This window comes from Hordeum vulgare, chromosome 6H (assembly GCF_904849725.1).
Source record: "Hordeum vulgare subsp. vulgare chromosome 6H, MorexV3_pseudomolecules_assembly, whole genome shotgun sequence".
Taxonomy (NCBI): Eukaryota; Viridiplantae; Streptophyta; class Magnoliopsida; order Poales; family Poaceae; genus Hordeum; species Hordeum vulgare.
Window position 1 is genome coordinate 206,841,063 of NC_058523.1, and position 144,179 is coordinate 206,985,241.

Genomic DNA, 144,179 nt, shown 5'->3' on the forward strand with positions numbered 1-144,179 from the left:
GATTGACTACATGGGCAACGATGTGGCGATGCTCTAGAAGCAGAGGCGGCAGTCAGCGGGTTTTAGCCGCTGACCTCCCTCCTAAGGCGTTGCATCACCCGTGCACGGCAAGTGTCACCGAAAAAGGAAACGAAGTGTCGCGCGACCATCAACAACCACGGGCGGCTCGGCCATAATTGTCGAAGGAGTACTTTGGCAACTCCATCTACAATGTCAACATGGAGGCAGTGCAACCACCAAAGCTGGTGGAGCATAGGCACGAGTGGGAAGCGGCGGTCGACGGTCGTGCGGTGGCGGCACACACACACAATCATCAGGGAGTGGGTGGCGACGTGGACAACAGAACCGCCCGTGAAGAACTTGCTGGTGTATATGATGATGTGGCACAATCCACGCGGGATACTAATGTTGAGCTCGTCACGGTTCGACATGTTACAACCGCAGCGGGTGTTTCACCTCGATTCCGATGACGACGACGGTGGATGTACGAGCAGAAGGGCGGTGAGGGCCAAGGAAGGTAACACGATAGCGACGCGGGCCGACGTGTGGTCACCATTGAAGAGGCAGTGGCGGGGGAGTAGGGGGGAGAGGCGTGGAATTATGCCTCGGGGCGATAGTGGCGCAGTAAAAATAAGGGTGGGATAGGCGCCCAAGGATGATTTATCCTTCGCTAATGGCTATTGGGGATCAGCTAAGTCAACAGAAGGGAGTGAAATCCAATTTATCCTCCATTAATGTCGAATAGGGGATGATTTAGAGTTGCCCTTACTTAGGGTTACCACTCACTAAGCATGAACTTAAATTGGAGGATTTGACGCCTATTTGTGAGACAATTGAAACAAGCGGAAATGGTGTTTTTTTCACACTTTTGGATTATGATGGAAGATGGCAACTAATCAAATGAGTTTTTTTGCACGTTCCATATTTTTCATGTGCGCCCTTGCAATACGAGTTAGCATTTTGGAACATATGAACGAATACACCGACATTTCCTTTGGAGGAAACAAGGTTAGGAAGACTGTGGACCGTCTCTAATTGTTGGGATAAAGGTTGCTTGCCTAAGACTCAAGGTGGACTTGGCATTTTGTATTTGGCAATTCACAATAAAGCTTTGCTCATGAAGAATCAACACAATTTTTTCAACGGAGAGGATCTATCATGAGTTCATTTGATTTGAAAGAGATACTACATTATTGAACTTCCTGGAGAAACATTAGTGGGTTCAAGATGGTAGAAAGCTCATCTCCAGATACTCACTGATTACAAGCAGATTGCAACTTGCAAGGTCGGTAGTGGAACTTCTATCAAACTAATGTACATGATCCTTGGGTTGAAAGGCCTTTGTGTGAGTGCTTCTCTGAACTTCCCTCTTATGTCAAAGATGACAAAGTCTCTCTATACAAAATGATATATTCGGAAGATATTTCATCACATTTTCATACTCCTCCCTCAGCCGAAGCTTTTGGCCAATTACATGACTTGGAAATTTTTACTACAACAAATGTCCAACACTCACGGTTCTAACATTTGGGTGTGGCCAAGTTCTAATAAAAAATATTTTGCCATTAAGGACTACAATTGATTAAAGGTAGGCCCATAAGCACACAATATTTTCAAATGGCTGTTGGAAAGTGTTTGCCGGGTTAGGCACAAGATTTTTTTCTGCTCTGTGCTGCATGATAGAATAAACACAAGGAATATGCCAAGAAGAAGATACATGACCTTAGAATGCTATGGTTGTGTCATGTGTAATGAAAAATAAGAAGAAACACTGATGCATCTGTTCTTGGATTGTCTTTTTTGCTCAAGATTGCTCGAATATCATATTGCCTCATAGAAGGAGAGGGATCTCACCATTCGACGAAATAGGATTGCAAGTTTTCAACTACCTAAAGCAACAACAATGGGTATTATTATTTTGAGTTGCTGGAATATTTGGAATAAGAGAAATGGCAACGTATTCAGGTGAGAAGTGACAAGTCATAACACATCAAAATATATGTTGAGTTAGCACTTGGTTCTATTAGGGCATCTCTCACACCGACCCGCAAATTAGCACCCGCATCTCTGCATGGACAGGGGGCTAGTACGCGGACAAAGATATGGGATCCGACTATCCAAAGCTAGCCGCATATGCCCGCTTACATTTCAAATGGATTTAAATGAAATTGAACAAATTTGATGCACTCAAACAAACCGCATGATATGTGTTTTTACATAAAACCGGATGCTTTTCATCTAAACAAGAGCAAATTCATTAGATTTGCAAATATTTGAACTAGACGAGACTATAAACCTAGACTAAAATGAGCGCCGACACCCGCTCCCCATTCCAGTCCGTCCATAATCGCCAAAGATGATGCCCCGCCTCCTTCGCAGCCCTCCACTCCGATGAAATGTCTTCCCCATGTCCGTCAACCCACTCCTCATACTGCCGGGAGCCCTCATGGTATATGCTTCACCAAGAGGGGGGATAGACTCTATATTCTATTTCTTCGCACTGCCTCTCATCGTAGTGGCACTGGAGGGATATGCTTCAGCTGGACTGGAAGGGTGGCCTCCGCTTTTGTGAAGGACGTGTTCGGGCTGATTTTTTGGGGCGGAGGGACAACGGTGGCCTACGAGCGGGCATGACACCGGTTGTAGGCACCAATGCTGCATCAACAGTGGCCTTCCTAGGACCAAACCAACGACAACTTCTCGTCTTCTACTTTTCCTTGATGTTGGGGACGACCACAGACTTGCTGGCCGCCCCCTTATGGATCTTTGTGAAGTCGTCTTCTTTCTCCACCATAAGGACGTACTTCCGCATACGTTGATGGAGGATGGAAGGTCATAGGTGCACGAGGAGCGGGCCTCATCCACGGAAGCAACTCGCAATTCCTCCATGAGCTGGCTTGGAGTGGTGAGTTGTTGTGGGGAGGCATTTTCAGCCTCGCCCATGGTAGTGATGGCCTCGAGCGGCGAGTGAGGTGGAGCAGGGAATTGCATGGATAGTATCCGGTGGGCTCGATGGGTCACTGAATTGGCTTTTATGCGAGAGAAATCCTCTCCTTTCTCGTCGGATGCCATGGCGAGTGTGGAGAAAATGATGTAAGCAGGAGAAGGGGACCGAGGTATGGTGCAATTTTTCCCGATGTTTAGTATTGTTTAAATAGCGGGAGGACGCCTGGAGCCAAGCAATGTTGTGTTTATTGTCGACCGGCTTGCAAATATACTTATGGTCAGAGTAGATTTCTTGGCACACGCACCAGTTTAATGGAGGAAGGAAGTTAGTCTACAACCGTTTGAATGCGGTGAGGAGGCATGTTCGGCCGGGTTGCAGCGGGCAACTCTCTCTTAGTAGACACTCCGCTTCAATGTGAGTAGTGAGAGGTCATGTCCGCTTTGGGCTGGTGTTAATATAGAGTGGCCGCTCTACAGCGGCAAGAAAGCGGGCAGCTGGCGACAGGAGGAACAAACGAATGGTAGGTAGGAGGGTTTTGGATGAGCCATGGTTGACACACACGGACATGGCAGAGGTCCAGACAGTCGCAACCCACTCCCCCAACACCACTTTGTCTCCTCTTTGCGCAAAATAACACGTCCAAACCGGAACGCAGACCGATGCAAGACCGTGTTACGGTGTTAAATAACAAACATGATCGGACGCCACGATCCAAATGGTTGTGGGTGGTTTGAGGGGCGACGTTGGAGATGCCCTTGGAGCAGAGAGTTAAGGCCACTAATATTTCAGTTCTCAAGGATTGGTTGGATTCACATTTGTGATGTGGGCCATAGAGTCATAGACTTCTGTTGATCCTTTCATGTTGCCCCGAACTAGTATTGGATATAATTAACATTAGTTTTTTTTGCTTTTGCAGATTGTGCTTATTTTAGTTACTTACTATTGAAAATTACCGTCGAACAATTATTCTATGGTTTGGGTTCAAAAAAAGTATGAAACAGAAGAAACAATGATAAATGATGTAAGCCGTCTTGTATCAAAACTAGTATCGTGAACCACCAAGCCCAAAGATAAAAGATGTAACACTATAGTTGAAGAAGAAATAGAAGATGATATGATACCCTATCATAGCTCACAAATCAAAATAATATCATGGTGATATATATCATACAAAACTTTACTTGGAGTTGTACAAATCAATAAAAAATGTTGTACTATGATAGTAAACAATGGAAAATTTATAACGAAAGTTGCATCACACATTTCAATAATAGAATATAATGCCACCCAGTAGTATATGCAATGTAGTTCTTTTATACCTAATTTGATTGTACTATCCGTCTCATCAAACCTTGAATCCCCAAACCATGTGTGAATCTCAATGCGAAGACGTCGGATAATAGACTATGATACTAGCTTACAACTAGGTTATGATACTAAGCAACGAGAACTTAGTAACTAAAGCAATATCATACATTTTGATAATATACTATGATATTATGTACTACGAGAAACTTTAGAGTTCTTCTATATCAGAATAAAGGTGAGTTTTTATTTAGCAAAACCAATAATAATTCCTTGACCTAGACTAAATATAAGTTGAGGATATTTTTCTAATTTTTCAGAAACAATGAGATTGCCGAACTAATCAGCACAATTTTTTTAAATAAATCTAGAAAATATTACAACATCGTGTTGAGTCAAGTACTAAGTGGACTGGTTCCACCATAAGGAATCAACCAATCTAAGCCAAACTAACACACTACTGAGCCCCACACCGTAACACCACGTCACCGACATCCACTCCGGCACCGATGTCCACCCAACCTCGTAGCCATAATAACTTCGGCCCCACTCCTCTCCTCTACCCCATGGCCTCCCCATCCACTACTGGTTGTGGGTGCTCATGCAATATCTCCTTGCCCGCCCCTAGCCACACCTCCAACTCGGGAACACCCAACGCTCCTTCCAACCTCCAGGGTCTCTTGGTGACTCACTTACATCACCCGAGTTGGAGTTCTCAGTGCCTCACCCTACGACCCACCATCACATATGATCCAAGATCCATCGAGTGTCATAGGCAATAGCAGTTGAAGATGACGTGCAAGGAATTGGGAGATAGCACACAGTCGTCGAAATTGCCACCCACACCCCTCCTGTCGCGAGCATTGATGTGCGACCATAGGATCTGTGCCCTTCAATTACAATGGGTTTGTTCTATTTGTTTGAGCGTCAGCCGATCCTAGGATGAGTGCATATGTGACGCTTCTTGCAGGCGATGCCATTTATATGGCCATAACGCTTGATACGTATCCAATGTATCTATAATTTTCTATTTTTCCATGTTGTTATTGTTGGGGAACGTCGCATGGGAAACAAAAATTTTCCTACGCGCACGAAGACCTATCATGGTGATGTCCATCTACGAGAGGGGATGAGTGATCTACGTACCCTTGTAGATCGTACAGCAGAAGCGTTAGTGAACGCGGTTGATGTAGTGGAACGTCCTCACGTCCCTCGATCCGCCCCGCGAACAATCCCGCGATCAGTCCCACGATCTAGTACCGAACGGACGGCACCTCCGCGTTCAGCACACGTACAGCTCGAAGATGATCTCGGCCTTCTTGATCCAGCAAGAGAGACGGAGAGGTAGAAGAGTTCTCCGGCAGCGTGACGGCGCTCCGGAGGTTGGTGATGACCTTGTCTCAGCAGGCCTCCGCCCGAGCTCCGCAGAAACGTAATCTAGAGGAAAAACCGTGGAGGTATGTGGTCGGGCTGCCGTGGAAAAGTCGTCTCAAATCAGCCCTAAAACCTCCGTATATATAGGTGGGAGGGAGGGGACCTTGCCTTGGGGCTCAAGGAGCCCCAAGGGGGTCGGCCGAGTCCAAGGGGGGAGGACTCCCCCCCCCAAACCGAGTTGGACTTGGTTTGGTGGGAGGGAGTCCCCCTTCCTTCCCACTTCCTCCTTATTTTTCTTTTCCTCTTGATTTTTCTCCTCTTGGCACATAGAGCCCTTTTTGGCTGTCCCACCAGCCCACTAAGGGCTGGTGTGCCACCCTCAAGGCCTATGGGCTTCCCCGGGGTGGGTTGCTCCCCCCCGGTGAACTCCCGGAACCCATTCGTCATTCCCGGTACATTCCCGATAACTCCGAAAACCTTCTGGTAATCAAATGAGGTCATCCTATATATCAATCTTCGTTTCTGGACTATTCCGGAAACCCTCGTGACGTCCGTGATCTCATCCGGGACTCCGAACAACATTCGGTAACCAACCATATAACTCAAATACGCATAAAACAACGTCGAACCTTAAGTGTGCAGACCCTGCGGGTTCGAGAACTATGTAGACATGACCCGAGAGACTCCTCGGTCAATATCCAATAGCGGGACCTGGATGCCCATATTGGATCCTACATATTCTACGAAGATCTTATCGCTTGAACCTCAGTGCCAAGGATTCATATAATCCCGTATGTCATTCCCTTTGTCCTTCGGTATGTTACTTGCCCGAGATTCGATCGTCAGTATCCGCATACCTATTTCAATCTCGTTTACCGGCAAGTCTCTTTACTCGTTCCGTAATACAAGATCCCGCAACTTACACTAAGTCACATTGCTTGCAAGGCTTGTGTGTGATGTTGTATTACTGAGTGGGCCCCGAGATACCTCTCCGTCACACGGAGTGACAAATCCCAGTCTCGATCCATACTAACTCAACTAACACCTTCGGGGATACCTGTAGAGCATCTTTATAGTCACCCAGTTACGTTGCGATGTTTGATACACACAAAGCATTCCTCCGGTGTCCGTGAGTTATATGATCTCATGGTCATAGGAACAAATACTTGACACGCAGAAAACAGTAGCAACAAAATGACACGATCAACATGCTACGACTATTAGTTTGGGTCTAGTCCATCACATGATTCTCCTAATGATGTGATCCCGTTATCAAGTGACAACACTTGCCTATGGTCAGGAAACCTTGGCCATCTTTGATCAACGAGCCAGTCAACTAGAGGCTTACTAGGGACAGTGTTTTGTCTATGTATCCACACAAGTATTGTGTTTCCAATCAATACAATTATAGCATGGATAATAAACGATTATCATGAACTAAGAAATATAATAATAACTAATTTATTATTGCCTCTAGGGCATATTTCCAACAGTCTCCCACTTGCACTAGAGTCAATAATCTAGTTCACATCACCATGTGATTTCAACGAATCCAACACCCATATAGTTCTGGGGTCTGATCACGTCTTGCTCGTGAGAGAGGTTTTAGTCAACGGTTCTGAAACTTTCAGATCCGTGCACTCTTTACAAATCTTTATGTCATCTTATAGATGCTGCTACTACGTGCTATTCGGAAATGCTCCAAATATCTACTCTACTATATGAATCCGTTTCACTACTCATAGTTATTCGGATTAGTGTCAAAGCTTGCATCGACGTAACCCTTTACGACAAACTCTTCAACCACCTCCATAATCGAGAAAAATTCCTTAGTCCATTTGTTACTAAGGATAAATTTTGACCGCTGCTAGTGATTCAATCATGGATCACTCTCTGTACCTCTCAACAGACCTTGAGTCAAGGCACACATCAGGTGCGGTACACAGCATGGCATACTTTAGATTCTACGGCTAAGGCATAGAAGACGACCTTCGTCTATTCTCTTTATTCTGCCGGGGTCGGGTTTTGAGTCTTACTCAAACTCACACCTCACAACGCAACCAAGAACTCTTTCTTTGCTGATCTATTTTGAACTCTTTCAAAAACTTGTCAAGGCATGCATCTTGCTGAAACTTCTATTAAGAGCTTTCGATCTATCTCCATAGATCTTTAATGCTCAACGTTCAAGTAGCGAATCCAGGTACTCCTTTGAAAACGTCTTTCAAACAACCTTGTATGCTTTACAGAAATTCTACATTACTTCTGATCCACAATATGTCAACCACATATACCTATCAGAAATTCTATAGTGCTCCCACTCACTTCTTTGGAAATACAAGTTTCTCATAAACCTTGTACAAACCCAAAATCTTTGATCATCTCATCAAAGTGTATATTCCAACTCCGAGATGCTTGCACTAGTCCATTGAAGGATCACTGGAGCTTGCATACTTGCTAGTATCTTTAGGATTGACAAAACATTCTGGTTGTATCACATACAATGTTTGCTCAAGGAAACCGTCGAGAAAACAATGTTTTGACATCCTACGTGCAATATTTCATAAATAATGCATCAACAACTAACATAATTCTAACAGACCTTCAGCATCGCTACGAGTGATAAAGTCTCATCATAGTCAACTATTTGATCTTGTCGAAAACATCTTTGCGACAAGTCGAGCTTTTCTTAATAGTGACTTATCACCACCATTGTCTGTCTTCTTTTAAAGATCCATCTTTACTCAATAGTCTTATGACCATCAAGTAGTTCTTTCAAAGTCTACACTTTGTTTTCATACATGGATCCTCTCTCGGATTTCATGGCTTCCAGCCATTTGTCGGAATCTGGGCCCACCATCGCTTTCTCCATAACTCGTAGGTTCACTGTCGCTCAACAACATGACCTCCAAGACAGGGTTACCGTACTACTCTGCAGCAGTACGCGACCTTGTCGACCTACGAGGTTTGTAGTAACTTGATTCGAAGCTCAATGATCACCATCATCAGCTTCCACTTCAATTGGTGTAGGCGCCACAGGAACAACTTCCTGCGCCCTGTTACACACTGGTTGAAGTGATGGTTCAATAACCTCATCAAGTTCTACTACCCTCCCACTCAATTCTTTCGAGAGAAACCTTTCCTCGAGAAAGGATCCATTTCTAGAAACAAACACTTTGCTCTCGGATCTGAGATAGGAGATGTACCCAACTGTTTTGGATATCCTATGAAGATGCATTTATCCGCTTTGGGTTCGAGCTTATCAGACTGAAACTTTTTCACATAAGTGTCGAAGCCCCAAACTTTCAAGAAACGACAGTTTAGATTTCTCTAAACCTCAGTCTATACTGTGTCATCTCAACGGAAATACGCGGTGCCCTATTTAAAGTGAGTGCGGTTGTCTCTAATGCATAACCCATAAACGATAGTGGTAATTCGATAAGAGACATCATCGTATGCACCATGCAAAAATAGTGCGTGGCTATGACGTTCAGACACATCATCACACTATGATGTTCTAGGTGGCATGAACTGCGAAACAATTTCCACATTGTCTTAACTGCGTACCAAAACTCGTAACTCAGATATTCATTTCCATGATCATATCGTAGACAGTTTATCCTCTTGTTACGACGAACTTCACTCTGAAACGGAATTGAACTTTTCAACATTTCAGACTTGTGATTCATTAAGTAAATACTCCTGTATCTACTCAAATCGTCAGTGAAGTAAGAACATAATGATATCCACTGCGTGCCTCAGCACCCATTGGACTGCATACATCAAAATGTATTACTTCCAACAAGTTACTATCTTATCTCATCTCAATGAAAACAAGGCCTTGCTCATGTGGTATGATTTGCATGTCACTAGTGATTCGAAATCAGGTGAGTACAAAGATCGATCAGCATGGAGCCTCTTCATGCAATTTATACTAACATGACTCAAGCGGCAGTGCCACAAGTAAGTGGTACTATCATCATTAACTTGTATCTTTTGGCACCAATATTACGAACATGTGTAACACTACAATCGAGATTCAATAAACCATTGAAGGTGATTATTCAAGCAAATAGAGTAACCATTATTCTCTTTGAATGAATAATCGTATTGCAATAAACACGATCCAATCATGTTCATGCTTAACGCAAGCACCAAATAACAATTATTTAGGTTTAACACCAATCCCCATGGTAGAGGGAGCGTGCGAAGTTTGATCACATCAACCTTGGAAACACTTCCAACACGTATCGTCACCTCGCCTTTAGCTAGTCTCCGTTTATGCCGTAGCTTTCATTTCGCGTTACTAATCACTTAGCAACCGAACCGGTATCCAATACCCTCGTGCTACTAGGAGTACTAGTAAAGTACACATCAACATCATGTATATCAAATACACTTCTTTCGACTTTTGCCAGTGTTCTTATCTACCAAGTATCTAGAGTTGCTCTGCCTCAGTGACTGTTCCCCTTATTACAGAAGCACTTAGTCTTGGCTTTGGGTTTAATCTTGGGTCTCTTCATTAGTGCAGCAACTGTTTTGCCGTCTCACGAAGTATCCCTTCTAGCCCTTGCCTTTCTTGAAACTTAGTGGTTTTACAAACCATCAACTATTGACGCTCCTTCTTGATTTCTACTTTCACAGTGTCAAACATCGCGAATCGCTCAAGGATCATTGTATCTATCCTTGATATGTTATAGTTCATCACGAAGCTCTCACAGCTTGGTGGCAGTGACTTTGGAGAACCATCACTATCTCATCTGGAAGATTAACTCCCACTTGTTTCAAGTGATTGTCGTACTCAGACAATCTGAGCACACGCTCAACGATTGAGCTTTTCTCCTTTACTTTGTGGACAAAGAATCTTGTTTGGAGGTCTCGTACCTCTTAACAAGGGCACAAGCATGAAATCAGAATTTCATCTATTTAGAATCATCACTTATGTTCCGTGACGTTTTACAACGTTTTCGGCGCCTTGCTTCTGAGCCATTAAGTATTTTTGTAATGAACTATCGTGTAGTCATCAGAAACGTGTATGTCGGATGTTCACAGCATCCACAGACGACGCTCGAGGTGCAGCACACCGAGTGGTGCATTAAGCACATAAGCCTTCTGTGCAGCAACGAGGACAATCCTCGGTTTTACAGACTCAGTCTGCAAAGTTTGCTACTATCAACTTTCAACTAAATTTTCTCTAGGAACATATAAAAAACAGTAGAGCTATAGCGCAAGCTACATCGTAATTCGCAAAGACCATTAGACTATGTTCATGACAATTAGTTCAATTAATCACATTACTTATGAACTCCCACTCAAAAAGTACATCTCTCTAGTCATTTGAGTGGTACATGATCCAAATCCACTATCTCATGTCCGATCATCACGTGAGTCGAGAATAGTTTCAGTGGTAAGCATCTCTATGCTAATCATATCAACTATACGATTCATGCTCGACCTTTCGGTCTCATGTGTTCCGAGGCCATGTCTGCACATGCTAGGCTCGTCAAGCTTAACCCGAGTGTTCCGCGTGCGCAACTGTTTTGCACCCGTTGTATGTGAACGTTGAGTCTATCACACCCGATCATCACGTGGTGTCTCGAAACGACGAACTGTAGCAACGGTGCACAGTCGGGGAGAACACAATTTCGTCTTGAAATTTTAGTGAGAGATCACCTCATAATGCTACCGTCGTTCTAAGCAAAATAAGGTGCATAAAAGGATTAACATCACATGCAATTCATAAGTGACATGATATGGCCATCATCACGTGCTTCTTGATCTCCATCACCAAAGCATCGGCACGATCTTCTTGTCACCGGCGTCACACCATGATCTCCATCATCATGATCTCCATCAACGTGTCGCCATCGGGGTTGTCATGCTACTCATGCTATTACTACTAAAGCTACATCCTAGCAAAAATAGTAAACGCATCTGCAAGCACAAACGTTAGTATAAAGACAACCCTATGGCTCCTGCTGGTTGCCGTACCATCGACGTGCAAGTCGATATTATCTATTACAACATGATCATCTCATACATCCAATATATCACATCACATCGTTGGCCATATCACATCACAAGCATACCCTGCAAAAACAAGTTAGACGTCCTCTAATTTTGTTGTTGCATGTTTTACGTGGTGACCAAGGGCATCTAGTAGGATCGCATCTTACTTACGCAAACACCACAACGGAGATATATGAGTTGCTATTTAACCTCATCCAAGGACCTCCTCGGTCAAATCCGATTCAACTAAAGTTGGAGAAACCGTCACTTGCCAGTCATCTTTGAGCAAAGGGGGTTACTCGTAACGATGAAACTAGTCTCTCGTAAGCGTATGAGTAATGTCGGTCCAAGCCGCTTCAATCCAACAATATCACGGAATCAAGAAAAGACTAAGGAGGGCAGAAAAACGCACATCACCGCCCACAAAAACTTTTGTGTTCTACTCGAGAAGACATCTACGCATGAACCTAGCTCATGATGCCACTGTTGGGGAACGTCGCATGGGAAACAAAAAATTTCCTATGCGCACGAAGACCTATCATGGTGATGTCCATCTACGAGAGGGGATGAGTGATCTACGTACCCTTGTAGATCGTACAGCAGAAGCGTTAGTGAACGCGGTTGATGTAGTGGAACGTCCTCACGTCCCTCGATCCGCCCCGCGAACAATCCCGCGATCAGTCCCATGATCTAGTACCGAACGGACGGCACCTCCGCGTTCAGCACACGTACAACTCGACGATGATCTCGCCTTCTTGATCCAGCAAGAGAGACGGAGAGGTAGAAGAGTTCTCCGGCAGCGTGACGGCGCTCCGGAGGTTGGTGATGACCTTGTCTCAGCAGGGCTCCGCCCGAGCTCCGCAGAAACGTGATCTAGAGGAAAAACCGTGGAGGTATGTGGTCGGGCTGCCGTGGAAAAGTCGTCTCAAATCAGCCCTAAAACCTACGTATATATAGGTGGGAGGGAGGGGACCTTGACTTGGGGCTCAAGGAGCCCCAAGGGGGTCGGCCGAGTCCAAGGGGGGAGGACTCCCCCCCCAAACCGAGTTGGACTTGGTTTGGTGGGAGGGAGTCCCCCTTCCTTCCCACTTCCTCCTTTTTTTTTCCTCTTGATTTTTCTCCTCTTGGCGCATAGAGCCCTTTTGGGCTGTCCCACCAGCCCACTAAGGGCTGGTGTGCCACCCTCAAGGCCTATGGCCTTCCCCGGGGTGGGTTGCTCCCCCCCGGTGAACTCCCGGAACCCATTCGTCATTCCCGGTACATTCCCGATAACTCCGAAAACCTTCCGGTAATCAAATGAGGTCATCCTATATATCAATCTTCGTTTCCGGACTATTCCGGAAACCCTCGTGACGTCCGTGATCTCATCCGGGACTCCGAACAACATTCGGTAACCAACCATATAACTCAAATACGCATAAAACAACGTCGAACCTTAAGTGTGCAGACCCTGCGGGTTCGAGCACTATGTAGACATGACCCGAGAGACTCCTCGGTCAATATCCAATAGCGGGACCTGGATGCCCATATTGGATCCTACATATTCTACGAAGATCTTATCGTTTGAACCTCAGTGCCAAGGATTCATATAATCCCGTATGTCATTCCCTTTGTCCTTCGGTATGTTACTTGCCCGAGATTCGATCGTCAGTAGCCGCATACCTATTTCAATCTCGTTTACCGGCAAGTCTCTTTACTCATTCCGTAATACAAGATCCCGCAACTTACACTAAGTCACATTGCTTGCAAGGCTTGTGTGTGATGTTGTATTACCGAATGGGCCCCGAGATACCTCTCCGTCACACGGAGTGACAAATCCCAGTCTCGATCCATACTAACTCAACTAACACCTTCGGAGATACCTGTAGAGCATCTTTATAGTCACCCAGTTACGTTGCGACGTTTGATACACACAAAGCATTCCTCCGGTGTCCGTGAGTTATATGATCTCATGGTCATAGGAACAAATACTTGACACGCAGAAAACAGTAGCAACAAAATGACACGATCAACATGCTACGTATATTAGTTTGGGTCTAGTCCATCACATGATTCTCCTAATGATGTGATCCCGTTATCAAGTGACAACACTTGCCTATGGTCAGGAAACCTTGGCCATCTTTGATCAACGAGCCAGTCAACTAGAGGCTTACTAGGGACAGTGTTTTGTCTATGTATCCACACAAGTATTGTGTTTCCAATCAATACAATTATAGCATGGATAATAAACGATTATCATGAACTAAGAAATATAATAATAACTAATTTATTATTGCCTCTAGGGCATATTTCCAACAGTTATATTATCATTCTTGGATGTTTTATAATCATCTTGTAGCAACTTTATATCATTTTTGGGACTAACGTATTGACATAGTGCCAGAGCCAGCTGCTGTTTTTTTCTTGTTTTTTTCTTCGCAGAAAATCAATATCAAAAGGAGTCCAAATATCAATAAACTTTTTGGAGATTTTTTTTCTACCGAGAAGACATCCTAAGAGTTAAGGAAGCACACGAAGGGACGCCCATGGGGTCCACTAGGCACAAGGGCACGACTAACCCCCTAGCGCCCTAGTGGGTAGTGGGCACCTCATGGCCCATCTTGGCGTGATTCTGACGCCAAAAATTCCTATAAATACAGAAAGCCCCAGAAATAACCCTAGATGGGAAATTTCACTACCACAAGCCATTGTAGCCACGAAAAACCAATCGGGAACCCGTTTCGGCACCTTGCCGGAGGGGGAGATCATCACCGGAGGCCATCTTCATCATCCCTATGGCCACCATGATGAGGAGGAAGTACACCTTCGGGGCTGAGGGTTTGTAGCAGTAGCTATGTGCTTAACCACTCTCTCTCTCTCTTTCTCTCTCTCTCGTGTTTTTGAGATGGCACAATCTTGATGTATCGCAGGCTTTGTTAATATAGTTGGATCATATAGTGTTTCTCCGTCTCTATCTTGTTGTGATGAATTGAGTTTTCCTTTTGAGATTTTGTTTTATCGGATTCAATACTTTTATGGATTTGAGAGCACTTGATTTATGTCTTGCTATGAACACCCGTGGTGACAATGGGGTATCATATTAATTCACTTAATATAAGTTGTGGCACTCAACTCGCGGATTATCGAGGTGACATTAGGGTAATCTATGCATAGGGGTTGATGCACGTTCTCGTCTTTGTTTCTCCGGTAGAAATCTTGGGGCACTATTTGAGGTTCTTTTTGTTGGATTGAATATTATGAATCTGAATTTTTATTGGTGTTGTTTTAGTACGAACTGTTAGATAGATCGATCAGCAAGTATAACTTGTGTTATTTTAGTATGAACTCTTGGATTGATCGATCGGAAAGAATAACTTTGAGGTGTTTTCGTACCCTACAAACAATTTATTCTTATGTTCTCTGCTAGATAGGAACTTTGGAGTGGTTCTTCATTGCACATTGAGGTATTGTTATGTGATCCAATTATAGTAGCATTGTTGAGATATTGCACTAGCGAAAGTACGGACCCTAGGCCTCATTTTCAAGCATTGAATACCATTTGTGCTCACTTTTGTTACTCATTACCTTGTTGTTTATTATTGTTACTATTACAAAAATCAATATCTACTATGATTACTACACTTGTATCACCATATCTTCACCGAACTGTGCACCTATACAAATTACCATTGTATTTGGTGTGTTGGGGACACAAGAGACTTCTTATTATTTGGTTGCAAGGTTCTTTGAGAGATATCATCTTAGTCCTATGCCTCCGACGGATTGATAAACTTTAGGTCATCCACTTGAGGGAAAATTGTTACTGTCCTACAAAACTATGCGCTTGGAGCTCCAACACGAGTCCACATGAATAAAATTGCATAGTATACATGAAGCTCTTTTCTGGCGTCGTTGCCGGGGAGGTGAGTGCTTGAAGGTATATCTTTAGATCTCGCAATTAAATCTTTTGGTTTCTTGTTTTATCACTAGTTTGGTTTATGAAACGAAAATTATAAAAAATGGAATTGAGGTTGTCTCATATTGTTCATCTTTATAATGTATTTCTTGAAAATGATGGAAATAAAATTGTGTTCAATTGATAGAAGAATTCAATAAAATGTTTGGCATAAAATCTTTGAATGATGAGCATGATAGCAATATTATTGGTATGAATTCTATGAATATCCAATGATGCTAATGATATACAAAGCCATAAGCTTGGGGATGCTATGTTTGCTGAATATGTTATTTTAGTCCCCCATGTTTTGATGATCAAATTTATTATGATGAAACCATCCCTCCTATTTATAATGATTATATTGATGAAAGTGTGTTTGGAAGAGTGTCAACTCTAGGTAGTAATGATCCCACTATTTTGGAGGGTGTTGAACCTTTTTCATAATGATATAAGTGGATTTGGAGAGGTCATGACTTTATTTAGTGACGAATCTACTATTTTGGAAGAGGTTTCAATTGACTATGACAACAAAGTTGCTATCTATGATGATTATGGTGATGACATGTATGTTATAAATAGTAACAGAAACCATGAAACTTTTCATCATGATTTTAATTTTCAATTAGATTATGTCACTAAGGTATCACATGATAGGTATTTTGTTGAGTTTGCTCCCACTACTATGAATGATAAGAATTGTGCTTGTGTGCGTAGTAATAAAAACTATATGGTTGAGCGTCATGAAAAGAATGCTTTATGTGATAGTTATATTGTTTAATTACTTGATGATGGTACTGAAAATTATTATGAGGGAGGAACATATGCTTGTAGGAATTGCCATAATATCAAGTTTCCTCCCTATATGTTCAAAGTTTTGAAGTCATACTTATTTTGCCTTCCTATGCACATTGATTATTGCTACAATAAATAGTTTGCTCACAAAATCCCTATGCATAGGAAGTGGGTTAGGCTTAAATGTGCTTGAAATGTGATACATGATGCTCTCTTGCATGTTTCAATTACTACTTTTTATGTGAGCATCACTAAAATCAGCATGCCTAGCTAATAGGCATTAAAGCAAAGCGCTTGTTGGGAGACAACACAATATTCATACTTTCTGTTTTTTTGTGTTCACATGATTAAGCTACTATAGTAATCATGTTTTATAGCTTTTATTTCAATAAACTGTCAAGTAAAGCCTTTGGGATAGTGTGGATACTTGCTTGTTTGATTATGTGCAAAAACAGAAACTTTTACGTGTAGTGCAGAATTTCTCTGATTATACTGGAGAGTCGAAGAAATTCAAATTTTTCACAAGGTTTCTGTATGCAAATTCTCTGTGTTGTACTAATGTTTCAGAATTTTTAGAGTGAGGGAAGTATGGTTTTCATTAAGATCTTCACAGACTGTAATGTTTTTGATAGATTATGCTTTGCATGCATATTTTGCTTTTTTAGTGTTTCCATAGATTATATTGAGTGATATAAATTATGGGAATGATATAATATAGTGGTAATCATGTGAGAACAATTATGAATCTTGTCTTGGCATTACCTAAGTGAATGATCTATATTTATCATACTAACCCATCTCAAGAAGTTCCATTAATTTTTGTGTGATTGAAGTTTTCAAGTTTTGGGTGAGATAAAATACAAGGAGAATAAGGAGCAGCAAGAACCTAAGCTTGGTGATTCCCAAGGCACCCCAAGGTAATATCCAAGGAAGACTCAAGCGTCTAAGCTTGGGGATGCCTGGGAAGGCATCCCCTCTTTCATCTCCAACATTATCGGTATATCTTACTTGGAGCTATATTTTTATTCATCACATGATATGTGTTTTGATTGGAGCATCATTTTATTTTATTGTTCTCTGTTAGATGTTATTTATAATCTTGTTTTTCAATAAAAATTTGCAAGAATTGCCTTTAGAATGCTTAAATTGCATGTGCGATGTGTGCTTTACAAAAACAGAAACTTATGTTGTGGTATTTGAATTATTAAATTTTACTAGAACGTGCAAAGTTTCTAAAATGTTTGCATAGTACTTTAATACAAATTATTTACCTTGTCCTAAATTTTCAGAATATTTTCAGATACAGATGTACATGTTTTAAGCAGATTGCTAGAGCCTGTCCTCTTTAGACATGTTGATTTCACAGTTTTGTTATCTACTTATCCTATAGTTTCCATAGCTTATATTGGTACATATAAATTGTGTAAATGATAGTATGCAGTTTCTAATGCTTGAAAATAATTATGCAACTTGTCTTGGCAATACGTAAAGAGTTGATTTACGCTTATGTGCACTAAACTATCTCACGAGTTCTTTTCAAGTATTGCGTGGATGAAGTTTTTGAGAGTTAGGTGAAACCGGGATATGAGAGGATTGAATGAGATACAAAAGCTCAAGATTGGGGATTCCCAAGGCACCCCAAGTAAATATTTCAAGAAGTCTCAAGGATCTAAGCTTGGGGATGCTTCACATCCCACCTTTCTTCACCAACAACTATTGGTAAGCCTTTGTTGAGCCTAAATTTTCATTTGTCCACATGATATGTGCTATTCTTGGAGTGTATTTTGTTTTATTTTCTGTTTGAAATAAAATATCAGATCTGAAAATCATTATTGTGAGAGAGTCATCACATAGCTACTTAATGGTTTGACTACTCATTGATCTTCAATTATATCTTTTGAGAGTAGTTTGGTTGAATTGCTCTATTACTTCACTTATATCTTCTTGAACGTGGTGGTGCTGTTATTTTGAAGAAATATGCTCTCATGATTCACTTATATTATTTTGAGATTTACTATAAAACTTTGAAGAAATCCTCTCTTGCTTCACTTATATTATTTTCAAACTTGAAAATTTTAAAGAAACTTGTGCTCTCGTTTTTCACTTATATTTGTTTGAGAGCTTGTTATTAGCAATGGCAATTTGCTTAAAATGAAATTAGTCCCAAAGTGATATATATCTAGGGGAGATATAATAAAAACTTTCATGAATATCACGGGATGTTAAACTTGATTCTTTGCAATAGTTTTGCGATATGAAGATAGTTATATGTGAGTTATGTTGATGAGTAATTATGCTTTAGTAAGAATATTGGTGTTAAGGTTTGTGAATCCCTAAGAATGCACATGAAGTCAATAATTATGCTATGAAATTACATCCTACTTGTGTTGCATTATTCGGTGTTAGTTATGTTTAATGTTCGCTTATGATGATTTTTGTTCCTTGGTTGGGCGCTTCTCAATGTATTTCCTAGCCCTCACCTGTACTAAGCGGGAATACTGCTTGTGCATCCAAATCCTGAACACAAAGTTGTGCCAATGAGTCCACCATACCTACCTATATGCGGGTTTTCAGTGTCGTTCAAAGTAAATTTGCAAGTGCCAACTCTAATGTTCAAAATGAACTTTTTTGTGTGCCCGTACCGCTCATGAAGCGATGAGGGGTGGCCGATATCTTCCATGTTAAATAGGTTATTATCAAGATGAGTCTTTATTCACTTGTCATTGCACGAGAGTATGGTGGTAATATGGATGCCCGGTCCCGAAATGCAAAGAAATTTTATTTTATGTTGTCAAATAATAAATTCCTTGGAAAGTGTTGGTATGGACGGTACCCTTGGATGCAGCTAGCCGTGGAGTGTGAAAGAATGGTGGAAAAGGGAATAAACTTTATTTCCATTTTGGGAAACGCCAATTTTTTTAGCATGGAAGATATTGGGAATTCTTAGTCGTTTTTGTTGACACGAAAAGCATGCCATCCAAAATATTTTATCTCTCAATTTTTTCGCTTTGAGCTCTAGCACCGCTACGAGAATCTGCTTCTCTCTCCGAAGGGCCTATCTATTTACTTTTATGCAATTTTTATTTTTTATTTGAGTCCCCATGTTCTCTTATAAAGCACAAACTACAAAACACTCTTCTCATACTTGAACATTGGATATAGCTAATATTGGGTTTGTTGCATGAATGGATCGATGATTGAGCATGATGGTCTAGGGATAGCGTTCTTTAGCGTTGATATTTTGAAAGAATTGGTTGCTTGTTGATTTGCTTGAGTATTAAAGTTTTCATGTCAAATTATAGACTATTTCTTTGAATAATCTACAAGTCCATATGTACATGCTATAAAGAAACGAATATGTTGAACATGTTAGGCAACTGTCCACATCAAAAATTCTGTTTTTATCATTTACCTACTTGAGGACGAGCAGGAATTAAGCTTGGGGATGTTGATACGTATCCAATGTATCTATAATTTTTGATTGTTCCATGCTGTTATATTATCATTCTTGGATGTTTTATAATCATTTTCTAGCAACTTTATATCATTTTTTGGGACTATCCTATAAAAATAGTGCCCAATATCAGTTGCTGTTTTTTGCTTGATTTTTTGCTTCACTGAAAATCAATATCAAACGGAGTCCAAATGTCACGAAACTTTTTGGATATTTTTTCTGGCCATATGACATCTATAGAGTCAAGGAATCACACGAGGGGAGACCCGTGGGGCCCACTAGGCACCAGGGCACGCCTACCCCTCTAGCATGACCTGGTGGGGTAGTGGGCACCTCGTGGGCCATCTTGGCATGATTTTGACGCCAAAAATTTCTATACATACAAAACCCCCAGAAATAACCCTAGATGGGAAGTTTCACCGCCGCAAGCCTTTGTAGCCACTAAAAAACAATCGGGAGCCAGTTCTGGCACCCTTCCGGAGGGGAAGATCATCATTGTAGGCCATCCTCATCATCCTTATGGCCACCATGATGAGGAGGGAATAGTCAACCCTCGGGGTTGAGGGTTTGTACCAGTAGCTATGTGTTTAATCTCACCCTCTCTCCCTCCCTCTCGTGTTCTTGAGATGGCACGATCTTGATGTATCATGAGCTTTGTTAATATAGTTGGATCATATGGTGTTTCTCCCTCTATATCTTGTTGTGATGAATTGAGGTTTCCCTTTGAGATTTCATTTTGCCGGATTGAATACTTCTATGGATTTGAGAGGATTGATTTATGTCTTGCTATGAATACCCATGGTGACAATGGGATATTTTATTGATTCACTTGATATATGTTTTGGAACACAACTCGCGGATTCCCGAGGTGATATTGGGGTAATCTATGCGTATGGGTTGGTGCACGTTATTGTCTTTGTTTCTCGAGTAGAAATCTTGGGGCACTCTTTGTGGTTCTTTGTCTTAGACTGAGTATTATGAATTTGAATTTGTTTTGGTGTTATATTAGTATGAACTCTTAGATAGATCGACTGGAAAGGATAACTTGTGTTATTTTAGTATGAACTCTTGGATAGATCGACCGGAAAGAATAACTTTGAGGTGGTTTCCTACCCTACAAACAATTTCTTCTTATGTTCCCCGCTAGATAGGAACCTTGGAGTTATTCTTCATCGCATGTTGAGGGATTGTTATGTGATCCTATTACATTAGCATTGTTGAGATATTGCACTAGCGAAAGTACGGACCCTAGGCCTCATTTTCAAGCATTGCAATAACGTTTGTGCTCACTTTTGTTACTCGTTACCTTGCTGTTTTTTAATGTTACTATTACAAAAATCAATATCTACTATCATTACTACACTTGTATCACCATCTCTTTGCTGAACTAGTGTACCTATACAAATTACCATTGTATTTGGTGTGTTGGGGACATAAGAGACTTTTTATTATTTGGTTGCAGGGTTGTTTGAGAGAGAGACCATCTTCATCCTACGTCTCCCATGGATTGGTAAACCTTAGGTCATCCACTTGAGGGAAAATTGCTACTATCCTACAAAACTCTACGCTTGGAGGCCCAACAGGAATCTACAAGAATAAATTTGCATAGTAGACATCAACGCTCATGACTGTATGCTTCCCTCTTATAGCATCGTCCAAGCACCCCGGGCGGCCAACTCTTGCTCTTCTGTGTCGAGTGTGAGCCGGCCAATCCATCATGCGTCCTCCAGGCATGGATTGACCAACCCCTCTTTGACACCTATAGACACCATTATCTCATGCAACACCTTGAGATGTCAAGCCACTTCGCATTCTGCCTTGCAGGAGTCGTGTGCTACGTTTCACATACTATTGGGATTGAGTAGATTAAGATATCGCTCTAGCATGTCCTCCTCTCAATTGTGGTAGGTTATTTCTCAGGAATTGGATGCTCTAATGTTATTGAAGCCCTTCACACTCTCTCTATCCTCTGCCCAAAAGAGTTCTCGATCCACCACTTTGATAAATTCAACATTCAGTTTAGCTCAGAGGTGACTCATGCCTATGATACTGCTGAGAACATTCGCATACCCATGATCAGAATGATCTTTGTTCTTCACTCAAATCCAAAAGTCTCTCAATGTATTTTATCATTAGGTGCCCTAAAGTGTTACGACCCAAAAATTCTCAATGACAGCTTTTATTTATCTTCAAACGACCTCCTACAATTGCGATGCCAATTTTTGATGATTTTTTCTGGCGTATAAGAGACCCTAGACTCTTCGGGTTGCAATGAGAGGACCCACTAGCTAGCCACAAGGGAAGGTGGTGCGTACATGGGGTGTCCGCGCCACCTTGGCTTGCGCCCCCTGCTGTTATGTTTGACCTAAGTCCTTTGTTTGTAAATTCCATAAATCCTGAAATCCTTAGAGAGACAGATGTGAGAATTGTATCGCCACCGCATGCCTCTGTTCCGAAGCAATCCTACTTGGAGACCTGTCCTCTAGCTCACGAAGGGGGAAGCCATCATGGGAGGCATCTTCATCAACCTTGATGTCTTTAGGATGATGTGTGAGTAGTTCTTTCAAGACCTACGGGTCTATAATAGTATCTAGATGGCTTATTATGTCTCTATTTTGGATCTTCAATAAAATTCTATTTTGGATCTTCAATAAAATAATCTTCTCTGAGATCAGTCCGATGTAATTATTATGGTGTGTTTGTTGAGATCCGATGGGTTGTGAATTTGTGATAGCATTATTAATTGAATACAATTGAATATTTTGAAATTTCTTTGTTGTATTGTTGAATACCTATGTATGCTTTCCCAGTTATTTGTCTTCTATGGCCAAAATAGATGGCTTATTCTTCAGAAGGAGTGGTGCATATTAGTGGGTTCAACATCATGGTGATCTATAACCAAGTGACAGTATGGGGATAAGGCACGTGATGTGTTGTTGCTACAAAGAATAAAACAATGATGATTGATATTATTGCTAGGTTCTTTTATCTACTTCATCTTATCTTGCTTATTGTGTTACTTTGTTTCTTGTAAACTTAATACTTTGAGATGCATACTGGATAGTGGTCTTCGGCTTGAGTAATAGTAATAGGTGTTAGTAAATTTAGCGTTCTACTTGTCACACACGTGACTCCTATACATAATTGTGCCATAAATGATAATAGTTATGAATACTATTTTTTCTCAATTGCCTAGCAGTAATCATAACGTGCTATTGAGAGTTTCCTAATAGTAGATAAAGAGAATTCAATTAATCTGAACTAACCCCTTCATTTTATCCTTAGTAGCAACAATACAAAGACGTAGCTTGCCACTTTCTATCACTCAGATATAGAAATCTGTCAGATTTAACTCACTACAACACATCCCTCTCATTGGAGAAATATCAATCTACTTGGCAAAAGAAAATGAATAGATCAGAGAGATTTACAAAGCTATGATGATCATGCACATGAGAACCATAATATTTTTCATGAACAAAATCCACAATTCATCGAATCCCAAGAAATGCATTGCACAAAAAAATTACATCAGATAGATCAAAGGGAAGATGCATTGATCATTGTATTGAAGATCAAGAGAGACAAAGAGAGAGAGAGAGAGAGAGACAGATAGCCATCTAGGTACTAACTACGGACCCGTAGGTCTATGGTGAACTTCTCACACATCACCATGGGAGCAGGACGGATGATGTAAAGCCCTTCATGATCGACCCCCCTCGGCAAGGCACCAGAATAGGGCTCTAGATGGGTAAACGGCGGAACACAGACTTGTCGTGGCGGAAAAAGTGTTTCGGGTTTCTCTCTAGTGTTTTTGGAATATATGTAAATTTATAGGCGAGAGAGGGGCACTAGGAGGCCACCGAGGGGAGCACGAGGCAATAGGGCGCGGCCTACCCCCTTGGCCGCGCCCTGTTGAATCGTGCCTCACTCGTGAGGCCTCTGGTCTCCTCCAGAAGATTCCAAGTCTTCTTTTGGTCCAGAAAAAATCATATTAAAAGTTTTGTGGTAATTAGACTATGTTTGGTATTGTAAACCTGAAAAAACCAAAAACCTGAAAAGAAACAACAACTGGTACTGGGCACTGGGTTAATAGGTTAGTGCTCAAAAATAATATCAATTGGTAAATAAACTCCCAAAAAGTATCCTAGAATGATAATATAATAGCATGGAACAATCAGAAATTATAGATACGTTGGAGACATATCACTAGCTTGTGGACTAATACTATTTCGATAAACCTTAGTTCTTAATTGAGGGAAATACTTGCTGTTTCTATGCAACATCACCTTTTGATATGTCTCAAACGTTTCTATAATTTTTGATTTTCAGATGCTATTATGTCATGAGTGTTGTATGCTTTTTGTGTCATTTCTATTATTTTACTAGACCAATCTATTAATTTAGTGCTCAGTGTCACTTCTTGTTAGTTTAGCATGTTTTTGGTTTCGCAAAAAATCCATACCTAGTAAGGTCCGAAAACAATCAAAATTTATGACGAACTTTTCTAGAATATATGCAATACAAAAAGCTTCGGGGAGGGACAAGAACAACCACGAGGATCCGACAAGCCTAGGGGGTGTCGCGATCAACTTGTGGGGTCCACAAGCACCCATTTGCCCTAATTCTTGGCCTATAAATTTCGTGATTTCCACAAACCCTCATAATCGAATCGGAAAGAATTTTATCGCTGATGCAAGCCTCTATTACATCGCGGTCCCATATGGGGTCCATTTTGGTTTTTATAGAAAAGTTGTACCAAGCGGAGTCCAAATGTGCTGAAACTTCTTAACTTTTTTCTAGACCAGAAGACACCTTGGAAGCTTCTAGAGGAGACAAAAATCCTCACGAGGAGACGACAAGGTAGGGGGCACTCGAGGGGGTAGGCTCGCCCAACCCCCTTTTGCCCCCCTGTGGCTCTGATACGCCCATATTGCATCATGAATTACTATTGGTATTTGTGTTATTTGTCCATTATCCCCTATTATCATACAATTTTTATGCCCTTTCTCTCTGAATATGCCAGGTACATCAATAAGAGGGGAATATCCGGAAAATGGAACTCTGGACCAGGAAACCGAGAAAAAGGCAAAAAAAAAAACTTTCTCCAAATGACGTGAATTTCAAGGAGATTATTTCAGGAATATTTAAGAACTATTGGGCCATAAATATACTAGAGGGGGCCACCTATTGTCCGCAAGGCAACATCGCGTGGCCACCCCCATGGTCATGCCCTAATGCCTTGTGGGCCCCCAGTTGGCCTTCTAATGATCATCTTATCCTATATGGCGTGTTTTGACCTAGAAAAATCATAAGCAACTTTTCGGGCTTAAGCGCCACCGTCTCGAGGCGGAAACCTGGGTAGAGGCTCTTTTGCTCTCCGGCAGAGAGATCGTGTCATGGAAACTTCCCTCCGGGAGGGGGAAATCAAAGCCATCGTCATCACCAACGCTTCCTCCTTCATGGGAGGACCAATCTTCATTAACATATTCACTAGCACCATCTCATATCCAACCCTAGTTCATCTCTTGTATTCAATCTTTGTCCCAAAACCTCAGATTCGTACCTGTGGGTTACTAGTTGTGTTGATTACATCTCGTAGTTGATGCTTGTTAGATTACTTGGTGGAAGATATTATGTTCAGATCTTGAACTATTATTAGTACACCTTTGATTTGAACATGTTGATGAGATGTGATTACTAACTATTGTTTCTAAGGACATAGAGAAGTCTAGTTACAAGTAATCGTATAAGTTGGTATTTGTTCGATGTTTTTATGATATGTATGTTGTTACTTCTCTTCGTGGTGTCATGTGATTGTCGACTACATGAGACTTCACCATGTTATTGTGGAGTAACAAGTATATGATGGGTTGCTAGAGTGATAGAAGCTTAAACCCAAGTTTATGTGTTGTTTCATGGGGGCTGATACTTGTTATCCACGTTGGTTTTTCATTTCCCCGTGAACAGGAATGGGTTATAAAGGCACAATGTGGGTAAGTATTTCCCTCAGTTATTAAACCAAGGTTTGTCGAATCAAAAGGAATATCAACAACTACCGTTTTCAACGGCTGTACACAAAGGAACAAAAAACTAGCACCCAACGCGGGCAAGAGGGTTATCAATCCCCTTGGTCTGTTTATTTTCAAGCAAGTCTAATGTTTTGATAATTGTAGGTAATTATAAATTTCAAAATAAAATGAAAACAAGTAAATGGCAGAAGGGTATTGAAGATTTTGTAAATATAGTTTAGTAGACCTGGGGCCATAGTTTTCCCTAGTGTCATCTCTCATGAAAACAACATACGGTGCGTAAACAAATTACAATTCGGCAATTGATAGAAAAGTGAATAGTTATGCGATATTCACGACAATGATCATGTGTATATAGGCATCACATCCATAAACAAATAGGCTGACTCCTGCCTACACCTATTAGTATTACTGTAACGCCCAAGATGCGATCCTATCCTTATTTTGGCACGAGGGCCTCGACAGGGATAGAAGCTCATCTTGTCATTTTGCAAGAATGGATGTTGTTACAAGTACATGTATAGAATGGATGAGTATACGGAATTGGCTTAAACTCGCCACAAGCTACATCATGAAAAACACAATAAAACAACATATCCAGTCATCATGTAGAAGAGCAGGGTCCGACTATGGACGAAATCAAACGATAAAAGAACGACGTCTATCCTTGCTATCCCAGGCTGTCGGCCTCGAACCCATCTTAGATTGACCATGAATAAGAAGAAACTCCAAATAGCACAATCATCGCGCTCACGTCAAAGTATCACCTTACATGTACCTGCAATTGTTGTTGTAGTAATCTGTGAGCCACAGGTACTCAACAATTTCATCTACAAAGGTATCAAGACTAGCAAAGCTTAATGGGTGAGGTATGGTTAAGTGGCGAGGCTGCAGCAAAAAACTAAGCATTTATTTGAGGTGGCTAACTTACGAGTACAAGAATAAGAGGGGGATGATCTACGCATAATGATCGTGAACTAATAATGATGAAATGAATGATCCTGAACACCTACTTACGCCAGACATAACCCCACCGTGTGCTCTTCTTGATGCAAAACTCATGAGAAGAGACAGTCACAGTTACACACGCAGTTGGCATTTTTTAATTAAGTTTACTTCAAGTACATATAACCGTATGTTAAACAAAGTTTCCAAGTTGCCACATAACCGCGGGCATGACATTCTGAAAGATATAACACTGTAGGGGTGCTCCAACTAGTCCATCACAAACTACCACATGCTGCGTCAGAAACCTCGATCGTGGAAAAACCGTGATCTCCTTGGATTCCTGGTGGAAAACCTCCACCTCGAGATAGCCCAAAGTATATATCCTCATAATCCCTCGCACAAGATGTTCGATAAGGGCAAAACAAATCCAGCAAGTCTGCCTGACGTGCCGACAATTTCGATAGGAGTCGTGTATCTCGTTCTCAGGCACACCGGATGAGCACTACGTACGATGGACAGATAGAAATTCCCCGAGTTTCCCTGGGTGGCTTCACAAGTGGCTCTGTTTGGGAACAACACCATCAGCACTGGCCCCCTTGTATTATGTTGAATTAATCCACATGTAGAACTAACTCCCTATGCGTTACTAAAGGTGTTCAGTATTATTATGTTGGGCAACTATAGTACCAATGTTGGGCCATGCCAGAAGAGTTTTATCCCCAAAAAAAAATCAAGGGGGTCCCCATAACTTCCCCACGCATGTTACGAGTGCTCAATATGGACCTTAACATAGGTAGCCGAAATTAAGGCAGCAAAAGCGGATCAAAACACGCAGCCAGAAGGCCAAGCCTTTCGCCTTTTACCAGGTATATAGGTGCATTAAGTTAAATGGTAATAATATGGTGATATAACAAGGAACCCATGTTTTCACATGGAAGCAACTACACCTGCAACTAGCAACACTATAATAAACCGAGCAAGCGGTAACTTAGCCAAACTGTGGTTTGCTGGGTTGTGGAAAGGTAATATGTTCTTCATGACAAAGTTGGGGGGCTGACAGTTAAGTGGTAGGCAACAAGACATAGCGAAAGAAACAAGACAACTAGCATGGCAATGATAGTAATGGTATCTAGGGAAATTATCATCTTGCATGTGATCCCACTTGGAAGAAGAAAGTATCCATGAAGAAGTCGAACCAACGTAATCGAATGAATCCTCACACTCCGACACGCTTGCGGAACTCTATCGAGAAGAAGCAATCCGACAACAACAATCAACACACGATAAACACCACAACATATGCATGCCAAGATGCACAATGAAATATGATGCATGTCCATATATTTATGCACGACATGACAAAGCACAACAATTTATTACCACACATTAAATGAAGCTCAATATGCAATGAGTTGCATATTGACGAAACTCCACATTTTAATTACTTAGTTAACTCTCGTTTATTTACCCGACAAGTTTAAATATTGTTAAGCATGGGAAGAGGTGAAGCATAATTAAACTACTCTATCTAGACATTTTAAATGAGGCCGGAAACAACATATAGCATTTCTGAAATGACCCCATATGTTAATTTCGAAATTGGTCCATATCTGAACTAAAAATGTTTTTATATTTATTAATCAGCGAAATAAAGTGTACCATGTGATTCTACACGTTATTCTAGTCGATTTACATATGTAGATCATTTAAAACGAAGCTACGATTTAAAAGATATGACCAACACAAGATGATGTGGTATGAATGCAAAATGTATGAAAATGACAGTCAGAAGCATGCTAAAACATGGGGGGAACAATACATTATGAAACTACATGGAATTCTAGCAAGTTTAAATGAAGCCGGAACAACGAACCACAATTCTGGAAAGGACCCATATGTAATTTTGAGTTACAGATCTGCCTCAAACAAAATTTTAAGTTGTGAGAAAGCAAAATAAATGTCACCATGTTATTCTACACATTTTTCTATCCAATTTACATATGTGGAACATTTAATCGGGGCTATGGTTAATTAGTTATGGCATGGATCATTTTAACATGGCAATATGCAAATTATATGAAGACATGAAGTTAAACATTTCTAACATGGATGAGAGTTCGTTATTGTGAAACTACACACAATTCTGAGCATTTTACATGTATGAAGTTTTTAAATCTGATGCACCGATAATTTTCTATCTGTTAAATCCTTTTAATATGGCATCACGTAAATCAATGCAAAAAGCAGGTTAAACATATTTAAACATACGTGAAAATGGTTATTATCAATCTACATAAAATCTACACATTTTACATGTCTAAATCATTTTTAATACGATGCATGGTTATTTAGTTGTGGGCATTTCAAAAACATGCACTTTTCTGTAATTAGGAAATATAAGAGATAATGGATAAATTCGCTGATCATAAAAAAAATACAACACGGGCCGAAACAGCTTAGCCCGATAGTTCATAGAGGCACAACATATTATATGTAGGATCGAAAGTATGTCTAGAGGGGTTGGGGTGATTAGACTACTTGACAAGATAAAAACCTTAGCCTTTTTCTCATTTTTTAGTATGTGTCGGTTTTAGCGACTATGACTAGTCAAGTACACCCTATGCATGCATATCTAAGAGTATTGCAGCGAAAAGTGAAACATGCAAGTGCAAATAGATGGTAAGGTAGGGAGATCAAACGCAAAGGTTGACACGATGATTTTTGGCACGATTCTAATAGGTGGCGCTATGATACGCCCATGTTAGTGGAGACTTCAACCCACAGAGGGTAACGACTGTGAGAGTACACATAGGGCTCCACACACAAGGGGTCCACGAAGAAGCGGCCTTGTCTATTCCACCACGACTTCCGTCCACACAGGACTAGCCTCACTCACGGTAGATCTTCAGGAAGTTGGCGATCTCCTTGCCCTTACAAACATCTTGGTTCAACTCCACAACACGAATTACGAGGCTCCCAAGCGACACCTAACCAATCTAGGAGGCACCACCCTCCAAAAGGTAATAGATATGGTAGAATGATGAACTCCTTGATCTTTTGCTTCTAAAGATAGCCTCCTCAACATTATTGGCCAACTCGGTGACACCGAAATGTTAATCTCGATGGTACCGAGTGCACTAAATGTGGCAACTTTGAATTCTTGATGATACCGATATATGAATCTCGGTGCCACCGATATGATGACCTAGATTGAATTTCCAAACTCGGAGAGACCGACTTCAAACTCGGAATTTTCGAAACTTGAAATTAGCTTAACCGAAATTTGGTCACCCAATCTCGGTGGCACCGATAGGAATGTTGGTTATACTGAGATGGTGGGTTTTGCATTGGATTTGTCTAAGTGTAAAATAGGTATAGCCGACTGGGAAAAGTTGGGGGCACCGATTTTGCATATTTGGCTTGGGACACATATATTTTGCGGGAAAGTGGCTGAGTATTTTTGGTGGCTATCTCTAAGCACTTGAGAAACCAATTCATCATAATACCTCATCCCCTTTTAATAGTATTGGCTTTCCTATGGACTCAAAACTGATTTCTCATAAAGTGTAAAATGAAGAGTCTTCTTGCTTGAAGCTTTAGCCAATCCTATGCCTTCTTGCATCAAAGGGGCATCTCCACACAATCCTATAGCCAAAGCATCTTTGAACTTTTATGAAATGTACTTGGATATATTCATTAGTCCAATGATGCATATGTTGTGATTAATTATCAAAACCACCTTAGGGAGAAATTGTGCTTGGAATCTCCCCCTTTTTGGTAATTGATGACAACATATTGATCAAAGCGTTGACAAAAGATATAATCAATGATTAGCATTGATGCTTTGAGAAGTATGTGAAAAGCAAGAGCCCCCCTAAGTTTGTGCAGTATTTTAAATTTGCGTTTGAATGCAAATGCGCAATCGTTTAGCATCATGGGTTACTCTTCCATGTCACATACAACTTGGTGGTGCACATAAATGATAAGAATGAATAGCAATGCACATAGCACCGACAAACAAGTGAATCATCATGATGTAGATAGCTCAAAGGTAATAACATGGTAGCATTAAACAATCAAAGCATATGATCAAACACACATCTAAACAGATGATGTCATCCAAAAGACCAAATAAAGTTTTGAAAACCAAACCAGAGAAAATAAAGTCAAAAACTCTCCCTCTCTCGAAGCCCTATGATCTATACACTTCTCCCCCTTTGGAAACAAGTACCAAAAAGTTTAAAGGTCTAATTTAAGCATCTGTATGGGCATGATCTCCTCTGGTAGCAGAAGTTGGAGTAGACAAGACAACATTGACGAAGGCTTTGGCTGATGTCGCTGGAGCAGGAGCTCAAGGTGTAGACACTCTAGGTGGTGTAGCAGGAGGTGGAGCTTGAGTTGATGAACACGGTCTATCTTCTAGTACTAGCAGAACTGCTGACCTGGTTCTGGGTCGTGAACCGTGTGGTAGTATGAAGAGGTGAGTCATCATGATCATCATCATCATCATCATCATCTTCCTCATCTGAGCGTGGAATCTTGACTGAGTCAACTTCATGGTGAAGCTGCTCAACTGAGGTGGTCAATTATGTAACCTTCACATCCAGGTCATGGAACGTTGTTTCCATCATCCTATCTAGGATCTTCTGGTTTAGCAGAATCGCTAAAATATTCTTCTCCATCCATCTGGTGGTGCTGACCAAGAAAGACATTTGTTCGTATCTGGTCTTGAGCTGGGGTGGGGAACTCGAGCATTCCTAGCAGCCTCTACAACTCATGCATGTGCAGCCTCTCTATCTTAGCTGATCTTGGATGAGTGTCATCCATCACAACTTCATTATCCTTAAACTCTGGCTGAAGTGGCAAATGAGGACGATTAAGCTCATATGCATGCCTACCAATCTTGGCATTGATGAGCATCTGAATGTATGGTGCATATCTGCAGGATGTCTTCTTGTCCGCAGAAGTTCTCCTCATAGTCTCACCAATCAAATCCATGACTTTGAAGAGAGTGTGGGTGTGTGAGTGATGCAGCATATTGATGTAATAGCCTGTAATCATTTTTTCATCACCCGATTTGGGCATCAAGGTATACCTCAAGATAGTGTTGGTAGTGGTTGTAACAGCTTGCAAGAAATAAACAGTCCCAAGCTTGTGTGATGGCAAATTGTAACTGGGCACTGGCTTGTACATATTGATCATGGAGTTGTCATTCTTCTTAGGTTCAGATTACACATCCAAGTCCCCTACTCGTGACTTTGGAGCACCAGTGATAGCAGCCCATTCTTAAATTGTGGCTTCATATCTATGACCATGAGTCATCCAGACAATTCTGCCATCTGAATAGAAATGAACTATTGAATAGAATTGCATAATCATTTCATCATTCCATGTAGTCATCTCTCTGCCAACAAACTCTTCAATGTCAACAAGATTGAAGTTCTCTCTCACATGGAGAAATAAATCTTCATTGGCTTTGATGTAATTCTAGCCAACATATCTCATGTCACTCACTGCTGGACATTTGTCAAAGAGAACTGTCTCATAGAAGTCTTGTTGTTCCCTTGTGTGAAACCTGGGATCAACAACCGTTCTTCTCCTCACAGCATAGGGATCAATAGCTCTCCACTTCCTCAGCCCTACATCTCTTCTCTTCTTCATGTCTTCAGCAATTGGATGAGCCTCATTGTGAAGGGGGAAATGAGGTCTTAGCTTCATGAGAATAGGTGCATTCTCATCATCTTCCTCTGCAGAAAAGGCTCTCGAAGCAGTGCCTTTCTCTTTAGCAGCTGCAGGTATGTCCTTTGTAGTCTTCTTGTGAACTACATGCTTCTTAGGAGCTAAAGGCTTTGGAGCATAAGGCTTCATAGCATCTTCCATAAGCTTCTTCTTCTTTGGAGGAGGGGCCTTAGCTGGTATTTCTTCTTCTCCTTCCTCAACAGCAGCAACAGTTTCTGTTGGGTCTTCGTACATGGAGGTTTCTCTACCAATGACATGAATAGTTCTCTTCCCGGCTCTCTTCACTCCTGGCTTCTTAGGAGGTCTCTCAAGGGTATCTTACATCGCTTTCCTTGCACACTCTCGAGATCTCATGTCAGAAGGTTTAGAGTACTCCTTCCACACAGTTTTCTTGATGACAGGCTTCACTTTCTGCTTCTGTGGGGCAGACTCTACACGAACAAAAGCAGAATCTTCCTCGTAAGAATTTAGCTTCCTCCTGGTCCTTGTGGAAGCCCTAGGCAAACAATTGGAGTTGGGAGTGCCTGGATTAGAAGGGGTCCTCTCAGGACTAGTTCCTTAATCAGACATAGCATGAGGCTCACTAGAGTTGTTCATACTGTCATCGGAACCTGACATCTTGCAAACCAAGAAGACAACCTCACACACAGACTGGATGACCCTCTGAAAAGATATGGAAGATCTTGAAAAGATAAGCATCACAAAAATTGCATAATTTTTTTAAAATTGGAACTTAGAAACTGTGGGTATGATCTACTGCAAAATGTATTTCTCTAGCATGGGTTGTAGTTTTGGGAGTCACCGAGACTAACCACTTGCATCAATAGAAACTTGGGCAGCCTTTTCGGTATAACTGGAAAGAACTACTTTCTCTCACCAGAGTGGTTCTCAGAAACCCTAAAAACTAAATTGGTGGAACCGATTTAATCAACTCGGTATCACCGAGATGCATGTTGCAGGAGATCAGATCCAGAATTTCTTCATTCTCTATTCTATGTAGTTTTCTAGTGGCATAGAAGAATTTCACATTGTGGATTGTAGATGGGAGTAACCTAATGCACATGAATCAGATAGAAGATCGCATAAGGGGTCGGATTCATACCCTAGCTTGGTGATGAATCCGCTAGGCGACGACGACGGTGAAGATTCTGACGGCGGCGGCAATTCCCAATGGTGAAGGTGGTCGGGGATGCAAGGGAGACAGCCAAGGGGTCCTGGTGTGGCAGTTTGGGGTCGGGACTTGACATTTGAAGATAGAAATTCAAAGCGTCGGGTCCATAGATATAAGTACCCCTCACTGTTAGTGTCATTGATACTAAAATTTTGGTGCCACCGAGTTCCACTATTGTGTGTTTGCAGGAAAACTCGGTGAGGCCGAGATTATGGTATCGGTGGTACCGAGATGAAAACCTAGATCAACTTTGAGAATCGGTGGAACCGAGAGTTTGTGGTTGGTCACACCGAGATTCACGAAGAGGTTTTAGAAGGCATCCCTTGACGATACGGAACTCCGAGTGCTTCTCACACACAGGGATCGAGGAGTGCTTGTTCAAGTTTCGTGATGTAGCAGGAATAGAACTTGAGACGAGAGACCATGATAGCTAGAGAAGGGTACTAGGCATTCTTGTCCATCCAATTGGCAAAAGATAAATCAAAATCCAAATAGCAACAATTGGATATCCTCGAATGAGCAAAGATATGCAGACCAACATGCTCATACAATAAGAAGTCAAATGAAATCATGGTGAACATGCACAAACATCCTAGCATCTATCAAGCACTTTGGCGATGACGAAGTCATATATATATGAGTATATTGACTCAGGAGTCAAGTAAGAATACTTGATCGTAGGTAATACTCATCGATTAAGCACAAGTGGGGTTTCCACTTTTACATAATGCATTAATGTGTTCACATCATTTATGAGATGCTTGTACTCAAGACTTAGAATAAAGCTCCCCCTAGATATGACATCCCCCCTAAGAGGGATCAACTAACCTTAGGTTTTGTCATAGAAGACTTCAAGTAGGTGAAGTAGTGGTGGATGCTCATTGTTGATGAAGTTCATCTTGAGTTGGGAGAAATCCATGTTGTTTAGTACTCTTATCACCTACATGGATTAGTCCCAAAGAAAAAGGAACAAACACAAAGATATCTATAGACATGGAGGAAATACATGGGAGGTGATGTCCAAAGATGCATTAATTACCTTGTCCCTTTCTCACCTTTGAGGAATGTGTGACCCCTTGAGCTAATACATATGGTTGAGGTTGATTGCATGTACTTCTTGCCAAAATGGATAAGAGTGAACTTCATTGGTGGAGTCACCCCTCAAGAAATTCTAGTTCTTCCTCTTGGGGACCCACATCACCTTGATGGGGATCCTTGGAGCTGTGGTAGCACTCGATGCGGTAGTGCTAGAAGTGTCCTTGGGAACCCACTCCACTAATGAGGACATGAATACCTTGGATATTATCACAATTATTTCATAGGTGTATTTATTTGAGGACATTTCCGATAAAAGTCATGAAATAATTTATTTATGTTATCCGAAACAAAAATAGATCACCAATTTTTATTTTATGCCTAAATGCATAATGGTCGAACACTTGTATGAACCACGTCCGATGACAAGGGAAGAGGTAATGTTGGGTGATATTCAAGAGGTCCTATCATGTCAAAGGAAATAATTAGTTGTTATTCAAGAAGTTCTCTCATGTCAGTTTTAGCCCAGGAGAAGATAGAGTCCAAGTCTTTCATGTTCTGGACTCAGGTTCAGACTGCACAGACATACTTGTACCAAAACTCCATCAACGTTTACATCCGGACTCCGAACTGGGTGATTCTTTTTGGGTTGCAAAGTAGATTTTATGGGATTTCCAGCCCAACTGGAACCACCTTCAAATTCGTCCGGAGAGTGGATATATCGACAAAACAATATGACGTTGCACTAGAATTCGAGTCAAACAACAAGTCCAAAGGTGTTGCATCACCTCTACTTGGGCCCATAGGCCTTGTATGACCTAGGGTTAGTTTTAGGCTGCCTTGAGAATCTGAGTCAAACAACAAGTCCAAAGTAGATCAACCTAGTAGATTTTTGGTTGGGTTTCCTTTAGATTACAAGTTCGCCATAGCTGCCACTTCGCGTTCTTCGTTTGTGTTCTACGACCAGACAAAGGCGTCACAGAACCCCACCTTCATCAATAAAGCTTTCCTCTCATATTCGTAATATCCCGATTGCAATCTTAGCTTATTGCTTGTTCTTCGTTTGCGTGGAGGAAATAGACCCTCGTGGTCAGGTTGATTGTGCTTCGGTGTGGTCAATAACCTCTTGGAGATTGGTTTAGTGATTGCTAAGGCGCAACGTCATGCACATTTGTAGTCAGATCGTCAAAGTCTACTCCACCAAAACGAAACCACCATCTCATCAAAAGACAGGGACAACTTATCAGTTTTCAGGTTGCTCACTGAGAATTTCCTGTTATCCCTAGATTAGATTTATTTTTCTTAGTTATTACCCAAAAAAAGCCACAAAAAATAGTTAGATCTAGTCATCCTTTGTCCAAGCCAGTCTAAGCCTTTGCAATTTTCTTTTTAGTGTTTGCATAGTTGACCTATCGGTTGCATCGTCGTGTCAAGTTGCTGGTCTTAGCGCCTAGTCTTTTAGAGTTTCGAATCCTGTTCACAAGTTGTCACGCTGCCGCCGCACCATCTTCATCGCTGCTGCCATATACCACCTCATTGCCGTCGTCATCCCTTCCGTTGTCGCCCACCACTATCCATAAATTTCCACCGTTCGCATCTACGCTTGATCCAATCTGCACCGTACCTGATTTGTTGGAGAGAAGAGAAAAAAGTGAGAGCAAAAAAAAGAAGAAAAAAAGAACAAATTTCGGATCTACCAAGATTCAATCTCATAGCTGAACTCGGATTGGATTCTGTTTTGCGCAGTGTTTAGTAAAACATGTGTATCTTTCTCATACGAAGTTCGTTTTGGCTCCGCAAGTACTCAAATTCGAGCTATCGATGAGGTGCATCTGAATAGTTCACCTAGCTTGTTCACTATTTTCACCTCAAAATCTTGTGTAGATAGGACTTTTTGCCCTCCGAACGTCAAGAACACAGTTTGTCAATATTTTTCAGGTCTGATCCCGAATTGTTCGAGTCGTCATACGATCTCGGAATTGAGTGATTATTTTTTGCATTAGAAAGCTTTAGTCAATACATTCTTGAGAAAAAATATCAGAAATTTGACATCATATTTGCAACACGGAAGCTGTAGAGATAGTTTTCGTTTATCCTGCTTGGGGGTCATTTATCATCACTATTTTACTCCCATTGTGATCTTCACTTATATCTTCCTATCTAGAGCTACTTCATATCATCCGTTGCTGCTATTCGTTCTTTGACGTGACTATGTTAGTGTTCTAGGATCGTGTCGCTAGTACGGTCTAGCCTAGGACCATCATAGTACCATGGTTGAGCGTTTATTTAACACTGCATCTCTAAATTGATTATTGCTAATCTTTTGCTACCATATATAATAAGCCTTCCCAGCTCCACATACATCTACGTCGTGTGTTTGGAGCCACCTGGAAATCACTCTATCCACGCTTTGAGAGTTTTGACTACACCGGTTGCCGGTCACCACCTGCTGCTGGGTAAGAACGGGTAAGAATTTGAGATTGGCTTGACGGATTTGTGACCCACCACCACCATCACTTCACAGTAGTTCATAGGAACAATTTTTTTGGATTTTGTTTTTTCCTACTAGTCATGACAGGATCCAGAGTTGTGAATCCATGGGGTTCTTCGATCGTGGGAGATGTGCCACCAAAACAACCGTTACTAGGGGTGTAGACAGATACAAATGCACATCATCAGGATAATCTTTCTATACCATCATTTAATGTCTGTCTTAGACATGCTTTATATATCGAATGGGAGTTCAAAATAAATGATATATTTGTTTCACATAATTTTGCTGCACATAAGAAAGTTAAGGTCATAGTTAGTTCTTTCACTAGTTATGCTTCAGTTTGGTGGAGCGAATATTGTCGGTTACACCCTGATTATATACCTACTACTTGTGATGATTTGTAACTTACCATGAGACACGCATTCATTCCTGCTTATTATACTCGTGGCATGATTAAAAAGCTACAACATTTAAAACAAGGTAGTGACACTGTAATGACATATTATGATGATTTACAAGCGACCTTGTTGCATTCCTCATTAGAAGAAAGTGAAGAAGATTTTATGGATAGATTTTGGGGAGGATTAAACTGTGATATTTAGGAGCTACTAATTCATTAAAAGTGTTATCCTATGGATCGTTTGTTTCATCTTGCTTGCAAAGCTGAATAGGAAATAAAACAATGTGTTACCCACAAGGAGAACGAGCTCAAGGTGCACATTCCAAGAGTTGATGCGATTGTTCCTATCACTACTAGGCTTACTATGACATCCACATCAATTGTTGTGACGACTACATCAGCTTCACCATGTGGTGCATCACCACCGAAAGTGCCTACATCAACTGAGTTGATCATAACAGGTAATGACAAAGGTACTGATCTTCCACCACCACATGAGCATCATGAATGTCTTCTCAATTTAAATGCACCCTTTGATGAGCCACCTATTACTTTGATCACACCACCTATTTTGGAGAACTACATTGATGATTTGAATTTGCCGTGTGATCAAACAACTATAATGTCAAGAATTTTGAGTGCACCCATTGAATTAACTATTGCTGAGAAAGAACCATGTGAACAAGGGAATAAACCAAATGTGGATCAAATTTGTTTGGAAATAATTGTGCCAATGTTTAATCATTTTCATATGACCTCCAATATTGGTGATGATTCTGTGTCAAGTGACATGTTGCATGTTTGCTTATTTAAGCCTGTTGTAGCATGTAAATTTGAAACAATTCAAGTTTCTTCACCAATGTTGGGATGGTTTAGTGATGAGCAGTGTCAACCTTTTGATATAAGCCTGTTGTAGCATGTAAATATGAAACCTCTCAAAGTTACTCATGTATACATGTGTCATATGTGAAAAAACCAAGGGAAGTAAAAATGGATGACATATACATATACAACATGTACACCTTGTCTCTTTTGTTAGCCACACTTCAGATTAAGCTGCGTCGAGGACGACTTTATTTTCAAAAAGGGGAGGATGATGAGGATATGACTACCTTGGATATTATCACAATCATTGCATATGCGTATTTATTTGAGGTAATCTCTGATAAAAGTCATGCAATAATTTATTTATGTTATCCAGAACAAAAATACTTCACCTGTTTTCATTTTACACCTAAATACAGAATAGTCGAACACTTGTATGAACCACGTGTGATGACAAAGGAAGAGGAAATGTTGGGTGCTATTCAAGAGCTCCTCTCATGTCAAAGGAAATAATTAGTTGTTGTTCAAGAAGTTCTCTCACGTTACTTTTAGCCCAAGAGAAGACAGAGTCCAAGTCTTTCATGTTCTGGACTCAGATTCGGACTGCACAGACATATATGTACCAAAACTACATCAACCTTTACATCTAGACTATGAATTGGGTGATTCTTTTTGGGCTATGAAGTAGATTTTATGTTCTTTCCACCCCAATTTAAATCACCTTCAAATTCGTCTGGAGCGTGGATATATCGACCAAACAATATGATGTTGCACGAGAATCCGAGTAAAAAAGAAGTCCAAAGGTGTTCCATCACCTCTACTTGGGACCATAGGCCTTGTACGACCTAGGGTTAGTTTTAGGCTGCCTTGGGACATCCTCCCACCTCCTTGTACGCCACCCCTTTCTCCTATATAAGTAGATCAACCTAGTAGCTTTTTGGTTGGGGTTTGTTTAGATTACAAGTTAGCCATTGCAACTTCGTGTACTACGTTTGTGTCCAACGACCAGACTAAGACGGCTTTCCGATCTCCACCCTTATCAATACTTCATCTATATTCGCAATATTCAGATTGCAATATCATATTCTTGCTTGTTCTTCGATTGCTTGCAGGAATATACCTTCGTGGTCAGGTTGATCGTGCTCCAGTGTGGTCAATAACCTCTGGGAGATTGGTTTAGCGATTGCTAAGGCGCAACACCGTGCACGTTTGTAGTCGGATCGTCAAATTCTTCTCCACCAAATCGATAGTTATCATCTCATCGAAAGATCGGGACCCTCTCGCCTCTATCATCAACCTTGGCTTGTGGTTCTTCTTCAAATGAGTCAATGTCCTCTTGAAGCTTTCCCTTGCCCTTGTGGTCTTGTGGTAGAAGGCCATCTTGTGAGCTTTTTCCCTTGGGAGGAGTAGCAACATACTTCTCTTCTTGAGTAACAAATTTGGTAATGGGATATGGACATTCTTCCCAAACATCTGCGTTTACGTTGAAGTAGCCAACAGCTTGCTTCTTCCGATTTCCTCCTTGCTTGCGCACAATTTACTCAAATTGCCTACTCCCGCCAAGACTATTAAAGAGACCTCTCTCTATAACTCTTACAATAAATCGTTTTCTTGCTCAAGTGTAACTTGGCCAAGAGAATCATTAGTGGAATCAACGTAAAAGGGTTCCCCCCGCTTTATATTATAAAGCCTCGACCAGAGCATACAAAACACCATAAGGTACATCACACACACGCACACAAGGTTCAGCACGCACACAAGCTAGCTGGGAACCGCCAGGGGAAAAGTACAACTGAAAATAAGAAGTCATGCTGGGGGTGTTGGAAATATGCCCTAGAGACAATAATAAATTGGTTATTATTATATTTCCTTGTTCATGATAATTGCTTATTATCCATGCTCGAATTTTATTGATTGGAAACTCAAATACATGTGCGGATACATAGACAACACACTGTCCCTAGTGAGCGTCTAGTTGACTAGCTCGTTGATCAAAGATGGCCAAGGTTTCCTAGCCATGGACAAGTGTTGTCACTTGATAACGGGATCACATCATTAAGAGAATGATGTGATGGACAAGACCTAAACTATAAACGTAGCATACGATCGTGTCGGTTTATTGCTAGTGTTTTATGCATGTCAATGTATCTGTTCCTATGACCATGACATCATGCAACTCCCGGACACTGGAGGAATACCTTGTGTGTATCAAATGTAGCAATGTTACTGGGTGACTATAAAAGTGCTCTACAGGTATCTCCGAAGGTGTCTGTTGGGCTGGCATGGATCAAGACTGGGATTTGTCATTCCGTGTGACGGAGAGGTATCTCGGGGCCCACTCGGTAATACAACATCACAACAAGACTTGCAAGCAATGTGACTAAGGAGTTAGTCACGGGATCTTTTATTATGGAACGAGTAAAGAGACTTGTCGGTAACGAGATTGAACTAGGTATAGAGATACCGACGATCGAATCTCGGGCAAGTAACATACCGAAGGCCAAAGGGAACATTATACGGGATTAACTGAATCCTTGACACAGAGGTTCAATTGATAGAAATCTTTGTATAATACGTAGAAGCCAATATGGGCATCCACGCCCCGCTATTGGTTATTGACCGGGGAGTGTCTCAGGTCATGTGTGCATAGTTCTCGAACCCGCAGGGTCTGCACATTTAAGGTTCGGTGACGTTTCGGTATCGTTGAGTTATAGGTGTTGGTGACCGAAGTTTGTTCGGAGTCCCGGATAAGATCTTGGACATCACGAGGAGCTCCAGAATTGTATGGATGTAAAGATTGATATATAGGAAGTCCTGTTTTTTTCACCGATAAAGTTTCGGGCTCATCGGTAGTGTACCGGGATTGCCGGGAGGGTACCAGGGGACCACCGGGAGGGGTGTGACGACCCAAGAGCCTTGTGGGTTGTGAGAAGAGGTGGACCAGCCCCTGGTGGGCTGGCTGAAGCCTATCTCAAAGGCCCATATGGCTATGAGAAGACATAAAAGGTAAAAAACCTTTAAAACGAAGGGAAGGAGGAGTCCTCCCAAAGTAGTCCACCTTCCCACAAGGGAAGGTGGACTCTTCCTTGGTTCGGCCGAATTCTCTCCTTCGAGTAGGGTCCAAGGCTGCCTCCTCTCCTCTCCTCCTATATATACTCGAGGTTTTTTAGTGTTTTGGACACAGAAATCAACCACGGCTACCTCTCTCCCCCTCTTGATTTGTTTCTCCTATAGTCTAATTCGGCGGTGCTTAGGCGAAACCCTACTGGATTAGTTCACCACCACCACCACCACGCTGCCGTGCTAGAGAACTCATCTACCTCTCCGCCCCTCTTGCTGCATCAAGAAGGCGGGGATCGTCATCAAGTTGTACGTGTGTTGAACGTGAAGGTGTTGTCCGTTCGGCACCAGATCAGGATGGATTGTTATGGGATGCGGGACGGATCGTGATGAGATCGCGGGACGGACTGTGATTTGGATTGCGAAGTTGTTCCACTACATCAACCGCATTATATACACTTCCTCTTACCGATCTACGAGGGTATGTAGATTCATTCTCCCCTCTCATAGATGATCATCACCACGGATAGGTATTGCGTGTGCGTAGGAAATTTTTTGTTTCCCATGCAACATTCTCGAACAGGGGGAGCAACATAGGAATCCCCAAATAAGAGAACTTGGCAGCTAAGTTAATCCGGCTCAGGAGGTGGAGGTGGAAGCGGCGTCGGAGGGGATGTCATGTGTGCGGCGATGGCTCTGAATGTTGTGGTCGATGGAGTCCCGGTCATTGCGCCGGCTAAGCGACCGCCATATCTAGAGAAAACCACATAATTTGAAGATTGCATCAGTCGCACGCAGAGAAATAACATGCTCAATCACAATCTTATTCCAGATATTCCAGAGGGTACATAGCAGGGCACCGATGGCAACCCACAAGGTCGGTCTCACAGCAGCAATGTGAGCCCCTAGGACCTCGGCAAACAACTCGGGAAGGTTGTCGTGGCACCAATTGCCCTGAACCGCCTCCCGTAAATAGAACCACATGAACCGCCTCCCAGGCACACGAAAAATATGTGGTTGCAGTCCTCTGGGACCCTACACAGAGGACACAATCCATTGGAGGGATTGTGCCATTTCAGCACCTTCGTCCCGGATGAGAGACAACCGTGCACTAGTTGCCACAGGAAAATATTGATCTTCAGTGGCAACTTGAATTCCCATGGGATATTCTGGTGAGTAGGTCCTCGGGTAGGTAATATCACTTGGTAGAGAGATTTGGTTGAAAACCGTCCACTAGGCTCAAGCTGCGAGTGGATTACACCCTCCTCTATGGTCGGAGAATGTCGAGCCACACACTAAATTAGCTCATCCCATAGGTCCCGCTCAGTGGGGCCGAAGGACCTCCTGAAGGCGATACCCGCTAGATCGGGTAGAGCACCCTCAATAGAGATAAATTGTTGGGCGCAAATGCACAAAAGACCCCAGCTGGAGAACTAGCATCAACTGAACGATGGACTGCTAGAACTGGGATCCCCGAGATCTGGCTGCGAAAGCAAAGGGGTGTCTCCGAAGGTATTTTTCCTGAATAATATCTAACCACAGACCTCCATCGCCAGCGGCTATCCTCCATAGCCATTTGGATAGGAGTGCAATATTCACCTACTTGGATGAGATAATCCCAAGACCGCCCTGGTCCTTGGGTTTACATATCTCCGGCCATTTGACCATGTGATATTTTTGTTTACCGCCTTTCCCAGCCTAGAAAAAGTGAGACTAGTACTTGGCAATCTCATGGTGAAGGGATTCATTTAAGCTATAGAATCCCATCATATACATCAATAAACTCGTCGTCGACGTGTTGATAAGCACCACCCAAGCCGCTTTGGATAGCCACCGTCCTTGCCACGGCTCCACCCGATGTTGCACCTTGGACACCCTGGGTCTCAGATCCTTCTCAAGGATGCGAGAGTCAGTGATGGGTAAGACAAGGTAGTTGGTTGGGAAAGTCCCCAGACGACAGTTAAGGTTGTTTGCAATCCGGAGCTTATCCTCATCCGACTAGCCCAAGGCCATGACTTCGCTTTTGGTAAAGTTAATGGTTAGACCGGACATCTCCTGGAAGCATAGGAGGAGGAACTTCAGGTGGGCAATGTCCTGAGACGATCCTTCTACCATCAGGATCATGTCATCATCATATTGGAGATGTGTGATGCCACCAGCCCCAAGTAGGTGGTGGCACAACCACGTGAGGTGTACTGCCCCCTTGGCCTTGTGTAGGATGGCGGCCAGGGCATCCACCTCGAGGTTAAAGAGGAAAGGGGAGAAGGGGCCTCCTTTTCGAACGCCCCGGCCCATGGGGAATTAGGGGCCGACCTCACCATTGATGTTAACGGCCGCCTGCCAGTATCACCATTTGCATAACCCGGGTTATCCAATGTTGGTCGAAACCCTTCTTTATCATCACTTCCCGCAAGAAGGACCAATGAACCGTATTGTAGGCTTTGTGGAAGTCAATCTTGAAGAAGACCGCACAGAGTCGCTTGGTCTTGATATCATGAATCACTTCGTGAAGGACCAGAATCCCATCAAGGATTAGGCGGCCTTTGACAAAAGCCGTCTGGTTGGGATGGGTAATCTGTGGAGCTAAGAGGGTTGCCCTACAAAAATCCCGAAGATCACATTGATGACAGTGATTGGTCGGAAGTGCCCAATATCCAATGCCTTGGGTACCTTAGGTATAAGGGTAATATCCCGAAATTCATCCGCGAGAGATCGAAAACACCCTGGTCAAACTCACTAAAGAGTGCCATTATCTCTCCCTTGATGGAGTAGCGGAATGTCTAGAAGAACCTGACCGACAAGCCATATGGCCCCGAATCAGAGGATGGATTCATCCCTTTGATGATTGAAGCCACCTCGCCCTCATCAAAGGGAGCGAGGAGGGCCCTATTCTGAGCGGCTGTGACATGTTGCCCCCTCTCCCAAATGGAGTCGGCATGGGCAATGCCCGACCACTGACGAGCAGCAAAGAGATCGTTGTAGAAGCCGTCCACATGCACCCGGATTTCTCCAGGCTCCTGCACCAGCAGATCACCATCACAAAGGAGTGGGATGGTGCATCTCCGTCTGCGCACATTGGCGATTGGCTGGAAGTATGCCGTGTTGGCATCACCAAAGTGGACCCAGTTGTAGGCTCCCCACTCCCGCCAGTAAGCCTCTTCCTTGCGATATATCTCTAAGAGCTCGTCCTCCAAGCTGTAGCGAAGGGCCCATTCGTGGGAAGCTAGACCATACGAATCCGCACGCATGTCCATGCATTGAATCTCGAGGATAAGCGTTCCCTTTCGAAGCTTAAGGTCCCGCCCCACATTGGGCCCCACCCCTTCATAAATTGTCTGGATCGCTTGGCCAAAAAGTGCCAGTCGTCCTCCACGGACATGATTCGATGGGGTTCCCCGTGAGAAGCCATCTAATGGCCCCTCACTAGCTCACCAAAACCTAGCTGATGAAGCCAGAAGGTCTCAAAGCAGAACCTAGGGGGAGGCCACGGCCTCTAATCCACGGATGAGAGCAAGAGGGGTACATGATCGGACCCAATTCTAGTGATGGCCCATAGGGACGCGTGGGGGAACCGTGTTTCCCAATCTGGGGACATGAACACTCCGTTAAGGACAATCTGCATGGGGTTTAGCTCTCGAATACCGAGATCAGCGATCCAATCGTTGAAATGCTGCATGCTCGGAATATCGACCCATGCATTATTCTTATCCAATGGAAACCATAAGAGGTTAAAGTCTGCCGCTATAATTATGGGAAGGGTTTCCGCCTCAATCTTTTGGTGCAGCTCATCTAAGAAGGCCTGAGATCGGGTGTGGTCGGCCATACCATACACCACTATCACTTCCCACTTGAAATTGACATCTCGTTCCCACACTTCCATACTTCGAAAGAACTCTCCCTGGTCCTTGTATCCAACCTCAAAGGTGGTATCCTTCACCCCTAGGAGGATACCACCCGAGTGGACACCTACCCCAGAGGAGGGCAACCAGTGCCACGCAAATAGGTGCCGGCTAAGGCGCTCTAGTTCGGGTAGGGAAAAGTCGGTTCGCATGGTTTCGGAGATGGCAATGATGTCAATGGCTTTGTCCCACATGTACTCAACGAGCTCCCTACGGCGACCATCGTTCCCAAACCCCTGTAGGTTCCAAAATAAAGACCACATCTATACGTCTACGGGGTCCACCCTGGACCTCGGTGCAGAAGAAGCACTGGCGCTGCGGTGGAGCAGCAACGTGTGAGCAAGTGCGGCCCCGGATCTCCAGTGGGGCTAGGGGCCAACCTCCGCACGCGCTAGAGGACGTGACATATTTGGGCCCTCAGCTACCGCTATAGCCCGAGCTCTTGTCGTGAAAAGACATCCGACAAGGATTTCCTTGGCCTGAATGGCAGCAAGCTCCTCAATCGCGGGTCCCTTCTCTCCATGGAATACTATGGTGGCATCGTCCGCTATTTTGGGCAACTGGCCAAGAGGCACATTCGCAAGCGCGGAAAAAGATGACGAAACATCCTCAATAGAAGTTGCGAAAGCGGGGTAGAGGGACTGACTAGGGTCCAGGTTGCGCAGCATCGCCCGACGCTCGACCTTCTCGACGGCGTTGGGTGACACCCCCACCAGCATCGAAGAAACGAGATGCGCACTCTTCTGCGCCATCGTAGCAGGGGAGGAGGCCAAGCTGAGCCAGCCCCGGGGGCGAGGCGGGTGAGAAGTCGGGTCTAGAAACCCAACCAACACCCGGGTGGGGGAACACACCGCCTCCACACGGGACGGGGGTGTTCCATCGAGCCCAACGAGCATCGACAGAGGTGCCAGAGTGGGACTAGGCGGATCCGAGAGCCCCACATGCGAACCCACCTGGGGGAAGAGGGTGGGCACACCACTAGCCCCACGGTGCTGGCATCGCTCGTCCCCGGGGAGCCAGGAAACGCCATCCGCAGAGACCCGCGGGAATTCGACGGATCCTCCCCGAGCCGAGAGAGATTTGCCTCCCTAGCCTCAAACATGATCGAAGTAGCTCGCACAGCCGCCGGGGACTTTCCCAAACCAGGAGCTTGAGAGGGCTGCGGGGCTGGACCCGAAGCATCATCCGCGTTGTCATCGTCCCTGTTAGCTGAGGGAGTCGTGAACGGACGGTACGCGGGAGGGTCCTAACCAATGCCCGTGCCCCCCTCATCCTTAGGCCCAGGATGACCCGCGCCGGGCGGCATGCTCCCGCCACCCAGCATCCCCTCATCCTCGATGGAGATGCGAATGTTGTAGCCCGCATGGTTGAAGAAGATTCGCACTATGGTATGTAGCTTGGATGAGTCATGGGTCTATACCTTGGTGCGCACCGCTGTATTGAAAAGAGAGGCCTCGTCCACCTCCAGAATCTTACCGAGGAGCCGCGACATCTTACGAATCACCTTTGTCTTTTTGGCAATCGAGGGAAGGCCCCTAATTTGAACCCACACAGGCACGAGCACGGCCGCAGCAAGGGGATCAACTTCCGAAACCGAGATATTCATGGTGAGCTTATTTAGGGCCATGGTCAGTTCATCACTATGTGTGCCGAAGCGGAGGGTTGCACGATTAGGGAAGACTGTTGTAAACTCATGATCCAAGATCGAGGTAACCCCCAAATCCTAGTCCGGTCGGAAGAGATCCTGCAGCTTTACCGTTATGATGGAAGGAGATGCAGTCCTCCCACCCAAGACCGAGATGAGGGCACAAAGAGACAAAGTAGGAGGTGTTGTAGAGATCTCCATCTGATAGTAGCCGAAGTCAACAAGCATGTGGCCGTACAACAACATATCGTCATGCAGACCACCCTCAGGGAACATCAAGGCCGGGTGCGCATCACTCTTGGATTTGTGGCAAGCCGGGGGTTGCTTGCAGTCAACTTGGTACCGTCCCTCCACCCCGCAGTTGAAGCAAACCACAGCCACGGTGTGCGTAGCAGCCGTGGCCGGAGCGTCCACCGAAGGTGGTGCACGAGGGTGGGACAGAGAGGAGGCTTGCTTGGTGCCGCCATTGAAGGGTTGATCGCCCTTCTTATTCTTCTTGTTGGCGAAGGCACCTTTTCCAGGCCTGCCACTAGTGATAGCCGGAGGGAACTCGGCTTGACCGTGGGTAGGGTTGTAGTGATGTGGAGGGGACCGCTCCGAGTGACCCGAGCGCACCAGAGCATGGTCCTGCATGTAGTCGGGGGAGCGGGCTCGTGTATGGGATTCCCGCCAGGACGAGGGCTCCTCATCAGCCACCGCCTTGCCCGAGAGCAGCAATCTGCGAAGCTTGGATTCCCGTCGGCTGGCCGAGCGGGAGGGGCGCCGCGGCGCAGCCTCCCATTCATACTCCCGCATTGGGGTGTGGCGTTTCGGGCGAGGGGCACCATCGTCGATGTCGTGCGCCATGGGAGGGGTCAGCAGCGAAGCCGACCGTGCAGGGGGTAGCGGTGCGGTAGGGGAAGAGGAGTGCATCACCAGATGGACTGAACCACTCGGAGCGAGCAACCCTGCTAGGCTTAGGGTTAGACCCGCATACGGGACGGGCATCACCACATGCCCAAGAATGATGTGCGGAGAGGCAAGGCCCACCAACGGGTACAGATCCATCGCCAGCCTGGGCCCAACAGCCCCTACACCCCTGTGACATTTGTGACCCAGGGCCCAAACATCGGCCCGGCCCATCACGCACCATCGCGGACTGGATGGGAAGGTTTTCCGCCTGGCCACTGCACCGTGGCGACGCGTCAGCGTGACCACCGCCAGAGACAATGGCCGAAAAGCGAGGAAGGAGGCCATGCGGGTTCCCGTGGAGGAGCCAACGACCGGGGGGGGGGGCATTGTCGGAAACCTGCAGGGCAAAACATCGAGCGGCGCAAAAACCATCTGGACAACGAGCCCCGCTAGCCGACGACATGACTGGGCCGCCGCCCCAAGCTCAGCCCGACCAGACACACCCCAGGACGAAGGCCGGCGGCCCCTACCGTCACGGATAGAAACGACATGGCCCCGATGAGGAAATGGGGGCAGGAGGAGGGAGAGGGTGAGGGCGTACCAGGGCAGATGGAGGAGCTGACAAAGGAGATGTCGACGCCTCGGCCAGATCTACGACAACAACCTCTTCTAGCGGGTCCCCGACGCAAGGACGGTGACCGACCGCCACCTCGTCCGCCGTCGCGCGGTCTTCATCCACCACCCAGTTGGCCCACAATGCACGGAGTGGGGCACCGCCCCTGGCGCCAACAGTGTCGTTTGTCGCCACTCCCATCGGTTCAGCTTATCTTAGTGGAATCAAGAGAGCTACTAAGAAAAATATCATGTGATTTAGCTTTAGCATTGTTTCTACTAGATGAAGAAACTTTCGTCCCTTTTTTACTAGTGTTCTTAGGTTTAAATTGTGGAATAGAAGTAGACAAGAGTAATCGTTTGGCTAGATAAGAGGAACTCTTCTTTCGAATACCATCATTGGTTGCTTTTAGGAACTCATGCTCTTTCTCTAAATTTAGCTTCTCAAAGCGTACCTTCTCATGAGTTCTTGCAATCTCTCTATGATCTTCTAGAGTAGTTTCTATTGGGTAACATAGTAAATTCAAAATTTTCCTACGCCATACAAGGATCTATCTATGGAGAGACCAGCAATGAGAAAGAGGGAAGAGCATCTTCATACGTTTGAACATCGCTAAGTGGAAGCGTTACTATGAACGTGGTTGATGGAGTCGTACTCGTAGCGATTCAGATCGCTGTGGATTCCGATCTATGTGCCGAACCACGGCACCTCCGCGTTCAACACATGTGAAGCTCGATGACAACTCCAACACCTTGAACCAGCAAGGAGGAAGGAGAGGTTGAGGGAGAGAGCTCCGGCAGCACGACGGGATGGTGGCGGTGGAGCTACGTGGAACTCTGACAGAGCTTCACCAAGCACCGCGGAGGACGAGGAAGGAGACAGGTAGGGCTGCGCCGAGAGGGAGAGAGAGTTTGTATCACAAATCAGCCCAATACCCCGGGTATTTATAGGAGGGAGGGAGGAGGGTGCGCCACCTGAAGGGTTTACACCCTAGGGGTGGCGCCAGCCCAACTGCGGCCAAGGGGGCGGCGGCCAATGTGGAGAGGCGAGGGAGGCGCCCTAGGTGGGCCTTGGGCCCCTTCCCACGCCTAGGGTTTTCCCCCTCCACCTTCTTTGTGCCGTGGGCTGGGTGGGAGGCACACCAGCCCACCAAGAGGTTGGTTCCGTCCCACACTTGGCCCATGTAGCCTCTCGGGGCCGGTGGCCCCTCCTGGTGGTCCCCCGGAACCCTTCCGGTGGTCCCGGCTCATTGCCGGTAACGCCCGAAACGCTTTCAGTGTCCAAAACCCTTCATCCTATATACCATTCTTTACCTCCGGATCATTCTGGATCTCCTCGTGACTTCCGGGATCTCATCCAGGACTCCAAACAATCTTCGGTTACCACGCACACTATTTCCCTATAACCCTAGTGTCATCGAACCTTAAGTGTGTAGACCCTACGGGTTCGGGAAGCATGCACACAGGACCGAGACACCTCTCCGGCCAATGACCAACAACGGGGTCTGGATATCGATGTTGGCTCCCACACGTTCCACGATGATCTCATCGGATGAACCACGATGTCAAGGATTCTATCAATCCCGTATGCAATTCCCTTTGTCTATTGGTATGATACTTGCCCGAGATTCGATCGTCGGTATCCCTATACCTTGTTCAATCTCGTTACCGGCAAGTCTCTTTACTCATTCTGTAGCACATGATCCCGTGACTAAATCCTTACTCACATAGAGCTCATTATGATGATGTTCTACTGAGTGGGCCCAGAGATACCTCTCTATCACATGGAGTGACAAATCCCGGTCTCAATTCATACAACTCAACAGACACTTTTGGAGATACCCGTAGTGCATCTTTATAGTCACCCAGTTACGTTGTGACGTTTGATACACCCAAAGCACTTCTACGGTATCCAGGAGTTGCACAATCTCACGGTCTAAGGAAATGATACTTGACATTAGAAAAGCTTTAGCACACGAACAACACGATCTAGTGCTATGCTTAGAATTGGGTCTTGTCCATCACACCATTCTCCTAATGATGTGATCCCATTATCAACGACATCCAATGTCCATGATCAGGGAACTATGATCATTTGTTGATCAACGAGCTAGCCAACTAGAGGCTTACTAGAGACATATTGTGATCTATATATTCACACATGTATTACTGTTTCCGGTTAATACAATTATAGCATGAACAATAGAGAATTATCATGAACAAGGAAATATTATAATAACCACTTTATTATTGCCTCTAGGGCATATTTCCAACAGTCTCCCACTTGCACTAGAGTCAATAATCTAGTTACATTGTGATGAATCAAACACCCATAGCATTCTGGTGTTGATCATGTTTTGCTCGTGGAAGAGGTTTACTCAACGGGTCTGCAATATTCAGATCCGTATGTACTTTACAAATATCTATGTCTCCTTTCAGGACGTAGTCCTGGATGGAGTTGTAGCGGTGTTTGATGTGCTTGGTCTTCCTGTGAAATATGGGCTCCTTGGCTATGGCAATAGCTCAAGTGTTGTCACACAAGAGTGTCAACGGGCCTGATGCACTTGGAATCACTCCAAGGTCGGTGATGAACTCCTTCATCCAGATCCCTTCTTGAGCTGCTTCCGAAGCAGCTATGTACTCCGCTTCACATGTAGATGCTGCCGCGATGTCTTGCTTACAGCTGCACCAACTAACTGCCCCAGCATTCAGAACATCCATGTATCTGGTTTGTGACTTGGAGTCATCCGGATCTGTGTCGAAGCTAGCATCGGCGTAACCCTTTATGACGAGCTCTTCATCACCTCCATAAATGAGGAACATATCTTTAGTCCTCTTCAGGTACTTAAGGACATTCCATACCGGGATCACTTTGGTACCTCCCTACCAAACTTATGGCAAGGTTCACATCAGGTCTGGTACACAGCATGGCATACATAAGAGAACCTACGGCTGAAGCATAGGGGATGGTACTCATATTCTCTCTATCTTCTGCCGTGGTCGGGCATTGAGTCTTACTCAATCTCATACCTTGCAATACAGGCAAGAACCCCTTCTTTGACTTATCCATATTGAACTTCTTCAATATCTTGTCAAGGTATGTGCTTTGTGAAAGACCTATGAGGCGTCTCGATCTATCTCTATAAATCTTGATGCCTAATATGTATGCAGCTTCTCCAAGGTCCTTCATTGAAAATCTTTGTTCAAGTAGGCCTTTATGCTCACCAATAACTCTATATCATTTCCCATCAACAATATGTCATCCACGTATAGTACGAGAAACGCTATAGAGCTCCCATTCACTTTCTTGAAAATACAGGCTTCTCCATAAATCTGTATAAACCCAAATGCTTTAATCACCTCATTAAAGTGAATGTTCCAACTCCTAGATGCTTGCACTAGCCCATAGATGGAGCGCTGGAGCTTGCATACTTTGTCAGCGTTCTTAGGATCGACAAAACCTTCTGGTTGCATCATATACAACTCTTCCTTAAGATAGCCATTAAGGAACTCTGTTTTGACGTTCATTTTCCAAATTTCATAATCGTGAAATGCGGCAATTGCTAACATGATTCGGACTGACTACAGTTTCGCTACGGGAGAGAAAGTCTCATCGTAGTCAGTTCCTTGAATTTGTCGGAAGCCCTTTGCGACAAGTCGAGCTTTATAGACGGTCACATTTCCGTCCGCGTCAGTCTTCTTCTTAAAGATCCCTTTATTTTCTATGTCTCGGCTATCATCGGGAAATTCCACCAAAGTCCATACTTTGTTCTCATACATGGACCATATCTCGGATTTCATGGCCCTAAGCCATTTGTTGGAATCCGGGCCCGCCATCGCTTCTTCATAGTTCGAAGGTTCACCGTTGTCTAACAACATGATCTCCATTACAGGGTTGATGTACCACTCTAGTGTAGAACGTACCCTCGTGGACCTTCGAGGTTCAATAGTAACTGGATTCAAAGTTTCATGATCACCATCATCAATTTCCTCTCCAATTGGTGTAGGCACCACGGGAACATTTTCCCGCGCTGTGCTACTCTCCGGTTCAAGAGGAGGTACAATTACCTCATCAAGTTCTACTTTCCTCCCATTTACTTCTTTCTAGAGAAACTCTTTCTCTAGAAAGGATCCGTTCTTTGCAACAAATACTTTGCCTTCGGATCAAAGGTAGAAGGTATACCCAATAAATTCCTTAGGGTATCCTATGAAGATGCATTTCTCCGCTTTGGGTTCGAGCTTTTCTGTTTGAAGTTTCTTCACATAAGCATCGCAGCCCCGAATTTTCAGAAACGACGGCTTAGGTTTCTTGCCAAACAATAATTCATACGGTGTCATCTCAACGGATTTAGACGGTGCCGTATTTAAAGTGAATGCTACGGTTTCCAATGCATATCGCCAAAATGATAGCGGTAAGTCGGTAAGAGACATCATAGATCGCACCATATCTAATAAAGTGTGATTACAATGTTCAGACACTCCGTTATGTTGTGGTGTGCCACGCGGTGTATGTTGTGAAACAATTCCACATTTCCTTAGGTCTGTGCCAAACTCATGACTCAAATATTCTCCTCCACGATATGATCATAGACACTTTATTTTCTTGTCACGTTGATTCTCAACCTCACTCTAAAATTCTTTGAAGTTTTCAAATGTTTCAGACTTGTGCTTCATCAAGTAGACATATCCATATCTACTTAAATCATCGGTGAGAGTGAGAACATAACGATAGACACCGCGAGCTTCAACGATCATTGGACCACATACATCAGTGTGTATTATTTCTAATAAGTTGGTCGCTCGCTCCATTATTCCAGGGAACGGAGTCTTGGTCATCTTGACCATGAGGCACGGTTCAGATGTGTCAAATAATTGAAAATCAAGAGACTCCAAAAGTCCCTCAGTATGGAGTTTCTTCATGTGCTTGACACCGATATGACCAAGGCGACAGTGCCACAAGTATGTGGGACTATCATTATCAACTTTACATCTTTTGGTACTCACACTATGAATATGTGTAACGACACGATTGAAATTCATCAAGAATAAACCATTGACCAGCGGGGCATGACCATAGAACATATCACTCATATAAATAGAACAACCATTATTCTCTGATTTAAATGAGTAGCCATCTCGCATTAAGCAAGATCCCGATACAATGTTCATGCTCAAAGCTGGTACTAAATAACAATTATTAAGGTTTAAAACTAATCCCGAAGGTAGATGTAGAGGTAGCATGCCGACGGCGATCACATCGACCTTGGAACCATTCCCGACGCACATCGTCACCTCGTCCTTAGCCAACCTTCATTTATTCCGTAGTTCCTGCTTCGAGTTGCAAATGTGAGCAAAACCACCGGTATCAAATACCCAGGAGCTACTACGAGTGCTAGTAAGGTATACATCAATAACATGTATATCATATATACCTTTGACGTTGTCGGCCTTCTTGTCCGCTAAGTATTTGGGGCAGTTCCGCTTCCACTGACCGGTTCCCTTGCAATAGTAGCACTCGGTCTCAGGCTTGGGTCCATTCTTTTTCTTCGTCCCGGCAACTGGCTTACCGGGCACGGCAACATCTTTGCCTTCCTTCTTGAAGTTCTTCTTACCCTTGCCTTTCTTGAAACTGGTGGCCTTATTGACCATCAACACTTGATGCTCTTTCTTGATTTCCACCTCTACAGATTTCAGCATCGAGTACAACTCGGGAATGGTCTTTTCCATCCCTTGCATGTTGTAGTTCAGCACAAAACCCTTGTAGCTTGGTGGAAGATACTGGAGGATTCTATCAATGACAACATCATCCGGAAGTTCGACTCCAAGCTGAGTCAGATGATCGTGCAACCCAGACATTCTGAGTATATGCTCACTAACAGAACTGTTCTCCTCCAGCATACAGGTAAAGAACTTGTCGGAGACTTCATATCTCTCGACACGGGCATGGCGCTGAAAAACCAGTTTCAGCTCTTGGAACATCTCATATGCTCCGTGTTCCTCAAAACGCCTTTGGAGCCCCGGTTCTAAATTGCATAGCATGCCACACTTAACGAGAGAGTAGTCATCACTCCGCGCTTGCCGCACGTTCAGAACGTCCTGAGCTGCTGTAGGAACGGGAGGGAACCTAGCAGTTCATCAAGGACATAATACTTCTTGGATACAATTAGGATGAGCTTAAGGTTACGGACCCAGTCCGCATAGTTGCTGCCATCATCTTTCAGCTTAGTTTTCTCTAGTAATGCGTTGAAATTGATGTTGACAGGTGCGTTGGCCATTGGATCTACAATATTTATAAAGATAACTTTTAGACTAAGTTCATTATAATCAAGTTCATCTTATCAAATTATGTTATGAACTCCCACTTAAACTGACATCCCTCTAGTCATCTGAGTGTTACATGATCCATGTCGACTAGCCCGTGTCCGATCATCACGTGAGACGAACTAGTCCTCAATGGTGAGCATCATGTATTCGAGGCCTTGCCTGTACATGTTAGGCTCGTCGAGTCAACCTAAGTGTTCTGCGTGTGTAAATCTGGCTTACACACGTTGTATGCGAACGTTAGAACCTATCACACCCGATCATCACGTGGTTCTTCGAGACAATCATCCTTCGCAACGGTGCAGACTTAGGGGAATACCTTTCTCGAAATTTTATGAGGGGTCATCTTATTAAGCTACCGTCGTTCTAAGCAATCAGATGAAAAACATGATAAACATCACATGCAATCATATAGTGACATGATATGTCCATTATCGTCTTTGCTCCTTTGATCTCCATCTTAGGGGCATCGCTTGATCATCATCGTCACCGGTGTGACACCATGATGTCCATCATCATGATCTCCATCATTGTGTCTCCGCGAAGTTGTCACGCCAACTATTACTTCTACTACTATAGCTAACCATTAGCAATGAAGTAAAGTAATAAACACATGGCGTTGCATCTCATACAATAAATTAAGACAACTCCTATGGCTCATGTCGGTTGTCATACTCATCGACATGAAAGTCATGAATCCTATTACAAGAACATGATCATATTATACATCACACATGTAGCATCACATCCTTTGGCCATATCACATCACATAGCAAACCCTGCAAAAACAAGTTAGATGTCCTCTAATTGTTGTTGCAAGTTTTACGTGGCTGATTTGGGTATCTAGCAAGAACACCTTCTTACCTACGTGACAGCCATAACGTTGATATGCCAAGGCTATTTACCCTTCATAAGGACCCTTTTCATCGAATCCAATCCGACTAGAGTGGGAGAGACAGACACCCGCTAGCCACCTTATGCACCATGTGCATGTCAGGCGGTGGAACCAGTCTCATGTAAGCGTACGTGTAAAGTCGGTCCGGGCCGCTTCATCCCACAATACCGCCGGAAAAGGATACAACTAGTAACGACAAGCAATTGACAAAATCAGCACCCATAACTTTTGTGTTCTACTCGTGCAAAGAATCTACGCATAGAAAACCTTGGCTCGGATGCAATTGTTGGGTAACGTAGTAAGTTCAAAATTTTCCTACGCCATACAAGGATCTATCTATGGAGAGACCAGCCACGACCAAGAGGGGAGATCATCTTATTACCTTTGAAGATCGCTAAGTGGAAGCGTTAGTATGAAAGCGTTACCTTCGCCAAGCACCGCGGAGGACGAGGAAGGAGAGAGGTAGGGCTGCACCGAGAGAGAGAGAGAGAGAGAGAGAGAGAGAGTTCGTATCTCAAATCAACCCCAATAACCTTGGTATTTATAGGAGGGAGGGAGGAGGGTGTGCCACCTCAAGGGTTTCCGCCCTAGGGGTGGCGGCAGCCCATCTCGGGCCAAGGGGGGCGGCGGTCAGGGTGGAGAGGGGAGGGCGACGCCCTAGGTGGGCCTTGGGCCACCTCCCACGCCTAGGGTTTGCCCCTCCACCTCCTTGGTGCGCCTTGGGCTGGGTGGGAGGCGCACCAGCCCACCAAGAGCCTGGTTCCTGATACGTCTCCATCGTATCTACTTTTCCAAACTCTTTTGCCCTTGTTTTGGACTCTCATTTGCATGATTTGAATGGAACTAACGTGGACTGATGTTGTTTTTTTTGTGCAGAAATCAAAGTTCTCCAAACGTCCTGAAAATTTACGGGGAGCATTTTTGGAAAATATGAAAAATATCCGCGCCAAGTTCCATCTGAGGGGGTGGGCCAGTGGGCCACAAGCCGTGGCTCCGCCACCCACCTGGTGGCGGTGGGCAGGCTTGTGGGGCTCCCATAGCTCTGCCGCCCCCAACCTCAGGTCTATAAGTTCCCTTTCGTCCCAGAAAAAATAAAAAGAGAAGATTTCGTCGCGTTTGCGATACGGAGGCGCCGCCACAACATGTTCTTCATCTTGAGGGCAGATCTGGAGTCCGTTTTGGGCTCCGGAGAGGGAAAATCGTCGCCATCGTCATCATCAACCTTCTTCCCTCTCCTATTCCATGAAGCTCTTCGTCGTTCGTGAGTAATCTATTCGTAGGCTCGCCGGGCGGTGATGAGTAGGATGAGATCTATCATGTAATCGAGTTAGTTTTGATCGGGATTGATCCCTAGTATCCACTATGTTCTGAGATTGATGTTGCTACTACTTTGCCATGCTTAATGCTTGTCACTAGGGCCCGAGTGCCATGATTTCAGATCTGAAATTATTATGTTGCCACCAATATATGTGTGTTTTAGATCCGATCTTGCAAGTTGTAGTTACCTACTATGTCTTATGATCCGGCAACCCTGGAGTGACAATAACCGGAACCACTCCTGGTGATGACCATAGTTTGAGGAGTTCATGTGTTCCCCAACTGCTAATGCGTTGGTCCGGTTCTTTATTAAAAGGAGAACCTTAATATCCCATAGTTTCCTTTTGGACCCCGCTACCATGGGAGGGATGGACGATAGATGTCATGCAAGTTCTTTTTCCTAAGCACGTATGACGACACACGGAATGCATGCCTACATCACATTGACGAACGGGAGCTAGCCACATATCTCTCTGTGTTATAACTATTGCATGATGAATATCATCAAAACAAATCACCGACCCATTGCCTACGAGTTTTTCCTAGTGCTGTTGTTGTTACTTGTCTTGCTCTGTTGTTACTACTGTTACTGCTGCTGTTACTTGTCTTGCTCTGCTGTTACTATTGTTGCTGCTGCTGTTACTTGTCTTGCTCTGCTGCTACTGTTGCTACTACTGTCGCTTGCTACTGTTGCTACTTGCTACTGCTGTCACTACTCATGTTCCTTGCCACTACCGTTACTCGCTACTTTGTTGCTACTACTTTGCTTGCAGATACTAATTTTCAGGTGTAGTTGAATCTGAAAAATTCAGCTGCTAATACTCGAGAGTATTCTCTCACCTCCTATTTGGCGACCAACAAATTTGGGTCGAATACTCTACCCTCGAAAACTGCTACGATCCCACGCGCTGGTGGGCCGTCAACAACATTCTTCTAGTTTCGATTGCCGGAGAGTGCTAGCAACATTCTTCTGGTGCCATTGTCGGGGAAGGTCTGCTGTTACAGAGTCAGCATTTTTCTGGCGCCGTTGCCGGGGAAGCACAGCTGACATCAACATTTCTCTGGCGCCGTTGCTAGGGAGGTATTGCTATATTCTCTGAGTTACTTGGGATTTATATCTGCTGATCACTATGAAGAATCTGAAGGATCCGAAGACCAAAGTCTTGCCCTCAACTACGAGGGGAGGTAAGGAATTGCCATCTAGCTCTGCACTTGATTCATCTTCAGTTATGAGTAAGTTTGCGACATCACCTCCTGCTAGAAATCTTGATATGTCGTCTGTGCTTGATGATGCTTATGATGCTACTGCTAGAGATGCTATGCTTGATACTATGCGTGATACTGCTTTGCCTGAGGATGCTAGAGATGCTATTTTTCCTGATGATGTTATGCTTGATATTGCTAGAGATGCTACTTTCCCTGATGTTCCACTAGGGGTATTCCTTGATGCTCATATTGCTAGATTTACTGCCAATGCTCGTGATGCTTCTAAAACTACAGATACTATTGAGATAGAACCTGCTTTTGTTCCTGCTAGATCTAGCTCTCGTAGATATTAATTGCCTGGTATACCTGAGGGTTACGTTATGGAGGGAGAGATAGCTGATGATTTTCTTGCGTGTAAGGATGCCTATGACGCTGAGAAATTACTTGTCAAGTGGAAGGAAATATCTCTGAAAGCTAGGATGAAAGACGACCCGAAGTTTGCCACTTCACCTATCTTTATCACCGATAAGGGTTATGAATTCTCTGTCGACCCTGAGATAATCTCTCTAGTTGAATCTGATCCTTTTCACGGTTATGAGTCTGAGACGGTCGTAGCCCATCTTGCCAAACTACATGATATAGCCACCCTTTTCACTAATGAGGAGAAGATCCGTCACTACTATATCCTTAAGTTGTTTCCTTTCTCTCTAAAGGATGACGCTAAATCCTGGTTCACCTCTCTTGCTCCTGGATGTGTGAGTAGTCCCCAGGATATGGTCTATTACTTCTGTGAGAAATATTTCCCTGCCCATAAGAAGGAAGCTGCCTTCAGGAAATATACAACTTTGCTCAACTCCAAGAAGAGAGTCCCCCACAAGCTTGGGGGAGCCTCGTCCAGCTACAAAATGCTTTGCCTGATCACCTTCTTAAGAAGAACGAGATACTTGATATCCTCTATAACGGACTTACCGATGACTCTATAGACCATCTAGATAGTTGTGCCGTTTGTGTTTTTAGGGAACGAACTATAGAACAAGCTGAGACCCTACTGAATAACATCTTCATCAACAATAATGCTTGGACTATTCCCGAACCACCTCCTAAGCAAACTCCTAAGAAAAGAGGTATTCTATTCCTCAGTCCCGAAGATATGCATGAAGCTAAGAAATCTATGCAAGAGAAAGGCATTAGATCTCAAGAAGTCAAAAATCTACAACCTATCGAAGAGATCCATGGTCTCGATAACCCTATACAGGTAGTAGAAGTGAATTCTCTGCGTAGGTTTGATGAGAGTGATATTCCTTTTGACAAACCTGCTAGCCTATGCTTTGATGAATTTGACAACTTTGTTGACAAACAACAGAGTTTCAATGATTATGTTAGCGGACATTTGGAACAAAGTACTCGTATGCTTAGCCATTGAAGTGCTTGTGTAGACAGAAATGTCAATGATCTGAAGCTTCTGAGTAAACATGCCTCTATGATTACTACTGAGGTAGAACAAGTACTTAAAGCTCAGAATGACCTGCTCAATAAATTAAATGACAACCCTGTTAGAGTCATCACTAGAGGAGGCAAAATGACTCAGGAACCTTTGTATCCTGAAGGTCATCCTAAGAGAATTGATCAAGATTCTCAAGGAATCAATGCTGATACACCCAGTCATCCTAAGGAAAAGAAGAAGGATGATAGAAACCTACACGCCAGTTCACCAAATACTGTCACACCTGAAGAACCTAATGATTTTTATGCGTGTGATGCAGAAACACAATCTGGTGATGAACACGAACCTGGTGACAATATGGACAGTGATGTTCATAATAATGCTCAACCTAGCAATGATGAGGATGTGGAGATTGAACCTACAGTTAATCCTGATAACCCACAACCGAAAAGATACGATAAGAATGACTTCACTGCTAGGAAGCATGGTAAAGAAAGGGAGCCATGGGTTCAGAGATCTATGCCCTTTCCTCCTATGCCATCCAAGAAAAAGGATGATGAGGATTTTGAGCGTTTCGTTGAGATGATAAGACCCATCTTTCTGCAGACGCGGTTAACTGATATGCTCAAGATGTCTTTGTATTCCAAGTACATGAAAGATATCGTGACTAATAAACAGAAGATATCGGATCTGGAGATCTCCACCATGCTTGTCAATTAGAATTTCAAAGGTGTAACTCCTAAGAAACTTGGTGATCCCGGAGTGCCCACTATACCTTGCTCTATTAAAGAAAACTACGTAAGAACTGCCTTATGTGACCTTGGAGCCGGTATTAGTGTTATGCCGCTCTCTCTCTATCATAGACTTGAATTGGATAAGTTGACACCCACTGAAATTTCTCTGCAAATGGCCGACAAATCAACTGCTTTCCCTATCGGCATTTGCGAGGATGTGCCTGTTGTGGTTGCTAACACCACTATCTTAACAGACTTTGTTATCTTGGATATTCTCGAGGACGATGCCATGGCTGTCATCCTCGGAAGACCCTTTTTAAACACTGCAGGGGCTGTTATAGATTACGACAAAGGCAATGTCACTTTCCATGTCAACGGTAATGAGCACAGAGTGCACTTTCCGAAGAAACGATATCAAGTACATTGCATCAATGCTATTGAAAAGACTTCATCGATTCTTATTGGGAGCTTTGAATGCCCTATTCCTCGTGTCAAGATGAAGTATGATTTGCTTGTTGGGGAGATACATATCCCCATTGAGGTGACTTAGTGGCTATTTGAAAATTCTCCGTTCTCTCTTGCGATTCGAGAAGGTTTTGTCATGAGGACTTGATCAACCCCATTGACGGATTTCTTTCAATGACCACGAAATGGATGAATCAAAGAGTCACATACCTCTGTTTTGAGCTTTCATTTTCTGTTGCTTAGAAGAAAAATGATAGAATTAGTTTAGCTTGTCCTGTTTTCTGTTTTAGCGTCCCGGAGAAAAATACCTCGAAAATAAAAGTTCTCCGATGGTCCTGAAAATTTAGTATGATTTTTTCTGGAATTTTTGAAAATTACTGGGCCTGAGAGTTGGCCTGGGGGCCAGACCAGTGGGCCACAAGCACTGCCATCGCCACCCCCCTGGTGGCGGAGTGCAAGCTTGTGGGGCCCACAGGGACCCCCTCCACTCATTCCATGCTCCCAGCCTCGTCTCCCACCTCCAGAAAAAATTGTTTCGCAGCTCAAACCCATGTTCTTGCTCATTTGGATGTGATTTTCGATCTCCTTGCTCAAAGCACCATTCTCCGAACCGTTTTGGGGAAATTACTCCTTGGTAAGTGACTCCTCTATTGGTCCAATAAGTTTCTACTCTAGTGCTTTATCCTTCGCGTGTTCTTGCTACCTTGGTGACCCTGTTCTTGAGCTAGAAATGTTGATTTTAGCTGGTCCCAGGAGTTTTAGCGTGTGATACGGTCTCTAGGCACTAGTAGGAATAGTTGCTACAAGTTGGGTTAATATTGATTCACTTTTCTTTCGAAGTCTCTAAAAATTTCAGAATTTTTCACAGCTAGAGACAGGAAAAGATGAAGAGGTTCTTGACAGGCTCTTCAAGCCGTAACCCCAAGGAGGATGAGAAGAACCACCCCAAGTACATAGTCCCTCGAGTTACAGAAGTTCTAGCGTGCGAGTGGCCAAGTGATGAATTCTTGCGCGCCGCCGGACTTTATGAAGACTTTTATTACTTGGTGAGGAACGCATGTCTTACTACGTTCGTTGCAGATAAGTGCTCACAATACCTCCTCCTCACCACTATTTTCGTTCAAAGCTTCAACTTTTATCCGAGGAAGAATCCTCCCATGGTTGAGTTCATGATATACGATGTCCGCCAGTGCATGACGCTACAGGATTTTTGCAATGTATGCAAATTACCTTATGTTGGGGATATCCGTGACCCTCGTCCACGGGACTTGGAGGATTTCATTGGTACTATTGCTGTTGGAGAGGAGAGAGGAGTGTCTCGCACTAGAATTGCTAGCATACATTTTCCTGTGCTTCGGTACTTCTCACTATTTGTGGGAAAATGTTTGATTGGCTGTGGGGAGGCTGGATCACTTAGTTCTCCAGACCTTGTGGTTTTGCGCGAAGGCCTTTATAACGATAGGACTTATAGCCTAGGTGCTATAGTAGCCCAGCGGTTGAACATCAACCGTTCCAAGGGTGTCGTCTATGGAGGTATCTATGCTACCTGTCTTGCCACACACTTTGAGATACCCATTATACTAGGAGAAGAAGGAGAGATGCTTCTCCCTGAGAAATATATGGATTATGACAGCATGGTTCGCCATGATTTTCTGGATAGAGATGCTAGTAGACGGATGATTTATAACCTGGTATTTAGTCAGGGTACTCGAGAGACTATTACTTTGCCTGCTCCTTCTTTGTTCGATCTTCATGCAGGCAGGTACACTATTATGCCCCTCGGAAATCTACGCATATTGGGGCTTGGCCCAACCACAGGCGCCCGTGCCCGAGCCGCTAGTCGAGTACTAGATGCCAGTTTATCAGTGGGAGCCAGAGGAGCTCACACAGCAGTGGAATTCACAGTCTGCTCCAGAGTATCCTGGAGATGGCGATTTCCCACCATGGGAGTAGACCGAGCTAGGCCAAAAGCCTAAGCTTGGGGGAGTACGTGTTCTCACCGACTTTACATTCATGCTTATGCTTTCACTTTGTTAGCCGGTGTTTATACTTTGCCACTGTATTATCCATGCTAGTTTATTTTCGTTTTCTTGTTTTCTTGTTTTGTGTCCTTTTGAGAAAACCCAAAAAGATTTTCTTTCTTATTTTGCTTGTTGGGAGTTTTCCCGTGCAAATAGTTTTATTTTTCTTTGGGTCAAGGTAGAAGATATTGGTTACAATGTTTAGTGGTTCTTGCATGCTTACTTGTTTAACTTTCAAAGAGACATATTACTTTGTCTTCTCCTTTGTGTTTGCCTGCAGATGCAGCTTAGTCCAATGCACGAGCACTCTTATTATCGTTCACAACGTTTGATCGTGCAAATGAAAGGCAATAATGATGATATATGATGAAGTGACTGACTGGAAAGCTGGTATGAACTCTATCTATTTTGTTTTTGTAAATATCACTAGCTTGTGGACCCAGATTTAGCTTTGTTGTGAGAGAACCATGTTTGCAATGAAAACTTAGAGATCATAGTTTCTCATGCCATGCTTATTTAGCTAGGAGCTTATAATGGTTTGTCTTGATTGCCAACAAAGATTTTGAGATGACTATGATGTAGTATGATAGGATGGTATTCTCCTTTGAATGTTTCAAGTGGCTTGACTTGGCGCATGTTCATGCATGTAGTTGAAACAAAATCAACATAGCCTCTATGATGTTCGTGTTCATGGTGATTTATATCCTGTTCATGCTTGCATTCAATGTTAGTCAAACTCATTGCATCTTGATGATTGTTGTCGCTCTCTAGTTGGTCGCTTTCCAGTCTTTTGCTAGCCTACACTTGTACTAAGCGGAATACTGCCTGTGCATCCACCTCCGTAAACCCAAAAGTTTTTCCATGAGAGTCCACCATACCTACCTATTTGCGGTATCTACCTGCCGTTCCAAGTAAATTTGCATCTGCCACTCTCGAAACCTTCAAGAAATAATCTGTTTTGCATGCCCGAACCGCTCATGTGGTGACAGGGGGCTATTGGTATCTTCCATGCTAGGAGTGTTATCCTCGACATGTGTTTATTCACTGTCATTCACGAGAAAGTGGACGGTAATTGGAATGCCCAGTTCCACGCTTAACTCGGTAATTGGAATGCCCAGTTCCACGGATTGATGTTAGTTTGGACGGTACCCGAGGATTCGGCTAGCTGTGGAGTGTGATTGATTGGTCGTGGGTGAGTTATAACTTTACTTTTCTGTTTGGGAACCGCCTATAGAATGAGTAGCATGGAAGGTATTGAGAACTCTTGGTCATTGCGTTGACAATGAAAGCATGCCACCCAAAATTATTATCTCTGTTTTCAAACCTTGAGCTCTGGCACCTCTGCAAATCAATGCTTCCCTCTGCGAAGGGCCTATCTATTTATTTTCCTCTTGAGTCATCCTCCTCTTTTGTAAGCACCAATTAGAGAGCACCTCTGTCAATTTTATGCTTTGCTTTTGATTGATATTGAGTATTACTATGACTGGATCTTTGTTACTATGAATTACAATGTTTAGTCTGCCCTTGATCTTTGAAAGTGCTCTGCATTTATGTTTTGCGGTGTCAGAAAGAGCTAGCGAGATACCACCTATTCATATTGCTTCATGCTTGTTTTGATTGAAGTGTTGGTATTTGAAAGTCATTATTATTTGCTCGTTAGCTGATTATGCCATTGATATTAGTTTACCGTGAGACCTTTGTGTCATTTGCTTATGTGGTTAACTTGTGATCTTGCTGAAATTCTGGTTATGAGTTAGACATAGTTGGAACAACAAGATCAAACAGATTTTGTCAAAGTTTTTCTTCCTCTCTCAGTTTGTCAACTGACTTGCTTGAGGACAAGCAAGGTTTTAAGCTTGGGGGAGTTGATACGTCTCCATCGTATCTACTTTTCCAAACTCTTTTGCCCTTGTTTTGGACTCTAATTTGCATGATTTGAATGGAACTAACGTGTACTGATGTTGTTTTGAGCAGAAATCAAAGTTCTCCAAACGTCCTGAAAATTTACGGGAGCATTTTTCGGAAATATGAAAAATATCTGCGTCAAGTTCCACCTGAGGGGGTGGGCCAGTGGGCCACAAAGCCTGGCTCCGCCACCCCCCTGGTGGCGGTGGGCAGGCTTATGGGGCCCACACAGCTCTGTCGCCCCCAACCTCAGGTCCATAAGTCTCTTTCGTCCCAGAAAAAATAAAAAGAGAAGATTTCGTCGCGTTTGCGATACGGAGGCGCCGCCACAACCTGTTCTTCATCTGGAACGCAGATCTGGAGTCCGTTTTGGGCTCCAGAGAGGGGAAATCATCGCCATCGTCATCATCAACCTTCTTCCCTCTCCAATTCCATGAAGCTCTTCGTCGTTCGTGAGTAATCTATTCGTAGGCTCGCCGGGCTGTGATGAGTAGGATGAGATCTATCATGTAATCGAGTTAGTTTTGATCGGGATTGATCCCTAGTATCCACTATGTTCTGAGATTGATGTTGCTACTACTTTGCCATGCTTAATGCTTGTCACTAGGGCCCGAGTGCCATGATTTCAGCTCTGAAATTATTATGTTGCCACCAATATATGTGTGTTTTAGATCCGATCTTGCAAGTTCTAGTTACCTACTATGTGTTATGATCCGGCAACCCCGGAGTGACAATAACCGCAACCACTGCCGATGATGACCATAGTTTGAGGAGTTCATGTGTTCACCAGGTGCTAATGCGTTGGTCCGGTTCTTTATTAAAAGGAGAACCTTTATATCATGTTGTTTCCTTTTGGACCCCGCTCCCACGGGAGGGATGGACAATAGATGTCATGCAAGTTCTTTTCCCTAAGCACGTATGACGACACACGGAATGCATGCCTACATGACATTGTCGAACGGGAGCTATCCACATATCTCTCCGTGTTATAACTGTTGCATGATGAATATCATCCAAACAAATCACCGACCCATTGCCTACGAGTTTGTCCTAGTGCTGCTGCTGTTACTTGTCTTGCTCTGTTGTTACTACTGTTGCTACTGTTGTTATTTGTCTTGCTCTGATGTTACTACTGTTGCTGCTACTGTTACTTGTCTTGCTCTGCTGCTACTGTTGCCACTACTATCGCTTGCTACTGTTGCTACTTGCTACTGTTGTCACTACTGTTGTTCCTTGCCACTGCCGTTACTCGGTACTTTGTTGTTAGTACTTTGCTTGGACATACTAATCTTTCAGGTGTGGTTGAATCTGACAAATTCAGCTGCTAATACTCGAGAGTATTGTCTCACCTCCTGTTTGGCGATCAACAAATTTGGGTCGAATACTCTACCCTCGAAAACTGCTACGATCCCACGCGCTGGTGGGCTGTCAACAACATTCTTCTAGTTTCGATTGCCGGAGAGTGCTAGCAGCATTCTTCTAGTGCCGTTGCCGGGGAAGGTCTGCTGTTATGGAGTCAACATTTTTCTAGCGCCGTTGCCGGGGAAGCACAGCTCACATCAGTTCCCTCCCACACTTGGCCCATGTAGCCTCCCGGGGCCGGTGGCCCCTCCCGGTGGTCCCTGGAACCCTTCAGGTGGTCCCGGCTCATTGCCGGTGACGACCGAAACGCTTGCGGTGTCCAAAACCCTTCATCCTAAATACCATTCTTTACCTCCGTATCATTCCGGAGCTCCTTGTGACGTCCGGGATCTCATCCGGGACTCCGAATAACCTTCGGTAACCACATACACTATTTCCCTATAACCCTACCGTCATCGAACCTTAAGTGTGTAGACCCCACGGGTTCGGGAAGCATGCAGACATGACCGGGACACCTCTCCGGCCAATAACCAACAACGGCGTCTGGATATCCATGTTGGCTCACACACGTTCCACGACGATCTCATCGGATGAACCACGATGTCAAGGATTCAATCAATCCCATATGCAATTCCCTTTGTCTATCGGTATGATACTTGCCCGAGATTCGATCGTTGGTATCCCTATACCTTGTTCAATCTCGTTACTGGCAAGTCTCTTTACTCGTTCCGTAGCACATCATCTCGTGACTAACTACTTAGTCACATTGAGCTCATTATGATGATGTTCTACCAAGTGGGCCCAGAGATACCTCTCCGTCACACGGAGTGACAAATCCCGGTCTCAATTCGTACCAACTCAATAGACACTTTTGGAGATACCCGTAGTGCATCTTTATAGTCACCCAGTTACGTTGTGATGTTTGATACACCCAAAGCACTTCTACGGTATCTCGGAGTTGCACAATCTCACGGTCTAAGGGAATGATACTTGAAATTAGAAAAGCTTTAACAGATGAACAACACGATCTAGTGTTATCCTTAGGATTGGGTCTTGTCCATCACATCATTCTCCAAATGATGTGATCCCGTTATCAACGACATCCAATGTCCATGATCAGGAAACCATGATCATCTATTGATCAACGAGCTAGCCAACTAGAGGCTTACTAGGGACATATTGTGATCTATATATTCACACATGTATTACTATTTCGTGTCAATACAATTATAGCATGAACAATAGACAATATTCATGAACAAGGAAATATAATAATTACCTCTTTATTATTGCCTCTAGGGCATATTTCAAACTGTTTCATGAGCTAACTTAAGTGTTTTTAATTCTTTAGTTAATCGTTCAATCTCTTTATTATTATCATCATTCAATTTCTCTTGACTAGCATGAAAATTAGCAAGTTCATTTTCAATATTACCACTAGTCTTATCAAAGAGCAAGTCAACTTCTGCTAACAAGTCATCATCATCACTATCATAATCAAAATACTCGGGATGTGATACCTTGGGGCCTTTTGCCATGAAGCAGTTTCCAATCCCTTCATTTAGTGAATCAAATAAGTCGTAGGAGTTGAGGAAACAAGTGCAATGCCAAGATGACCTTCATCTTATCTGTAGTTAGAGTTGGAGTGATAACTTTTCTCGGACTGGTTCCGAGACTCGGAGCAAGAGACCCTTTCACCAACATGAGCTTGATTTCTTCTTCTTGAACTCCTGTTGGTGTACTTTTCCTTCTTCTTCGATTCTCTTCCTCTCCGGGAGTGTCTTCGTTCATAATGATCTTCTCTACTGCTTCTCTCTCTGCGATGTGACTCATCTCTTGAGATTCGTCTTCTAGGTGGCTCTTCTCTTTGTTTGTGGGGAGCTGAGCACTCATTTTAAAACTGTCCGGGCTTTCCACAGTTGTAGCAGTTTCGGTCATGACTAGATGAATGCTTCTCATCATATCTTGAGCTTGAGCTTCTCCCTTTGCCTCTACTCTTGTAGAACTTGTTGAACTTTCTGACCATGAGGCTGATCTCTTCATTGGTAACAAGGTTGTCACTTTAAGGAGCAAGAACATTGACTGAAGCTTTGTAAGCACCGGTTGACTTGTTATGCACCTCATCTTTGGCTTTGAGAGACATTTCATGAGCAACAATCCTACCAATGACTTCAGTAGGCTTGAGATATTTGTAGTTGGGCATCATTTGGATCAATGTGCACACGGTGTCGTATCTTCCATCCAAAGCTCTAAGTATCTTCTTGATGATGAATTTGTTGGTCATAACTTCGCTTCCCAAGCTGGCAATCTCATTTGTGATGAGAGCTAGCCTAGAGTACATCTCAGCGACTCCTTGACCATCCTTCATCTTGAACTTGGCAAGCTGACTTTGAAGCACATCGGACTTGGATTCTCTGATAGAATCCGTACCTTCGAAAATATCAATCAAAGTATCCCAAATTCCCTTTGCATTCTCAAGGCGACTGATTTTGTTGAATTCTTTGGTACACAAGCAGTGGAACATGATTTCACATGCTTGAGCATTGAATTGCAGTCACTTCAATTCTTCAGTTGTGGCATCACGATCCGGTTCTCTTCCTTCTCCGGAGAAATCACATTTTACACCAACACGAACAATAGCCCAAACGGCAGGATTATGACCAAGAATATGCATTTTAATTTTATGCTTCCAACTTGCAAAATTAGTGCCATCGAAATATGGACCTCTACGGTGATAATTTCCCTCACTAGACATCATACTCTCCTAGATTGTGAAACCAATGCAATGGAGACCAAATCTCTGATACCACTTGTAGGATGAAAAGTATGTCTAGAGGGGGTGATTAGACTACTCGGCAAGATAAAAACTAAGCCTTTTCCCATTTTCTAGTGTGGTCCAGTTTTAGCAACTATGACTAGTCAAGTACAGCCTACACATGCATATCTAATAGTATTGCAGCGAAAAGTAAAACATGCAAGTGTAAATAGAGGGTAAGGTAGGGAGATCTGATGCAAAGTTTGACACGGAGATTTTTGGCATGGTTCCGATAGGTGGCGCTATCGTATGTCCATGTTAGTGTAGGCTTCAACCCATGGAGGGTAACGTCTACGATAGTACACAGAGGGTTCCACCAACAAGGGGTCCATGAAGAAGCGGCTTTGTCTATTCCACCACATCTTCCGTCCACACAGGACTAGCCTCACTCATGGTACATCAATTCATGAAGTAGGCGATCTCCTTGCCCTTAAAAATATCTTGGTTCAACTACACAACACGAAGTTGGAGGCTCCCAAGAGACACCTAAACAATCTAGGAGGCACCACCCTCCAAAAGGTAATAGATGTGGTAGAAGGATGAAGTCCTTGCTCGTGTGCTTCTAAAGATAGTCTCCCCAACACTCAACCACTCTCTCTCAGATTTGGCAGGGGTAGGATAGATTGATCTTATGGAAAGCAACTTGGGGTGGCTGGAAATCAGGATTCAAATGGTTGGAATGGAATCTCTTGATCTCAACACATGAGTAGGTGGCTCTCTCTCAAAAAAATGGATGTGGCAAGTGTATGTATATTCTGAGTGCTTCCTGTGCAAATGAGAGGTAGGTGGAGGGGTATATATAGGCATCTCCCAAAATCCAACTATTACAACATTATTGTCCAACTCGGTGACACCGAAATGTTAATTTCGGTGGTGCTGTGTGCACAAAATGTGGCAACTTTGAATTCTCGGTGGGATCGATATATGAATATCGGTGGTACCGGTATGATGAACTAGGCTGGATTTCCAAACTCGATGAGACCGACTTCAAACTCAGAAATTTTGAAACCTGTAATTAGCTTAACAAAAAGTTGGTCACCCAATCTTGGCGGCACTGATAGGAATGTTGGTTGTATGGAGATGGTGGGTTTGGCATAGGATCAGCCTAAGTGTAAAATTGGTATAGCCGAGTGGGAAAAGTTGGTGGCACTAATTTTGCATATTTGGCTTAGGACAAATATATTTTGTGGGAAAGTGGCTGAGTATTTTTGGTGGCTATCTACAAGCACTTGAGCAACCAATTCATCATAATACCTCATCCACTTTTAATAATATTGGCTTTCCTATGGACTAAAAAGTGATTTCTCATAAAGTGTAAAATGAAGAGTCTTCTTGCTTGACGCTTTAGCCAATCCTATTCCTTCCTTGCATCAAAGGGGCATCTCCACACAATCCTATAGCCAAAGCATCTTTGAACTTTTCTGAAATATACTTGGATAAATTCATTAGTCCAATGATGCATATGTTGTGATTAATTACCAAAACCACCTTAGAGTGCAATTATGCTTTCATTATACTACTCCCATGAGCGAGGATTTGGGTTGAGCGCTCACCATAAGGCCCATGGGCCGCTCGGTGTAGCGGGAGGCCGACTAGAGCCACCGCTAGACTGGGGCGCCACTGGCGGGACATGGTTGTGGCTGGGATAGCGCTGAAGGCAGGCTGGGCGAAGGCGCGGCCAGCTGGGCAAGGCGGGGCTGGTCATGGCCTCGCTACGACCAACGTGGCCTGGTGGGTGAATGACTAGAGGCCCACGACTCGTGTCGTCCTCCCCGAGCGAACACAAGGAGGGGCGGCGGCGATCTTGGGACGACGACGACCGGGCAGTGCGGCTCTAACGAGGGGGTTCCACCGGCACGGGACGATCGGGGCGGCACGGATCTGGGGCTTGCGTCGATGGCGCCTCCTGTTTCTGGCGGAGGACGAAGCTTCTGCTACGAGCTACGTGTCAATGGCGGTGGGGACCTGACCTTGAAAAGGGAGGCACCAAGATGAGGGAGAAAGGGAGATTGAGGAACAGAAGAGATAGAAGAGCGTGGCGAACCTAGCCCGGCGGTGCAGCTCGCCAGCGGCGGTGGTCAAGATGCGGCGGCGGGGCTGGCCACAGTTCCCTCGCGGCGCAGCCTCGGGGCTCAAGCGGAGGTAGGTTGCGGGCACGGACGGTGGCTCGGCCCAGATCGGGCCGAGGGTGTACTAGATCTGGGTTTCACGAGCTTGCGCATGAGGTGGGAGAGAGAGGCGGCTGTGGCGCCTCCAAATGCATGGTTTCGAGGCAGGCCCAGGGTTAGGTCCAAAAGGGACTTGGGGGCATCCTTATATAACATATTTCATAGGGTTAGGGGGTTTTAGGACGTTTTCGAGCCCTCCGATCGGTATCAGACAACTCAGGATGTGGGTTGAATAGGTGGGGTGGGTAAGCTATGTAGAGGCTCTTGGGCACAGAAGAGAGGGAAGAATGCGGCACGACACGGAGTTTTTAAAATCGAAAACTCCCGACACTTAAACCGGTTGTATTGTCGCTATATATTTAATAGTTCGGGTATAAAACGAGCTCCGATTGCGATGAAATTTGGCACGCGGTCTACCTACATAAAAACAAGACCGCACGATAACTTTCTACCCAATTCAAGAAAGTTCTATACACACTTCTAAAAACAATAATTTTAACGATGTCGCGGGCGCGTGCGTGTATGGTTGGTCTCGAAGCGGTCAACGACAAAAATGGAGAGAACACACAACTAATAACGGATGCAAGTTTTGAAAAATGGCGGCACAGATGTGTCGATGCAACCCAGATGATGCGCATGATGTGATGATGAATGGGAAAACCAAATAAATCACACGGCAACAACAAAATAAAAGGGGAATCTTCTAGTATCGGTTCCGGGATGTTACAGCTCTCCTACACTAACAAGAGATCTCGCCCCTAGATCTAATAACAAAAAGGGGAAGAGTAAGATCAAGAGGAATAGGTTAAACTTAGTCGTTTCTTTGACAAATGAGTCAAACCAATGATCCTTGAAGGTTGCAACGAGATGAATAATGGCATTAGGAACAAAGAATAATTCATAAAAAATCATCACCACTTCGGTAGGAAATAGAAGCAAAATTGCTAAGAAGGAAATAACTTGAAAATATTTCACAGTACTCCGGTTAACGGGACAAGGAAGGGAAGAACATGATCTTGATAAGATGAGATGATTGATTCAAAGAGAGAAACATCACATAGCCTCCGGAACAAAAGAATTGAAACTATATCATTGGGCACAAAAGAACGGAGAAGAAAAAGACAACTTCGACCACAATTGAATTGAAGAGCATCCTTGGAATGAAGGTTTGAAAGGAGTTGTTTCCAAACCACCAATGAAAAGAAGAAGCTTGTAGTGGACTTATGAATACCATCTCAAATAATGAGGTTACAACCGGCCACTAACAGAAACAATGATTGCTTGGGAGAAACAAGATATGCAAAACTTCTTACACCAAGAGGATGCATTGAGAACTTGGATCATGATAAACACCATAATAGAAACAATCCTTAGGAAAAGCTTTAGGTGAAACATAAACAAAGATAGCTCAATGGAAGAAATCATGGGTTGAAAATATCTCATGATCAAAGGATTGGTGGGTTTAAATATCTCATTCTTGAAACAAATCCCCTTTGAGACTCCTCATGAGTCATGAATGCTAGAACACCACCTCAAAGGATAATGGAGGAAGAATTGAACTTTAAAATGCAAGAGAAGAATACTTGAGGTTCTCCAAAAATAATCTTGAAGAACACTTCAAGAATAAATTACATCCTGGAAGAACCACCATGAAGAACCACTTCAAGAATACCGGAATGAATGGATGATAGAAGTGTTGAAGGTTGCAAATGAATAAGATTTTTTCCTTGCAAGGATTATGATGAACTCCGCGATTACACACTTGAGAAAAGCTTGGAACTCCGGAAAAAAAAGATGAAAAACTTAGAATTAAGAATTTGATATCTTGAGCCACTCCAGAAGAAGAATTAAAATCACCTTGAAGGAAGAAGAATAAGAGTTATGTAGTGCATATCCTTCATCAAGTTAAACTGATGACAACAACGGATTTAGCATACCAGTTATTATTCTTGAAAATATTGAGGAGAGATATTAGCACAAACTTGAATAAGTATTGGAAGAAACACCGGTAAGAATTTCGAATGAAAGAGGATAATACAAATGAACTGGGCTACATGAGGACAAATAGAGCATGATTAGATTAGAGAAAGCATGAACAAGCCACATATAAGAATTTCAAACGAGTGGAGAAATTTCACATGAAAGGAAATACATGAGATGAAGAGAGCATGATTCACGTGAAGAATTTAGAACATATGAGGATAATAGAAATGAATGGAATACATGAGAACGAAGATATCACAATCCGACTAGCAACAAACTTGGATGAAGCACCGAAATAATTGAGATATGAATGAACAGACAACAATTGAGAAGAATTTGAGAATGAAAGTTGAAAGCTCAGAAAGAACAAGTCTTCTGAAATGATGGCCTACGGAGGATCGATAAATGAAAACAACTCTGAAATGCACCCGATAGATATGGAAGGAATTTTTCATTATCGAAAACAATTTGAGAGATAGGGCACGAAGGTGAAATGATAAATCTTCAAAAGAATGGAGAAAGATTTAAGAGAAACACTTATTCGGTCTTCCACGCAGAGAATGATGGAACGAAGCACCACCACAGATTACTGAAACACTTTGAAATAATGAAAAAGGAGTGGTTGAGCCAACGATGGAAATAATTTTAAAAAGATCTTTAGAAGAATATAACTGATGGAATGTGTACTTACGTCACAATTGAAAATAATTAGAGATCTTCGGAAAAGATTAGAAGAGCCAGGTAAGATCCTCGGAAAAACCTATTGGTTATGGGCCCACTCAAAGAAAACACCATTGACTGTATTGCTAAGAAATATTGATTGCAACAGTACAAATGAAGAACTTGATGAGATGAGAGCCTTGAAATAATTGAAGGATTTGAATGAAAACATGAAACTTCTCAGATATTTCTTGCACTCCAATAGAATAGAGAGAGCTGAATAAACAAGAGAGGCTTGGATGAGAATCTCGGACATGGAAAAGCATTGAATGACTGAAAAATATATGATGAACACCGAAAGCTTTAATTGAATCCATTAGAGAAGAAAACAAGAATGAATAATGATGAACTAGAACTCCTTAGAAGCTTCGCAATGAATCACCGGATACCATACGAAAGAAAGATATCGGAAGCAGCAATAAAAAAGAAAGGCACTTGGATGATAATTTAATAGTTGACCAAAAAGGATGGGAGGGTGGGGAAAACAAACATAACTTGGGATAGGTGAAACGAACTCCGGGAAAAAGATATGATGATTGATCTTGGAAATGTTGGAGAGGATTGAATTAATTTGAAGAGAAGAACTCCGGATTGAAAATAATTGACATGATGACTCCAATTTGAAAAGAATTGATAAGACAACTTGATTGCGCAAAATAATTAGCACACTTGTATAAATATGAGAACACCACTTAGAAAGATATGAAATCACCACTTGACATCGAAGCAATTCGAATTACCATCCTCCAACAACACACAGGATGAGGCTTACGAAATAAGCCAAAAACAAATATATGATAGGGATTTTGCTCAATATTTTTGTGGGAAGGTTTGCACGGGCTCGATCATACATTGGATTGTCATATTGAAATGATGCTCGAATATGCTCCTAGGCAAAGCCAACTACAAGGCTCGACGAAACATATATGACGACATATATCGAAACTGTCTTGTGTAAGAAAGACTGTGAACAAACGAATCCAGTAGATGTTGAACCCCAAACTCACATCATGCCTCTGTTGGAAGATAATCCTAGGTAACAACTTAAATTCCCACCTAGGAACTTCCAAAAAAATTTGGTCATGCAATTGTGTCCAAGGATACAAGGTGTAAAGTCCATCACTCAACTCCTAGCAATAACACTACTCGTGCAGTGTATGACATCCATCAACACATAACCAGAGATCTCAGAAACTCATTTATCTCAGACCCCTATAATAACAACGATACCAAGTATGACAGTACATTCGGACGCTCTCCACGATTCCTAGGGATGCCAGATTCCTCTCGCCACTACTAGTATTGAAGCAATTTCAAACATCCTCTATCCTGAGATACTAAGGAAACTAAACGATAGTGTTGTGTCAAGAAACCCGTGCAGGTCAACTCCTTGATAATAGGAGGCACCAAGAACAAAATCCCGGTCACAACGACGTCTTAGAGGTTCCGAAATACCCATGTGATCCTAAAAATAATTTGAGTGAGAAGAGGAGTAGAAATAAAATTCCTAAGTCGTAAACCTCACCAGAGGAGAGAAGAGGAGTAAAAAGAATTCTACTTCCGATATATAATTAGACTCAAAGTAGTTTTTAACCAGACTCGACGCGGCGTAGTTCGATAAATCAAGGGGATCCTAGGTCTATACTGCTCTGGTACCAACTTGTAATGCCCAAGATGCGACCCTATCCTTATTTTCGCATGAGGGCCTCGACGGGGATAGAAGCGCATCTCGTTGTTTTGAAAGAATGGATATCATTACAAGTACATGTACATAATAGATGAGTATATGGAATAGACTTACACGCGCCACAAGCTATGACATGAACAACACAATACAACAATATATCCAATTATCATGTAGAAGAGCAGGGTCCGACTACTTATGAAATCAAACGATAAAAGAATGTCATCCATCCTTGCTATCCCAGGTGGTCGACCTGGAACCCATCCTAGATCGATGAAGAAGAAGAACAAGATGAAACTCGAAATAGCACAATCATCGCGCTCACGTCAAAGTATCGCTTTACCTGTACCTGCAACTATTGTTGTAGTAATATGTGAGCCACAAGGACTCAACAATCTTGTTTCCCAATGTATCAAGACTAGCAAAGCTTAATGGGTGAGGTATTATTAAGTGGTGAGGCTGTAGCAAGAAACTAAGAATTTATTTGAGGTGGCTAACTTACGAGTACAAGAATAAGAGGGGGATAATCTACGCATAATGTCTGTGAACTAATAATGATGAAATGAATAATCCTAAACACCTACTTACGTTAGATATAACCCACCATCTCCTCTTCCGGATGCAGAACTCACAAGAAGTGACAGTCACGGTTACGCACACGGTTGGCATATTTTAATTAAGTTTGCTTCATGTTATCTAGAACCGGATGTTAAACAAAGTTTCCAAGTTGCCACATAACTGTGGGCATCGCTTTCCGAAAGATATAACCCTACACGAGTGCTCTAACTAGTCCATGACAAACTACCAAACGCTGTGTAGGACACCTTGACCATAGAAAACCCGTGATCTCCTTGGATTCTTGGTGGAAAACCTCAACCTCGAGATAGCCCAAAGTATCCTCAAAATCCCTCGCAGAAGACATTCGAGAAGGGTAAAACAAATCCAGCAAGGCTCCCCGACGTGCCGACAATCCCGATCGGAGGCGCGTATCTTGTTCCCAGGGCACATCGGATGAGCACTACGTACGGTGTGTGGATACAAATTTCCCGAGTTGCCCGGGTGGCCAAACAAGTGGATCTGTTTGGGGCCAACACCATTAGCACTGGCCCCCTGTATTATGTTGAGTTAATCCACGAGTAGCGCTAACTCCCTATGCGTTACTAAAGGTGTTCAATATTATTATATTGGGAAAATATAGTAGCAATGTTAGGCCTTGCCAGAAGAGTTTTATCCAAAAACGAAAATCAAGGGGGGCCCATAACAAAGCCAAGCATGTTGGGAGCACTCAATATAGAACTTAACACCGGTATCCAAAACTAAGGCGGCAAAAGCAGAACAAAACACCCACCCAAAAGGCCAAGCCTTCCACCTTTTACCAGGTATATAGGTGCAATAAGTTAAATATCAATAATATGGTGATATCACAAGGAACCCATGTTTTCGCATGGAAGCAACTGCACCTGCAACTAGCAATAATATAATAGGTAACTTAGCCAAATTGTGGTTTGCCCAATTGTGGTTTGCTGGGTTGTGGAAAGGTTAGAGGTTTTTTATGGCAAAGTTGGGAGCCTGACAATTAAGTGGTAGGGAGCACGACATAGCAAATGTAATGAGACAACTAGCATGGCAATGATAGTAATGGTATCTAGGGAAATGATCATCTTGCATGTGATCCCACTTGGAAGAAGAACCAATCCATGAAGAAGTCGAAGCAACGTAGTCGAATGAATCCTCACACTCCGACACGCTTGCGAAACTCTATCGAGAAGAAGCAATCCAGAAGCAACAATAAACACACGATAAACACCACAACAGATGCATGACAAGATGCACAATCAACTATGATGCATGTCCAAATATTTATGCATGACATGTCAAAGCACAACAATTTGTTACAACACATTAAATGAAGCTCGATATGCAACGAGTTGCATATTGACGAAACTCCATATTGTAATTGCTTAGTTCACTCTCATTTATTTACCCGGCAAGATTAGATGTTATCAAACATGGCAACCGGTGAAACATAATTAAACTACTCTATCGAGACATTTTAAATGAGGTTGGAAACAACATATAACATTTCTTAAATGACCCCATACGTTAATTTTGGAATTGGTCCAGATCTTAACTAAACATGTTTTTTATTTATTATACAGAAAAAATAATGTCGGCCATGTGTTGTACACGTCATTCTAGTCGATTTACATATATAAATCATTTAAAACGGAGCTACGGTTTAAAAGATATGACCAACACAAGATGATGTGGCATGAATGCAAATTGTATGAAATTGACAGCCACAAGCCTGTTAGAACATAGGGGACCAAGACATTATGAAACTACATGGGATTCTAGCAAGTTTAAATGAGGTCGGAACAACAAACAACAATTTCGGAAAGTCCCCATATGTAATTCTGAATTTGCTACAGGTCTTCCTAAAACACAATTTTAGAGTTGTTAAACAGCAAAATAAATGTCACCATGTTATTCTACACATTTTTCTAGCCAAGTTACATATGTGGAACATTTTAATCGGAGCTACGATTAATTAGTTATGACATAAATAATTGTAACATGGCATATATGCAAATTGAATGAAAACAGCAGGTTAAACATTTTTAGCATCGATGAGAGTTGGTTATGGTGAAACTATACACAATTCTAAGCATTTTACATGTATGAAGTTTTTAAATCCGGAGCATGGATAATTTTCTATGTATTAAATAATTTTCATATGGCATCACACAAATCAATGCAAACATGAGGTTAAACACCTTTAAACATGCATGAAAAATGGATATTATGAATCTACATAAAATTCTACACATTTTACATGTCTAAATCTTTTTAATCCCATGCATGGTTATTTAGTTATGGGCATTTTAAGAACATGCACTATTCTATAATTAAGAAATATACGGGATAATGGACAAATTCGTTGGGCAGAAAAAATACTACACGAGCCGAAACTCCATGGCCCGATAGTTCACACATGCGCAACATATTATATTACGCCCACGAGCAAGGATTTGGGCTGGGCGCGCACCATAGGGCCCATGGGCCGACTCGGTGTAGCGGGATGCCGGCTGGAGGCATAACTGGGCCTGGGCGCAACTGGCGGGGCGTGGCTATGGCTGGGCCGATGCTGGAGGCAGGCTGGGCCATGGGCTGGCTGCAGCCCACATGGCCTGGCGGGCGAGCGACTGGAGGCCCGCCGTTCCTGTCGTCGTTCCGAGCGAACGCAGGTAGGGGCGACAGCGAGCTGGGGGCGACAGTGATGGCGCAACGCAGCTCGAGCGAGGGGGGGTTCGACGGTGCGGGATGACCGGAGCGGCACAGATCCAGGGCTGGCACCAGCGGTGCATCCTGTTTCTGGTGGAGGACGAAGCTCCACCTACGAGCTGCGCGTCCATGGCGATGGGGACCTCTACGGGAAGAGGGAGGCATAGAGATGAGGGAGAGAGGGAGATAGAGGAGGAGAAGAGAGAGAGGATCGAGGCGGATCCAGATTGGGGGAGCAGCTAACCAATGGTGGTGGGGCTGGCCACAGTTCCATGGCGACACGGCCTCGGGGCTCGGGCGGAGGCATGATGCGGGCGCCGATGACGGCTCATCCCAGATCGGACCCGAGGAGGGCCTGATTTGGGTTCCACAGACCCACGCGTGAGGTGGGAGAGAGAGGCGGCTTTGGAGGCTTTGGATGCATGGTTTGGAGGCAGACATAGGGTTAGGTCCAAAAGCGACTAGGGGCTTCCATATATAGCAGATTTACGATGGTTAGGGAGGTTTTATGCCGTTTTCGAGACCTCCGATCGAGATCAGATGACTCCGGCTGCAGGGTTGGCTAGGTGGGGTGGATAAGATGTGTAGAGGCTCTTGGGATGAGAAGAGAGGGAAGAATGCGTCCCTTCATGGAGTTTTTAAAACCGAGAACGCCCGACAATTAAACCGGCTATAGAGCCGCTATATATTTAATGGTTCGGGTATCAAACGAACTCCGATTGCGATGAAATTTGGCAGACACACTATCTACATAAGAATAAGACCGCACACCAACTTTCAACCCAATCCTATAAAGTTTTATACACACTTTAAAACAATAATTTTAGTGATGCCGCGGGCGTGTGCATATATGTTGTTCTCGAAATGGTCAACTACAAAAATGGAGAGAACCGACAACTTATAACGGATGCAAGTTTTGAAAAATGGTGGCAATGACATGCTCATGCAATGTGAATGATGTGCATGATGCGATGAGGAATGCGAAAACTAAATAAATCACACGGCGACAATAGAATAAAAGTGGAATCTTATGGAGCATCGGTTCCGGGAAGTTACAACTCTCCTATTCTAACAAGAGATCTCGATCCGAGATCTAATAATGAAAAGGGGAAGAGTAAGAGCAAGATAAATATGTAAAACTTAGTCGCTTCTTTGACAAATGAGTGAAACCATCGATCCTTGAAGGTTGCAAAGAGATGATGAATGGCATGAGGAACAAGCAATAATTCACAAGAAATTTCGGTAGCACTTTAGTAGGAAATAGAGGAAAAATTGCTAAGAAGGAAAGAACTTGAAAATATTTCACTGTACTCTGGTTAACGGGACAAGTAAGGGAAGAACATAATCTTGATAAGATGAGATGATTGATTCAAAGAGAGAAACATCACAAAGCCTCCGGAACAAAAGAACTAACACTATATCATCGGGGACAAAATAACGGAGAAGAACAAGACAACTTCCACCACAATTGTACTGAAGATCATCCTTGGAAGGAAGGATTGAAACAAGTTGATTTAAAACTAACAATGAAAAGAAGAAGCTTGTAGTGGACTTATGAACACCATCTCAAATAGTGAGGTGACAACCGGCCACTAACGGAAACAATGATTGCTTAGGAGCAACAAGATACGCGAAACTTCTAACACCAAGATGATGTATTGTGAACTTGGATCATTATAAACACCATAACACAAAGAATCCTTAGGAAAACCTTTAGGTGAAATATAAGCCAAGATAGCTCAATGAAAGAAATCACAGGTTGAAAATATCTTATGATCAAAGGATTGGTGGGTTTAAATATCTCACTCTTGAAACAAATTCCCTTCAAGACTCCTCATGAGTCATGAATGCTATAACACCACCTCAAAGGATAAGGAAGAATTGAACTTTTAAATGCAAGATATGAATACTTGAGGTTCTCCTAAAAGAATCTTGAAGAACACTTCAAGAATAAATTACATCCTGATAATCATGCTCAAGATCAGAGGGGTATTAAATAGCATAATGGATATGAACATATAATCTTCCACCAAATAAACCATATAGTAATCACCTACAAGATGTAATCAACACTACTTGTCACCCACAAGCACCAATCTATAGTTCCGGTACAAATATTGAACACAAGAAATGGACTAGGGTTTGGGAGGAGTTGGTGTTGTTGAAGATAGCCCTCCCCGAGATGGGAGAGTTGTTGGTGATGATGATGACGATGATTTCCCCCTCCGGGAGGGCAGTTCCCCCGACAGAATCGCTCCGCGGGAGGGCAAAAGTGCTCCTGCCCAAGTTCCGCCTCGAGACGGCGGGGTTTCGTCATGAAAGTCTGCTCCTCCTCTTTTCGAGGTCAAAATGACTTACATACTAGAAGAGGGGTACCAGAGGTGGGCCTGGGTGAGCACAACCCACCGGGGCGTGCCTGGGCTCCCTGGCTCGCCCAGGTGGGTTGTGCCCACCTGGTGGGCCCCCTCTGGTACTTATTTGCTCCAATATTCCTCAAATATTCCATAACAATTCCTCGTAAAGCTTCAGCTCATTTGGAATTGTGCAGAATAGGTAGCCTGATGTAGCTTTTTCAGCTCCAAATTTCCACCTACCAGAACTCTCCCCCTTTGTGTATACCATGCATATTATGAGAGAAAATGCATTAGAATTACTCCAAAAAGCATTATTATACAATAAAACAACATAAATAATAGTAGGTAAACATGATGCAAAATGGACGTATCATCTCCCCCAAGCTTAGACCTCGCTTGTCCTCAAGAGAAAACCGAAATCAAGAAACATGTCCACATGCTTAGAGGGAGAGGTGTCGATAAAAACAAAAATACGGACATAGTAGCGTCATGTAACTAATTATAACAACAACAAACTTTAACATAAAACATGTATCGTAAAACTTTTATCGTAGTCTTCTCATGAACAAGTGACAATTCATCACAACATCGAAGTATAAAGCATAAACTCTATCAGAAACCAACAAACTATGTTCTTAGTCAACTTTGCAACTACAATTCACCATATTTTCAGGAAGGGTCACATATCGGAGCCTTCAGGCAAGTCCACATACTCAACCATCATTTAGTCTTCTATGATTGCTAACACTCACCACATACACATGAGAAAAACGTTTCAACCAGACACATAGAAAGATAGGGGCTTATAATTTCGCCTGCCAACGAATTCACCTCAAGGGTGATGTCAACAATAATAACTCATGCTACGCATATTCAACTGGATATATGTGCCTAGATATTTCCTCACCACATGATGCTTGCCAAAGGAGAAAATAAAAAGGAATATAGAGAAAAACTTTGACTCTTGCATGAAAGTAAGTACATAAAAGTAAAAGATAGGCCCTTCGCAGAGGGACGCGGAGATTTCTATGCGATTTTTGTTTGTATGCTCAACCCCTTAGTGCAACAGAACATCACGTTATATTGCCCCTTGTGATGGCAACCTTTATTATGAAGTCTGTCGCTTTTATTCTTCACCATCACAAGTTCGTACAAGGCTCAATTTTCCCTTACACTAAATGATCATACACTTTTTGAAGCAATTTTTATTTCCCTTTTTGCACCAATGAAACTTACTTTAAGGATCTTACACAATCCATAGGTAGGTATGGTGGACTCTCAAACAAGATTTTGGTTTAAGGGTTTTGGATGCACAAGTAGTATCTCTACTTAGTGCGGAATTTTTGGCTAGCAAAGATAGGGGCAAGCACCACATGTTGAAGGATCCATGACAATATAACTTCTTTGTGAATGTGAAAAATAATAATTCATTACGTTGTCTTCCTTGTCCAACGTCAACAATTTTGGCATATAATATTTTGATGGGTGCTCACAATCACAAAATGTTCCCATGATAGTGTATTTGCATGTGAATCTCCTCTTTCCTTATTAATTCTTTCATGAGTTGCATCATTGAACAATGTTATGTTTGTCAATCTACAATAAAAATTTCTACTTATAGTTTTCCTTGTGTAGTATAATGACTTACCATATGATTAGCATATGATCTTTTTCATTTATTTCCTTTCTTTTTATTGAAACAAGAAAGTAAAGAAGGCAAAACTCAAACTAAACTTTATTATATATCTCGCACACGATTGCATAGATTGATCAGTAAGCAAACTCTTGGAAAGAAAGGATTGAACTAAACTTTTATTCATCTAAAGCAAAAGATAACCATGGATCGAACTAAGAAAAGTAAATGCCAAAGATAGTGGAGATGATACAATACCGAGTCACCTCCCCCAAGCTTGGCGAAAGCCAAGGGGAGTGCCCATACCCGATACTAAATTTTATTTATGTGTTCAAGAAGGAGGTGGTGGTGATGAAGTAGAAGCAATCTTGTCCTCCAGTTTCCATGGCAGAGGCTCACCATCATAATAGGAAGAGTGAGTCTCTCGGATCCAGCAACTAGCAGCCAAACTCATACCTTTAAACATTGCCTCATATTCAAAGACTTGGCTTTGAAGGTCGTGGATCTGGCTATCGAGGAACTTGATTTGCTCGTTGAGGGAGAAGCCGATGTCCTTCATGGACTTGCCATCCACCTTCAGATAACGAGTGTAGTCCGCGATCATGAGGAGATTGGCACTGAGCCCACGTTCCACCATCCCCTTGCATCGGAAGACTTCCTCCTCCATAGCTTAAAGCCTGGCCTCCACGGATCCCGTCCCCTTGGGTCCTTGCACATCGCGGATGTGCAGAAGCCCATCGTGCATCCTAGTAGCTTGAGGGTGCTGCATCACTTCCCGTAGATATGGGTTGATGACGTTGTTGAAGAACTTGTCCTTGGTGGAGCTTGAAGCGGCCATGGTGGATTGGATCTGACAGAAAACAGGAATAAAAGAAAACAGGAGATTTCTCCACGACACGGAGGTCAACAGGTTCGGGGGGTATATAAAGATTTTTTATCTTGGGGAACAAATAGAATAGAAGAAAAATGGAGTCCAGAAAGTACCCGAGGTGTGGCAAGCCACGCGTGCCCTGGTGTATCGTGCCGAGTAGGGTCACTTTCCTGGAAGTTTCTTATTTTCCTAATTTTTTAAATATTCCAAAAGTGACAAAAAATATTTTTGAGGATTTTTCAGAATCCGTTAGAGTATCACGCACCTCCCTTTTTTCACAATTCTAGATTGTTCCGGAAGGTTTGTTTTATGTGTTCTTCCGGTGTCATAGTTTGGATAATATTGCTTTCAACATTAATGGGCATACCTGAAATATAATGTTTTATTCGTTTCCCATTGACAACCGTTGGGTTAGTACCTTCGGCATTATTTATTTTGATACCTCCGGATCGATAGACCTCCTCGACAACGTAGAGTCCTTCCCATTTGGAGAGGATTTTTCCTGCAAAGAATGTGAAACGAGAGTTGTACAAAAGAACATATTCTCCAACTTTGAACTCACGCTTTTGGATTCTTTTGTCATGCCGTCTTTTAACTTTTTATTAACTAAATTTGCATTTCCATAAGCTTGGGTTCGCCATTCATCTAATGAGCTAATGTCAAATAACCTTTTTTCACCAGCAAATTTGAAATCGTAATTGAGTTCTTTCATTGCCCAATATGCTTTATGTTCTAACTCAAGAGGCAAATGACAAGCTTTTCCATAAACCATTTTATAAGGAAACATACCATATAATTTTTATATGTTGTTCTATAAACCCAAAGTGCATCATCTAATTTCTTAGACCAATTCTTCCAGGACCTATTAACAGTCTTTTGTAAGATTAGTTTTATTTCTCTATTGCTAAGTTCAACTTGACCACTAGACTAAGGATGATAAGGTGATGCAATTCTATGGTTAACATCATACTTAGCTAGAATTTTGCGGAAAGCACCATGAATATAGTGTGAACCACCATGAGTCATTAAATATCTAGGGACTCCAAACCTTGGGAAAATAACTTCCTTAAGCTTTTTAATAGAGGTGTTGTGAGCAGCACTACTAGTTGGAATAGCTTCTACCCACTTAGTAACATAATCAACAGCAACCAAAATATGTGTATACCCATTAGAGGAAGGAAAAGGTCCCATGAAATCAAACCCCCAAACATCAAATGGTTCAATGCAAGTGCATAATTCATAGACATTTCTTGAGGCTTACCGATATTACCTATTCTTTGAAATTCATCACAAGATGAGACAAACTTACGGGCATCCTTGAAGAGAGTGGGCCAATAAAATCCATATTGTGATACCTTATGAGCGGTTTTGTCTCCTGCGTGATGCCCTCCATAAGATTTGGAGTGACATTTCCGTAGGATTTGTTCCTGTTCATGCTCAGGTACACGATGTCTAATAATACCATCTACTCCATTTTTAAAAAGATGTGGGTCATCCCAAAAGTAATTTCTTAAATCATAGAAGAATTTTTTCTTTTGTTGGCATAATCAGCATACCAAGGTGTACTATTAGAAACATTTATTGCAGCTAATTTTTCATCAGGAAATCTATCATTAATACGTTGTGGTTCATCAAAAATATTTCCAAGCCTAGACAAGTTATCAGCTACGGGGTTCTCTGCTCCTTTCCTATCAGTGATATGCAAATCAAATTCTCGTAACAGAAGAACCCACCTGATGAGTCTAGGTTTAGCATCTTTATTTTCCATAAGATATTTAATAGCAGCATGATCAGTGTGAATAGTAACTTTAGAATCAACAATGTAAGATCTCAAATTATCACAAGCAAACACTATTGCTAAGAATTCTTTTCCAGAGTTTTACTAGCATAATGGATAACATTCAATTTCTTATCAACACTTTCTCCTAGAACAGCACCAACAACATAATCACTAGCATCACACATAATCTCAAAAGGCAAGTTCCATTCAGGTGGTTGAACAACAGGTGCAGTAATTAAGGCTTTCTTTAGTGTTTCGAAGGATTCCAAACAATCATCATCAAACACAAAAGGAATACCCTTTTGCAAAAGATTTGTAAGAGGCCCAGAAATTTTAGAAAAGCCTTTGATAAACCTCCTATAGAAACCAGCATGACCAAGGAAACTACGAATACCATTGATATCTTTTGGACATGGCATTTTCTCAATTGCATCAACCTTGGCTTTGTCCACCTCAATGCCTCTTTCAGAAATTTTATGGCCCAAAACAATACCTTCGTTATCCATAAAGTGACACTTCTACCAATTCAAGACAAGATTTGTTTGTTCACATGTCTGCAAAACTCGATCAAGATTGCTTAAACAATCATCAAAAGACTTCCCACAAAAAGAAAAGTCATCCATGAAAACCTCAACAATCTTTTGACAAAAAATCAGAGAATATAGCAGTCATACATCTTTGAAAGGTAGCAGGTGCATTACATAAACCAAAAGGCATACGTCTATGAGCATAAGTTCCAAATGACAAGTAAACGTGGTCTTTTCTTGATCAGGTTGTGGAACAGGTATTTGTGAAAAACCAGAATATCCATCAAGAAAGCAAAAAATGTGTGTGCTTATATAATCTTTCTAACATTTGATCAATAAAAGGCAGAGGGTAATGATCTTTTCTAGTTGCTTTTTTTAATTTTATAAAATCAATTACCATTCTATAGCCTGTTACAATTCTTTGTGGAATAAGTTCATTCTTATCATTAGGAACAACGGTAATACGTCCCTTCTTAGGGACACAATGTATATGACTTACCCATCTACTATCAACTATAGGATAGATTATACCTTCTTCCAGAAGTTTCAATATTTCTATTATTTCCACTTCTTTCATCTTCGGATTTAACTGACATTGGTGATGAACAGCGGGTTTAGCATCAGGTTCCATATTAATATTCTGCTAACATAGAATGGGACTAATGCCCTTAAGATCATCAAGAGTATATCCAATAGCAGCTTGGTGCTTCCTTAGAACTTTCAATAATCTTTCGTCTTCATGTTTTGAAAGGTTAGCAGTAATAATAACAGGATATATATTTTTCTCACCAAGATAAGCATATTTGAAAGTGTCTAGCAATTGTTTTAATTCAAACAAGGATCACCTTTAGGTGGAGGTGGTGTCCTAGAGTTTCAATAGGAAACTTGTGCTTAAGCAGAGGTTGTTGTTCAAAAAAGATTCTATCTATTTAATTTCTTTCACGCATATGCAAATAATTTTAATGGTCTAGCAAATATTGTTCTAAAGGATCCGTAGGAGGTACAACAATAGAAGCGAGACCAATAATTTCATCCTTACTAGGCAAATATTTCTTATGCGGTTGTCAACTAAACTTGGAAAAGTTAAATTCATGAGATTCATCACCAAAGCTAACACCGAAAGTTTGTTCCGTAAAATCTTTTTTGGCATAGATGGTGTTCAAGAAAGGTCTACCAAAGATAATGGGACAAAAGGTATCTTGTGGGGAGCCAAGAACAAGAAAATTAGTAGGGTATTTTATCTTCCCACACAAGACTTCAACATCTGTGAGAATCCCAATTGGTGATATAGTATCTCTATTGGCAAGTTTAATAGTAACATGTATGTCTTCTATTTCAGCAGGTGCTATTTCATTCTTGATTTCTTCATATAAGGAAAAAAGGAATAGCACTCACACTAGCACCTAGGTCACATAACCCGTGATAACAGTGATCTCCTATCAGGCATGCCAATAACTGGTCTATGTTTATCTTTTTATCCGGTTTGGCAATTCTAGAAGCTTCATTATAGAAGTAAATAACATGACCATTTGTCGGTGCACTCATGACTGGGTCTGTAGTGCCACAGACTTGTGCATGGGCGTGAAGAGCCCCTGACAGTAGGGCGCGACAGGATCCAGACAAGACTCAGCCCCAAGGTATCCATGGCTCCGGCAAGCCTGCCTTGCCGGGAAGACACCCAAGGCCACGTCCGTCTAATGGACGTGATGACCGCACCTAGCACAAGGCCCCAACGAGCCTCCTTCGTCGGGAAGACAACATAAGCCCCCGGCAAGCTTCCTTGCTGGGACGAAGCACCAAGGCCCCGTCAAGCAACCTTTCCCGGGACGACGTGGGAGCACACCAGAGGGCGACCGCCCTTGCCACACTGCCACCACCCCCCCCCCCCCGAGTTCCAGCGCATTCCACATGCGCCAGCGGGGCGTCCAGGTGTCGAAACACCTGGACACATGTCTTCACCAACACTTAGCTGACATGGACAAGACGTGCATTTAATACACCTAACAACGATAGATGGATAAGCGCCACTGTAGGTTCACTGTAACATCTCGTGAACCTAACATCGAGTAATGTAGGTGACCCCATTGCCTATAAAAGGAGGCCCTTAGCTCATTTACAAGGGGTTAGACTTTTTGGAGATTGGCCAAGAAGACAGTTATCATCACTGTAAACGAACAACAAAAGAACGCTTACGATCAGACGAGCGGGACGTAGGGTTTTACGCGTAAGCGGTCCGAACCTGGGCAAAAAGGCTTGTCGGGTGTTGATCGTTAGATCCGCTCTTAACGTTGTTTTTCCCGCCCTACGATCACAAGGGAATCGTGTTGATCCCCATAGGTGTCGACCTAGCATCGCTGACATCTTTGGCACACCAAGTAGGGGCGGGAAAAATACACGTGGAGCGGAGCAGGCTCAACGCCGGCTCCATCGAAGTTTGGGTGCTATGCCGCATTCCTTCAGAAACGGAGATCCGCGACGGGCACCCTTTTCTCCTACGACTTCCCAAGGCTTACGCGAGCGTGATGCTACACGCGCGCGTGGGGCAGGGAGGCGGAGGCTCCAAGAGCAGCATGGTCAGGTCTATGCGTCGCTCGGGGGGGGGGGGCAACGCGCAGCTATCGAGGGTGTGCCTGGGCGCTTCACAGAGGCCCCGGTGTATACTCTGGTGGACGCACCTCCGTGGAGCGATGCATGGTCGTTGAGGATGTGCCACACGGTCCCGAAGCCCCGGCACGCACTCCAGTGTGAATGTTGCGCCCCTCAGAGCGTCGCATCGTCGCCCAAAGACGTGCTCGGGGGCTCCGCAAGCACGGCCTAGCAAGAGAAAAGCAAAAGGGGTTACACCCTGGCTGGCTCTTCCTCCAAGCGACGGTCACATGCCATCGGCAAGAAGTCCTTGCCAAAGAAAGGACCACTAGGAGGGGTGATTTCCTGCTTGCCAAGGGCTCCTACGCCCCGGCGAAAGATTCAGGAGCCTGTCCACGGCGCACACAGATAAGTTTTTAAGTTTGAGATTCACATTTAGAGTACAAATATCCTTTGCTTTTTCCCTTTAGAAGTTTCAAATCTTTGTGTGAGGAGTTTGCGCGTACTGGGACTTTCCCAAAGCTTAGTGCACATTGTCTTTGTTTTGAACTCATTCAAATGACCTGAATGGCCACAGAGCGCCTTCGAACAGTTGCGAACCTGATCAACAGAGCAAGCAGCTACATAGCACCCGATTTCGACTCAAGTTCCGTTGGCGATTTCCATGGTTGCACCGAACGCGGCAAGGATTCTTGCCGGTAGTCGCCGGCAAGCTCCCAGATATGCAAGAACAAATCGCACAAAGAACGGAATCGAAAAAGGGAAAAATAGTATTTTTCATTCATATGAATAGATACATTCGGCTTCACTTACAAAGCGTGGTAGTCCTAACCTAAAGACTCCGTCTTTTGACGAGGTCCAACCCGCACGGAGGAGTGAAGTTCAAAAAGACAAAAAGGCGGAGCCCGCGGCGCGGTCAGGGCCGGCCCCTCAGGGTCGGCGCAGCGCCAGTGAGAACGAGACGGCCCTCGACGGGAGCCACCTGGCCGCCCTCCGGCCGAGGTGCGGAGGGCGGGGCACAGGAAGGGGCGAAGGATCCGGAGCTGGCGGGTGCGCCTCCTCCCAGTGCCAGGGGACCAATACACGCTACGGTGAGGTGGCCCAAGCAGAGGACCTGGAGAAGTCAGAGCTGGTGGAGGTGCCTCCTCCTCAAACACGAGGTACCGACGCTCGCTCCGGCAAGGCGATCCCGTCGGGCGGGGGCGAGCCGCGGGCTAGCCGCGGTGGTGAGGTCTACCTCCGGTTAGGGCCCGGGGAGTCAACACCCAGTTTGACACCCCATGTCCCTAACCCAAACAGACCCCGCCGCCACCACTGTCCTCCTCGTTGCTATGGCTCGAGGCAGGACAGTCGGCATCGCTCGGGCTCCCTTTGCAGCAGTCAAGAAGCACACATGGGGCCCCCTAAAGCAAGATGGAGGGCTGCCACAGAAGCAATCCCCGATAAGGCAGAGGTGTTGGAGTAGCTCTCCACCTCCCCCGGCCTCGACCTCCGCGGCGACCTCGGCCCCTCGCCCTTCCTGCAACACGGGCGTTTGGGGCGCCTTCCGCCGCGGCACCCCCAGAAGTTGTGGCATGATCCGAGCAGGATCCCCTCGCTGCCCTCACGGCAGATGGTGGCCGACCCCGTCTGCTAACCATGGTTAGGGACAAGCGCCACCACCGGACAGAAGAAGATTCAGAAGACCAAGATCGAGGAGTTGGTGGATTCAGAGGGAGTTGGGTGAGAAAAACCCCTCGCGGACCCTCCCAATTTATAGGACGGGGCGCGGGGGCTAGCCTCCCTTACTCCAGAAGCCACCACCCCCTACAACCAACCGCTCGAGCTCACGGGCGAACAGAGAACCGCCCTGATGCGCCAATGCATGCACGGGCGGGTGATACGTCTCCAACATATCTATAATTTTTGATGGTTTCATGCTCTTATCTTGTCAAACTTTGGATGTTATGCATGCCTTTTATATATTTTTTGGGACAAACTTATTAACTCAGTGCCAAGTGCCAGTTCCTATTTTTCCATGTTTTTGACCCCTTTTGAGAGAGGATTTTGAAACAGAGTCCCAACGGAAGAAAATCCCCGAAAAGATTTTTTTCGTAACGGAAGAAGATCGGGATGCTTGAGAGCCAAGGCAGGGGAGCCTCAGGGGCCCCACAAGCCCCCGCCCCGCGGCCAGGGGGAGGACGCGGCCCACAGGCTTGTGGGCCCCCTGGGCGCCCTCTGCCCTAGGGGTTGCACCTATAAATTCCCTAAAAATCCCAAAAAAGTCAGGAGATCATCGAAATTACTTTTCCGCCGACTCAAGCTTCTGTCTCCGTAAGATCCCATCTGGGGCACGTTTTGGTGCCCTGCCGGAGGGGAGATTCGGATACAGAGGGCTTCTTCATCAACACCATGACCTCTCTGATGACGCGTGAGTAGTTGACCATAGAACTATGGGTCCATAGCTAGTAACTAGATGGCTTCTTCTCTCTCTTGGATCTTGAGTACAAAGTTCTCCATGATCTTCATGGAGATCTATCCAATGTAATCTTCTTTTGCGGTGTGTTTGTGGAGATCCGATGAATTGTGGATTTACGATCAGATTATCTATGAATCTTATTTGAGTTTCTTTTGATATCTGTTATGCATGATTTCATATCCTTGTAGTTCTCTTTGAGTTGTGGGTTTTGTCTGGCCAACTAGATCTATGATTCTTGCAATGGGGGAAGTGCTTGGTTTTGGGTTCATACCGTGCGGTGACCTCACCCAGTGACAGAAGGGGTAGCGAGGCACGCATCGTGTCGTTGCCATCAAAGGTAAAAAGATGGGGTTTTCATTATTGGTTTGAGATTATCCCTCTACATCATGTCATCTTGCTTAAGGCGTTACTCTGTTCGTCATGAACTCAATACACTAGATGCATGCTGGATAGCGGTCGATGTGTGTAGTAATAGTAGTAGATGCAGAAAGTATCAGTCTATTTGTCTCGGACGTGATGCCAATATGTATGATCATTGCCTTAGATATCGTCATGACTTTGCGCAGTTCTATCAATTGCTCGACAGTAATTTGTTCACCCACCGTGATATTTGCTATTTTGAGAGAAGCCTCTAGTGAACACTATGGCCCCCGGGTCTACTCCACACCATATTTTCAGCCTTACACTTTTTACTTCGTTGCACTTTACGCCTTCAGATCTCACTTTGCAAACAATCTTGAAGGGATTGACAACCCCTTTGAAGCGTTGGGTGCAAGCTGTTTGTGTTTGCGTGGGTACTCTGTACTTGACGAGACCCTCCTTCTGGGTCGATACCTTGGTTCTCAAACTGAGGTAAATACTTACTGCTCCTGTGCTGCATCACCCTTTCCTCTTCAAGGGAAAAAACCAACACAATCCCAGTCTCCGTCAATGTGTGAGTTTCTGGTGCTGTTGTTTGAGAAGTAGCAGAAGGATTTCTGGTGCCGTTGCCGGGGAGGAAGATCAAGTCAAGGACTCATCCAAGTAGGTGTCGCAAACTCACCTCTTGCATTTACTATGTTTGTCAGTTGCCTCTCGTTTTCCTCTCCCCCACTTCACCAATTTGCCTTTTTCGTTTGCCTTTTTCGTTCGCCTTTTCATTCGCCCTTTTTCTCGCCTGCTCTTTGTTTGCTTGTGTGCTTGCTTTCTTGCTGAAGTCACCATAAATGAAAACACCAAACTTTGTGACTTCTCAAATACTAATAATAATGATTTTATAAGTACTCCGATTGCGCCCGCCACTAGTGCGGAGTCATACGAAATCAATGCCGCTTTGCTGAATCTTGTTATGAAAGAGCAATTCGCTAGCCTTCCTAGTGAAGATGTCGCATGCCTTCTCAATACCTTCATTGAGCTTTGTGATATACAAAAGAAAAAAGATGTGGATAATGACGTGATTAAATTGAAGCTTTTTCCTTTCGCGTTGCGACATCGCGCAAAAACTTGGTTTTCTTCTTTGCCCAAAAATAGTATCGATTCTTGGGATAAGTGCAAAGATGCTTATATATCCAAGTATTTTCCACCGGCTAAGATCATCTCTCTCCGTAATGATATCATGAATTTCAAGCAACTTGATCATGAACATGTTGCACAATCTTGGGAGAGAATGAAATTAATGATTAGAAATTGTCCCGCTCATGGCTTCAGTCTTTGGATGATTATTCAAATCTTTTACGCTGGCTTGAATTTTGCTTCTAGAAATATCTTGGACTCCGCCTCAGGTGGAACGTTCATGGAAATCACGTTAGGGGAATCCACAAAGCTCTTAGACAACATCATGACAAACTACTCTCAGTGGCACACTGAAAGGTCACCTACTAGTAAGAAGGTACACGCTATAGAAGAAATTAACTCGTTAAGTGCCAAGATGGACGATTTAATGAATTTGGTTGCTAGTAGAAGTGCTCCTTTGGATCCTAATGATAAGCCCTTGTCTTCTTTGATTGAGAGTAGAAACGCTAGCTTGAACGTTAATTTTGTTGGTAGGAATAACTTTGGCAACAACAATGCTTTTAGAGGAAACTATGTTCCTAGGCCTTTTCCTAGTATGTCCTCTAATAACTTTGGCAACTCCTACAACAATACTCATGGAAATTACAATAGATTACCCTCTGATCTGGAGAGTAATATCAAAGAGTTCATCAACTCTCAAAAGATTTTTAATGCGTCCAGAGAGGAAAAGCTACTCAAAATTGACGATTTGGCTAAGAGCGTTGAAAGAATGTCTAGTGATGTTGATGCTCTGAAAGTTAGATGTGCTCCTCCCAAATTCAACATGGATGAAACTTTGAAAGCAATGCGTGTTTCCATGATTGAAAGCCAAGAAAGAATCGCCCAAATTCGTGCTAGACATGAATGGCTTAAAAAGGCGTGTTCTCGTGATGAGAATCATGAAGATCTTAAAGTGCTTGGTGTGACTCCCATTGAATATTTGTTTTCTTGTGTCAAACCTAATGATTATAGGGCTGGATATGAATCCACTTTGGTTGAAAAATGCCCCAATGATTCGGAGTCCATCTATCTTGATGCAAAAAGCATTGAAAGTGGAGTAGAAGATGTTAAAACTTTGAGTAGTATTGAAATTACTACCGTGGATTTCAAGGAATTCAATTATGATAGTTTCTCCTTGATTGAATGCATTTCTTTGATGCAATCCATGTTGACCTCTCCACACGCTTATAGCCAAAACAAGGCCTTTACCGATCATATCGTCGAAGCTATGATAAAATCTCTTGAAGAGAAACTTGAATTGGAAGTCTCTATCCCTAGAAAGCTTCATGATGAGTGGGAACCTACCATTAAAATCAAAATCAAAAACTATGAGTGCAATGCTTTGTGTGATTTGGGTGCTAGTGTTTCTGCGATTCCAAAGTCTTTATGTGATGTTCTGGGTTTTAATGAGATTGAAGAGTGTTCTCTTAATTTGCATCTTGCTGATTCGACTGTCAATGATGTTCTTATTATTTCAAATAGGAACTATGTACCCGTGGATTTCGTTGTGCTTGACATTGATTGCAATCCTGCATGCCCTATTATTCTTGGTAGACCTTTCCTAAGGACTATCGGTGCTATCATCGATATGAAGGAAGGGAATATTAGATTTCAATTTCCTTTAAGGAAGGGCATGGAACACTTTCCTAGAAATAAAATAAGATTGCCTTATGAATCCATGATGAGGGCCCCTTATGGTTTGAGCACCAAAGACGACGATACGTGATTCTATCGCTTTTATGCCAGCTAAGGGCGTTAAACAATAGCGCTTGTTGGGAGGCAACCAAATTAACTTATCTTTTTCTTTCTGTTTTGTTGCGTCCACACCATCACAATTCTGTTGTTATTGTGTTTTTTGTGTTTCCTTTTGTGTTTGAGCCAAGCAAAACCTTTATGACTAGTCTTGGTAATGGTTGTTTGATCCTGCTGGAAAAAGACAGAAACTTTTCACTCACAAGATAATTTTTCATTTTTATTCAGAAAGAGCTTTTGAGTTGATTATTTTTGCCGCTTGTATATATGCTTTTTTTCCAGGCCGTCGTAATGTTTCAGATTTTTTGAGGTACCATAAGTATACGAAGTATACAGATTGCTACAGCCTGGTCTGTTTTTGACATATTATGTTTTTGTTGAGTTGGTTGTTTGTTTTCATGAAACTATGGTTAGTATCGGGGGTACTAGCCATGGAAAAGTGATAATACAGTACCCCAACATCAATATAGATAGAATTCAAGTTTGCAACAGTACCAAAAGAAGTGGTAGTTTGTTTTCTTGTGCTAATGTTATCACGAATTTTTGTTTAAGTTTTGTGTTGTGAAGTTTTCAAGTTTTGGGTGATGTTCTCATGGACGATGAGATAAGGAGTGGAAAGAGCTCAAGCTTGGGGATGCCCAAGGCATCCCAAGCCAAATTCAAGGACACCAAAAAGCCTAAGCTTGGTTATGCCCCGGGAAGGCATCCCCTCTTTCGTCGTCAATCCATCGGAAACATTACTTGGAGCTATATTTTTATTCACCACATGATATGTGTTTTGCTTGGAGCGTCTTGTATCTTAGGAGTCTTTTCTTTTTGTCGTGTCACAATCATACTTGCTGCACACCTTTTTGAGAGAGAGAGACATGCACTCATCGTGATTTTGCTAGAATGCTCATAGTGCTTCACTTATATCTTTTGAGCTAGATACTTTGGCTCTATGTGCTTCACTTATATCTTTTAGAGCATGGCAGTGCGTCACTTGGTAGTTGGCTTATGCTATGAAAGTAGTCCCAAAGGTGACAGATACCCAAAGAGGATGCAAAAACCTCCATATTCATATGCATTGAATAGAAAGAGAAGTTTTGATTCGTCTCAAAAAGTTTTGAGACGTGGATTTGGTAATATTAAGAGCTATGTTAGTAGGGTGTTGTGAATCTAGAAATACTTGTGTTGAATTTAGTGATTCCCGTAGCATGCACGTACGGTGAACCGCTTTGTTAGGAAGTCGGAGCATAATTGATCTATTGATTCTCATCCTTTGTGTTGAGGTCGGGATCGTGCGATGGTTTACACCTACCAACCCTTCCCCTCGGAGTATGCGTTTAGCACTTTGTTTCGATTACTAATAAAAACTTCCGCAAGAAGTATGTGAGTTCTTCATGACTAATGTGAGTCCATGGTATAGATGCACTTCCACCTTCCACCATTGCTAGCCTCTCTAGTGCCGCGCAATTCTCGCCGGTGCAAAAACCCACCAAATTCCTTCCTCAAAACAGCCACCATACCTACCTACTATGACATTTTGATAGCCATTCCGAGATATATTGCATGCAACTCCCACCGTTCCGTCTCATGACTTGTGTCGTCACTCTCATATTGCCATTGCATGATCGTAAGATAGCTAGCGAGATGTTTCAACGTCATACGCCCTGCTAGATCGTTGCACATCCCGGTACACTGCCGGAGGCATTTCCTATGGAGTCATCATCATTGTGAGCTTTGAGTAAATAAAAGTGTGATGATAATCATTATTATAGCATTGTCCCATGTGAGGAAATAAAAAAATAGGCCAAAGAGCCCAAAAAAAAGAGGCCTAAGAGCCCAAATGAAAAAAAAGCAAGAAAAAGTGAGAAGGGACAATGCTACTATCTTTTTCCACACTTGTGCTTCATAATAGCACCATGTTCTTCATGATTGAGAGATTCTTGCTTTGTCACTACCATATGCTAGTGGGAATCTTCATTATATAACTTGGCTTGTATATTCCAATGATGGGATTCCTCAAAATTGCCCTAGGTCTTCGTGAGCAAGCAAGTTGGATGCACACCCACTAGTTCTCCTTTTGAGGTTTCACATAGATATAGCTCTAGCGCATCTCTTGTATGGCAATCCCTACTCATTCACATTGATATCTATTAATGGGCATCTCCATAACCCTTTGATATGCCGAGTCAATGTGACCATCTCCTTTTTTCTCACAACCACCACCACACTCTATTCCACCTATAATGCAATATCCATGGCTCGCGCTCATGTATTGCGTGATAGTTATAAAAAGTTTGAGAAAGTAAGAGTGCGAAAACAATTACTTGGCCAATACCGGGGTTGTGCATGATTTACATTAGTTGTCTGAGGATGATGGAGCATAGCCACACTATATGATTTTGTAGGGATAACTTTCCTTGGCCTTGTTATTTTGAAAGTTCATGATTACCTTGCTAGTTTGCTTGAAGTATTATTGTTTTCATGTCAATAGCAAACTATTGTTTCGAATCTTACGGATCTGAACATTCATTTCACGTGAAAGAAGTTGCAAAGGACAACTATGCTAGGTAGCATTCCACATCAAAAATTCATTCTTTATCACTTCCCTACTCGAGGACGAGCAGGAGTTAAGCTTGGGGATGCTTGATACGTCTCCAACGTATCTATAATTTTTGATGGTTTCATGCTATTATCTTGTCAAACTTTGGATGTTATGCATGCCTTTTATATATTTTTTGGGACTAACTTATTAACTCGGTGCCAAGTGCCAGTTCGTGTTTTTTCATGTTTTTGACCCCTTTCAGAGGAGATTTTGAAACGGAGTCCAAACAGAAGAAAATCCCCAAAAATATTTTTTTTCGTAACGGAAGAAGATCGGGAAGCTTGAGAGCCAAGACAGGGGAGCCTCAGGGGCCCCCACCCCACGGCCAGGGGGGAGGCCGCGTCCCACAGGTTTGTGGGCCCCCTGGGCACCCTCTGCCCTAGGGGTTGCGCCTATAAATTCCCTAAAAATCCCAAAAAAATCAGGAGATCGTCGAAATTACTTTTCCGCCGCCGCAAGCTTCTGTCTCCGCAAGATCCCATCTAGGGTACGTTCTCGTGCCCTGCCGGAGGGGAGATTCGGATACGCATGGCTTCTTCATCAATACCATGACCTCTCCGATGATGCGTGAGTAGTTCACCATAGACCTACGGGTCCATAGCTTGTAACTAGATGGCTTCTTCTCTCTCTTGGATCTTCAATACAAAGTTCTCCATGATCTTCATGGAGATCTATCCGATGTAATCTTCTTTTGCGGTGTGTTTGTTGATATCCGATGAATTGTGGATTTATGATCAGATTATCTATGAATCTTATTTGAGTTTCTTCTGATCTCTCTTATGCATGATTTCAGATCCTTGTAATTCTCTTCGAGTTGTGGGTTTTGTCTGGCCAACTAGATCTATGATTCTTGCAATGGGAGAAGTGCTTGGTTTTGGGTTCATACCGTGCGGTGACCTCACCCGGTGATAGAAGGGGTAGCGAGGCACACATCGTGTTGTTCCCATCAAGGGTAAAAAGATGGGGTTTTCATCATTGGTTTGAGATTATCCCTCTACATCATGTCATCTTGCTTAAGGCGTTACTCTGTTCGTCATGAACTCAATACTCTAGATGCATGCTGGATAGCGGTCCATGTGTGGGGTAATAGTAGTAGATGCAGAAAGTATCGGTCTACTTGTCTCAAACGTGATGCTTATATGTATGATCATTGCCATAGATATCGTCATGACTTTGCGCGGTTCTATCAATTGCTCGACACTAATTTGTTCACCCACCGTGATATTTTCTATTTTGAGAGAAGCCTCTAGTGAACACTATGGCCCCGGGTTGTACTCCACACCATATTTTCAGCCTTACACTTTTTACTTCGTTGCACTTTTCGCCTTCAGATCTCACTTTGCAAACAATCTTGAAGGGATTGACAACCCCTTTGAAGCGTTGGGTCCAAGCTTGTTTGTGTTTGCGCAGGTACTCTGGACTTGACGAGACCCTCCTTCTGGATCGATACATTGGTTCTCAAACTGAGGGAAATACTTACTGCTCGTGTGTTGCATCACCCTTTCCTCTTCAAGGTAAAAAACCAACGCAAGCCCAGTCTCCGTCAACGTGTCAATTTCTGGCACTGTTGTTTGAGAAGTAGCAGCGGGCCCAACCACTAATGCGCCTTTCAAGGCCTTGACTGCCACCTGTCCATCAATGACTGTGCATGCCATGCGCGTGGCAGAGACGTTTCAGGAGGCGGAGAGGCCACTCCGTGCATGACCTCCCACTTCCCGCATCCGATGTGCGGCGTGGGGAAAGGCAACCACCAGCAGATCTAGCCAAAAATCCCGTTCGCCGCTTTGGGCCTGGCCCAACAACGCTCTGCACGCATGTGTGGTCTAGGCCCGGCGACTCCTGTCGGTGCACTAAAGGCTGGGTTCTCTAGTGCCCCAGACTTGTGCACGGGCGCAAAGATCCCCTGGCGGTAGGGCGCGGCAGGATCCAGACAAGACTCAGCCCCAAGGTATCCAAGGCCCCGGCAAGCCTGCCTTGCCGGGAAGACACCCAAGGCCACGTCCGTCTAATGGACGTGATGAGCGCACCTAGCGCAAGTCCCCGTCGAGCCTCCCTTGCCGGTAATACAACCGAAGCCCCCGGCAAGCTTCCTTGCCGGGACGAAGCACCAAGGCCTCGTCAAGCACCCTTACCAGGATGACGTGGTAGCACACCACAGGGTGACCGCCCTTGCCACAGTGCCCCCCCCCCCGTTCCAGCGCATTCCACATGCGCCAGCGGGGCGTCCAGGTGTCGAAACACCTAGACACATGTCTTCACCAGCACTTGGCTGACATGGACAAGACATGCATTTAATGCACCTGGCAGCGGTAGATGGATAAGCGCCGCTGTAGTTTCACTTTAACATCTCATGAACCTACCATCGAGCACTGTAGGTGACCCCTTTGCCTATAAAAGGAGGGCCTTCGCTCATTCACAAGGGGTTAGACTTTTTAGAGATTGGCCAAGAAGATGGTTATCATCACTGTAAACGAACAACAAAAGAACGCTTAATGCGATCAGACGAGCAGGACGTAGGGTTTTACGCGTAAGCGGCCCGAACCTGGGTAAAAAGGCTTGCCGGGTGTTGATCGTTAGGTCCGCTCTTAACGTTGTTTTTTCCGTCCTATGATCACAAGGGTATCGTGTTGATCCCCATAGGTATCGACCTAGCATCGCCGACACCATTGATATTATCGACCAAGAGATCTTTAATCATAGCAACACTAGGTTCAACTCTAATTTGTTCAGCTGGTTTGGTTGTTCTAACATAAGTTTTCTTAACCACAGTTGAAGTTTTAGCTTGTTCCTTCATCCTAACAGGAAAAGGTGGTTTTTCAATATAAGAAGTGGGAACAACTGGATCAACAATGTAAATGATAGTTTCTTCTTTAGCTTTTACCGGTTCTTTAATTTCTTATTTAATAGGTGGGGTATATTTAAACCATTTCTCCTTAGGGAGATCAACATGAGTAGCAAAAGATTCACAAAAGGAAGCTACTATCTAAGTGTCAAGTCCATATTTAGTGCTAAACTTTTGAAAAGCATCGGTATTCATAAAAGATTTAACACAATCGAACTTAGGTTCTTTTTTTAGAGAGTACGCCAAAGGCGTACCATATTTTTATAGAAGGCATAAAGTTTAATTACAAGAAGCTAGCGTAGAATGCGAACATTCAAGCTAGTCGACTCCAACCTATGAGAACTAAGGCTACTCTCTCACAAATCGTTGTAGACCTCCTCCTCCTATCCCTGCAATCTTAAGATCCTACACCTCCTTCGCGATTTGGCACAGCAATTGCGTAGGGTTCTTGAATTGGAACGGCCTGTTAATCACCCGGGCGTTTCTCTGCTTCCGCAAGGCCCATGCCATGATAATTACCAGAGTAGCAAAACCACGCCGCTCGGCATAACTGAACTGGCTCCTCGCCCGAAGCCACCAATCCATAAATGTGTCATGAGGCTCCGGCGTCCTGATCTGAATGTTGAGCTCTTGGAACCCCAAGTACCAAACCTCTCTTACATATACGCATTGAATCAGAATGTGCTCGACGTTATCTTGGTCTTGTAGGCATATGAAGCAAGGCGAGGGGTGTTCTTGCAATCCACGTCTGGCGCGGCGGTCCGAGGTCCATAGTCGTAGTTGCACGGCCGACCAAGCAACGATTTTGCACCTGAGGGGTGCCCAACTCCTCCATATGCACTTCGCAAAGGGGACCCTCTCTAACCCAGCGCATAGCCTTTCATAGGTAGATCTCGCCGTGTAAACTCCTGAGTTGTCACAAGGCCAAGAGAAAATGTCCGGCATGTGCGCGTCCCTCTGCACAGATCCAATCACGTCCCAAGATGCATAAGTTGGACTTGAGCCGTGAAGGAAATGTTGTCGTGGATGTCCTAGAGCCATCTGTTATTATCCAGTGCCTCCTGAACCATCCTCGGGTTGCGTGTACGAGTACCCACGCTGCTATAAATCAGCGGTGCGATGTCAAAGATCGCAAAACCATGAATCCATCTATCCCTCTAGAACAGTACACGACTCCCTTCGCCCACCTTGATCATCACTAGGTCGTCGAACACCTGCCTCACCAACTGGTCATCATACATGGGAATGCCTTGCCATGGTCTGCCTGGGTCATTTCTACGGAGCCATTCCCAATGGACTCGCAACGCCAAAGCTTGTAGTTGCAGATTCTTCACGCCCAGGCCACCGAACTCAGTCGGTCGACAGATGGAGTTCCATGCGACTTGACAGTGCCGTCCACTAACCTTTTCTTTTCCTTTCTAGAAGAATGCTCTCATCCATCTATTAATCTCTTCAAAGACCTAAATCGGCGCTTCCAGAACGATTAAGTGGTGAACAGGCCTCGCTGCCGCAACGGACTTCACTAACACTAGCCTGCCGGCCTGCTGGATTTGCCCTCTGTGCCATGCGGGCACGAAGAGTTTGGCTTGGTCCAGAAGGGGTTGCCATTGCACCCTGGTGAGTTGCCGAATTGCTAGCTACAGGCCAATATACTTGCAGGGGAACTCACCCGCCTGACATTGTAGCACGTCCGCCACCCTGTACTGATCCTGTTCCTCCCCTCTCATGAGAATGGCAGAAGATTATGTGTAGTTCACCTTGAGGCCGGACGCCTCGCCGAAGATGTGGAGGGCGTTCCGAACGACACCCATGTCCTGCGGCGAAGGTCTGATGAACAAGGCTACATCATCGGCGTAAATCGACAGGCATTGCAAAGCCGTAACTCCAGTGAACGCACTGATAATGCCATCCGATTCAGCTTTGTTGATGATGCTAGTTAGCACGTCCATCGCGATCACGAATGGCAGGGGCGAGATGGGATCACCATCCCTTAAACCCTTGGCATGCACAAAACTCCTCCCTGGGACTCCATTCACAATGACATTGGTGCTCGCCGAGTTAAGTAGCGCAGCCACCCAACCAATCCACTTGCTACCGAATCCTTTTGCGCGAAGAACGTCGAAGAGGAACGACCACACCAGGGAATCAAAGGTGCGCGAAATATCCAATTTGAGGAACACTCCTGGATCACGACGGGAATGGAATCTCCTTGCTACTTGGCGCACGAGCAGGAAGTTATCGTGCAAACTCCTGTCAAGGATGAAGGCAGACTGGTTGGCCGCTACAATATCCTTCATCATCCTCTTGGCTCTGATCGCAAGCATCTTGGCGAATAATTTGGCCACGCTATGAGGCAGACTCATTGGACGAAAGTCTCCAACCTCTTGAGCATCCAGTTTCTTCGGGATGAGGACGATGTGGGCGTGATTGAGCTTGCTAAATCCACTGTTGTCCCCAACGAACAACTTGAGTAACACGGCCATCATATCCTGCTAGATGATTGGTCAAGCGTGGTGGTAGAAGGCCCCAATAAATCCATCCGGTCCCGCCGCGTGATCGGCGGGCAGCTCTTTAATGGTGTTCCAGGTTTCTTCCTTCGTGAACATCTCCTCGAGCTCTTAAAGATCAGCAACTTGAATCCCAATAAAGTCAAGGTTCACACCGTCCTCCCTCGCTTGGGCACGCCGCAGCATCCATTCATAAGCTTCGCTAAAGATCTCCTCCTTCCGATCCTGGTCAGTGCGAATAACGCCATTGTGCCTAACATGAGCAATGAAATTGTTTGATCTCCGTCCGTTTGCCACAGCTTGGAAGAGCTCGGTGTCCGCATCTCCCTCCTTGATCCATCTGATCCTCGATCTGTGTCTTTCAATAGTACGCTCCAGCGACGCAAGGCCTAGCAGCGCACGTTTGACAGTGCGTCTGAGCCATAGCTCACCTGGGTAGAGCAACCTAGCTTCCTGAACTCTATCTATCCTAGCGATCAACCAATTGGCTACCGCCATATGATTTTTTAGGTTCCCTATCTTGCGCTGGCGCCGGGCCTGGAGGTCCATAGCAGTGTTCCTGAGGAGAGCATCTAAGCGCTTAAATGGGTCCAGAATCTCCTCGTCGCAAGTCCAGGCCTCCCTGACGGCCTCCTCAAATCCTTCCAGCTTAGTCCAATAAAGCTCAAATCAGAATCGCTTCTTGGAGCAGAAAGGCGCACTTGTGGAAAGGTGTAGAGGCACATGATCCGAGATGTTGGTCGAGAGGGTCTGGAGAAGGCAGTTCGGGAAGCTAAGTTCCCAATCGACAGAAACGAGCACCCTGTCGATCTTCATCATGGTCGGCGAGTCCCACTCATTAGACCAGGTAAAATTCCTTGTGTGCATGTATAGCTCTATGAGCTCGTGCGAATCTACAAAACCTCTGAACCGCTGCATCATTCTCCTATTAAGATTGGCATTGTTTTTCTCAGAAGCATGGAGGATCATGTTAAAGTCGCCAAGGACCATCCATGGCTCCTGACGGACTAGCCTCCTGGCTCGAAGTTCCTCAAGAAACGTGGTTTTGAACTCATCTCCTTGTGGCCCATATAGCACAGTAATCCACCTGTTAGTGCCATCTTTATTATGGACCAGGCCACTAAGGGAGTCGGTGTCGTGCACTAGGCCATCGACATCCATCACCGATCTATCCCACGCAAGCAGAATCCCGCCACGAGTCTCGCACGCCGGTAAGTAATCGAAGCCATCAAAGGACGGACCTAACCATTGAAGAACCACAAATTGATCCAGTACATCAAGTTTTGTTTCCTGTAGGCACACCAGGTTGACCTTGGTTGCCTTCACAAACTCCCTAATTGTCGCCCTCTTCGCAGGAGAGTTCAGCCCGTGCACATTCCAACATAGGATTTCCGGATTTATATCCATAAAGAAAGAAGCAAAATACTCCAGAATCCTCCAAGAGCTCAATGGGCGCGCACCGCCGAGGCCGAGCCCTTCTCCAGAACACCCATGGGCGACACCTCTTTTCCAAAGAAAGCTTCTTGCTGCCGTGGGTGAAGCGGCGTGGGGTGAAAGGCTCTGCCTCCGCTCGAAAGTTGGAAGCTTGGACTTCCTTGAGAAGGGGTGGGGCCAACTTCTTCATAAGGCTGGAGCACAACCATTTGAGCTTAGTGTAGGCAACAGATTCCTGGGAGGACAAGCTATCGAGCCCAGGAGAGTGGGCGATCGGCATGTCCGAGACCTCTCCGAGACCTCTCCATGGCCTCTAAAGGAGCAGCCTCAATGATTGGGCCATGCAGCGCCGGGATCAACACCGCATTCTCTGGTAGGCCAGCATCCGATCCCCCATGCACCCCAACCTCCGAGCAACACACGTCCGCCTCAGGGTCCCTGCAAGCCGAGGGAATCACTTGATCGGAACCCAAGATTGGGATCAAAGCTGACGCAGGATTCTCTGCGTCATACAGATCACCAACCTCCATGGCCACAAGCGGGGCACACATATCCAGCTACAGCCCAGATCTGGTAGGAACAGTGTCCATCACTTCCCCAGGCTCCAGCACAGGCTGGGCCACCTTGGGATCCTTTGAGACCGTGGGGACAGCGCCCACATGCATGTCAGTCAAAGGAGACTCCTCGCCCACCTGATCCTCCGCGATCACCATACCTGGCACCTGCCTAAAGCGGCAAGGCCCAACTGATCCCTGCACGGGCTGTCGTGGACTCGACAGCGTGCGTCTCCGCCTCCTCAATGATTGGTGCGACACCGGATCCCACCACCGGGCCCATGCCCTGATCATGCTCCAAAGAGGCAACCGCCACAAACTCCTCCAAAGGACTGCGCGCCAGGGGAACCACAGTCTCCAAGACAGGGACAGGTGGTGATCTGACTGGCAAACTCCCAACGGGCGGCTCCACAGCGACAGCGTGGCCTGCGGGACCCGGCCCAGGGGAGGGGTCCATGGGTGGCAGAGGCCAGCTGGACGGCCCCACTCTGCCCACCAGGGCTTGCGCGTAGCACCAACCCACCCCCGCACCGGCGGCATCGCCGCCCGCCCGCGCGGGGCCACGGATGTCTCGCACGTCCCTCATCCAAGGAAGGATATGTAGCTTGCCGCCGGTGCACGAGTCGTCGGAGTGATCCGGCAGCCCACTCTGACCACTCCCATCCGAGCTAGGCGGACGGCGCCAATTCTTCGACGGTGTGAAATCTCTCATGCGCCCAATGTGCACAAGGGTGGGGTACTCCAACAACCGACTGCAAGCCTGGCGAGCCGCTGCCAACTCGACCTCCTCGACCGGCTCCGGAATCCACAGTTACTTCTCAACAGGAACGAGGTCTAGATCACGGCACCAAGCCCTAAGCTTGAACAACGACAAGTCCTCCTGAGTGGCTGTCTCCGGCGCAAGGCTGACAATGTCGCACCACGACCCCAGGATTTTTGCCGCCATCTCGCATTCCCAAGCATGGGACGGAATGCCCTCGATCATGATGTCCACCATCACCCTCATCACCCTGGCAGTGGCGTGGGCTTGCCTGAGCCAAGGACGGAAGAAAAACTCGAAGCCCTGGTGCTCCACCGAGCCGGCATCCATGGCAATATTGCAGAATTCAGCGGTGGCAAAAATGATCAGAAAGTCCTCTGGATGGAAACGATGCATCGAAATAGCATGCCTTGGAATGTTGTCACCACAGCCTCCAACGTACGCCACCGCAGCCAGCCTGATTCTGGCCTCCATGTCGTCCATGACCGGCGTGCGCCTGAAGACGCATATGTTGTCACCCGGCAACACCACCAGCAGCATAGGAGGTGCAGGGCGCACAATAGGGACACTTAGGTTCTATACATGACTCTTTACCTTCGTCGAGTTCCCAATCTTCAGAGTTGCGTTTAATTCTTTCTAAAAGATCCCACTAGAATTCAATAGTGTTCTTCATAAAAGAACCAGTACAAGAAGTATCGAGCATGGATTGATCATTACGAGAAAGCCGAGCATAAAAATTCTGAATAATATTTTTTGTTGAGAGCTCATGATTGGGGCATGAATATAATATTGACTTAAGCCTCCCCCAAGCTAGAGAGATACTTTCTCCTTCACGAGGCCAAAAATTATATATATAACTCCGATCACGATGAACTAGATGCATAGGAAAAAAATTCTGATGGAATTCCAATTTCAACCGATTCCACTTCCAAGATCCAATATCATCGCATAGCCTATACCATGTAAATCTTTTCCCTTTAAATATAAAGGGAAAACCTTCTCCTTAGCTTCATCTCTGGGTAAACCTGCAAGCTTAAATAATCCACAAATTTCATCCTCATATATCAAGTGCATATCAGGATATTCGGTTCCATCTCCTGCATAAGGATTGGCTAGCAGTTCTTCTACCATACCCGAAGGAATTTCATATTCAATATTTCCAGTAGGTGCAGTAGGTTGAGGGGAAACTAATTTTGTTCCGGTCGAGGTGAAGATACCTCGAAGAAATCCCTCAAAGGATTGTTTTCCATAGTAGCAAGTGACAATAAATTTCAGCATGTAGTAATAATGTTTCCTTACCAATTTCTACTTACGAAGAGCGTTTCACTCCCTCGCAATGGCGCCAGGAAATAGCCTTCATGACCCACAACTATATGGGGTCAATTGTAGCCTTTTCGATAATTAAGTGTGTCGAATCGAACGAGGAGCAAAAGGAAATGACAAGTGGTTTTCAGCAAGGAAATGTGTGCAAGTGCTAAAATTGAAAGTAGCGGAGTAGTTTGATAGCAAGATAATTTGTAACGAGCAAGTAACGATAGTAGTAACAAATGTGCAAAAAGGTAGCCCAATCCTTTTGAACAAAGGATAGGCCAAAACGGTCTCTTATGATAAGCAAAGTGTTCTTGAGGGTACACGGGAATTTCATCTAGTCACTTTCATCATGTTCGCTTAATTCGTGTTTGCTACTTTGATAATTTGGTATGTGGGTGGACCAGTGCTTAGGTGTTGTTCTTACTTGAACAAACCTCCTACTTATGATTAACCCTCCCACAAGCATCCGCAACTATGAGAAAAGTATTAAGAATAAATTATAACCATAACATTAAACTTTTGGATCCAATCGGTCCCTTACAGAATAGAACATAAACTAGGATTTAAGCTTCTGTCACTCTCGCAGCCCATCATCTAATAACTACTCCACAATTCATTCCCTTAGGCCCAAATATGGTGAAGTGTCATGTAGTCGACGTTCACATGACAGCACTAAGGGAATCACAACATACATATAATCAAAATATTGAACACATATCAAGTTCACATGATTATTTGCAACATGATTTCGCCCGTGACCTCAAGAACAAAAGTAACTACTCACAAATCATAATCATGCTCAAGATCAGAAGAGTATTAAATAGCATAATGTATCTGAACATATAATCTTCCACCAAATAAACCATATAGTAATCAACTACAAGATGTAATCAACACTACTAGTCACCCACAAGCACCAATCTATAGTTCCCGTACAAAGATTGAACACTAGAGATGAACTAGGGTTTGAGAGGAGTTGCTACTGTTGAAGATGTTGACGAAGATTCCTCTCCCAAGATGGGAGAGTTGTTGGTCATGATCACGAAGATGATTTCCTCCTCCGGGAGGGAAGTTCACCCGGTGGAATCGCTCTGCCGGAGGGAAAAGTGCTCCTGCCCAAGTTCCGCCTCGAGGCGGCGGCGCTTCATCCCGAAAGTCCTCTCCTCCCCTTTTCTAGGTCAAAATGACTTATATACCAGAAGAGGGGCACCGGAGGTGGGCCTGGGTGAGCACAACCCACCAGGGCGCGCCTGGGCTCCCTGAGTCACTCAGGTGGGTTGTGCCCACATGGTGGGGCCCCCTGTGGTACTTATTTGCTCCAATATTCCTCAAAGATTCCATAAAAATTCCTCGTAAAGTTTCAGCTCATTTGGAGTTGTGCAGAATAGGTCCAGATTTCCAGCTGCCACAATTCTCCCCCTTTGTGTATACCTTGCATATTATGAGAGAAAATGCATTAGAATTAATCTAGAAAGAATTATTATACAATAAAACAACATAAGTAACAGTAGGTAAACATAATGCAAAATGGACGTATCAGAGATCAAGGGCAGAACCAGTTTGCTCCCCGTTACCACCATGATGACTGCCGTAGGGTGCATTCTCCTCCAAAGAGTGGTACGTATGTGTCCCGACACTATGACGATTGGCGCCCGTTCGGTGGTGAGAGGAGTCCTGGGGTTGATGCGAGAAATGTACTCGCATAGAGGAGGATTGATAAGGGCAGAGCTCACAGGGATGGTTTTGACAGGGGTCGTCCGAGTGGAAGCGAGACTACAATTTCTGGCCCCGAGTGCTTCAGTAGAGCAATCCGTTCAGCTGATATTCCCCCCAACTTCAGGTTGGCAGCTGGAATAAGTAAATTCACAGGAGAATCCAATCCTGAAACATGGCTTGATGACTACCGAGTGGAAGTGCAGATTGGTGGAGGTAGTGACAGCGTCGCCATGAAGCATTTGCCTCTGATGTTGGATGGTTCGCCCAAGGCGTGGCTAAATCAATTCACTCGTTCTAGCATCTACTGTTGCGAGGATCTCACCCGAGTGTTCATAAAAACATTCGAGGGCACGTGCAAGCATCCTTATGGTTTGTCCCAGTTGCAGCTTTGCCTGCAGAAGACGAATGAATCTTTGAGAGATTATATCCAGTGTTGGACCACCCTTCATCACATGGTAGAGAACGTTTCTGAGCACCAGGCATTCTGCACTTTCAAATCTGGTGTCAGGTATAGAGAGTTATATCTGAAGTTCGGTCATAGAGGTGACATGTCCATGAGCAAGATGATGGAGATTGTTGCCCGATACGCCAATGGTGAAGAAGAAGACCGCATATGCAGCGGTAAAGGAAAAGCAGACCACTTGTTAGTGTAGGCTGCTGATCCAAGAGTTTAAAGAAGATCGGTCAAGTGGGAAAGTCGTGAAAAGGAGAATGACAAAGAGAAAGATGATTTCCCAGAAGTTCAAGCAACCCTGATGATTTTTGCTGACGTGGAGAGAAAAAGTTGATTAAAGGTCATAAACACGGAGGTAAACATGGTTCTACCCACCACCACCACATACCTCAAGTGGTCACAGACCCCCATAACGTTTGATCTGTTGGATCACCCTGCTCATGTCGCTACTTTCGGTCGGCAGGATCTGGTGGTTGATCCAGTTGTGGAAGGTGTTCGTCTCCGCAAGGTTCTCATGGATGGACACCCCCAAAAATGGTCTCTTATGATAAGTAAAGTGTTCTTGAGGGTACACGGGAATTTCATCTATTTACTTTTATCATGTTCGCTTAATTCGTGTTCGCTACTTTGATAATTTGGTATGTGGGTGGACCGGTGCTTAGGTGATGTTCTTACTTGTGTTGGAAATATGCCCTAGAGGCAATCATAAATTAGTTATTATTATATTTCATTGTTCATGACAATCACTTATTATCCATGCTATAATTGTATTGATTGGAAACACAATACATGTGTGGATACATAGACAAAACACTGTCCCTAGTAAGCCTCTAGTTGACTAGCTCGTTAATCAAAGATGGTCAAGGTTTTTTGACCATAGGCAAGTGTTGTTACTTGATAACGGGATCACATCATTAGGAGAATCATGTGATGGACTAGACCCAAACTAATGAACATAGCATGTTGATCGTGTCATTTTGTTGCTACTGTTTTTCTGCGTGTCAAGTATTTATTCCTATGACCATGAGATCATATAACTCACTAGCACCAGAGGAATATCCTGTGTGTATCAAACGTCACAACGTAACTGGGTGACTATAAAGATGCTCTACAAGTATCTCCGAAGGTGTCCGTTGAGTTAGTATCAAGACTGGGATTTGTCACTCCGTGTGACGGAGAGGTATCTCGGGGCCCACTTGGTAATATAACATCACACACAAGCCTTGCAAGCAATGTGACTTAGTGTATGTCACGGGATCTTGTATTACGGAACGAGTAAAGAGACTTGCCGGTAAACGAGATTGAAATAGGTATGCGTATACCAACAACCGAATCTCGGGCAAGTAACATACCGACGGACAAAGGGAATGACATACGGGATTATATGAATCCTTGACACTTAGGTTCAACCGATAAGATCTTCGGAGAATTTGTAGGATCCAATATGGGCATCCAGGTCCCGCTATTGGATATTGACCGAGGAGTCTCTCGTGTCATGTCTACATAGTTCTCGAACCCGCAGGGTCTGCACACTTAAGGTTCGACGATGTTTTATGCGTATTTGAGTTATATGGTTGGTTACCGAATGTTGTTCGGAGTCCCGAATGGGATCACGGATGTCACGAGGGTTTCCGGAATGGTCCTGAAACGAAGATTGATATATAGTTTTGTCTCATTTGGTTACCGGAAGGTTTTCGGGCATTACCGGCATCGAACCGGGAATGACGAATGGGTTCCGGAGTTCTACCGGGAGGGACCCACCCACCCGGGAAGAAGCCCAAAGGCTTTGTGGGGGCACACCAGCCCTTAGAGGGCTGGTGGGCAAGCCCAAGAGGGCCCTTGCGCAGGAAGAAGGAAAAAAACCAACAAGGGAGAAAAGGAAAAAAAGGAGAGGAGGTGGGAGAAAAGAGGAGGACTCCTCCCCCTCCAAACCGAATTGGAGAGGGACTCCTCCTCCCCCTTCGGCCGAACCCTTGAGGCTCCCTTGAGCCTCAAGGCAAGGTCCCTCCCCTCCCTCCTATATATACTGGGGTATTAGGGCTGATTTGAGACAACTTTGCCACGGCAGCCCGACCACATACCTCCACGGTTTTTCCTCTAGATCGTATTTCTTCGGAGCTCGGGCGGAGCCCTGTTGGGATATATCACCACCAACCTCCGGAGTGCCATCACGCTGCCGGAGAACTCATCTACCTCTATGTCTCTCTTGCTGGATCAAGAAGGCCGAGATCATCGTCGCGCTATACGTGCGCTGAACGCGGAGGTGTCGTTCATTTGGCACTAGATCGAGAAGGATCATGATGAGATCGCGGGACGAATCGCGATGAAGTTCGCGTGACAGATCGTGATGAGATCGTGGGATGGAGTGTACGACTACGGTGATTTGAATGACGCAAGCTGTTCCACAACATCGTCCGCGTTTCTTAACGCTTACCGCGGTGCGATCTACAAGGGTATGTAGATCTAAATCTCCTCTCGTAGATGAACATCACCATGATAGGAATTGCATGTGCGTAGGAAATTTTTTGTTTCCCATGTGACGTTCCCCAACATTGGCATCATGAGCTAGGTTCATGCGTAGATGTTATCTCGAGTAGAACTCAGAAGTTTTTGTGGGCGGTGATGTGCGATTTGCTGCCCTCCTTAGTCTTTTCTTGATTCGCGATATTGTTGGATCGAAGTGGCTCGGACTGACATTACTCATACTCTTACGAGAGACTGGTTCATCGCTACGAGCAACCCCGTTGCTCAAAGATGACTGGCGAGTGTCGGTTTCTCCAACTTTAGTTGAATCGGATTTGACCGAGGAGGTCCTTGGAGAGAGGTTAAATAGCAATTCATACATCTCCGTTGTGGTGTTTGCGTAAGTAAGATGCGATCCTACTAGATACCCATGGCAACCACGTAAAACATGCAACAACAATTAGAGGACATCTAACTTGTTTTTGAAGGGTATGCTTGTGATGTGATATGGCCAACGACGTGATGTGATATATTGGATGTATGAGATGATCATGTTGTAATAGTTAATATCAACTTGCACGTCGATGCTACGGCAACCGACAGGAGCCATAGGGTTGTCTTTAAACTAACATTTGTGTTTGCAGATGCGTTTACTATATTGCTAGGACGTAGCTTTAGTAGTAATAGCATAACATACACGAGAACCTCGATGGCGGCACGATGATGGAGATCATGATGATGGGGATCATGGTGTGGCGTTGGTGACAAGAAGATCATACCGGTGCTTTGGTGATGGAGATCAAGGAGCACTTGATGAAGGCCATATCATGTCACTCATGAATTGCATGTCATGTTAATCCTTTATGCACCTTATCTTGCTTAGAACGACGGTAGCATTATGAGGTGATCTCTCACTAAAATTTCAAGACGAAATTCTGTTCTCCCCGACTGTGCACCATTGCGACAGTTCGTCGTTTCGAGACACCACATGATGATCGGGTGTGATAGACTCAACATTCACATACAACGGGTGCAAAACAGTTGCACACGCGGAACACTCGGGTTAAGCTTGACGACCCTAGCATGTGCAGACATGGCCTCGGAACACATGCGACCGAAAGGTCGAGCATGAATCGTATAGTTGATATGATTATCATAGAGATGCTTACCACTGAAACTATTCTCGACTCACGTGATGATCGGACTTGAGATAGTGGATTTGGATCAGGTACCACTCAAATGACTAGAGAGATGTACTTTTTGAGTGGGATTTTAAAATTAATTTGGTTAGTTAAACTCTAATTATCTTGAACATAGTCAAAAGGTCTTTAAAAATTATGATGTGGCTTGCGCTATAGCTCTACAGTTTTTTATACGTTCCTAGAGAAAATTTAGTTGAAAGTTGAGAGTAGCAACTTTGCGGACTGAGTCTGTAAAACTGAGGATTGTCCTCGTTGCTGCGCAGAAGGCTTATGTCCTTAATGCACCACTCAGTGTGCTACACCTCGAGCGTCATATGTGGATGTTGTGAACATCCGCATACACGTTTCTGATGACTACGCGATAGTTCAGTGCAAAATACTTAATGGCTTAGAAGCAAGGCACCGAAGACGTTTTGAAACGTCACAGAACATAAGAGATGTTCTAAAGAGATGAAATTGTGATTACATGCTCGTGCCCTTGTTAAGAGGTATGAGACCTCCGACAAGATTCTTTGTCCACAAAGTAAAGGAGAAAAGCTCAATCGTTGAGCGTGTGCTTAGATTGTCTGAGTACGACAATCGCTTGAATCAAGTGGGAGTTGATCTTCCAGATGAGATAGTGATGGTTCTCCAAAGTCACTGCCACCAAGCTGTGAGAGCTTCGTGATGAATATAACATATCAAGGATAGATACAATGATCCTTGAGTGATTCGCAATGTTTGACACTACGAAAGTAGAAATCAAGAAGGAGCATCAATAGTTGATGGTTAGTAAAACCACTAAGTTTCAATAAAGTCAAGGGCTAAAAGGAATACTTCGTGAAACGGCAAAACAGTTTCTGCACTAATGAAGAGACCCAAGATTAAACCCAACCCCGAGACTAAGTGCTAATGTTATGAGGGGAACGGTCACTGAGGCGGAGCTACCCTAGATGCTTAGTAGATAAGAAGGCTGGCAAAGTCGACAAAAGTATATTTGATATACATGATGTTGATGTGTACTTTACTAGTACTCCTAGTAGCACGAGGGTATTCGATACCGGTTCGGTTGCTAAGTGATTAGTAACACGAAATGAAAGCTACGGAATAAACGGAGACTAGCTAAAGGCGAGGTGACGATATGTGTTGGAAGTGTTTCCAAGGTTGATATTATCTAACGTCGCACGCTCCCTCTACCATCGGGATTGGTGTTAAACCTAAATAATTGTTATTTGGTGCTTGTGTTAAGCATGAACATGATTGGATCGTGTTTATTGCAATACGATTATTCATTTAAAGAGAATAATGGTTACTCTATTTGCTTGAATAATCACCTTCAATGGTTTACTGAATCTCGATCGTAGTGTTACACATGTTCATGATATTGGTGCCAAAAGATACAAGGTAATCATGATAGTACCACTTACTTGTGCCACTGCCGCTTGAGTCATGTTGGTGTAAATTGCATGAAGAGGCTCCATGCTGATGGATCTTTATACTCACTTGATTTTGAATCACTTGTTACATGCAACTCATACCACATGAGCAAGGCCTTGTTTTCATTGAGATGAAACAAGATAGTAACTTGTTGGAAGTAATACATTTCGATGTATGCAGTCCAATGGGTGCTGAGGCATGCAGTGGATATCATTATGTTCTTACTTCAATGAAGTTTTGAGTAGATACACGAGTATTTACTTAATGAATCACAAGTCTGAAATATTGAAAAAGTTCAATTCTGTTTCAGAGTGAAGTTCGTCGTAACAGGAGGATAAACTGTCTACGATATGATCATAGAAATGAATATCTGAGTTGCGAGTTTTGGTACACAGTTAAGACAATGTGGAAGTTGTTTTGCAATTCATGCCACCAAGAACACCATGGTGTGATGGTGTCATAGCCGCGACCTATTTGATATGGTGCATACTATGATGTCTCTTATCGAATTACCACTATCATTTATGGGTTATGCATTAGAGACAAACGCATTCACTTTAAATAGGGCACCGCGTAATTCCATTGAGATGACACAATATAGACTGAGGTTTAGAGAAATCTAAGTTGTCGTTTCTTGAAAGTTTAGGGTTGCGACGCTTATATGAAAAAGTTTCAGTCTGATAAGCTCGAACCCAAAGCGGATGGATGCATCTTCATAGGATATCCAAAACAGTTGGGAGCATCTCCTATCTCAGATCTGGAAGCAAATTGTTTGTTTCTAGAAAACGGGTCCTTTCTCGAGGAAAGGTTTCTCTCGAAAGAATTGAGTGGTAGGGTGGTAGAACTTGATGAGGTTATTGAACCATCACTTCAACCAGTGTGTAGCAGGGCGCAGGAAGTGGTTCATGTGGTGCCTACACCAATTGAAGTGGAAGCTAATGATGGCGACCATTAAGCATTGGATCAAGTTACTACAAACCTCGTACGTCGACAAGGTCGCATACTACTACAGAGTGGTACAGTAACCCTGTCTTGGAGGTCATGTTGTTGAACAACAATGAACCTACGAGTTATGGAGAACCAATGGTGGGCCCGGATTCCGACAAATGGCTGGAGGCCATGAAATCCGAGAGAGAATCCATGTGTGAGAACAAAGTATAGACTTTGGAAGAACTACTTGCTGGTCGTAGGACTATTAAGTAAAGATGGATATTTATAAGGAAGACAGACGTTGATGGTGAAACGTCACCATTAAGAAAAGCTCGACATGTCGCAAGGATGTTTTCCGACAAGTTCAAAGAGTTGAGTATGATGAGACTTTCTCACTCATAGCGATGCTAAAGGTCTGTTGGAATTATGTTAGCAGCTGTTGTATTATTTATGAAATATTGCACATAGGATGTCAAAACATTGTTTTCCTCGACAGAAAGGTTGTATGTGATACAACCGGAAAGTTTTGTCGATCTTAAGGATGCTGACAAGCATGCAAGCTCCAGCGATCCTTCTAAGGACTGGTGCAAGCATCTCAGAGTTGGAATATATGCTTTGATGAGTTGATCAAAGCTTTTGGGTTTATACAGGGTTTATGAGAAACTTGTGTTTCCAAAGAAGTGAGTGGGAGCACTATAGAATTTCTGATAAGTATATGTGGTTGACATATTATTGATCAGAAGTAATGTAGAATTTCTGTAAATCATAAAAGGTTGTTTGAAAGGAGTTTTTCAAAGGAATACCTAGATTTCGCTACTTGAACGTTGAGCATCAAGATCTATGGAGATAGATCGAAACGCTTAATAGAAGTTTCAACAAGATGCATGCCTTGACAAGTTTTTGAAGGAGTTCAAAATAGATCAACAAATCAGGAGTTCTTGGTTGTGTTGTAAGGTGTGAATTTGAGTAAGACTCAAAACCCGACCCCGGCAGAATAAAGAGAATAGGCGAAGGTTGTCTTCTATACCTTAGCCGTAGACTATAAAGTATGCCATGTTGAGTACCACACCTGATGTGTGCCTTGCTACAAGTCTGTTAAGAGGTACACTGAGTGATCCAGGATTGAATCACTGAGCAGCGGTCAAAATTATCCTTAGTAACTAATGGACTAAGGAATTTTTCTCCATTATGGAGGTGGTTAAAGAGTTCGTCGTAAAGGGTTACGTCAATGCAAACTTTGGCACTAATCCGAGTAACTATGAGTAGTAAAACGGATTCATATGGTAGAGTAGATATTTGGAATATTTCGGAATAGCACATAGTAGGAGCATCTATAAGATGACATAAAGATTTGTAAAGCTCACTCGGATTTGAAAGGGTTCATAACCGTCGACTAAAACCTCTCTCACAAGCAAGACGTGATCAAACCCCAGAACTGTAAGGGTGTTGGATTCGTTAGAATCACATAGTGATGTGGACTAGATTATTGACTCTAGTGCAAGTGGGAGACTGTTGGAAATATGCCCTAGAGGCAATAATAAATTAGTTATTATTATATTTCTTTGTTCATGATAATCGTTTATTATCCATGTTATAATTGTATTGATTGGAAACACAATACATGTGTGGATACATAGACAAAACACTGTCCCTAGTAAGCCTCTAGTTGACTAGCTCGTTGATCAAAGATGCTCAAGGTTTTCTGACCATAGGCAAGTGTTGTTACTTGATAATGGGATCACATCATTAGGAGAATCATGTGATGGACTAGACCCAAACTAATGAATGTAGCATGTTGATCGTGTCATTTTGTTGCTACTGTTTTTTCTGTGTGTCAAGTATTTATTCCTATGACCATGAGATCATATAACTAAGTGGCACCACAGAAATACCTTGTGTGTATCAAACGTCACAACGTAACTGGGTGACTATAAAGATGCTCTATTGGTATCTCCGAAGGTGTCCGTTGAATTAGTATGGATCAAGACTGGGATTTGTCACTCCGTGTGACGGAGAGGTATCTCGGGGCCCACTCGGTAATACAACATCACACACAAGCCTTGCAAGCAATGTGACTTAGTGTATGCCACTGGATCTTGTATTACGGAACGACTAAAGAGACTTGCCGGTAAACGAGATTGAAATAGGTATGCGGATACCAACGATCGAATCTCGCGCAAGTAACATACCGAAGGACAAAAGGAATGACATACGGGATTATATGAATCCTTGACACTGAGGTTCAACCGATAAGATCTTTGGAGAATATGTAGGATCCAATATGGGCATCCAGGTCCTGCTATTGGATATTGACCGAGGAGTCTCTCGGGTCACGTCTACATAGTTCTCGAACCCGCAGGGTCTGCACACTTAAGGTTCGACGATGTCTTATGCGTATTTGAGTTATATGGTTGGTTACCGAATGTTGTTCGGAGTCCCGGATGGGATCACAAACGTCACGAGGGCTTCCCGAATGGTGTGGAAATGAAGATTCATATATAGTTTTGTCTCATTTGGTTACCGGAAGGTTTTCGGGCATTACCGGCATCGTACCGGGAATGACGAACGGGTTCTGGAGTTCTACCGAGAGGGGCCCACCCACCCGGGAAGAAGCCCAAAGGCTTTGTGGGGGCACACAAGCCCTTAGTGGGCTGGTGGGCAAGACCAAGAGGGCCCTTGCGCAGGAAGAAGGAAAAAAACCAACAAGGGCGAAAAGGAAAAAAAGAGAGAAGGTGGGACAAAAGAGGAGAACTCCTCCCCCTCCAAACCGAATTTGAGAGGGACTCCTCCTTTCCCTTCGGCTGAACCCTTGAGGCTCCGTTGAGCCTCAAGGGAAGGTCCCTCCCCTCCCTCCTATATATACTGGGGTATTGGGGCTGATTTGAGACAACTTTGCCACGGCAGCCCGACCACATACCTCCACGGTTTTTCCTCTAGATCGTATTTCTCTGGAGCTCGGGCGAAGCCCTGCTGGGATTGATCACCACCAACCTCGGGAGCGCTATCACGCTGACGGAGAACTCATCTACCTCTTTGTATCTCTTGCTAGATCAAGAAGGCCGAGATCATCGTCGCGCTGTATGTGTGCTGAACGCGGAGGTGCCGTCCGTTTGGCACTAGATCGGGAAGGATCATGATGAGATCGCGGGACGAATCGCGATGAAGTTCGCGGGACGGATCGTGATGATATCGTGGGATGGAGTGTATGACTATGGTGATTTGAATCACGCAAGCTGTTCGACTACATCGTCCGCGTTTCTTAACGCTTACCGCTGTGCAATCTACAAGGGTATGTAGATCTGAATCTCCTCTCGTAGATGAACATCACCATGATAGGAATTGCGTGTGCGTAGGAAATTTTTTGTTTCCCATGCGACGTTCCCCAACAACTTGAACAAACCTCCTACTCATGATTAACCCTGTCGCAAGCATCCGCAACTACGAGAAAAGTATTAAGAATAAATTATAACCATAACATTAAATTTTTGGATCCAATCGGTCCCTTAGAGAATAGAACACAAACTAGGGTTTAAGCTTCTGTCACTCTAGCAACCCATCATATAATAACTACTCCACAATGCATTCCCTTAGGCCCAAATATGGTGAAGTGTCATTTAGTCGACGTTCACATGACACCACTAAGGGAATCACAGCATACATATCATCAAAATATTGAACACATATCAAGTTCACATGATTACTTGCAACATGATTTCTCCCGTCACCTCAAGAACAAAAGTAACCACTCATACATGATAATCATACTCAAGATCAGAGGAGCATTAAATAGCATAATGTATCTGAACATATAATCTTCCACAACATAAACCATATAGTAATCAACTACAAGATGTAATCAACACTACTAGTCACCCACAAGCACTAATCTATAGTTCCCGTACAAAGATTGAACACAAGAGATGAACTAGGGTTTGAGAGGAGTTACTGCTGTCGAAGATTTTGATGAAGATAGCCCTCCTTAAGATAGGAGAGTTGTTGGTGATGATGATGACGATGATTTCCCCCTCCAGGAGGGAAGTTCCCCCGGTGGAATCGCTCCGCCGGAGGGCAAAAGGCCTCCTGCCCAAGTTCCGCCTCGAGACAGTGGCGCTTCGTCTCGAAAGTCCTCTCCTCACTTTTTCTAGGTCAAAATGACTTATACACCAGAAGAGGGGCACCGTAGGTGGGCCTGGGTGAGCACAACCCATCGGGTAGGCCTGGGCTCCCTAGCTCACCTAGGTGGGTTGGTGGGCCCCCTCTGGTACTTATTTGCTTCAATGTTCCTCAAAGATTCCACAAAAATTCCTCGTAATGTTTCAGCTCATTTGGAGTTGTGCAGAATAGGTAACCTCACGTAGATTTTTCAGGTACAGATTTCCAGCTGCCAGAATCCTTCCCCTTTATGTATACCTTGCATATTATGAGAGAAAATACAGTTGAATTACTCCAAAAAGCATTATTATACAATAAAACAACATAAATAACGATAGGTAAACATGATGCAAAATGGACGTATCAGAGATGAGGGGCGGAACCAGATTGCTCCCCGTTACCGTCGTGATGACCACCGTCGGGTGCATTCTCCTCCGAGGAGTGGTATTTATGTATCTCGACACTACGACGACATGCGCCCGTTCGGTGGTGAGACGAGTCCTGGTGTTGATGCAATAAATGTAATCGCACAGAGGAGTATTGATAAGGCCAAAGCTCACAGATATGGTTTTGACAGAGATCGTCCGAGTGGAAGCGGCACTGCAGTTTCTGGCCCCGAGTGCTTCAGTAGAGCAATCCGTTCTGCTGATATTCCCCCCCAACTTCAGGTTGGCGGTTGGAATAAGGAAATTCACATGAGAATCTAAGCCTGAAACATGGCTTGATGACTACCGAGTGGGAGTGCAGATTAGTGGAGATAGTGACAGCGTCGCCATGAAGCATTTTCCTGTGATGTTGGATGGTTCGCCTAGGGTGTGGCTGAATCAGTTGGCTCGTTCTAGCATCTACTGCTGCGAGGATCTCACCGGAGTGTTCATAAAAACATTCGAGGGCATGTGCAAGCATCCTGCTGGTTTATCCCAGTTGCATCTTTCCGTGCAGAAGACCAGTGAATCCTTGAGAGATTATATCCAGCGTTGGACCACCCTTCATCACACGGTGGAGAACGTTTCTGAGCACCAGGCATTCTGCGCTTTCAAAGCTGGTGTCAGGTATAGAGAGCTATATCTGAAGTTCGGTCGTACATGTGACATGTCCATGAGCAAGATGATTGAGATTGCTACTCGATACACCAATGGTGAACAAGAAGACCGTATTCGCAGCGGTAGGAAAAGCAGCCGACAACGATGCTGTCGGCAATTCCAATCGGAAGCTGAAGTCAAGGCTGATGGTTCTACTCCAACGGAAGCAGCCGTCCTGGTGGCACAAGGAAAATTCAAGGGAAAACCCACAAGGCAATTCCCCCAAAGAAGTCTAAGAATCAGTCAGATGTTTTGGATCTACCGTGTGCAATCCACACGAAGAAAGATGAAGATGGCAATATGATATTACCCAAGCACACGACTCGTCAATGTAGGCTGTTGATCCAACAGTTTAAAGAAGATCAGTCGAGTAGGAAAGCTCCTGAAAAGGAGAATGACAAAGAGAAAGATGATTTCCCAGAAGTTCAAGCAACCATGATGATTTTTGCTGACATGGAGAGGAAAAGTCGATGAAAGGTCAAAAACACGGAGGTCAACATGGCTGTTCCAACCACCACCACATACCTCAAGTGGTCGTAGACCCCCATAGCGTTTGATCAATCGGATCACCCTGCTCATGTCGCTACTTCCGGTCGACAGGCTCTGGTGGTTGATCAAGTTGTGGAAGGTCTTCGGTTCCGCAAGGTTGTGATGGATGGAGGAAGCGGGTTGAATATTTGGTATGCGGATACTCTCAAAGGGATGGGCATTCCAATGTCCCAACTCAGCGAGAGCAATATGCAGCTCCATGGATTCATTCCTGGAAAAAAGACCAAGTCACTCAGCCAAATCGCGTTGGACGTCGTTTTCGATTCTGACAAAAACATTCGCAAGGAGAAGTTAACATTAGAGGTGGTAGATTTTCAGAGTGCTTATCATGCCAACCTTGGTCGTCCGACCTATGCCCGTTTCATGGCCCGCCAATGTTACGTGTATCTCAAGATGAAGATGCCTGGACCCAGAGGAGTAATCACAGTCATAGGGGATTGGCACAGAGTAGAAGAGTGCCTGCAGCAGGGCTCCAAGATTGCTGATCAATAGATGGTTGTGGTTGAACTGGAGGAATACCGAAAGAATACTGACCCTGTTGACCTGATGCGCTCCAAGAATCCCGCTTCTAAGTCCATTTTTCAGTCGGCTGGTGAAGTCTAACAAGTGAACATCCACCCGAAAGATCCTAATGCTGCCCCGACCAACATCTCAACAACGCTCGACAGAAAATAGGAAGCCGAGCTCATCCAGTTCCTCCGTGAGAACTGGGACATCTTTGTGTGGAAGTCTGCTGACATGCCGGGTGTGCCTAGGGAACTTGATGAGCATCGATTGAGAGTGGATCCGAAGGCAAATCCTGTTAAAGAGCATTTGCGTCGGTCTTCAGCGGAGAAGAGGAAAGCAATCGACAAGGAGGAGGCTCAACTCTTGGTTGCGAAGTTCTTACACAAGGTCTACCACTTCGAGTGGCTCGCAAATGTCGTCATGGTCCCCAAGAAGTACAAGTCCCTTCATATGTGTATCGATTTCAAGAACATCAATAAGGTCTGTCCAAAATATCACTTTCTGCTACCCCCGCATAGATCAAATTGTCAATTTTACTGTGGGGTGTGATCATTTATCCTTTCTTGATGCCTATTCTGGCTATCATCACATCCGTCTGTTTGGTCCAGATGAAATAAAAACGGCCTTCATCACCCCTTTCGGGTGTTTCTACTATATCACCATGCCTTTTTGTTTGAAGAATGCTCGCGCCACTTTCATGCATATGATCCAGAAGTGCCTGCTTGATCAAATCAGTCGGAAAGTCGAAGCATACATGCATGATAATGTGGTCAAGTCTCGCAAAGGTTCCGAGCTACTAACTGACCTGGCAGGGACAATCTGTAAGTGCAGCTAGTGCCCCTTAGTGATTTTGGTGGTTTGAAGACTTATAGGTTAAGTGTCTAATGTGTTCATCAGTGTACACAGGATCTATAACTCGTTGAGGAGTTTGAATTACACGATGAATATCGATCCCTAAAAATGTATAATCTTCGGCTGAAGAAATTGGTCTAATGCTGAAGATTTGGATTGTAAACAAATTGCGATGAAATTGATATTCCTCATGAAGACATTGAAGATGAGGAAGTCGATGTGTCCTGAAGAAAAATGATCCGAATACTTTGAAGCGTGAAGATATATTCTTTCTGTTTCATTTTCTTCACTCTTGAGTCATAGGAACACCGTACTGTTAAAGGGGGTCGAGGTAACACTACGGAATGAATTTCCTCATGATGCTCAACCCAAGCCTAATCCTACCAAAAGCCTCAAGTGACGAATATGAGAGACATGAGGACTCACAGTTGAGGGTCCCGACCGTTGCCACAATTCGTGCCACATCACCGATCTTATCCACACCAACGGTCATAATATTTAAGGGCCTTTATGTCAAATCATGTCGGGATGCTCCTAGGCTATGAATAGCCGCCCCCACAACTATTAGCTGGTTGGCTGCTCCGCAAGAAACTGACACTTACCACTTAGAGCAATCCAAATTCCTCAGAGAGTTTGCGAGTAAATCATCAGTGAGGAAATACCCCAAACACCAAACCACAAACCAAAAACCAAGTGATTGAGCATCACTCAAGAATTTGTTCCTGTGTGGAACTGAAGCCTTTTACCTTTGAGGATTGTACATCCTCCAGACAATTAGGCGTCATGGTCTAGAGCAATCCATCAGTCAATTTTGGATCGCCGGGTAACCAAGTTTGTGAGGGTTTGGAAGTCTGCCCTGAAGACTTACCACGAGTGTTGGGCAAGGACTGTGTGTCCTTAGCTCAAGGAGAACACGGTAGGGACTGTGTGTCCTAGGACTGTGTGTCTTTTGGTTTCAATACCAAGCCGCTCCAAACCAGACGTACAACTGTCACAGCAGTTGGAACTGGGTCATCAACTACTGTCTTCACTGTGGTATGGGTTCTATTTGTTCAACTCTTTCAATTCCTCAATATTGTATGTTGAAGATTAACATTGTCACAGTTTGAAGAATTTGCTGAAGACTTTCTCTGAATTTCCTCAACGTCAAATTCTTCACGCGAGTTAATCCTCACCTGCTTACTCTGTGCATGCGTACTATGCAAACTGTTTTTGTTATTCCTCATCTTGGAAAACTGTTGTAGTGATACTTTGCACCCGTGATCCTATGTTGTTTCCGCTCCAAGTTATTCATCAGTGAGGAATTTTCTCAAAAGGTATTTCCTCAGTGATGAAAATCTAAAAATCTCCTATTCACCCCCTCTAGTCGATATAACGCACTTTCAATTGGTACCAGAGCAAGGTACTCCCTTGTTCTGTGTGATTTTGGTTTAACCACGTGGAGTTTTAGTTATGTCGACTTCAGGCATGATCAAGGTTACTGCAAGATGTCCTACTTTCGAAGGAAAAGGACTTTCCCTTCTGGAAGACCAAGATGCGGATGCATCTACAAGCTATTGACAATGATCTCTGGTATATTGTGGAACATGTTGTTCCCTCCATCACTGCTACTGTCTCTCCCGCTGATGTGAAGAAATTGAAGCAACTTGATTCTCAAGCAAAGAATATCATTTGTGGCCATCTGAGCAAAGGTCAGTATGGCAGAGTGAGTGCTTTGGGCTCAGCAAAACTAATCTGGGAAAGGCTGTCCAAAGTCAATGAAGGAGTATCAACTTAGCGTGACTCTCGTGTTGATGTTCTTCGCAATCTCTTCAATCGCTTCAAGAGGCTTGACAATGAAAGCTGCCAAGATACTTTTGATCGCCTCACTGACATATCAAATGAACTGCAAGCACTTCGAGCCCGAGACATTACTGACCATGAAGTTGTGAAGAAACTGCTAAGATCTTTGGATTCATCATTTGATACACTGGTTCTGATGATTCAAGAAAGACCAGACTACAAGATGCTTGATCCTGCTGATATACTCGAAAGACTCAATACTCATGAATTCCAACAGGAAGAAAAGAGAGATCTATATGGACCAAGCTATTCTAGACAGCGTGCACTGAAGGCCAAACTAATTTCCTCATCTGAAGAAGAAGACTCGGATTGCAGCATTGGTTATCCTAAAGAACTTGGACAAGAGCTTGCAATGCTCGTGAGGAAATTCCAGAAGTTTACAATATGTGGCCAGTTTGGTAAATCTTCAAGAAGAGATATGAGGAAATCAGAATCTTCATTTGAGGACTACAAGAAAATAACCTGCCACAAATGCAAGAAAACAGGTCACTACATTGTTTATTGTCCTTGTTGGGTGAAGGAATCAAAGAAGAAGAAATACAAGGATGATAGTTCTGATGACTCGAAGAAAAAAAAAGAAATCTTCAAAATCCTCATCCTCAAAGTCCTCATCGCACAAGAAGACTAGTTTCAAAAAGGCTCGTGCACTTATTGGCAAGGAAATGGATTCTGAGGCAGAATCTGAGGAATGTGATGAAGAGGAGGTTCTGAAGAAGACTCAGAATCTGGTGTGGCTAGTATTGTACTCGCTACCACATTCGTCAGCAAGTCAATCTTCAACCTTGAAGAAAACGACAACGCCATCTACACTGATGAGTATGGTGATGACTTCTCTCCAACCTATTGCTTCATGGCAAAAGGTTCAAAGGTACCGAATGACACTTCCTCCTCTGATTCAAGTGACTGTGAACCTGATGATTATAAAAAACCCAGTTACACTAAACTTGCCAACATTGCAACTAAACAACAAACTTCCCTTGAAAAGCTTCAGAAACTGCTAGACAGAAGCGATGACCTGTTGATGATGAAATGAATCTTACCCAAATCCTCACTGACGATATGAAAGGTCTTCAGTCCAAATTTGATAATCTTCAAGATCATCATGGAATACTCTTGGCTGATCATGAGAAACTTTCCTATGAATATCTTCAAAGGAAACTTGATCTTGAGAAGCTGAGGATGTATCATGCTGGTCTTCGAATGTCAAACGATTCATTACTTGCTGAACAGATCAGTGCCGCTCAGGTTGAATTCATTCCACCATGTCTCAAATGCATCGAACGTGAAACTGCCAATTCTTCACCAGAATCATCAAATGCTTCTATTGCTACAAATTCTTCAACTGCTCATGTGGTATCAAATTCCTCACTTGAGGAAACCACAAATGTCAGTGACGAAAATGCAGGGCCGAAGGAATTGTATGTGATAGGCATGTACAAAAGACTCAAAGGGCATCAAACCCTCTGCGATGTGCTCAAAAAGCAGATTTTGAACAGGAACCCGAGGAAAGAAGGAATTTCCTTTGAAAGGAAACTGAATGCTGATGGATCATACTGGAAACCTGAGCAGTATCCCAAAACCTCATGGGTTGCTGCTAAAGGGCCTTCTGTTGATCCATCCAACCTAACAGGCTTTGCATGTGAATTATCCTATTCCTTAGATGAGTCATTTGACTCCAACTATAAACTAATCAAAAATCAATCTGGTGAAGTATTTGCTTGATATGTTGGAACTAATTGCAGGAATGGACCACCCCTGAGGAAAATCTGGGTCCCCATAAGTTGCCTTTAAAATCTTCAGGTGAATGTCCTCATGACACCACCTATGAAGAATCTGAACCCCAGATCAAATTCCTCAGGAGGACCAAAGTCTTCAAGAGGATCAAAATCCTCAACTGGTCAAAACTATGCTCGTACTCGTGCTAATGCTAGTGACATGCAGGGAAAGAACAAGGGATATGAATATGAGATTACTCCTCAAATCATTATGTTCATAAATCCTCAAAGTACTTCTCTGCCTATTCATTTGAGTGCTCTACCCCCCTACTGTGAAGTGAAGTGCATTAGCTTCAATGCCCCCTTTCTCATATGGTGCTTGCAGGATGATGAATCTTTACCACCCCTTCAGATGTGGGTGGTGAAGAAATTGAACTAATCACTTCTGTAGGCCAGGTCTCTAGATGAAAACCATCATCTCAAGAATTTGTTGGAGACCTGAGGAAAATGCTTGCTTGGACGCAAGCTAACATTGATGAAATGGCAACATTTCACATGTCCACAAATCTGCTGTTTATGATGAAATTCCTAACTGATGAAATTGATATCATATTCTTCAAGTCTAAAGCATATGAGATGGTAAGTTATACTAATTCATTTGCAGGATGACAAACCCAAGAGTACTGAGTGGGTTCTTGATAGTGGTTGCACACACCACATGACTAGTGACAAAAGCTTGTTGATGAATATGCCACTGACTCCATCACCACTGAAGCAAATCACTTATGCTGACAAAGGTAAAAGCAAGGTATTGGGACTTGGCAAAGTGGCTATTTCCAAGGACAGGCATATGGACAAAGTGATGCTTGTTGAATCCCTTGAGTTTAACCTCATGTCAGTCTCAATGCTTTGTGGTCTTGATACGGTTGTTATCTTTGGAAAATATAGATGTGTTGTCATCATGGAATCTGACAGATCTAAAGTCTTCGAAGGTGTTAGAAGAGGGGATTTGTACATTGTTGATTTCTCTACAGGTCCTCAACCAGCCAGATGCTTACTAGCAAAAACCTCAGAAGGCTGGCTATGGCATCGAAGACTTGGACATGCAGGCATGAGGAATTTGCACACGCTGGCGAAGAAGAAGCATGTCACCGGCATCGAATCAGTCAAATTCCTCAAGGACCACCTCTGCGGTGCTTGTGAGTCTGGAAAAATGACCAGATCCAAACACCCCTCGAATACTATCATGACTACTACTCGTCCATTTGAATTGCTTCACATGGATTTCTTTGGACCTACTCATTATGCCACTCTAACAAATGCAACATCTTTATACGGCTTTGTCATAGTTGATGATTATTCCAGATATACTTGGGTGCATATCATTATGTATAAAACTGAAGTGCAGGAAGTCTTCAAACGATTTTCCTCAAGGGCCTCGACGAACTTCGGCGTCAAGATCAAACACATCAGGAGTGATAATGGGATAGAATTCAAAAACACTGGTCTTGATGCTTATCTTGATGAACTTGGTATTAGTCACGAATTGTCTGCTCCTTATACTCCTCAACAGAATGGCGTCGTCGAAAGAAAGAACATGACTCTAATTGAGATGGCACGACCATGCTTGAAGAATATCAGAATCCTCGTCGTTTCTGGCCTGAAGCAATCAACACTGCTTGTCATATCATCAACAGGGTATATCTTCACAAATTCCTCAAGAAAACTTCATATGAACTCCTCACCGACAAGAAACCCAATGTAAGTTATTTCAAAGTATTTGGTGCAAAATGCTGGATTAGAGATCCTCACCATAGCTCAAAGTTTGCACCTAAAGCACATGAGAGTTTTATGCTCGGTTATGGGAAAGACTCGCACACCTACAGAGTCTTCAACAACTATCACAACAAGGTTGTTGAAACTGTAGATGTGCGGTTCGATGAAACTACTGGCTCGCAAAGAGAACAATTGCCTCCTGGTCCAGATAAATTGTCTCCTGAGGAAGCAATCAAGCTAAAAGCTACTGAAGACATTGTTCCTACTAAGGAAATTGCTGAAGAAATCACTCCCAATACAGATGAAAATCAAGAAGATGCTCTTGAGGAAATTGCTCCAGAACAAATTCCTCAGCCCAGACGAAATCCTCAACCAACTCATCCGAGGATTGCAAATGAAGTAGAACTTGAAAACATCCTCGATGACATCAACGCACCAGGTCCTCTCACTCGCTCAAAAGCTTCACACTTAGTTAACTTCTGTGGGCATTCTTCTTTTGTGTCTATCACAGAACCTTCAAAATTTGTTGAGGATTTCATGGAACCTGAGTGGATTCAAGCCATGCAAGATGAACTTATTCAATTCAAGCTAAATGACGTGTGGGAGCTCGTCAAACGACCAGATCCTCGCAAGCACAATATCATCGGCACCAAGTGGATTTTCCGAAACAAGCAACATGAGGATGGTCAAGTGGTGAGGAATAACGCACGACTTGTAGCCCAAGGCTACACACAGGTTGAAGGAATTGACTTCGATTAAAATTTTGCACCTGTTGCTAGACTTGAAGCTATTCGAATGATACTTGCTTATGCTAACCATCATAACATTACCTTATATCAAATGGATGTGAAAAGTGCATTCCTCAATGGTAAGCTTCAGGAAGAAGTATATGTTGATCAGCCCCCAGGTTTTAAGGATCCGAAGAATCCAGACAAAGTCTTTAGACTCAAAAAGGCACTCTATGGCCTCAAGCAAGCCCCTCTGGCGTGGTATGATACATTGAAGGAATTCCTCATGAAGAAAGGCTTCAAACCTGGTTCACTCGATCCAACTCTTTTCACAAAATCCTATGACAATGAACTATTTCAGTGCCAAATATATGTCGATGACGTCATATTTGGTTGTACTGACAAACGTTACAATGATGAATTTGCTTAATCGAGGCGTCGCTGCCCCACTTAGACTGGTTGTTGTGTCATCATCGTGTAGCGCGCGCTAACCAAAATTTCAAATCCCGTGAAATCCCGACCTGAAGAAGTGATCCGTCACATCTCAAGATCTCCTTGGCCACTCGGATCAACCTCGACGCTCAAATTCACTCGGATGTGCTTCACAACAGAATCGATCATGGTGAATGACGAAGACTTCAATCGACGCGCAGTTCTATTAAGCCTGGAAGTATGTTCAAAATCTGGATGCCTCAACAGAATCTGCATTGATCCCTTCCTCAGTCGAACCCCGATCCATTCGGGGGCTAATGATGGGGATACATACCTAGGGTAGGGTCTTAGGCATGATCCAGATGTTCTACCTAAGGGCACCTCATTATTAACTTGAAGACCACAACGAGGATTCCGACTGGATAGCCATAGCATCTGAGTCACTCGGTAAGAAATCAGTCAAAGGATTTTCCCCTTCACTCGACAACCAATTTCCACTCGGAAGAAGCCAGTCGACGCGGCAGACCAGAAGCAACTCCAAGGAATCCAACAGGCGAGCGTTCGGTTGGTCGTCATAAGTAGCATTAACTACGTACATTATGAGTAACGTACACTTTTAAACTCCATTGATCAAACACTTAGTGGTCGGATATTGATGAGGGACAACACACTCTATATAAGCCGCCCCTCCCCTCTGGCACAAGGGTTCGCACCCCCTGTAACACGCATTCCACGCTACAAGAGCTTCTGAGCACTGAGATGTAGGGATGTTACCTCCACGGGAGGTGCCTGAACTCATACATCTTGCATACAAGCTTGCCGTAGCTAGGACTCTGCCCTCTCCTTTCGTACCCTACACCTCTACTGTCACGTTCATTCCCATGACAAGAAGCACATAAGAGAGACCTTCCAGAACGCTCTAGAAACCTGGAAAGGGACTAGGTACATGAAACAGTAAGAAAAACGAATCCAAAAATTCCAAAAAAATATGTTCTGTTGGTTTTGGTATTTTTATAAAATTACAAAAAAAAGGAGTCATCGGGACCCACGAGGAGTCCACAAGGCAATAGGGCGCGACCACCTCCTAGGCTTGCCTGTATGCCTTGTGGGCACCTTGTGTGCCTCCTAGACTCCCTTTCGTCCCGAGAACGTATTCTTACATGAAAAATATCATTATATGCACTCCCGATAGTTTTGACCATTGCATCGTAGGATTTCCCTTTGTTTTTGTTTCGGGTTGTTTTTTGTGACAAATCTAGATCGTCATGTCTCCATCAGCCCACCGCAACAAACATCGCATAGTTCGTCCGTACAACAAGGTCTACTACAAGTTGTCCTCAGGATAGGACGATACACGGGGGGTTCCATAAGATGTCAAGAGGGGTAGCCAAGACGAAGTTGGACGATCCAAAGGAGACTAAACTGATCCTCCCTTTGTAGTTTATAACAAGGGAGAATCATTATTACTTCTTCGTGATTATATTTCTTTACCTGAGGTTGATACATTGAATGCCATGGAAACTATCGGTTGCCAAAATACAGAGCTGACCAATGAAGTCATCCTACTAGAAGACTAAAATCATGGTCTCAAGAGGATAATTAGTAACCTGGAATTTCTCCTCAAGACAAAGGACAAACATGTCGCATCACCACCATCATCACCCAAGAGGGACGCTTGAGTACATGGGTACGGGTACCATCCTTATCTTGTTCGAAGCTTGGGGGACGTGCCTCGGCATCATATCACCATCATTACCATCTATCTTAGTTTGATCCTTAGTTGTTTCGTGATTTAGAGATATAAATTTAAGATTTGCTTTGCTTAGAATTTTTGCTTTGAGATCCTTGTAATCGAGTATGAGAGTTATATAATAAAGATTAGTTTAGCTTGTGTGCTTTACTTGTGGGCACCCATCATCATAGCATGGCAATAAAAATAAATATAAACATCACAAGCTTATCTCATGAGAACTAATGACTTCACACAAAAAAGGTATAAGTGATAAAAGTTGTTGATAGTAAGCAATCATAGTATTAATCATTGATGCAATCTAATGAATATTATGATAGGGAGAAGACTCACAAATACATACACTATCTTGGACATCTTTTATGATTGTGAGCCCTCACCAAATATTATTTAATGATCAAGTGTTGATATTGGACATGTGAGACAACATAATGATTATGGCAGTTTACATTCACATAGAAGTAATATAGTCATGGATCCTTTAACATGTGATGCTTGCTTTATATCCTCTCTAGCCGAAAAATTCCGCACTAAGTAAATATACTACTTGTGCATCCATAACCATGAAACCCAACCTCTCGCCATCAGAGTCCACGATACGTCCATTTTGTATCATGTTTTTCTACTATTATTTATAGTATTTTTAATGGATTATACCACTTTATGGAGTAATTCTAATGTCTTTTCTCTCATAATATGCAAGGTTTAACCAAGAGGGAGAATGTCGGTAGATGGAATTCTCGATCTGAAAAATCTATGTCACAGGTACATATTCTACACATCTCCAAATGGGCTGAAACTTCACGAGCATTTTTATGGAATAAATAAGAAATATTGGAAGAAAGAAGTACCAGAGGGGGCTTCTAGGTGGCCACTAGGCACCATGGAGCGCCAGCCCCCCTGGCGCGGCCTGGTGGTTCGTGGGCCACCCAGCCCACTTTTGGCGACCATGTTCCCATATATATTCACTCTTGACTAGAAAAAAAATAAGGACAGGACTTTTGGGATGGAGCACTGCCGTCTCGAGGCCGAACATGGGCAGGAGCACTTTTGCCTTCCGGTGGAGCGATTCTGCTGGAGGAACTTCCCTACCGGAGGGGGAAATTGAGGCCCTCGTCATCACCAACAACCCTCCCATCTTGGGGAGGCCAATCTTCATCAACATCTTCAACAACACCATCTCCTCTCAAAACCCTAGTTCATCTCTTGTCCTCAATCTTGTACCGAAACCTCAAATTGGGTACGTGGGGGTGACTAGTAGTGTTGATTACATCTTGTAGTTGATTTTTTATGGTTTATTTGGTGAAGATCATATGTTCATATCCAATATTCTGCTTAATACATCTCTGATCATGAGCATTTTTATCACTTGTGATTAGTTACTTGTGAGTGAAGCGCCTTTGGTAAGGGAAAATTTACATTACATGTTGAAATTTACTATCACTTGTCACTATGGAAAGTAATACTTTGAGGGGTTTGTTCGGGGTACCTTCACCTCGACCAAAAACACCAATAGTTGTCCGTCAACCTACTGAACCTACTGAAAATGTTTATTATGAAATTCATTTGGGTATGATAGAGAAATTGCTAGCTAATCCTGATGCAGGAGATGGAACAAAACATCCCGATATGCACCTAATCTATGTGGATGAAGTTTGTGGATTATTTAAGCTTGCAGGTTTATCCAGAGATGAAGTCAAGAAGAAGTTTTTCCCTTTATATTTGGGTGGAAAAACATTGACATGGCATACGCATTGTGATGATACAAGATCTTGAAAATAGAATCGATTGCAATTAGAGTTTCACCAAAATACTTACCCTATGCATCTTGTTCATCGTGATCGGAAATTTATCTATAATTTTGTCCTCGTGAAGGAGAAAGTATTGATCTCACTTCGAGGAGGCTGAAGTCAATGTTATATTCATTCCCCAATTTTGAGCTCCTCGGGCTCCCCAAGGTGAAGAACTTGGGCGAATATACCCTTTGTCCAATAACTCGTTAATTTGCTTCTTGATTTCTATCAAGTCATTTGCGGGCATCCGATAAGATCTCTTGGATATCGGGGCTGTTCCGGGTAATAGCTCAATCAAGAACTCAATCTCTCTATCGGGTGGCATGCCCGGCAATTCCTCCGGAAATACATCTGGGTACTCCTGTACAATCGGTACTTCCTCCGGGACTACTCCCGTGAGAGAGTATACTCAATTACTCCGTGTCGGGCGCTGAGACACGTACTTAATCCGCTTCTGCTCGGGGGTGGTGAGCAAAATAGACTTAAGGGCACAATCAATATTCCCTTCATACTTGGCCAACCAATCCATGCCTAGGATTACATCCAATCCCTGGGACTCTAATACGATGAGGTCGGTGGGAAAATTATGGTTCCCGATGTTGAGACTCAAAGCATGGCATCCTATCCCGGCTGTCATCATGCCTCCTGGGGAACTGACCTTAATAGGTTGACTGAGGGTTCTAGTTGGCAAACTATACTTTTCCACAACTACCCTTGATATGAATGAATGCGTTGCACCAGAATCAAAAAGTACCAATACTGGATGTGAATTTAGCAAAAACTTACCAATCACAGTATCGGGGTGATCATAGACCTCTTCAACATCAAGGTGGTTCACCTGAGCTCGAGGAAAATGATTGGGCTTCTTTGCTGCAGAGTTGCCGTTGCCGTTTCCATTTCCTTGCTTGTTCTGGGGATAATCAGTGGCATAGTGTCCCGTCTTCTGACACTTGAAGCAGGTGATGTGAGTCAGACCCTTCTTAGCTGGAGCTGAATGCTGCTGAGTGCCAGTACCGCCATTCTTGAAGTTGCTGTTGTTGCGGTGGTTCCCATTTCCTCCATGGTTGTGGCCTTCATGGTTGTGCACCGGGTGGTTATGCTGAACGTGTCCTCCAAACTTACCGGATCCAGTCCCGGTATTCCCTGGATAAGGGGTGTAGCGAGGCTTCTGCTGAGTGTCGGAGTTGAACTTCCTAACCCCATACTTTCGCTTGCGGTTCTCCATCTGCTGGTGTTTCCCTTCCAAGATGAGGGCCTTATCAACCAGCTCCTGGTAGTTGTTGAAGGTGGCTACCGTCAACTGAATGCTCAGCTCATCATTGAGTCCTTCCAAGAACTTTTCCTGCTTGGCCTCATCATCGGCCACATCTCCAGGTGCATAACGGGCGAGCATGCTGAATTCATCAACGTACTGGGCCACAGAGCGATTCCCCTGGCGTAAGTTGCGAAACTCACGCTTCTTCAGACTCATTGCACCAGCTGAGACATGCGTGGTGCGGAAGGCTTGCTTGAATTGCTCCCAAGTGACTCTAGCAATGGGATAAGTGGTGGTGTAGTTCTCCCACCAAGCAGCTGCAGGGCCTTCAAGTTGATGCGCGGTAAAACGCACCTTCTCAGCTTCAGTACAACCGGCAGTGATAAGTTCACGCTCCATCTTGCGGAGCCAATCCTCTGCCACAATGGGCTCAATGCTGCTGGAGAAAGTTGGAGGGTTCAACCTCAAGAAACGGGTGAAGTTGTCAGCCTGGGGTGGATGATGGTTGTTGTTATTGTTCTGGTTCTAGATGATCAGCTGCATCAGGGTGTTTTGTTGCTGGATCAACTGGGTGAGTTCTGGCGGAAAGTTGGACTCAGGGGCGCGTCTCGGAGGCATCTGATGTTTGTGGAGGGGTGAGATTAGCATAGAACAATGGTCTAAGAGGAATTACACTACCCATATGAATGCAACACACAAGTATCACACCACACATTTCATTCAATATCATCACAAAGGTTCACACGGGGATACAAAATTCGATAATCCTAAACATCGGCCTAAAACGTATAACGATAAAGTAAATTTGGCGGTCTAGTCTAAGGGTCCTCCTCGGAAAAGCATGGTGATGGGTCCTTCGGTGGAGCTTTCTTCATAGTCCTGGTCGTTGCTGATCAAGGGGGCTACGTCTCCTTCGGGATGAAGGTTCTCGCCCATGTCCAGTTCCTCCTCCAGGTATGCAACTCGAGTCTTCAGCTTCTCGATTCGCTCCAGAAAGTCCTTCACCTCCAGTTCATGTTCATAGTGGGCTTCCCGGGCTGCTTCTTCGAGTTCAAGCTCGCAGAGTGACAGTTGCTTGATCTTCCTGGCGTCCTTGATCACGTGATGCTCCAGAGTCCCGCTGTACTTCTCCAAGGTCTGAGCATAAGACAAGAGAGCGTCCTTGGTCTTGCTTGAGATGATTTCTCCGTCTTTGTTTCTCCGGGATATGGTGAATAGGTCTGAAGAAATAGGGCAGCCTTTGTATTCTTCCTTGATACGTCCGAGGGCACAATGGATCGCCATGTCCCTTCCGAGAATCCAGTTGGGTGCGATGAACTTGAAATCCATCGGCTCAGTGCGCGGCTGGAATGTCATTCCGGGAATATGCACCTCGATCCTGTAGCGTGAATCCTCTGGGTAAGACGAAGTTGGCTTCCCTGTGATAGTCAGCAGAGCAATCCTCAAATCCTTGGTGATCTGCACCAGCTCCTTTCCGAACGGCATAGTGGCGTCAGGCTGGCAAAACTCCGTGAACTTAACAGGGATGAAGATGGCCATCTAAACATTGGAAAATTGGAGAGAAGTCAGAAATGATTAGAAGAGGAAATAGAAGATTTATAGACATAAGAGAAAATAGTTTTCTTCCTAAGGCTTTTCCATTCCTAGAGGTTACGTCCTAAGGTTAGCGTGTGCTCTGAATACCATTTCTGTAGCGACCCGACTCAAGACGAGCCAAGCCTCTGGTGTTTCCGTACCATCCCAAGATCATGCTGGTACACACACAGTACATAATGTATATATTCAAGAGTTCAATCACACAGCTTTATTTATCGAAATCTCATAAAGAGTACTTTATTACAATAAAGGATTACAATAAAGTGGCTGAAGGCCAACTCATGAGATTATCTAACGAAGACTAAGTGGAAGCATCAGGTAGACGAGTCCATCCGACTCCAAGGGCATGTCGCTGAGCGTAGAACGTAGCCTCACTCCTGGTCGGAAAAGTACTCTGCAACATGATACGTTGCAGTCGTGTAGGTCAGCATATTGAATATGGCGGAAAGTCATCAAAGAGAAGAGTAAAATAATAATAAACTATCTCTACATGCATATTTGGCCGGTGGAGTTAAGTTTTGCATAAAGTCAGTTTTATCCTACAACAAGAGGGGTTGGAAGAAAAATATTACTACAATGTTTGTTGTTAACGAGATGGTTCCGCCAACCAATTTTCGTACCCGAATAGTTGTTAACACCCACATCATTATTAAGTTGTGTCGAGAGTTCAGGGGAAATTCAATGCCTTCGGCTCAAGTTGTCCATGACCGTGGACACGGCTAATCGATTAGGTTGGGCACTCTGCAGAGTTTTGCACACGTTCCCCACAAGATTTGATCACCTCCGGGATTGTCCTCGCACTTCAGGGTGTTTGAAGACCGGATGATCAAAACATGGTCTTTCAACGGGTCCCTCTGAATCCCTGTCGGTGCCCATCCATTCCTACCGTTCTTCTACATCTGCTAGCACCGCCTGTCCAGAGTCGCCGCATTGTCCAACCAAGCCAGATCCCATAATGACTTGTGGCTGTGCAGGTAAGCTTTGAGTCTTGAAGTCTCCGTCCGTCTCTTCGAGCCTGGGTGAAGCTTTCCGCAGGATGACATGGCCTCTCCAGCATCCCGGGCATCCACTGGGTTCTCTAGGGAGCCGATCAACCGTCCTTCACCCAGAGTTGCATTGCGTCCGAGGTCTTGAAAATCTTGTCTTAGCAGGTCTTGATTATTATATCAACCTCGCATCACTCGTGGCATACACTCAACCGATAACCCGTCTACTCAAGCATAGCATTAAGAAATTGTCGTCCCGGGGCCAAGTATCGGGGTTGTTGTGTTCCTACCACATGATACTACAACTTACACTAAAGTTTCCAAGTACCTAGGCAGCATGCAATTGGGAAAAGAAAGGTGATCTACCATGCATCGAAAACATAGGTAAAATAACATGATCAAAATGACTTGCCTTGATGATAGTTGTGTTGCTCGAGCGCTTCTAAGTAACACGCTTCGCACTCCGAATGATCTACCGATACAAACACAAAGCACACCATAAGCACTTCAATCAAGCCACAAGTAAAAAATAACATCTCAAGTATTGATTTGCTAAAGCCTAAGCAAAAGAATTCATCACGCGTCGGTAGGGCAGAAACTTGTTTCTGTTGAAAACACTAGTAAAAAAACTTTAAAAATTTTGAAACTTCTACCACAGTAAGATTTTATCACTAGAAGCGGTAGCAAAAAGAATCAACTAAAAATCATTTTTCAAACTCCTGGAATAGGCAAAACAAGGTTTAAACTAAATATGCTCTAACTTATGTTTGAAAATTTCACACATAGACAAATTATATGTTTTTAAAAACTACAGGAAATTTGTGAGCTACTGGAAAAAGAATCAATGTCATTGGACTTCGGGATAAAAAGTTGTGGCCAAAACAAGATTGAAACTTTCTGTTTTTTGCAAACAGGCAGAAAAATAAAACTAACTAGTACTAAAAAGAGGAGTATACGTGGCAAGTTGCTATTGGCTGCGGAGGTCATTTGTTTTAGCGTTTTGAGCAATCGGCCTATGCTTAACAAACTCGCTGGTTAAAAGATAAGTGAAACTAAAAACCGTTGGTTTTCTAATTTAGACCGAAGGGGTATTCCTAAGATCTAATCTAAGCCACAGAATCAAGATCTAAGGGCTAAAAAGAAAGGACAAGAAATAACAGAGAGAGAGGAGGGAGAGCTACCGTGCTGGCCGTGGCTACTCCGGCGGGAAGAAGATGGCCGGCGAGGGAGGGCCTCCGGGGGCTGTGGGGGAGATGGGGAGGCGGCGGCGGGGCAGTCCTCCTCCTCGGGGAGGCGCTCGGGGGGAGAGGAGGCTCCGGGGTGGCGCTGCTCTAGGCCGAAGGTGCAGCCGAAGGTGGCTGCCGCCGGCGAGCGGGGTTGGGCGGCGAGGGGACGGGGTGGGGTGGCGGCGAGGGTGGGAACGGGGGTGGCTCGGGTGGGGGAGTATTTATAGGCCATGGGGAGGGTGAGCTAAGGAAGGGAGAGGGAGAGAATCGGCAGGGGATCCCACGGTTTCTGGGAGGAGTCGGTCTCGGGCTGTGGCTTGGAAAGAGGAGGAAGAAGGTGACCGCTGGCGGGAGAGGCTCGGGTGGTGGGGGCCACAGGCAGTGAGAGCGGGGAGGGGAGGGAAGGGGCGTTCTCCCTATATCAAAGGGATTTGATCCCTGGGCAGTGGGGATTCGGCCCAGCCTTATATGGCGCTCGGGGGAGGCGGCAAAAGAAAAAAATACCTTTCCTATTTATAATTTTTTTCCGAGACAGAAAATAAAAACGAAAAAAAAGGAAAGTAAATCAAATTATTAATATATGGTATTATATACCAAAAAATTCAGAAAAATCTCCTCTACCCGAATAACATTTTTCCAAAGCAAAAATAAAAACTTAAAAAAATGTTTTTTCAGAAATTCCCAATTTGCTTTATTTCTTTTTGCAAATATTTTTGCAAATATTCTTTGGGGTTTCTTGGCTCAAACATTTCAGAAATTTGCCCGTACTTTGGAGGGTCATTTTCCTCCGCTCTCTCTCTCTTGCGTGCAAGAGAGTATTTTCTCCGGGCTTTTCTCGTGCGAGGAAAACTGGAAATGCAAATCAAAAAGACGAAAGAAATTCACGTGCTAAATTTATTTCAAGCAATATGCATAGATGTTTAGCTACAATGTAAAACATTCTCAATTAGGAAAATTGGGATGTTACAGGCACACCCGCCTTCCATAGCCCCCTAGCCATGTACAAGGTTTTTCCTTCAGTTAGCTTGGAGTATAGTGATTTCACCGAGAATTTTTGGGACGAGGCGAGTCCCCAAGTGACTGAATCTGGACCTAGGCTAAGTTGTCTATCACCTATTTTTGCTAATAACTCTTCCCAGCTCACCATTTCCATCAAATCACCGGCGGTGAGGTCCTAAGGGCATCTCCAACCATCATGTTGGTGTCCGTGGTTAACTAGTAGAGGATCGGGTAGGAATGCCAACGCAAGCTATCCTCTAGCCAATTATATAACCAAAACCGAGTGGACATGCCGTTGTTAACGACAAACACTAGTAGGGAAAACCTTATAGGTATTACCTAGTAGTACCACTGGATTATAACACGCGCTGCTGCTACTTAGCAGTAGCCCTGGCTCAGCCGAGCACTACTGCTAAAGACTTAGCAGTAGCGCTGGAATTCAAAAAAGCGCTACTACTAAATGGGACCCAACAAGCCCACCGACGGTAGAAGTAGTAGCAGCGTGGCCTTGTAAAAAGCGCTACTACTAAGTAGAATAGAAGTAGCATTTTGCGGGAATCAGCACTACGGCTAAGAGATATAGCAGAAGCCCCCCTTAGAAGTAGCGCTACCCCAGAAAAGCGCTACAACTAAGACCAATAGCAGTAGCGCCCTTTGGAAATCAGCGCTACTAGTATGCGTGGTTGGTGGCAGATTTTAACCCACACACCCCCTCTCTCCCCCTCCCCCCCCCCTTTGCCCTATCCCCTCCTTTCTCCTCTCCTCTCTCTTATTTACTTCTCCACCATTGTTGCCCTTCTTCTTTCTTCCTTCTACCTCTCTTCTCTCCCATTAATGCCCCCTCCATCCTAATTCTCCTCCATAAATGACCTCTTCTAACTCTATGTTCCACATTTATTTGGCTCTCCCTCCTTCCATACATATATATCTAGCTAGCTAGGTCATCTCGCTCCCTCTCCACTAGTTAGCTAGAGTCATCTCTCCTCACAACAACTAGATCTAGCTATTTATTTAGCCGTGCACAATCTCTCTCGGGATATATATATATATATATATATATATAGGTGAGTAAAAAGTTGTGCATTTAAATAATGGGAATATGTGTGTTTGCGATATGAAGGGATTTGTGTGAGTGACATGCCCCGCAAGTTGCTTATGTTTTGCTGAAACGTCGATCTATTTCCGTTTCGGTGAATTTCGAGCAAACTCGATATGTCCTATTTTTAGGCAAGGTCATGCCAAATTTTTATATGACTTTGATGCATGCATGCATTTTGTTTATAAACCTTTTGCTTGTTATACCGTGCATTCATGAAGGTGAGTGGAAGGAAGGTGGACCGTACTTGCAATCCGCGGTGATGGACATGTATGCAAATAAACGGAGTGGGATTAGATGTCCATGTATGAAATGCAAAGAAGGAGTAGTTTTGAACCCTTTTGATGGTGGCCGTTTGAAGTCCCACTTGCTGATCAATGGTTTCGTGGATAGATATACTCGGTGGATAAGTGAAGATGATGATGGGGACGTCCACATGGCAGGGAATAACGACATGTGACTAATCGAAGAGATGACTGATCGACACGAAGACGATGGCGCCGGACACGGCGGCGGTGAAGAGTGCGAACACGACGGTAGAGAAGAGTCCAAAAACGACGACGGAGAAGATTATGGACACGGCGAAGAAGCAGAGTCCGGACATGGCGGAGAAGAGGCGACGGACACGCCGTAGACATCAGCGCTACTAAGTTCAGTCGTGAAGGACACTCATGTTCGAGACCTCCTTTGCAAGAGTACGACTAGCGACATAGTTGCTTCTAGAGAGGAGGGCACGCTAGAGCAACTTGAAGTAGACTCGAAGACTCCATTATATGATGGTTGTGATCCCGAGGTTACCCGCTTAAGTTTCATGCTAGAACTCCTAAAGACAAAGGCCAAAAATGAATGGACAAACAAAAGCCTCGATGAGCATTTGAAGTATCTACATAATAATGTTCTTCCTGCGGGGAACCTGTGTCCTACTAGTGTCGATGAGGCCAAGAAAATTGTTTGCCCTCTTGATCTCCCGCACAGTAGATACCATGCATGGATCAAGGATTGCATCATTAATCAAGGATAGCACGCCGAAAAAACCAAGTGTCCAAAGTGCAATGCTTCTCGATACAAGAAGGTAGGAAAGAAAGCTCCTGAGAAAGTTGTATGGTACTTTCCGTCACTCCCCGTCCGCAGCGGTATTTCATAGATCCTAAGGAAGCAAAGCTCATGCGCTGGCACGCGGAGAGTAAGAAGCCCGATGATGGAGATGATCCAAAGCTGAGACACCTCGCAGATGCTAGACAGTGGAGATCATTCAATTCCGAATATCAATTTTTCGGAGAAGATGCAAGGAACATCGTGCTGGTGTGTGTACCGATGGCATGAATCCATTTGAAAACCAGAGCACCAACCACAAACATGCCCCGTCTTTGTATGGATGTACAACCTCCCCCATGGAAGTGTATGAAGACAAAGTACATACACATGAGCATTCTGATTCAAGGGCCGAAACAACCGGGAAATAATATTAACCTGTATATGGGGCTTCTAAAAGAGGAGCTAGATAGTTTATGGAAATCGCCGGTCAAGACACGGGACGCAAACACAAGAGAATATTTCTATATGAGAGTTGCGTTGATGACGATGGTGCATAACTATCTCGGTTATGGGTACACCTCAGGCCAGGTGTGCCACAGATACTGCGAATTCATGAGGTGCATGGATGATACAACGTCTCAGCAACTTACGTCAACGAAAGATGGCGGGTCTGGGAAAATCGTGTACATGGGGCATCGTAGATGGCTCCAAAAGGATGACCCATGGAGAAAACGTGGAGATCTATTCAATGGTTTGGCTGAGCATCGAGGATCTTCACATAAGAGGAGCGGCACCGAAATCAACGAACTGTTGAATAACTGGCAACAGTGCCCCGTGCCAGGAAAGATGGAAAGGCGCCGGAGCCGCTGCTGAAGGTATGGAAAACGAGGTCTGTTTTCTGGGACTTGGAGTACTGGCCCAATCATGACACGCCTCATTGCCTTGATTAAATACATATCACGAACAATGTCCTCAAGAGCTTGATTGGCACACCATTGAGCATGCCATAGAAGACCAAGGAAAGACTTGGAAGATTTGGAGATCAGGGGGGATCTCCACATGCCCCATAAAAAAGTCGACGGACGAGACGGAGATGGAGACAGTGACGGGCCCAAGAAGAAGAGAAGTCAACAAGAAGGAGGAGAATTGTTTCTCCCTTCTTGCTTCACCTTAAGTCCGAAGGAGATCGGTCAATTCATGAAGTGCCTTACGAAATCAAAGTCAGTTCTGGTTACTGTGGGAACATAAGAATATTTGTAGACACCAAGAAGAAAAGGTTCAGCGGGATGAAGTCTCATGACTATCACGTGATGATGATGTAGATACTCCCGGTTGCCATTCGAGGGATAATGGACAAGCACATCCATGAGACACTTACTGGTCTCCGCAACTTCTTCGATGTTATCTCTCGAAAGTCCATCAGTGTGAAGCAGCTCCGAAGGCTACAGGAAGAGATCATTGTCATACTATGTGAGCTTGAGATGTACTTCTCGCCCGTGTTCTTTGACGTCATGTTGCATCTGTGTGTACACATCGTGGACGACAACATCAAACTCGGGCCGACATTCCTTCACAACATGATGTCGTTCGAGAGGACGAATGGGGTCCTCAAAGGATTCGTTCGTAACATGTCCCATCCCGAGGGGAGCATCGTCCAAGGGTATCTCACCCAAGTGCATCTCCTTTTGTGAGAATTATATAGGCAAAAAATACCCTGTTGTTGGTTTGCCCATCAACAAGCACCATCGGAGGCTCAGAGGAGAAGGTCACAACAACGGTCGGAGGGAATTGCACGTGGACTACTCGAAACGACGGGACGACTTTGAGAGGGCTAACTTAGTAGTGCTACATCACCTAGATGTGGTAGATGATTATGTGACATTGCACAAAGAAATCATCGCAAAGAAGTACCGTGATGAGGGGATGCGCAAAACAGACGATGAAGTTACTGTAGAGCACAACGCCACTTTCTTGTGTTGGTTCAAAGAGCAGGTTCGTGCTAATCCCCCGGAAGAGGGCGGTGCGGACGGGTTTCTCATATACGTCTTAGCACATGGCCCGCCGCCCAAACTCGTGTCCTATGAGGCATAGAATATCAACCGGTACATGTTCTACATGGAGGCCAAAGACATGGACAGTGATTACCAAAACTCAGGGGTGATGATTGAATGCGTGACCCACTCCAACAGTACAACTGAAATATTCTATGAAAGGATCGAAGAGTTCCGGGAGCTTAACTATGCTGGAAGGCACGATGCGACGATGTTCCGTGTCAGGTGGGCTTCGGCCGTCGTAAGAGAAAACAAGTATCTCACTACCATGTCTGTATCCGCCGCAAAGAGCGCTACCATGAACATTAATGTCATCGCCAAAACCGAGCCATGGATACATGCTAAGCACGTGATACAATGCTTCTTCATAACCGACCCGACCAATCCCAGCTGTGTTGTCGTGAGGAGAGGCAAAAGGAACATCGTCGGAATGGATGGAGTCACCAACGAGGAAGACTATGACCAATACGGCAACTCGATGAGGGAAGATGACGATGACGATGAAGCATACATGAAAAGAAGAATCAACACTACATTACTTAAGGAAGATCGTACTCCATGGTGCTGGAAAATAAGAATCAACACAATGAATAAGAAAGGAAAGAAGCTCAATGTGAACATCTTCGACGCAGCTGAGAAACAATCATTTATATATATATATATATATATATATATATATATATATATATATATATATGTATATGTATTTTGTGTACGAAACAACACATGGTTCCGGTAATATTCGCACGATGGTGCTAGAAAATATACTTAGCAGTAGTGTTGGATTGGTTCCAGCGCTACTGCTAAGTTAGCAGTAGGCTGGTTCTAACCCGACGCTACTGCTAAATGACTTGGATATTTAGCACTAGCGTTGGGTTAGAACCAGCGCTACTGCTAACTTAGCAGTAGCGCTGGAACCAATCCAGCGCTACTGCTACCACTCGTTAACCTGACCCAAAATCCCCTAACTCCCCATGTCCCTCCACTTCTTCCCTCTCCCCCTCTCCCACGCGCGCTCCACTCCCCATGTCGCCGTCGCAGCCCGCCGGAGCCCTCCTCGCTCACCGGAGTCCTCCCCCTCCAAGCCTCCCCGCTCCGGTAAGCCCCCGCCGCCAATGTTGCGCCTCTGCTCACCCCCAATATTGCGCCTCTCCTCTCCCCCTGGCCAACCACGCCCCCAATGTTGCACCTCTCCTCGCCCCCAATGCTGAGGTCATCGGTGCTTGGGGCGTCACCAGAGGTGGTTTCTTCCCCAAGAACAAGCACCAGTACGGGCTCAGTCTGCCTCTGTCCCTCCTCTATTTCGAGTGGGAGGTAGGGGAGGGCCTGCTAGTGGGTTAGTAAGCTGAATAAAATAACAATAAAGAAGAAGAATAAAATATGTTAGTGTTAGGTTATTAGTGCTAGGTTATTAGTGTTAGTAAGTTAGCGCTAGGTTATTAGGTTTACAAAGAAGAAGAAGAAAATAAGTTAGTGCTAGGTTATTAGGGTTAGTAATATTTAGAAAGAAGAAGAAGAAGAAGAAAGATGTACAAAAATAAGTAAATAAGAATAGGAAAAAGGAAAAGAAGAAGGAGAAGAAGAAGAACAAGGACAACAAGAGGAGGAGAACAAAAGAACAAGAATAAGAAGAAGAAAAAGAGGAGAAGACGTGAAGAAGAGAAAAAATAGAAGAAGAGTACAAGTCGAAGAAAAATAGGATAAGAAGAAGAGGAGAAGAAAATAATAATAATAATAAGAAGAAGAAGAGCAGAAAAGGAAGAAGAAGAGGAGGAGAAGAAGAAATAGAGGAGATTAAGAAGAGGAGAAGAAAAGAAGAAGAAGAAGAAGAAGAAGAAGAAGAAGAAGAAGAAGAAGAAGAAGAAGAAGAAGAAGAAGAGAAGAAAAGAAGAAAAAGAGGAGAAGTAGAATAAAAAGAGGAGAAGAAAAGAAGAAGAAGAAGAAGAAGAAGAAGAAGAAGAAGAAGAGAAGAAAAGGAAGAAGAGGAGGAGGAGAAGAAGAAATAGAGGAGAAAAAGAATAAATTAGAGGAGGATAAGAAGAAATAGGTTAGCTAGCGTGCTAGGTTAAATCTGTTTTTTTGCTTGATAAGTTTGTGTTAATTCATATATTGTTTGTGTTAATTCAATGTGCTCTATTTTTGCTTGCTAAGTTTGTGTTAATTCATCACATATTGTTTTGTGTTAATCAGAATGTG